This window comes from Phocoena phocoena, chromosome 12 (assembly GCF_963924675.1).
Source record: "Phocoena phocoena chromosome 12, mPhoPho1.1, whole genome shotgun sequence".
Taxonomy (NCBI): Eukaryota; Metazoa; Chordata; class Mammalia; order Artiodactyla; family Phocoenidae; genus Phocoena; species Phocoena phocoena.
Genome location: NC_089230.1, coordinates 67,926,582 through 68,070,760, shown reverse-complemented (window position 1 = coordinate 68,070,760; position 144,179 = coordinate 67,926,582). Strand labels below are relative to the sequence as shown.

The following is a 144,179-nucleotide window of genomic DNA, read 5'->3' as shown; positions in this document are numbered from 1 at the left end:
TCCCCTGCTCTGAGCCTGGGGGTGAGAGGAAGCTTCTGAGGGGTTGAGGGCTTGGATTGGGTGAGAAAGGAAATTCAGGTTGGCACTGGCACCTGGAGAGAGGTCATGGGGTAAGGAGAGACACACCAATAAAGGCCCCTACAGGGGCGTAATCTGGAGACCTTAGGCAAAATCTAGTTTTCTATCAATTTTTAAGTTTTCTGTACTTTAAGTCCCTTCTGAGATTTCTAAACCAGCAATAAGATTTGGTTAAACATAATCATCTGGTCGAAGCCATGCTTTGGAGGACTGAGGTATAGATCTATAATAAGGTACAGCTGGGACAGGTTTGTAGCCCTTGCAAACATTCCTTGTAGGTTCTAGAAATAATCAGTGAGGGAAGCCTTGTAAAGGGCTGGACTTCTGCAGTAAAATAAATCGAGAGTGGAGCCATGGTTGTCCAGGCCTTAGAAAGAAATGCCATCATGGACACGCAGAGCGTTAGGAGATAGCTGGATTAAACATTTGACCAAAAAAAAAAAAAAAGGCCAAAAATGTGTCCTCTCTGTAAAAATTCTAGGCATCAATTAAATAAATACTAATAATTATTTGTTCCTGTTGATTGGCTCACACAATGTCTTGAGACAGCTCATGTCCCATTCTTTTTCTTTATTTTGCTCTGTTCAAACCAAAGCACTCATTCAGGCATTGGCTGGAGTCAGTCATCTCCTTCTCTGCAGCCTGGAGTACCTTCTCCTGGAAATGATGGGTTTCCCTGAGGTTAAAACAGACACTAGCAAGGCTGAGATCTCCCAAGCCTGGTTCCCCCTTCACTATAATCCCTAAACCAATATAGCCCCTTATCTCTCCTTTGCCATTTTCTCAACATCCTAGAGGGCAATCAGACATGATCAACAAGGGAAGGTAGTGTGGGAAAGTGGGCATTCAGAGACGTATAACCCAGGGGAGATGGAGTGGGAAAGTGTTGCACTTTTAAAGACTAATCTGTCACTTAGTAGTCATGACCCTTTATGAGAACCTGGGTAAACTTTTATAAAAGATAAAGCTTCCTTGGTGAGTTAATTCTTGGGAAATTTTACTGGCCAGATGGCATCTTCCATGCGATGTTCTAGTTCAAGGGCAACTTTAAAAAGGAAGATCTTCTAAAGGAATTGTCAGCCAAAAATGTCACCATATTTTGCCCTGATGTCCCAGTTCCTCAGCCCATTACCAAAAGGGACCAGCAGAGGGGGGCTGTCTGATGCTACCGAGGTCAGGAGCTTCTTTCTTTGTGATCATCTGTGGTTGATATCATCACAGATGGGTTCCTCACTGTGCTTTGGAGAAATATATTTCCTAAATTTTACCCACCAGTGGGACTAGAAAAGAAGAAAGTCATTCTAGAGCAATTAATTGGGATCAGCTGAAAGAACAAGATGATGAAAGGAAAGTCATTATGGAAATATCACGTAATCCAATAAACTTGAGGTTAAAAACAAACAAACGAACCCTATCTTGGGGAAGGAGGCAGTCTCAAAAATTTTTTAACAAAAATTTACTTCCTATGCTATTATTGCCACTGCTGTTGCTTTTAGTATTTCCTGTTCTCTACGGATAATAGAAAATAACAAGCTTCTGAAACCTTATTAACATTTATCAACAGAAATGATATGGGACTTGAGATTAGAGAGACATGGAAAGGTATTGTGTTTCTATCACTTATTTTGTGTGTGACCTTGGGGAAGTTATACACACTCTCCAAGCTTATAATTATCTATAATTATACCTACCTCACTGGCTTTTGAGAGAAGTAAAAGAGACCCAAGTATAGATCACTTAATGGGCTCTCTGGTACATACTAGACACAATAAATGGCAGGTGTTATTATTACTATGACTATAATTTTTGTAACTAGGGCAGCATAAATCCCACACTCACAAAAGTAGAATGGCAGATACATAGCATAATAAAATCTTGGAACCACGTTTGCCCGTTATAGCAACTTGTAAGTTATCAATTTTATTTGCAAGTTCCTAAGGAGTACCAGAATTTCCAAGACACAGTACATAGACATTCATATTCACAACACAACTCTCTGCTACAGACAGTAAAGTAGGAGGATGGCAGCTCCTGACCCCCAGGACCTGGCCTGGCACTCACAGCTAGGCTATGGCATTCTGCTGCTGCTGAATATAAACAACTTCACAGAAAACCATTTTCACACAAAAACATGAACATTGTCCAAACCACAAAAATGATCCAACATCCACCTATTCTGTAAAACAAGAGCGATTGTTGATTATTTACCAATCACATTAGCTTTGCTTCATTCTTCTCACCTTCACTAATTATTAGAGAAATGCAAATCAAAACTTCAATGAGATATCACCTCACACTGGTCAGGATGGCCATCATCAAAAAATCTACGAACAGGGGCTTCCCTGGTGGCGCAGTGGTTGAGAGTCTGCCTGCCGATGCAGGGGACACGGGTTCGTGCCCAGGTCCGGGAAAATCCCATATGCCGTGGAGCGGCTGGGCCCGTGAGCCATGGCCGCTGAGCCTGCGCGTCCGGAGCCTGTGCTCCGCAACGGGAGAGGCCACAACAGTGAGAGACCCGCGTACCGCAAAAAAAAAAAAAAAAATCTACGAACAGGACTTCCCTGGTGTTGCAGTAGTTAAGAATCCGCCTGCCAATGCAGGGGAAACGGGTTCAAGCCCTGATCTGGGAAGATTCCACATGCCGCGGAGCAACTAAGCCCGTGTGCCACAACTACTGAAGCCCGTGTGCCACAACTACTGAAGCCCGCGCACCTACAGCCCGTGCTCCACAGCAAGAGAAGCCACTGCAATGAGAAACCCATGCACCACGATGAAAAGTAGCCCCTGCTTAACACAAAAAAAAAAGCCTGTGCGCAGAAACGAAGACCCAATTCAGCCAAAAATAAATAAATAAATAAATTTATATTTAAAAAATCTACAAACAATAAATGCTTGGAGAGGGTGTGAAGAAAAGGGAACATGCATGCACTGTTGGTGGGAACGTAAATTGATACAGCCACTATGGAGAACAGTTCCTTAAAAATATAACTACCATATGACCCCGCAATCCCACTACTGGGCATATATCCAGAGAAAACCATAATTCAAAAAGACAACTTCACCCCAATGTTCATTGCAACACTGTTTACAATAGCCAGGACATGGAAGCAACCTAAATGTCCATCAACAGAGGAATGGATAAAGAAGATGTGGTACATATATACAGTGGAATATTGCTCAGGCATAAAAAGGAACAAAACTGAGTCATCTGTAGAGACGTGGATGGACCTAGAGACTGTCAAACAGAATGAAGTAAGTCAGAAAGAGAAAACACAAATATCGTATATTAACCCATCTAGAAAAATGGTACAGATGATCTTATTTGCAAAGCAGAAATAGAAACACAGACATAGAGAACAAATGTATGGATACTAAGGGGGAAGTGGGGGATGGGAGGAACTGGGAGATGGGAATTGACATATATACACTATTGATACTATGTATAAAATAGATAACTAATGAGAATTTACTGTATAGCAAGCACTGGGAACTCTACTCAGTGCTCTGTGGTGACCTAAATGGGAAGGAAATCCAAAAAAGAGGGGATATATGTATTGTTGATTCCTTTTACTGTACAGTAGAAACTAACACAACATTGTAAAGCAACTGTACTCCAATAAAAATTAATTTAAAAGAAAAGAATTATTAGGTGCCCAACCCCAAAGTTAATGCTACTTCCTACTTCCTGACAGCATTCAATTCAAAGAAAAGCCCCACTTCCTCTCAACCTCCTCCAATTCTTGACTATACTTTATCTCCTTTAGAAGTTTACAGGCACCGATCGGCTATTTACAACATTAATCACTACTGAAGAGAAGTCTCTGGGATCAACTGAATTATTTCTGCCTCTGGAAACTTATTTTTCTACTTGGGATAAAATTAAAATTCATTGTTGTTGCTGTCGTTGCTGAAGATCAGTAATCTTATTGGGATACAGCTCGGTATTGATTATTCTGTATCATTTTTTCTGGGTTGAGGTTTTTCTTTCAATCTGTAGATTCATTTCTATCAACTATTTCAGAGTTTTCTTCTATTGTACTGTTGAGTGTTTTTCCCTGGGTCACATGTTCTGTTCCATTCTTCAGAAATTCCATTCATGGGTGTGTTGGGTCTCCTCAGTTTGGTGGTTTGGCTCTTACATCTGTTAACCTCTGTCAATCATATTACCTGCTTTTCCTGCAGCCGCTCCCAACTGTTAGATCTTGCTCTAATCACAGCATCCTTGGATGAGCCTTTTCAGAAGTGACACTTATTTTTAGTTCATACGTGTTTTGCCAGTGATCTGAGGAAGTATTGTACGTGTTATCTTTCAGTGTCCTTATTTATCTTGATCCCCATTGTATAATATTTTGCAGATATTTTATAGTATGTGATTTGTGATTGTTGCCCCAGTCCTTGTATCCTTTTTGTTATTTTGGGTAAGTTTCAGAAGAAAGAGATGTCATCTTTATCTAAAAGCTCCAGAGTTGTTTTAATAGTTATTATATAGTCCTGGCACAATGATGATGTGGTTGAAAATGATGGCTTTCTCCTTGATGCCTGTTTCATGCCTCCACTTTGTATAGAAGTCATGTGACTGGGGGGATGACCTCAGTTACAGAGCATGATGGCATAATCCCTGAGTAAGAGGTTGGTTCAAGATGGGCGTGTGACAGTGAGATGTGAGATAATGTTTGCAAAACTTTTGGAAAATATTTCTTCCATCTTAAGAGAGGACACAGCAAAGGACAGATTTTTGTTCCTCTGTTACTACCCTGCATGGATTTCAGGCCCAGAAGTGATGCAGCCACCTTGATTTCATCTTAAGCATGGGGCTAGCGTACAGTATACTTGGAGACAGAAACCTAAGTCCAAAGAAATTGGATCCACTAAATTATGCTATTTCTCAAGCTGCCCTACCTTTGGACTTCTGTATTCCAGCCAATGCCAACGTATTTCCTATGTTGAATATATTGAATTTTCTGGCACTTCCAGCTTGAAACCATCCTAACTAAAAGATACAGCAATGTGGTTCTTGTTCTCCCTCAACTGGGCATGCATTGTACAACTGGTGTTTCAACTCTGTAGGAAGTTCACCTGGAAATATGCCAAAGTAGTTCAGGTAACTACAGGGCAACAAATGCCAAGCTTACCATGGATGTCTTGGACCATGGGCTGTGCACTGAAATGTCCCAGTGAAATTTTTGTATTTCTTTTCATTGTAACAATTACAGGCAAAGTAATCATAGATCAAAGCCCTAGTTGGCTCTATCTCTGTGACTTTTTGTAATAGCTGTGATTTTCTGCATAAGGAAAGTAATACTTTCAGAGACAAGGCCTTTGGATTAAAGTACAAAGCAACCTACTAAATAGAGTTCTTGCTCTCCTTCTGGAAATGTTTGAAGGAAGTGATGGTATATAATAGAGATATCTGGGCACCACAGAATAGTTGAAGAGTGATAGAATGGGCCACCTAGGGCTGGAATAGGGTCTTTATCCCAACCCATTCCTTTCCATGACAGCTAACCTTATACTGGGGATAATTTTGCTTAAATAAAAATAATTCAGAATAAAGTTGATTTTTTTCCCTGATAAAGAGAAAAAACTCTCTTGTAGTTCCACCCTTGAATTTTTGAATCAACTAGCTCTATTTTATATTAATAATTATTAATTATTTTGTTCAACAGCTATCTATTGAGGACTATTTGCTTGTCACATTGTCAGACACTAGGGGGTTAGGGGAAAGTAGAGACAAGAGTACATAAGGAGATTCTCTGTCTTTGAGGAGCTCCCATTCTCTGAAGACACCAACACAGGACAAAAACTCTTTAGAAGGTAGTAAAAGCCATAAAACAATTGAAAACCCAATGGTGAAAATAATCACTAATCTACTGCCAACTAATTTATGCTCATGAGTTAACGCTTCACAGTACTCACTCTCCCAAGTAGATCTTTTTTTTGTAAAACAAACCGCTTGGATCCGATGTTTCAGTTCTTAGCAATGATGAATAGTGAAGAAGAATTTTCCTATTGCAACACTTTGCTCAACACTTAGATAAATTTGGAGGTTACATTCATTTCTTCATGTTATTCAAATGCTAGTCATTAAATTAAGGCTGCCTTGTATTCAAACACCAGGGAGCCAAAGATGTTCATTCTGCTTCAAAAGATGCCTGACTTTTATTCAGGAAGCAGCTCATCATATCTAGTTCATATTTCTGCATATGGTTTGGAACTCTCTTTGACAGGTTAGAATATATCTTCAAACTCTATTATCCTGAGCACAAGTGGCTCTTAGAATGGAATTTACAGGACAAGGATTATTATATGTCTAGTTTTCGGATTATTTTTATCTTAAAAATGAACACAGCTTTCCCTCCCAACGTTAGCAATGAGCATAAAGCAATAATGTTCTGGAGAGGAATTAGCATATCTCTTGGTAACATCTTATAATGGTAACAGGCATTCAGGGCAACGGATTCATCAATAAGTGATTTGTGGGAATTTTACCCTGGAGAAGTTGTTACAGCCATCATTTACAAGTCACAATGCCCAGCCTTTTTAGATGGTGATTGTATGCTGTTACAGAATTTTCAATCCCAGGTTCAGATTTTTCTATTGAAAATGAAAACCCTCAAAAGGAACATAGAATTAAAGCTTGGGATAACCGAAGAATGTTTTGGTGGGAGTGCTGAATTTCCCTTCTCTGTGGCTAGGCTCACAGGCTTGCATCATTCGTTGCTTCTGTGAAATTAGGTGCAAGGGGAGAGGGAGCTCTATGTTGGAGGTTTAATAACTCTATCTGCTGACATATTTTCCAGTCTTGTCTACTAGATGTGACTTTCAAATGCTTAATAATTTCTGTGCAAATCCAGAAGCAACTCGAATCTCAAAACCACACAGGAGTTCTGTTAAATGTATTCCCTTTCCCATAGAAGGTGATCTGACACAGAGCTGTCTCCATCCTATTAGTAAGTCTCAAGGGGACATTAACTGAAGGTGGTCTCATAACTGGGCTCCACATGGAACACATTTGTCTGACTTTCAAACCGAGTGCTCCCCAACTTCTTAGCCTTGGCCCCCAAACTCTTAAGAGGCACATGACGTTGAGACAATTTGTTTCCCCTTCAACACCTTGAGTCAGGCTGTCCCTGGGAATCTCCATGTTCTGCTGAGGAATGACTCCCTTTGACTACCTGGAACCTTATTTCATGAACAGACGCCTTCCTCCCCACTCTTCATCGGCCTTTTAATAGACCAAAGAAAACCTGGAGTTTGTTTGAAAGACTGCGGAGTACAAACAAAAGAGCCCCTCCATCCCACCAGCTAGACTGAGCCCGTATACAGAAAGTCACCCACATCTTCTATGTGGTCTATGCGGGAAGCATTACAGGTCTGACTTTTGAGGTGAGCAAAGGCTTAGGAGTAGTAAAGGAATCATCTATTGAGCTGGAAGAGCCATAGATATCACTGTTTCATGCAAACATACCATATCCACCAAAGGCAGGGGATGCAAGATGTGCGTCCTGGTCCTATACTGCCCTATCTCCTTATGTTTCCTATGTGTTCCAACACTACTAGGCTATTGATGCTTCACCAAATATACGAATGACTTTCAGAACGTTATCAACTCTATGCCTTTGCTTTCAGAAAATCCCCATTCTCTTGTTTCTACCTGGTAAAATTACACTCAGTGTCAGTATTGCATTCTCCTTGGTGAAAGTTCCTCTGCTTCGACGCCTGGCAAAACAAACTGCCCTTTTCTCTGTGCCCCCTGTAGTACTTTTGCCAAAGGTTACTACACAAATGATCTTATGAGAACCCCTTCTTCACTGTCTGTAAAGTTTTGGTGGAGAACCTTATGCATTGAATGCATTGAACCATGCCCTGCCTCCTAGACAATGAGCAGTTAAAAAATTCCTTTCAGTTCAATAGAAAGATAAGCTTTATCTCTTATGAATAACTGGTATGCTTCCTCCTTTGCCTTTACTGCCAGGAAACTTAAAGCTAGGTATGATATTCCTTCTTCAGCGATGGTTAAGGGTTTTAATAATCTGCCGGGCTGCTCATAATCTATGGGCTCTCTATTTTCATTTCCATTTTGTTAATTTTTTGTATTTATCATTTTTTGTGAACAAACATCTTATTTTTAGAAATAGATAGGGCATAAACAGAGACAAGATCAAAGTGTTATATTAGAATGATTCTTGGAGAAGGTATTTAGGTGAAAGAGTATAGGAATTAGGTCCAAGAGGACAGCCTCCCCAGGACTGAACTTAATCCACTGATAGAGCTTTGAGTGCCTAGGGAACAGGGCGGCGATCTCTCAAATTGTTTTCCTTACAAAACCATTCTCTTAATCAGTTTTTGGATAAAAGCTAAACACCAGATCATTTAAACAAAGGTATTGGGAGTTAAGCAAGTTGAGTGGAAGAGAATGTGAATCTACGACTTTGGGCCAACACGGGGAAAAGAGACCTAATTAGGGAAACTGTGCTGGAGCCAAGTGGTTTGGGAGAGTGGTTCTACACTGAAGCATCCCTGGATGAACCGTTTTACTCTGTGGGGAGAGTGGCTTACACTGTGAAATTCTTCCTGCATTCAATTCAGAAGCAGGTGTCAAGCCCCAGGTAAACTGGCCACAGCTCTCACATCACCCCATTCTGGCCACTACCACCTCATCCCTTCCGGCCACTAACAAATCCTCTAACATGAGAACTTGGAGAAGGGAGAGTAGAGATGAAAATCTAGGGGACTCCTTTTCTCTTTCAGGGCTGTTGTGTCAAAGGGAAATGGAAAAGAGGAGGCAGGAAAAGGAGAGGCAAGCCTCCTTCTTAGGAATGCTTTACGATTAGGCATAAATGCTCCAAATTACAATAATCTTCTGAGAATGCCAAATACTTCTCAGAAAAGTGGGCAAAACTATTTGATTTTTTTTCGCAACTTTCCTGGCCAAGACAATGTCAAAAGAAGCAGCTTTAAACCAGGGGACTCCCCAGCCAAGAATGTCAGTTTCTCTATGTGAAACTTTCGTTCCCCTTCCACCAACCATGACAGAACTTGCCAGCTTCCTTATCTCTCAATTTCTGTTTCAAGTTCTTGTCTCCAAAGGGGACCCCAACACTCCGTCTGCTCATATCTAATTCTGGAGGGGAGATTCTGTCAGAGAACGTGATTGTTTCAACCCCAGCTTCCAATGGAGACGGTGATGATGGTACCATGGAGGACTGCATTTCTGACTTGTCTACCTTTCTTCTGCCTGTCCATCAGTCTATCTCTACCACCAGCTGTACCCCGTGTCTCTGAAAGCAAGCCTTTCCCTGACAGCTGCTGGGCTTCTCATCAAAGGACAAGTGAGTCATCTTCATTTGTCCCAGAGGGCACCTGGAAATCTTTTCTGTTCTTTTCCATCCTTTCCTGTCCTCAATATCCATTAATATTTAAGTGAATTGTTTCCAAGATCAGCCCAGGTAGAAAAACCCTATAAAGCATTTATTTTCCCAACAATGAGATATATCGTTCAGGGTCAACTGTCATCATTCACCTCACCTTGACTTGCTTTTTAAAAAAGTTTCCTGAAATATTTAAATTAGAAATATTTCCTAACTAAAATTTACATAAGTGTTTGTTTCCTTAAATTAGCTTTCATATTTACTTCAGATAAAAGAAAACAGTAGCATCTTGAAAATGTAACATAATTGGGTACCCAGAAGACAACGCTTTGTCCTCTTCCCTATTAAACTCAGCCAAAGCCAGAAACTTAAGATGAGAGGCTAGATAAGAGAAGAAATAAGTCCTAATTACATAAAAGACAGATTGGAGGTCCTCTTCAAATCTTCAAATCAGATATTTATTGCCCACTCTTTGTTCTCTACTCTGTTTTTTTAAATTTTTTTCCTGAATTATGTCTTGACATTTTGACCCAATATGAACGCAAATAGTAGCAATGAGGCATCCACATAGTAATGCTCAAAAATGTCACCAAATGGCTTGGTCTGAAAAGCAAAATACAGACACTGAAGGAAAAGAACCAAATTTGTATTTATCCTTTGAATCATTGTACATTTCAGTGGAGGCTTCGGGATGCCTTGGGTCTTCCTCTGTTAGTCTATTTGTTTTTCCCTGAGACTATCTAGGAAGCATTATTGTAGATTTTAGTGCTGAGAAGCATATTGAGGTCAGTGGAGTTCACTTTGGATATTAAATAAAACTGAAGTGTAAAAAGACCTGAGAGGAAGGAAAGAAACATCTAATCCTTAAGTATATATTTGCAATGTGTCTCTGACAATATGATGGGCAATTAGATAAGCTTCATTTCTTTTCTAATATTGAAAAATATTTCCTCCCCAACCACTAGTATGATTTTGTTTCTCATATAAAGTTTCCCACAGTTTTAGCATACAAAACTTTAATTAAATCACAGAGAGACATTTAGAGAGACTAAGTATCTGCTGTCCTCCAGTTGTTCCACTGAGCATGACAAGTCATTTTGTAAACACTCTGGTTTCATAAACATGAGATTCATTTACCGCATGTTCAGTTTGATTAAAGTCCTTCTAGTTATAAAGCAATACTGTTAGCCCACGCTTGGGTCACTGGCAGGATACATTAATGTCATATTATGGCAGAAAGGATATCAGGAATTTGGGAAATATGGATTGTAGATCTGTTTTTGCTTATTGTTTAGGGTAGGTTTGATGTATTTTAATTTGTTAAAAAATAACTTCTCAGTTGTTCCTCTTTTTAAAAAATGTTTAATTAAAAATTTTTTTAAATTGAAGGATAGTTAATTTACAATGTTGTGTTAGTGTCAAGTGTACAGCAAGTTAATTTAGTTATACACCCTTTTTTATAATCATCTGGGGTTGGTAATTGGACTGGCAATCATCTGAGGTTGTTCAATCCCATGGGAAAATCAGGCATAGCCTGCATATACATATTTGACATTGGGTATGAAGTGAGAAGAGAGAGTTGGACATGAAGGAAGAAAGAAGAAAACTTGCCTACTATAGTGGGGATGGCCATATTCACTACTACTAGTTCTATGTATTATTCCTACTAACGTCTTGTTAGTGAACAACATGCGTATATCACTTACTTGATATAAGGATGGAGTTTACATATTCTGCAGAGAATACAGGAACCAGTAAGAAAAACACCATCTTTCTTCAAATCTAGGGTGTTCATCAATTACTTTGCTCAGAAAATATTAAGAATATTACATTAAATAAATGCATGGATTATAAGATATATCCTTGTTTCAGAAATGTTAAAAAGTAAAAAAAAAATGTATTTCTGAATTCAAAAAATATATTATAAATGATATGGGAATACAAGAAATAAAATCTATTTGAGTAGATAAGATATAAACAATGAATCAATTAGAAAAACAAAAACTCATCTGGCTATTATACCAAAGAATCAGTTATACAGGTTCTATCACTGAAACTCTGTGATTAGTGAATAAAATGAAAAGAATTTGAGGAGTATTTGGAAAAACAAGAGATAAGAGAAGATATTTACATTTGAAAAGGTAAATCAAGAAAACCCAACCCACTGAAGTATCTTTAATTTATCTGCTTACATATTCCTTGACTTTGAAATTTAAGGCCCTTTTGACATAACTTTAGAGAAAACATTCCCCTTAATTTCCCACTTATATCAGGAGAAAGACTTAGTTCCTCAGTCACATGGTGAGTCTAATAAGACATTCTGTAAAATAATTTCAGTCTCCAAACAATCTTTAAGGCATTGAAAATAAGGTTTAAAGGGAATATATTGAATAATAAAAACTCATTACTCTGTCTCTCTTTCTCTCTCTTTATGAGAACTGATTAATTTTCAGGGCTTTCTGATGGTTCATAATAAGTATACATCTACATATGTTCCCTTGGGATTAAGCCATCTGGGAAACTCACATATGTTCTTGGGATACTGTATCTCAGCTGTAGCCTAAAGTATTTCTGTTTTTCTATAACCCACATTTTAAAGTTATAATTGTTAAACTATTCAGCATATTGCCTAATGGTTTTGAAAATTTTACACTTGGCAAGGCAGCCAGGTGGCTGGGTGAGATTGGGAACAATAAAGCTGCCAGATTAACTCCATTTAAACTTAAGAAAAGAAAAAAAATAAATAACTAAAGGCACCAAAATTACAGTGTTTAGTATTAGAAGACAATTTGAATTCTTCTAGGTTAGTCCAATATCATCAGATGAGCTCTCCAAACTTCTGGAGGTAGGCTCTGGGCTTTGGTGTTTTACTTTACAAATGCCTGGATGCCTAGGTGACTCTAAAATGCAGCCAGGGTGGAGAATAACTGACCTAGCTCAATACTCTTCCCTGTGCATGAATTTTTTCTTTAACATCCATGATAAATGATCTTTCATTCTTTTGTTGTCATTGTAGTATTGGATTTTTTAGTTAGCTTTATTGATGTGTAATTAACATATAATAAAAGTTACCAATTTTAAGTATACTATTTGATGAGTTTTGACAATTGAATGCAGATGTATCCATCACCAAAATCATGATACTGGACATTTTTATAATCTCCAAATTTCCCTCATGCTCCTTTGCAGTACGTCCCTTACAATCTTCCCTGGATCTTAGAACCACCGGTCTACTTTTCACAGAATTGACAGTGAAACTACCTGAGCCAAAAGTTTTCTTTGTAGAAAGGGTTTTAATTATGAATTCAAATTATTCAATAGATATTAAAGTTCTATATTTTTTTCTTAAATATAAGAAAAGAATTTGTCCATTTCATCAGAGATTTTGAATTTATGGACATAAGATTTTTTTATGTTTCCTTACTATTCTTTTAATGTCCGTATAATTTTTAGTGATGGTCCCTGTTTTATTCCTGGTGTAAGCAACTCATAGCTCTCTCTCTCTCTCTGCTAATAATTCTGACTAGAAAGTTAGCAATTTTATTTATCTCTTCAAAGATCCATTTTTGGTGTCACTGATTTTCTATATTACTTTTCAATTTCAAATAATTTTCTCTTATTTCATTATTTCCTTTCTTCTGTTTTCTCTGGGTTTAATTTGCTCTTTTTATTCTAGTTTAGGTAAAATTTTGTTTCATTCATTTTGGTCTTTTTTCTTTTCCATGTAAGTGTTCAAAGTTATACATTTCTTTTTCTCTTTTTAAGAAATTTAGCACTTTTCTTTTTTTATTTTTAAGTTTATTTATTTTTGGCTGCATTGGGTCTTCGTTGCTGCACACAGGCTTTCTCTAGTTGCGGCGAGCAGGAGTTACTCTTTGTTGTGGTGCACAGAATTCTCATTGCGGTGCCTTCTCTCATTGCAGAACATGGGCTCTAGGCATGCGGGCTTCAGTAGTTGTGGCATGTGGGCTCAGTAGCTGCGGCGCACGGGCTTAGCTGGTCCATGGCATGTGGGATCTTCCTGGACCAGGGCTCGAACATGTGTTCCCTGCATTGGCATGTGGATTCTCAACCACTGCACCACCAGGGAAGTCCTAAAGTTATGGATTTCTTTCTAAGCACTGCTTTAGCTACATCCCACGCATTTTGATGTTGTGTTTTTATTTTCATTTAGTTAAAAAGTATTTCTTAATTTCCCTTGTAATTTCTTCTTTGACCTAAGGGTTATTTAGAAGTGTGTTACTCAATTTCCAAATATTTGGAGGTGTTTTTAAGGTATTCTCTATTATTGATATCTAGTTTAATTCCTGTATAGTCAGAAAACACACCTACTGATCTACTATGATTTCAATTCTTTGAAGTTTATTGAGATTTGTTTTACCCCCCAGAATATGTTCTATCATGGTGAATGTTCCATATATACTTGAAAAGAATATGTATACTTCTGCTGTCAGGTAGAATAGAAAACCTTAAGAAACTATTAGCAAGTCAAATCCAGCAATGTATAATAAAGGACAAAATATCAAGAGAAAGTGTGATTGATCCCAGGAATGCAAAGTTGGTTTAAGATTCCAAAAGGAAAAAAAAAAATGATAAAGATGTTGGTTGAGAGTATTGGAGAAGTCTTCTATATTTTTAATAATTTTTAATATCTATCTGTCCTATCATTTACTAAGAGAGGCGTGTTAAAATTTACAGTCTTTTAAAAAAATAATTAATTAGTTAATTTTTGGCTGTGTTGGGTCTTTGTTGCTGCTTGTGGGCTTTCTCTAGTTGAGGCGAGTGGGGTCTGCTCTTCATTGCGGTCACAGGCTTCTCATTGCGGTGGCTTCTCTTGTTGCAGAACACGGGCTCTAGGCATGCAGGCTTCAGTAGTTGTGGTATGTGGGCTCAGTAGCTGTGGCTTGCGGGCTTTAGAGTGCAGGATCAGTAGTTGTGGCACACAGGCTTAGTTGCTCCGTGGCATGTGAGATCTTCCTGGACCAGGGCTCGAACCCATGTCCCCTGCACTGGCAGGTGGATTCTTAACCACTGTGCAACCAGGGAAGTCCCAAAATGTTCAATCTTATTTGTAGATTTAAAAAAATTTTTCTTTTCTATTCTATTAGATTTGGGCTCATGTATTTTGAAACCTTGTTTTTGGTTGTCATGAACAATATCTGCAAGACTCACCTTATTCCAGTATTTTGCCTTCTTTATATTTGTGGTAGATTAAAGATGGCTCTAAATTCTTTGTCACCCCACCGAGATGTGGGTGGGAATTTCTTTCATAAGCACCTTGAAACTGGTCTAGACTTGTGATTGCTTAGATCATAGGGTCCCCATAGTGATGATGGACTTCAAAACTGGAGACAGCATGGGTTCCCAAAAACTTTATGGAGCAGACTCATATGCTCTCAAAACTTTTGAACTTCTATTAGAAGTTTAGAGTGAAAAGTTCTATTCTGTTAAAACTGAAACCGAGGAGGACCCTGTGGGTCTCCTGGGCATGGAAGACTTTCTTGTCTGTAGGGAATAGACTCCAGCGTCCATGACCTTCCCTGAGTTCCAAAGGGCAGATTCAAACAGTTGCTGATCAGGGAAGAGAGGGAATACAGGGTCCTGGTTCCATCTCAAGGGATACACATAAAAATATCTGTCAGCTCTTCTGCAGAACTAAAACCCACACCAAAAGGAAGATATTCCAAAGAGAAAGTCACAGTTTGATAACCTCAAGAAACTCATCAGGAGACCACCTGAGACCAGATTAAAGGCATGCAGGTCCTGCACACACCCAGATCCTTTTCAGCAATCCCAACCTTGAACCATTGCTATAAAACTCCTCACCAAAACCCTCCGGGTTGGGACACACAGTTTTTGAGTCATGAGCCTGCCATAACCCACTTTGCCTGGCAAAGCAATAAAGCTACTCTTTTCTACTTCACCCAAAACTCTGTCTCCATGATTCAATTCAGCACTGGGACACAGAGACTGAGTTTTTGGCATCAAAACCATTAATATTTTCAGTCTCTATTACATGGAGCTGAACCTAACCTCATGGATAGAACCTCTCTGTTAATTGACATTAGCTCCATTAACAATTTCCAAGTAAATTTAAAATTTTTAAATATTGTTGTTCTTTTATTTTAACTTGTCGTTCAAACATTGATAAGGGGATGGAGGTGAGTTGTAGAATTGACTTAGACAACAGCCTGGCAGGTATGCCTCCATAACACAGGTCTTGAAGTTCACTCTAAGGGTTCTCAGGGTTTCCTAATTGTCTTATGAGAGAATTATAATTTTTATGTTTTATTTTATTTTAACCTTTCTCTGAAAACCATTAAGTCTTATGTAAAGCACTAGACCAAACAGGACAAGAATTCATTGTTACATTTTCCTCTAATTATTTCTTATGTGTTAGCCTTGTTTCTCTAATATTGTAAGTACTATGAGGAAGGAGAACATAACTTATACTTTTTGTCATATTCATAGTATTGAGCACCCTGCAAAGTACATGATAAAACTGAGTTATGTTCAAAGGTCTGATATAGAGTCATTGGAAATATCATCATTAAGTTAGCTTGTGTTTTCCTTTATGTATCTCTTTATACTGCTCAATGATCTTTGTTTATGATCTATTCATCATCTGTAGGAATCTTTTTCAAAGGGCATCGTACATTTATTATCCATTTGAATATTTTTCTGTGATAGTTATTATCATTTTTTCCCTCTAGAATTGTGAACATTGTAAATGGCTATATACAAGGAAGTCATCATACTATTTTGATTAAAAATTATATTTCCTTGAGAGAGGACTTACATTTATCCAAGAATTTTTTTTTAATTTCATATAAAGTCATACACTTTTAAAACATTAAGCAACATTAGTAATAATCAAGTCTAACCTCTGTATAATAAAGACAGGTAAATGGAAACTCAGTGTATTTTCCTCCAGCAAAATAAAGTATATAGTTAAGAATATGTGCAAATCACGTCCTAACCAAAATTATGAATCATTTAAAAAATTTAATGTATTTTTGTATGTATTTTATGTATGTATTTCTGAATTCATTCAAAATCTTAAAGGAAACCTCAGTAGAACGAAAAAAAGAGAGATCTGAAAAATAAGACCATAAATGCTTTGTGGTGCTTCTGGCAAATACTAAATAATCAGATTGTGCCTCATGTTTAATATGTTAAAATGTACTGCAGTAATGTTATGGCAAAAACAAGCTTAGCTCATTTTCCTGGTTATTATTCATTATTTTAAAAGAATCAGCCTCACATCAATAATTGGTGATGTAGAAGGTATTGTGAGAGGATATATAGTCACTGTGTTTGAAGTCAGAAAAAACAAAAGTTGTCTACAGATTTAAGCCTATTAGATCTAAATGATAAAAGTCAAGTTCATAGAGATAAAAAAAGTAAAAATGTTTAGGCTCTAACCACCTTTTCCCTTTTACATAAAACATTTCCCTTTATGATCACAATCTTAGGAATTATTGGATCATAGTTTGGGAGCTCATTCAAGCAACAAACTGTACCTGAGGGCTGGAAGGTAAAAAAAAATTAGGTTACTCTTTTGCCTTCACTTCTTTTGAGGCCACAGGGATTCTGGACTTAACTTCTCTCTGTGCCTCTACTTAATTTCCACTGAGCTTCACCTCCTGCCTCCCCATCACCACCTTCTGGCGCTTCCCCATTCCAATTGCATAAACCCCGTCCTGGCTGCTCTAAGACGTGTTATCCTGACCCTTGAGTTTTTGTGATCTGCCAGGGACAGTGCTTGTAGCTAACTTAAGAATCTATGTTGTGACTGCTGACAAATTCTGTTCATTAAATAAATAAAAGTTTAACATTCAGTTTCTGCCTCTTTTATTCCCTTTTCTTCCTCACTGATATTTTGTCTAAGCATATTACCTCCTCCAAGAATTGGGGTCTTCAATCTTCCTACTGTAGAGATCCTCCTTCTATCCAAACAGGGACAGATATCAAATTATTTACATCTTGACCATCTCATTCATACCAGTGGTCACATAGTTCTGCATACTAAATCCTTTATCTGTGGAATAAAAAATTTTGGCCTTGGTTAAAGTAAGCACTGAGGTGTCTTTTCAAGCTAATCAGTCTTTCAATTGGCTTTGAAAGTTGAAGCATTTTACAGGGACCAAGGAAACCAGGTAGAATGGACCAATTGGCTTCCAGTCTCTCCCTTTCCTTGATTCATTCTGCTTATTGCTTTTAGCCTATGTTCAGTTTCAACTTCCAGGTACCCATACTCCCAAGCCCAGGCTCACTGACCCTCCTGGCCTTCCAGGTGCCACTTCTGGTCAGCTTCTCTCCATGATCTTCCCTTCTTCCATTTGAGATCACGTTTCATTTTTTGCACTGTTCTGGCTGGAACACTAGGTTTATATCCTCTAACCTCCAAGCCTCCCTGTAAGGCTTAAGCCAAGAAGGTGGCAGAGTCTATTAGGTTGGGAATAAGAAAAAGAAAAGTCCTGGAGAAAGGGAAGAACAGGGCCCTCTATATGCCCATATGCCAACGGTGGTGATGGTGATAGGATGATAATGATGACCGTGATCGTGTATAATGATGATCGTGATACTGGAAAACCAGCATATGTAAGCACTGGGAAGCTTGTAATAATAAGGCAAGATAACCTACAACGTAAGACGAGAAAACAAAAACTAAAAAACACTATGGTGTTATAAGAATACAACCATAACTCAACTATCTGGAGCCCTTAAGAATTAACAATAATAACTACTTAGTGAGCACTTGCCAATGGGCCAGGCATTTTGCTACCTTCAGGATCGAAGAGTAAAGGTTAACTTGCCTCCCTATAGTAGCTTCTCTCCTGTTAATAGTGCTAGTAGTGTTAATAACAATAATAATTATTGATGTTTATTGAACTTTTATTATGAGATTAAGTACTGTGCGTTGTCTTATTTAATCATAGCATCATCATCCCTATCCACCAGCAAAGCAGGTACTATTGTTATCCCCATTTTGCAAATAAGGAAACTGAGGCTTAGAGATGTTTAATAAATTATCTAATGTTGCACAGCTAGTAAATAGTAGTCCAGAACTTGAACCCAAGGTCTATTTGATTGCAAAGCACATTCTATGCTACTTCCAACGGCCACAAGGTAATACATAAACCAGCAGGCTCCAGGTGAGTTACACTGGGGTTCAAGAACAGGGGTAAGGGGATAGAAATGGTGGAGGGTAGGAATGGGATGTGTGGTAGAAACCTTGGTCCAAGGCTAGGTTCTCCAATTAAGACAAACCTTAATGCTAACCTTTCTGGCAATGAAGTATAAAAGAAGTCATGATTTTTCTTTGAGGGGGAGCCCTCTTTATTTAACTGACAAAAGTCCAAAAAGCACATTAAAATTTTCATTCATCCAAACACGTTATCTGTGAGGCTGCACCAGGCCTATTATGTTGTGAGGCTGTGGGATTATAAAAAATAGGACCTAAATCAACTATACCTCAATTAAAAAAAAAAGGACCAAGTTTCTTGCTTTTAAGGAATTTATAGATTAAGAAAAAGATAGCTATGTAAACAGACAATATTGATATAGCGTGATAAGGCAAGTGCTGGTGTTTAGGGTACATGGAACAGGAGGTCATAGGCCATCCTGGAGGACTCAGGAAAGTTTTCAGGAAGAAGTTATTCCTAAGTTGAATTACGATGACCAATTGGATTTTCTAGGCAATAAAAGAAGGAAGAACATTTCAAACAGAAAGGCCCAGGTGAGAAGGCTTGCATATGAGACTGTAATTTATTCTAGAATATGGCAGAACCAAAGTGTGAGATGAAGAGGTAGGTAGATAGCAAAGATCTTTTAATGTAATCCAAAATGTTTAGATCTTACCCTAATGGCACTGGAAGAGCCACTGAAAGGTCACAAGGGAGGGAATAATCAGGCTTTTGCTTCAGAAAGTTGATTTTGTAAATAGTGTGAAAATGGATTAAAGAGAGTGAAGCCACTAAAATCGAGTTATAGGTGTTTTGCAAAAACCCAGATGAGAAATGATGAGCCTGAACTCAAGAGTTAGAAGCTGGTAGAGAAAATGGTGGATGTGAGAGATAGCAAAGAAGCAAAACTTAGAGACCCAATTCGTGGGGGGTGAGAATGTGGAAGGTGTGGAGGTTGAGTCCCAGGTTTCCATCTGGGGTAATTGGAGATTCCATTCACTGAATCAGAAGGAGCATCAGATCCAGGAGAGGAGGAGTATTAACAATGGGTTCAATTTGCACTGTTGTACTCGAGGTGACAGAGACGCAACCAGGTAAAGCTGGCTCAGGAGAGAAATCTGGGCCCAGGATATGCATTTGAAAGTCATCAATATGCAGGTGTAGTTGAAGCCCTGTGAGTGACTCCTGGTGAATTCAAACTGTCCTTTGGATAACCAATATTGAACCACATGATGGACAATATTGTCAAAAATGGTTTCACAGATGATATAAAACTGTTGGTTACCCTTGTAGTCCTACTTTCCCCTTCAAGAAAAGGTGGCAGCAGAACATTTAAATCATAGTTGTGTTAATATATTTCTCCTAGGAGCTAAAATAATAGAATTTAGATATATAGTTTTCCAGTCATTTATAAGTATTTTTGAAATAGCTGGCTGCCCATTAGAATCACTACAAGTACTTCTGAAAAACTCCCAGATGTTCAAATTTAGTTAGTTTGGGGTAGAGGCCCAGTTAATTTTATACACACACATACATATATGATGTAACTCTACCATGCAGCTAGAAATAAATGATTGGCATGGTGTCCTTAGATAATTCTTCCTGAATATCAGCTGTCTCCGCTGGGTTGTAGACAGGAGCTCTAAAGCAAATAATTCAAGACTAGGTGAGTCATACACTTTAGATTCCAAGAATCTTGTTAGCAAAGATGATATTTTTGCATAAAAATTAAATTTCTGCCATCAGTTCTTGTTTAGCCAGATGGAAGGTGTCCCTCTTCTGCATAAAAGTTCTGGAGTGCAGAGAGAAAGACCAAGACATTTAAGAAGCAGCTTTAGACTTACTCAAATTGACAGGAGTATTTTGAAGGAAATTCTCATATACAATGTTCACAGATTACCTGTTGAATGAATTAAAGCTCATTAAATATCTTAAACACTAAAGTTATTCTAATTTTAATTTAATTTTTGATGATTCAGAAGACATATTAGCATCAGAATGGCACAAGGTTGGTGTTACGATCATCAGCTATTATATTGAAACTGCATGACAATGCTGGTTTTAAATGTCTGTTAACAAAGTTTGCTGTATAAATACGACTAACATTTTTCTTCTGGCCACAAGGAACTAGCTTGCAGTAGATCAATTCTTCCACCAAAAACAAGTAGAAAAGTTGAATAAAATAAAAAATATCTATTTGAAAGTCACCAGAAATTTACCAAGTCAACCAGGGTTTAGGGTTCAAGATCATGGAGACAAGAAAAACTCAAGGTGAAATCAACATTCTGCATTGTTTTCCCCTTCAGGAATTTGCTGATTCATAGGTGGCATTGGTGGAGAGAATGAAAAGATAAATTGAAAGTAGCTGCTGAGGGTCAGAGAATATGAAAAGAGTTTTCAGCAGCTTTGCAAGTCTAAGAAGATTAAAATTGGTGTTCAAGGCTAGCTAGGAGAGAGAAGCCCTGGAAAACACCCATCAACTGACCCTGAAGGAGTATGACCCATGAGTACAGCCAAACTGGAAATAGACCAGGCCTTATAAAGGGTAAAACAAAGCCTCAATTAACTCTGCCTTTGATTGGATTAAGGTGATTGTCTCCCACCCAGTTTACCACAAACTAAAAACAAACAAACAAACAAAAATCCTCCCCAGATGTATATAACATCATCTAAGTTTGCAGTGTCAATATAAAATAAATATAAGGGAAACTGCACTTAAGCACATCACAATAAGACTGCTGAAAACCAAAGACAGAGATAACGTTCAAAACAGGTAGTACAGGCCAATATCCCTGATGAATATAAATGTAAAAATTCTCAATAAAATACTAGCAAACCAATTCAGAAACACATTAAAAGGATCGTTCACTACAGTTAAGTGGTATTTAGCCCTGGGATGCAAGGATGGTTCAACATATGCAAATCAATGTGATACATCATTTTTCTGACACAGAAAAAGCATTTGACAAAATTCAACATCAATTCATGATAAAACCTCTTAACAAATTAGGCATAGCAAGAATATATCTCAACATAATAAAGGCCATGTATGACAAGCCCACAGCTAACATACTCAATGGTGAAAGGTTGAGAGCATTTCCTCTAAGCTCAAAAGCAAGACAAGGGTGCTCACTCTCACCACTTTTGTTCAATATTTTACTAGAAGTCCTAGCCAGAGCAATTGGGCAAGAAAAAGGTATAAGCATTATCAGAATAGGAAGGAATGAAGTAAAATTGTCCCTCCTTGCAGACGACATGATTTTATATACAGAAAATCCTCAAGATTCAACCAAAAAAGCTGTTAGAGCTAATCCATGAATTTAGTAAAGTTGCAGGATACAAAATTAACACATAAAAATCAGTAGCATTTTTATACACTAATAATAACTTTTCTGAAAAATAAATAGATAAATCAATTTCACTTACAATAGTATCAAAAAAATAAAATACATAGGAATAAATTTAACCAAGGAGGTGAAAGATCTCTACTCTGGAAACTGTAAGACATTGATGAAAGAAATCAAAGAAGACACAAATAAATGGAAAGGTATCCCGTGTTCATGGATTGGAAGAATTACTACTGTTAAAATATCAATACCACCAAAACTCAGCTGTATATTTCATACAATCCCTATCAAGATTCCAATGGCATTTTTTTTTTTACAGAAGTAGAAAACACACTCCCAAGATTTATATGGAATCACAAAAGTCCTGGAATAGCCAGAGAACTCCTGAGAAAGAAGAGCAAAGCAGGAGGCATCACACTCCTTGGTCTCAAGCTATACTATAAAGCTGAAGTCATCAAAACAGTATGGTACTAGCATAAAAACAGACATGTAGACCAATGAAACAGAATCAAGAGCCCAGAAACAAACCCAAGCATCTATGGTCAATTAAAAATAAACAAGTGGGACAGCATCAAACTAAAAATTAAAGCTTTGACTTTAATTTCTCTCTCCATTTTGCCACATAGAGATTTTACTTTCTTTTTTGAGCTCAGCTCTTATAGTAAGAGCTGTTGGCCCACGTCTTTTCAGCATGGGTTCCATATGCAACAGGCCACATAATACCCTCACCTCTGACTTTCTACCTGGGAGCTTTATATAGGTTGTGAGTACACTCACCTTGCAGGCAGGGCAAGCTAGAAATGCCAGGAAATTGATGCCCCTAACACATCTCTCAACCAATGACAGAGGTTTAGTAGATAAATATCCTAGTTTCCTCACCCCTCAGTTGGGATAACTCAGATATTTTTTATTAAGCTCTAGTTGCTCCCAGTGGTAACTTGTTTGATACCCACCCTTTAAGGCTTTCTTTCATTTCCTGTGTCTCCACTTCCACTACGAGTGCTTCCTGGGATTACTGCCTAGACTAATGGCACTCAAATCTTGTCTCTGGGACTGCTTCTGGGGACAGCTCATATGTAAAGCTGTGACCTAGCAATTCCTATCCTGAGTATATATACAGTGGAAATGCATATAAATATATGCCAAATAACATGTACAAAAACACCTATAGATGTATATTCATTATGCTCCAAGTTGGAAACAACTGTTCACCGACCATAAGATGGATAAATAGACGGTGGTATATTAAAAAAAATGGAATACTACACAACAAAGTGAATGGATAAATTGTCACTAACTATGGCATAGATGAATCTTGCAAATATAATGTTGAGTTTAAGAAGCCAGACGCAAAAATATACACCCTGTTTAATTCATTGGAATCCTACATCATAGTATTGGTCTTGTATTGGTATAGGGGGCAGTAGCATGCAGCTCAGAGTATAAACTATATAAAGAAATGGAAAATGAAATCTTTTGTAGTATAATTTGAAAAAATAAGAAACAGTTAATTTGAGTTTTCATCTCCTTAAACATGATATAAATTGTTAGGTGATCACTTACATGAGGATATTTATTATTTTACAGTATGAGGCTTAAAAATCCAGAATATTCCCTTATTCACTGATGTGCTTTATAATGTTAATATCTTAGTGGCCTTTTTTTCATAGCTTCTGATTAATTACATGCACACAATGACATTCATGCTATGTATGTGACTCTTATTTTAATTGATGCAATTAAAAATAATATGGCACAGAGTTTTCACGTTTAACAAGCTGAAATTAATAAATGGATGGTTCGCATTTTAAGTCATCAGCATGTTAAAAAGCAACCAGGGCAACTGCAGGTAACTTTTGGTTGAGATAATTGGTTTGCTGCTTCAAATGAACACTTTGAGGTCAACAATTTCTTCAGTAACCATATTAGCATATTTTAATACCTGTTGAATCTAGAGACACACTAATATGCTTAGTAAATGGAATTGCTATTTACAGTTATTACCATATTCAATCTTCATCCTAGCTACAAGGCTCTGAAAGCATCATTAAAACCCCATTGCAGTAACAGAATCTCTGTGAGTGTTTAAGATCATTCTGTTATAGAGCAAACAGGAAAATATAAACTCTCCTTCTGGACAGAACCTTTTCCTTTTAGGCATTGTCTCCTGTGTGGGCTTCCTAACAGACAGTTCAGCGTGGACTCTGGATCACATTGAATGGCTTTGAATTCTGGTTCCATTACTTAGTCATAGGGTAGCCTTTGGCCAGTTATTAACCTCTCTGTGCCTCAGCCCCCTCATCTGTAAACTCAGAATAATAACAGTACAAGTTTTGGTGAGATTTAAATAAATGCCATGCATGCTCTTTGAACTACACCTGGCATAAAGTTAGGGACTTTCATTTATTTAACTAATAATTTTTGAGCCCCTGCTATATGCCAGGGAATATCTAGGCACTTGGGTATATCAGTAAACAAAACAAAGATTCCCGGGAATTCCCTGGAGATCCAGTGGTTAGGACTCAGCACTTTCACTGCCAGGGCCCTGGTTCAATTCCTGGTCAGGGAAGTAAGATCCCGTAAGCTGTCTGGCATGGCCAAAACAAAAAAACCACCAAAACCAAAAAGATTTCTGCCCCAGTAAAGTTTACTTGTATTCTAGCCAAAGAGACAAGCCCTAAACATAATAAATGAGGCCAAGTATAATAGTATGTTAGAAGGTGATGGGAACTATAGGAAAGGGCACATGCAGAGTAGGATAAGGGAGGTCTGAGTGCCAGCAGGTACCAGGCAGGTTGCAGCAAATAAGGCAGTTGGAGTGGGTCTCACTGAGAAGGTGAAATTTGAGCAAAGGTTTCAGGTAAATTTGAGCGGAGGCAAAGGGGTTTAGCTATTGGATATCTGGGGGAAGAGAGCTTCAGGAAGAGGAAACAGCTGGGCCAAATGCACTGGGTGTATTCAAAGTACAGCAGGAGGACTATGTATGGAGCAGATTGTGTGAGGTGTTGTATTCGCACGGGTGAAGGGGCCAGGTCTTGTAGGGCATTGTAGGCCATTATAAAGATTTTGGCTTTAAATCGTTGTTTTTGTTAATTATCATTACTCTTTCCAAGACAAGACATCTTTGCTATTGATGTTGTTCGAAGTATTTCTGTCCCAGGCCCTTGGTACCCAAGTGACAGTCAGTGAATGATGTTCTGAGATTGGCCATGGCTCCTTTCAAGGTGCCAGGACTTGCCAAGATTGCCAAGGATAAAAGTCATGAGTTGTTTGCGTAATCAAGGTAGTATTAGATCCAGCCTATGTGAACTTGTGTCCCAGGACATGATCAGTACTAACGCTTAGGAGTAGAGACAGTGGTGGTGGATGCTGTCTGAATTTATTGCTCTTCAGAAGCACTTCTTTACTGGTGGGAGTAGGGCAGTCACCAGCCCTGTGGTTAGCAATAATTCAAGGAAGAAGATCCTCTAGACACTTCTACACCTCCCTAAGCCACTTCCTTAAGCCACATTAGGGTAGAGATAGGACATTCACTTAAATGGGGAAAAAGGGATATGGTGTAAGAAATTGGAAGAGAGCCCTTTGTCTGTCTCCTTTCTGTATGTTCCAAATCCCTGCCCCATCTTTCCAAAGCATATTCCTAGCAAACCTACAGTGTGTGTAGGTTGCACGCGTGTGTGTAAACTGGTGTGTGTTTGTATTCCTGTGTGTCTGAGTATTAAGCCGTGCCCGCTGTTGGAGCTGTTCATGGTCAGTTATAAATGAAATATGTTAGCAGTGGTTTCAGCAAATTACAGGAATACGTTAGCCAAAGAGTTCACAGGCGTCTCCAGAGGGCAGAGAAGAATTTAGTTGCCTCTTTTTGCCTGGACCTGGCTTTTGGAGGATAACATCAGCTGCTTTTTGAATAAGAAGCATTTCTCACTTCATGATTCTCCAGGTAACCGGCCAGTTTTCACTGCTGGATTGATTTTCTTCCAAGTTTCCTGTGCATATTAAATAGGATGTGGTGACTCATTGTCTCCCAAGTTCTCTGAGGTTCCTAACCAAGATAGATTCCTCAGCTTGAATAGATGTGCTTCTATTCCCTGTCTCCCCTTCCTCCTCATGGTTACATTGTCTTGTGTTGCCTGGGGGCCACGCGGCTGGAGGACTGTACTCTTCTTCTTAGCCCTCCCTGTGTGCATCCTTCCCTCCTTCAGAAAGCTGTGCAGCGTTTGCCAAATGTGCATGAACTCAGGCACCAAAACACTTTTGTTTTCTCAGCCATTTACAAATAATCTAACAGCCTGCAAATTATTTAAAAGCAATCTAGCCAGAGTTCTCAGAACCTCCAATCATATTTTAGTATCTGCTGCTCTGACAATCTTTGGGCATATTTTTCCACTCTTCTGGGCACTTCGTTGGAGTTTCCTACACACCAAATGTAAGTTTGCCCACCCTAAATTTTGGGAAAAACATGGCCTTTTTTTTCTTTTTTTCCTCTGGCTTTCCGGTCCCTCCCAGCAGAATTCCACTGAAGAAAGTTTTCCTATGGTAGTTCCTTCACGTGGCTGTCCCCCGCCAACCCACCCCAAACCATAATGACTGTGTACTAGGTGATCTCCCTTCCAATCCTCAGGACAAGACTTCAGGGTAAGCATTATTAACCTTTCACTGACAATGAGGAAACGGAAACACAAAGCAGGCAACTTACTGGCTCAAGGTTCCACAACTACCAAGGCAAAAGGTCAGGATTTGAATCTAGATCTTCTGCTCCATAGCCACACTCCATTTCTTGCCTTGTCTTTTCTGCCAGATGGCACCTTGGTCTCAGAACATCCTCTATTCTATATCCATAGGCTGTCTCCATTTGCTTTACCTAGATCTCTAGACTTGATTCTACCAGAGTCTACTCTAGCCCATCCCAACATATCTGTGAATGGAATAAAGGAGAAGTGTGCTCATACAGCCTGACAGATGCAGCTCCAATCAACCTCTCTCTAGTGACTATTCTGATCCCTCTTGATGTGAGATCAGGACAGGATTCTTTTACTTCCTAAGCCAAGGTCATAGGACTTCAGTCATGCTAAAGAACAAGAGAGAGGGAGGGTGGCATTTATACCTGTGGGAGGTTGACAACAATGTCTTTAAATGAAGGGAACTCAGGGAGCCAGAAATCGAATTTCTCATCTTCTACAACCAGCTGCCAAAGCACTCCCCATTTGAAAATGACTTACTTCAGTTTCAGTGGGAGCTGGTCTCTGTGGCATGTGTGTATGTCTATAGCAGAAGCTCTCTTCCCCAGAGAGTGGAATTCGTGCAAGTCTAACAAAAATTGGGAAAACTCAGAGCAGGTCTGCAGTGTCCACCCCTCTACCCATGTTCTTCATTTTCTGTTGACTCAGATGATGGAGACCCTCATCTTCAAGGCACCCTTCCTTCCTCCATGCTCTGGCTAACCTTGCCTCCTACTTGAATTACCCACCACTTTTTCTCTCTCTAGGACTTTCATTTCCTCTGTCTTCTTTGTACATGTCCTTCCTATCTTGAAAATGCCTTTATCTGTGTCTCTGGCCCTCCCTCTTACCACGTTCTCTCTCGCTCTCTTCATAGCCAAACTTAAAAAGAAAGCTGTTTACACCTCACCACACCTCTCAGCTTCCTTCTCACAAATCATCTGAAATTGTTCTCTTAAAGATTATTGTAAGTTCCTAGTCACCCACCTGATGGTTTCTGCTCATTCTTCCTGGGCTTTCTGCAGCTTTCCACACCTTAGCAATGTTCTTGCACTAGTTTTCAGTCTTTTCCTCCTGAACTTCTAAGAGTCTCTTCCTCCTCAACTTCTAACACTCCCTTCCCCACCTCAGATCCTTCTGTCTCCCTCTTCCATTCTCTGAGACTTTGGCTCTATGTGAAATCTCACTCCAAGAGACTCATCCCTTCTCAAGAATTCAAATAGGATGGGCTATTCAGATGGCTTTGAAATGTCTATGTCTAGTTCCATGCTATCCTTCCTCTAGACCCCAGCCCTATGTGTATACCTATTAAATATTCCCACCTAGACGTCACATGATCTCCCTGAAGTCAAAATGTCAGAACAAAAACATCATCTTTTTATCCAGCATTATTCCTTCCTGATGTCTTTATATTAGGTGATAGCATCATAATCCTATAAATTACTACAACATAGAACCCAGTCCCCTAGTGTTTTTCCTTATTCTTCAGATGACGTAGATTTTCCTCTAGGACATCTTTTCTGTTGATATTTTTCTTTTATTCTCAACCATGTCGCCTAATTTTTCACTGAACCACCTCTAATCTATTTTCGTTCTAGTGCTAAATTCTCTGCACTCGGGGCACAATTTCTGTCCATTTTCGGGCACATTGTACCAGACTCATCTTACTGAAAGACTGGCACTTTTCTCCTCAAAACTCTTTTCTGGCTCCTCACTGTCAGCATAACAGAGTCCACACCCCAAGTCCTGCATTAGGAGAGTCCCTGCTAGAGGGAGGCAGCCTCCACCACCTGTCCAGCCTTATCTTCCACTTCTTTCCCACGTAAACCTACACATCTGAAGTTTCACTGCACTTCACTTTCCAAATCTCCCTTGTACCCTCCTCACCCATCTTCTTTCCTACCTTCATGCCTACCCTTCATCCTCATTCTTTCCTTTAGAAATATTTTACCCTACTTCCTTCAGGAATCCTTCCATAATTCCCCCAGCTGGAGTGGCCTCAGCCCCATGGACATCCTAGAGTACTTGGTGTCTCTATCTCTTATGTGGTATTACATGTTTTCCTAGATTCTTCCCTCCATGCTCCCCTACGTTGGTTATTTGTACATTGTTTTTCTTCCCAACTACACTGTAAGATCATATTTACATTCTCCATGACACTTAAGATAAAACTTATTTATTGAATAAGAATAGTCTCTTCTGTGTGTGTGTGTGTGTGTGTGTGTGTGTACAAAACCAAGCACGTCCATGTTGGGGTCTTCCCAGTGACAGACCCCTCTGTGTTCCTGCTTATTGTTGACTGGAAAAACAGCTATGGAAATACACTGTGACCTCCTGGGCCTTCCATGTAGATCAAAGAACAGGCCCTAGTAGTCAATGTTTGGGGAAGTAAAGAATGCAGAAACAAAGATAGGACATTTAAGCAGGAGAGTAGCCATAACTTAAACAATAAATCAGTCACAAGGACCCCTGGTTCTGTTTCAAAGGTAAAGGTAAGTGAAATGCACATTCCTAAGTTGTTTTGCAGGTACTAAAACCCCCACCAGGTGGAGGAAGCTAACTCTGTGATGACCAGGAACACATAACCCACGGACTGGCTGGAGCCTGAGGATTGATAATGTTGATCTCTGTGATATCACCCTGTTACATCACCATCAACCAGTCAGGGAACTGAGCATGAGCTGATCACACACCTCACAACCCTTTCCCTCACACTGTCTTTAAAAACCTTTCCCTGAAAGCCATTGAGGAGTTCAGGTCTTTTGAGCCTGCCTGTGTTCCTTACTTGATGCCTGCAATAAATGCCATACTTTTCTTCACAACCTGGTGTCAGTAGATTGGCTTTGCTACACATTGGGGCTGGGGGGGCGGGGGTAAACCCAAGCTTGGTTCAGCAACATGTGTAAGGGTAGGGGGAGAGGTTGCACAAGACGATTCATTGAGCTTTGGAAAGAAAATATTAGAACTTCATTTATTTTACATTTCTATTTTGTGAATGTTTTGCAGTGAAATAATATTTAACAGTATCCATATATTCAACATTTGAATACAGTATTCATTATTAAATAGACTGGATTCACTCGAAACAGACTTGGAGGTAGAAAGTTGCATTCAGAGGTTAATTGGGAGTGGTCACGGGTGATACACCTGCTAGAAAGAAAGGAGGCAGGATCTGTCACCGAACTGAACTTGGGTCCTGTCGCCCGCTGCACAGCAAAGCCAAATTACTAAAATCAGGTTGTGGTGAAGGAAAGTCAGTGTTTATTGTGGGGGACCCAGCAAGGAGCGTGGGCGGCTCAAACTCAAAAGACCTGAACTCTCCAATGGTTGTCAGAGAAGTGTTTTCAGGGTGATCTAGGGGAGCTTCAGCCTGCAGTGGCTTGAAGAAGGATTTTGGTTCCTGGCCAGAGATCGAAGTCAGGCTGCATCAGTGAGAATGCTGAATCCTAGCCACTAGGCCACCATGGACCAGTGGCCAGTGACAAGGTCCTGGCCTGTCAGCTGTGTAGAAATGACTTTCCACATAGAGATGGAAAGTAGTGAAACAAATAAAGTGTTTATTAGGAGACAAATAGTACATGTGGATAGACACACGGGTGGACTCAGAGAGAGAGTCGCACCCTCATAGTACTTTGAATCACTTTTATGGGACATTTTTTCCGGGTTCCCTTTGGCCAATCATCTTGCTTTGCCTGGTTCTGAGTCTGTATTTGGTATATCTTAGGGTCCTCCTATGTGTGCACACGCATCTCTTAGCCAAGATGGATTCTAGTGATGGATTCACTTACTATGAGGTGAGGCCCCCTCCCTTTTTGACCTTCAAGGAGCCTTTCTGTGCATGTCTATTGGGAAGGTCACCTTGACTTCAAGAATGAGGAATATGTGGTCTTTTATCTCTTATCTGCGCAGGGCTTAGCTTCTCATCTCTCCTGCTATTTTGGAGTATCTGTCCCTAGGGGATGAACTCCAGCTGCGCAGCCTGGGGCCCATCTACCTCCCACCTCAAGGAGAGCATTTTAAAAGGCAATATTTGGGGGTGAGGGCTGCAGAGAGCATGACTTTCTTCTGATTGACTGGTGGTGAGGTAACAGGGTCCTGTTTGGGGAATCTCAATCCTCAACCTTCTGGTTCCATGCAGCCTGAGGTCTACTGCTTGTGCTCAGCCTGTAGTCACCATTCTCCACCTGGGTGGGTAGATGGGTTGGTGGGGTCTTAGTTCCTAAAGAACAACTCAAATATACCCAACTCAAATATACCCCTTGAGGAGGAACTAGGACTCTGTTTTTTATTTTTTAACATCTTTATTGGGATATAATTGCTTTACAATGGTGTGTTAGTTTCTGCTTTATAACAAAGTGAATCAGATATACATATACATATATCTCCATATCTCCTCCCTCTTGCATCTCCCTCCCCCCCCACCCTCCCTATCCCACCCCTCTAGGTGGTCACAAAGCACTGAGCTGATCTCCCTGTGCTATGCGGCTGCTTCCCACTAGCTAGCTGTTTTACACTTGGTAGTGTATATAAGTCCATGCCACTCTCTCACTTCATCCCAGCTTACCCTTCCCCCTCTCTGTGTCCTCAAGTCCATTCTCCACATCTGCATCTTTATTCCTGTCCTGACCCTAGGTTCTTCAGAAACATTTTTTTTTTTTAGATTCCATATATATATGTTAGCATATGGTATTTATTTTTCTCTTTCTGATTTACTTCACTCTGTATGACAGTCTCTAGGTCCATCCACCTCACTACAAGTAATTCAATTTTGTTTCTTTTTATGGCTGAGTAATATTCCATTGTATATATGTGCCACACCTTCTTTATCCATTCATCTGTCAATGGACACTTAGGTTGCTTCCATGTAGGACTCTGTTTTATGGCTGCACTATTGTCTTACTTTTCTTGTTTAGCTGCTTTTTCTGTTTTTGCAGTCCCACACTTTCCTAATTAGTAACTGCCTGTACCTGCTCTTTGGAACTCGGGGAAGGCCCAGAAGACTAAAGTTTTTTTCTATACACAAGAAACGAGGGGAACGGAAGGGCTTTTGTATACAGAAAGGCTGCACAGGGTCCTGCTTAGTTTCAGATCCAGTAGAGGGAAAAGGTAACCTGCAATGTATTTGCACCTGAGGTCTCAGCAGATACTACTGTGAGCTCTGGAGCTGGGAAGGTCCTTCAGAGTTTTCCTGAATTCAGGTAAGGGGGCTGGGCCTTCCCACTTCCACATTGGCCAGTCATTAGCCATGGGCCACCCTCCTGGGAGGAGGGAATACCTCAAAGGAGGCAGTTCCCTTCAGTTGAGGGCAATTCAGGGAAGGATGCAGCTGTGAAAACCAGCAGTGGGGAGTTTGTGCATCAGCCCTGGGGAGGAGAGCTAAGGGGAGCACCACAGTATCCACTATAGTGGCATGTCCTCGTAGTTTTCATTCTCTCTCTCTTTTTTAACTGATGGGAGTGCTATAAAAAATATTGGACACTCCTTGATGACTGAGGGAAGGCAGAGTACGGAAACTAACACTGCTAAAGGCCTCTCTGCTTTAGGCACTTTGTCAAGTTTTTAGCATATTCTTCTGCTCCATTTCAAAGCATAAAAGGACAAAGAATAAAAAGTGATGAACATCCTTCATGCATGTTTCATGCTGCCAGGAAAGCAGACTCTGAGTTGCATTTGGTTTTCTAAAGATGGCGCTCTATGATCTCATGGGGAGGACTGTACCCATTTCCATCAATGGCCACCCATGCAAGATGTGAGGCAACAACTCTACTCAGTTATACTCTTTAACATTCAGTAATGGTGTAATCAACAAAGCTGGTTATTGCCACTAAGTGGGGGAACAGAAATTGAGTTGGAAAATGTTTTCCCTGTGAGTTTGTTTTGAACAATTATGGGATCCTTTCTTACTAATGAATAACATCTTACTCTATCTCCTATCTGCAATCTTTTCTGAAACTCTCAGGGACTGAGAACATTCATTTCCAAATCCTTTTCACCCTGGACCTTTTAACTTACATGACTCTTCAATTCCTTTTCCAGTCCTACTTGGAGGAGACAGTGCAACATTGTGGTGGGAGTGAAGACCACAGAGTTGGACAGATTCAGGGTTTTTTTGGTCCAGCTTTACATCCTGGAGTGAGTGAGTGACTTTCTTTTAGCACAAGTTTTATAATCTGTAAAAAGGAGAGAAGGTTGGTACGTATCTCTCTTATTGCAGAGCCACTCCCATGGGATTGTAGTAAGAATTCTAGAAGAAAAATCATATAAAGTTCGTAGCCCAGTACCTGGTTTAGAGAATGTGTAAATTAAGTATTAGCTATTTTAAATTTTGGATTTTTCTTCTTTTTTAAAAAAAAATTTTATTTATTTATTTTTGGCTGCATTGGGTCTTCCTTGCTGGGCACAGCCTTTCTCTACTTGCAGCAAACGGGGTTTACTTTTTGTTGCGGTGCATAGGCTTCTCATTGCGGTGGCTTCTTTTGCTGTGGAGCACGGGCTCTAGGCACGCGGGCTTCAGTAGTTGTAGCAGGCAGGTTCAGTAGTTGTGGCACACTGTGGCTTAGTCGCTCCGTGTCATGTGGGATCTTCTCAGACCAGGGCTTGAACCCCTGTCCCCTGCATTGGCAGGCAGATTCTTAATCACTGCACCACCAGGGAAGCCCTAAATTTTGGAGTTTTCTTTGCTTTTTCTCACACATATTTTTTCTCACTATTCCCCAGGAAAGTGTACCTTATGGAATCTCAGAGTACACAGCACCTAAAAGGTAAGCCAGTTGTACCGCCCATCCCCACGGTTAGTTGCCTTTTCAGCACCCTTTGTACCTTGCTAATTGCCCCTTCCGACCACATTTTCATAGCCTCTCCTTTACATTGTCAGTCTGAGCATAAGATTGCACCAGGAATACATTTCTGTTTAATTACTGTTATTTATTTATTTATAATTGAAGTATAGTTGTTTTACCATGTGTTAGTTTCAGGGGTCTATTATGCATATATATATATATATATTCTTTTTCATATTCTTTCCCATATGGTTTATTACAGGATATTGAATATAGTTCCCTGTGTTCTACAGTAGGACCTTATTGTTTATCTATTTTATATATAGTAGTTTGTATCTGCTAATCCCAAGCTCCTAATTTATCCCTCCCCACCCCCTTTCCCCTTTGCTAACCATAAGTTTGTTTTCTATGTCTGTGAATAGGTTTGTGTTTCCTAAATAAGTTCCTTTGTGTCCTATTTTAGATTCCACATAAATAAGTGACATCATATGGTATCTGTCTTTCTCTGCCTGACTTAGTTCACTTAGTATGATCATCTCTATGTCCATCTATGGTGTCGCCACGTTTGTGTTTCTTGATACCCAGAGGACACCCAAAGGCCAGCCCAATGTGAGGTGCCAAGCCCTGAAAACCAGTGCCTGCTCACTCAGCCACCTGCTGTGGATTAAAGCCCCATCAGTGTCCGACTGCCGAGTTTAGAGCCCCGCCAGCATTAATACTCAAAGAAACAGTTCTTGATCACTGCGACCGTGCTTCCCAGTGCAAAAACAGCATGGGCTCAGGCCAGCCAATGGGGAGCCATTTACCGAAATGCAAAGCGAAAGGGTCAGGGGGACAACCGTGTGAGCCAATAACTTTAAGTTGCCTTGCGACCCTGAAGCTATCGGTATAAAACCATTTCACCCGTTTTCCTGATTATTGATTCCTTGTCTCCGTTGCTGACAACTGCTAAACTCTTTGCTCTACAAATACTCCAAGTTGCCCATCCCCACCGTACATTCAACTTTATGCTTTTTATTTCTTTATTTCTATTTTTTAAAATGAAACAAATAGGCCAAATATCCTCTCATGTCCTCCTTATGCCAAGTTTCCAAGGAAGGCAAGTTCCTGCCAAGATCCCCCCCGCCCCCCCCACACACATACACACCCCAATCTCCAAACCATACCTTTCTCCAAAGGCAAAAATGCCTTTGTGTCCACTTACTCCTGGGGCCCCTTGCATCTATCTGCCTGGGTCTGTTTTCTGCACCCCACTCCTCTAGCTCCTCTTTTTGCTGGATTTTTGGAGATCTACTCTTAGAGCCCGTTCCAGGAAGACAGAGGGTCTTTCCAAGCACCAGATTCTTTCCAAGGTCTTTCAAAGCCCAGATTCCAGGAATCTACAGGAGTTTCCCTTTTGTTGTTATTGTTGTTGTTGTTGTTTTTTGTGGTACACGGGCCTCTCACCGCTGCGGCCTCTCCGGTTGCGAAGCACAGGCTCCGGACACGCAGGCTCGGCGGCCATGGCTCACGGGCCCAGCCGCTCGGTGGCATGTGGGATCTTCTCGGACCGGGGCACGAACCCGTGTCCGCTGCATCGGCAGGCAGACTCTCAACCACTGCGCCACCAAGGAAGGGAAGCTCCCAGGAGTTTCCCTTTTGAGCCTCCCCAGATTATCAGCAGCTCAGAGTCACTGACAAGACTTCCCGTCCTCCTGGTGCACTTATTAGAATTCCTGTCAGTTTCATTCACAGGCTGGGCAAGAGGTAGAAAAATTCCAACGTGAAGAACAGCTGTTAACCAGTTCTCTCTGACCCCCTTTGGCCCTCACTGACCCCAGAACACACTCCAGAGAGATGCATCCTGCAGAACCAGCCTATGCATTTGTCTTTCTCCCGGAGGAGATTTTCGGACCCTTTGCAGCAGGAAACAATCATCTGTATCTTTTTTTTTTTTTTTACATGGTAGTTTTCTCTTACATGCATTCCTGTGGAGGATGTATACCCTTTTCATTTGTGGTCATTTTTTAAATAATCAGTGCTGTAATAGAATATAATTTCATAGCACTCTTCATCCAGGAATCTCATTGCTCTTTATAAACAGTAACTAATTGGAGAGGGACTGCTGTGTATTTATTTAATGATACAGTTGTATCTCCGGTTTTAACAAAATGTTCGGTTCTTTGCTGTTTACTGTCAATGTAATTTCCTTCAAATAATACAAATTAATGAGGAGAGTAAAAAGCAAATTTGTTTTTCATTAGTTACTAATTTAAGGGTTTCCAAACTGATTCATCAGAGTTCTAGCCCACCCCTACCCATGCCCTCAACTGATCAGCCATTTTTCTTCCTAAGAATGTGATCTGTAATGAAATGTTTGTTTTGATTCCTTAACCTATACTAATTTTCCATTTGCTTATACATCTGCATTTTTCACATTTCTCCGTTCTCTTCCTTCCTCTCCCACAAAACCCACATGCACATGATACAGATACATGCACACTGTCTCATTTTCACCTCTCAAGCAACTCCTTCTTTTTCATGTACTCTCTCAAAATTATGCCTTTCTTCTTTTCACTTTTTTCCACTACCTTTGAATTTAACTCAGTGGCCTCAAGGGTAAGACCTTTCAATTTGGAGTTATCTCCAAATACACACGCAGACAGAGATGATAGCTTTCTGCAGCTGGGGAGATTATTAACTGCTCATATGACTTTATCACAGATTTTTTGTGTGTGCCTGACAGTTGCTTGTAAAAATTATATTTTTCCTCAAGTTCTCCAACAGCATTTCTATCATCATCACGTCTTCACCTTTACTGGGCCCACTGGCCAAACCTCAATTATTAATTGTGAAATAAACAGCTCTCCAGCAGAAAGAGACCCTGTCTTCTTTTATAGGAATCCCCCAGTAGGGCCATCTTCATGGGCGTGTGAGTTGTGAAGTTGTGCAGGGTCCTGTACCTAGAAGGGCCCCTTGCTGTATTTCATGCTTTGTCATCACCATCTTGAAATTCTTAATAACTTTGTAACAAGGGCCTGCATTTTCATTTTGTACCAGGCACCACAATTATGAAGTCAGTCCTGCTTCCTCAGTAGTATTGGCTTCCTCCTTCTTTTTACAGGTCCTGGGACCCCTTGTGAAGTCAAAGAGGTCACACTGGCCCTTTGGGGTGTATTGTTATCAAGGAAGAGAACACATTGGGAATTCTCTCACCAGTAGGAACTTTCCATCACCCCGATCACCTCCACTGAGAGAATCTCTTCTGAGTGTCCTAGGTCATTTGGTGACTATGACTCCAACACATTCTTCTCCCCAGTCTGAGACCTCAGTTTTTCTCTTCCTAGGACTCCTCACCTGAACTTTGTCTCATCCTCTTCTACCTTCAGGTGACTCATCGTCATCAGGCGATTGGGGCTGATGCAACTCAGTACCTCAATGGCAGAGACACTGAACCTGGTACCTAGACACCTCAGGACCTGAAGTCTGAGCTCAAGTATTCAGAAAAAGGTTTTCCTGATAGCGATTAGAATGCTCTCTAGAAGCAACAACCAGCAAGAGGTGGGCTGAGGTGACAAGAAGGACACAAGTGCTTTGAAAGAAAGGGGCTAAAGGATGGTGAGAGAATCAACAGGAATCAAAACAATAACTGGGTCTAAGGAAGAGGCACGTGTCCATCCCTTATGAAGCTATATGCAAATTAGTATGCAAATGAAGGGAGAGAAGGCAGGGGAGGTGTCCCGTGAGTATCAAACTGATTGAAATGTCAGCTGTCATCTGCTACTTCAGGGCCCATTGTGAAGGAAAGGCCAGGACTCTACTGGAAAACAAATCTGACAGGAACTGGACCACGCCTTTCTCTTTTAAACACACACAGACACACACACACAAACACACACACACCACCACCACCACCACCATCAATCATGACAATATTATTTTATCGCACCTGACTTGCTCTGTCAGACAGCTGCTCTTAGGGATCAGGACTTTTATCCTTTTTTTTTTTTTTTTAAGGCACGGCTGTTTGTCACAGGATCTAGGACTTGGTGTGTGTCTTCAAAATACCAGCTCAATTTATGACCCTCTTTCTTTTAAGCAGCTGTGTGTTCTGCATCAGAGATGATGACACTCAATGCAGATTCGATCAGATTTGAAGAGTCGGGAACATGAAGCATACTGCTTGGAACCAATTCTCGTTCTGCTGTTGCCAGCTCTGTAGCCTTAGACACATGTCTAAACTTCTCTATGCCTTGGTTGCTTCATCTAGAGACAGGATGTTGTGAGGATTAGATGGGTTAATATACATAAAGCACTTACCATGCCTAAGCACTCAATAAATGTCAGCAATTATTATTGTTGTTGGCTTTTTTCTCTGCCTTGGGAGGAAACAGAACTGGACTGTGCAGAGTGTGTTGTGAGGCCCTGCTTTCTGGAGCCCTGGGGCCACATCTCCTGCTCCAAGCAAAGGCTGTCATCCTTCCAGGGTGTCAGAGCATCCTCACCTCTTATGGCGGCAGCAGGGCTTGATTCAGAGGTATCCCTCTCTTTCACCTCTGGGCAAAGGTGACATATTCCATGTTTATTTCCTGAAGAAGTTTACCAGGAAGAATATTTCTGACCATTCACATCTAGAGCAGAGCACAGAAATATGACTGTGCTGGGTGGGTAATGTTATTTCCAGATATTGGTAAATCTGATGCAGTGGTAAATGAGACAGCAAGATGAGGATGATCTCTCCAATGCATAAGTAAGAACAAAACATGTGACACTTGGGAAAAACCTCTCTGGGAAATCAGTGGGTCCAAGGGGTGGAAATACTAACAAAACTGATGGGACTACAGTACCTGATGAAAGGCAGCTTCTTTCTCACCACATCTGTGCAGCCCATAAAAAGCAATAAAATCAAACGAATTACACAATAAAATATTTCGACCACATTATTCAGTTTAACCTGCTAACGCAATGCTAGACCTTAGCATTTTCCATTGCTTCTAGCTTCTTTGTGGAAAGAATTCACCCCATTAGGTGATAGCTGTCCTTGATACTAAAGTAACATTCAATCTCTCTTCTTTTTTTTTTTTCCAGATGCAAACCAGGGACATTTGTGACTTGCTTTCAGAGACTCAAGCACTTGGGGTTTTAATTGATTATTTTTTTAGCTCAGCCAAGCTTGCCATTGGACAATCCTTTGAATTTTCAAACAAAGCCCAATGCCACAGAAGCCCTGCAGCATCTCAGAATAAAGCAATGTTAAATCCCAGAGAAAGCATTTGATTTCAGGAGCAGCCATATCCTTCACGGCCCCCAGTAGGTGCACCTAATAGCCTTCTGCTAGATGAGACTGTCATATTCTGCGACCTCCAACTCCCTCTCCACTCAAGTATCAGGTTCTGTGGTACTTGCATTAACTGACCACAGCCAGAGAGCCCCGAAAGGAGTCCAATGATCAGAAGGAAATCACTCTGGATAGGAGCCAAAGGAGAAGAAAAACAACCTTATGCCCCAAACTGGTTTTCTTAACACCTTCCGTCTGAAGGAAATATGTACGTGAGATCATCGGGGAGATGATGACAACAGGGACATCTAGGTCACCTTTGCCCCTGAACACTGTGTATTGTCAACAGTTGAATTGTCAGTTGCTTCAGCTAAGCTTTTTGAGTGCTTTGCGCTGGTAAAGATAATAATGATGATAATAAGGTAAAAAAAAAAAAAAAGCTTCCTATCCTAACATTTCTTCAGATTCCACCTGGGTGACACTTTCGTTCTTTTTGGCACAGCAGCCCATGAAGGGGCAGTAAAGGTATAACATGCTAGGAGGATGTATTTAACCCAACACACTGTGACACTAATGAAAAACATCTCAGCCATGGTCCTATGAAACTATTTGCATGAACTGTCCCTTGTTGCTGGCAATCATGCTGTGACAACCGTCATCTTCAACAAGAGGAGAACCTTAAACATCAAATTTTGGCAAAAACATCTTTTACTAGCAATGAGTAATTTCAGGAAAACAAGTGCTTCTACATAGATTTCTCTTGCATACACTGACCTAATGTAAGGAGACAGTGCAGGCTGACTAATCAACAAGATGTTTTGAAGCAAATCCTCAGGAATGCCTATCCTTCTGATTTCCATTCGTAAATATTTTCTGTTTCCTGTGCTTGTAATGAAATTTGAAGCTAGTAGGACTTTTTATTGGCTTTAGGAGGTTTTTGAGGTGGCAGAATTTCTCAGTCTAGTGTGCAGATCTGACATTTGCTCTTAGTTGATTCAGAATATGTAATAAAATGTTTGGTATAGGATTTACGTATACATTTGCACTACCTGTTCTGTCGGTATTTCATTGGTGCTCAAAGATCAAAAGGGTTTGATCTCCCTTCTTATGTGGAACATGGGGTTGAGGCCCTTTATGGTCCAGCTAACAGAATGTTTCGTATTGTCACTTGAGGTTTTCAAGATGATGAGAAATTTCTAGAATGTGTTCCCAAAGGGATGGTAGTCAGGACCAAGGAAAACAGCTGGAAGCAACTCACTAACCTAAACAAGTCTAAATGAAACAAAACAAAACAAACAACAACAACAGAAAACCAAGATGCAAAACCAAATATTTAAGGAACCAAGAGAATTCAGTTAGAGAAAAGACATGAAGGAGAGGGAGGTAGATGAGCCAAAGTGAATTCTCTGATTTAAGGTACCGATCCTCACTCCTGCTTTTTTAGGGTACCTCTGGCCCCTGAGCTATTTGTATTGGAGGGGGCCAATTCCAAGTGGACAACCTGACTGTCTTCCACATATGGGCTTTGTTATTTTTTCACGGGACCCGGGCACCTCAGAGCACGCTGCATTTGAAGACTGTTTTCACCCCTTGGAAGCCTAGAGTATAATAATACTGTCAACAAAGAAGGAAAAGGTGCGTGATTTCTATGCTGGGCATGTAATTCTTCAGTAGACCCACAGGTCTTAAAATCATTCTTTTGCAGATTAAATTTGACCTATCTTCCTAATTTCCTTCTTCAGTGGATGGAGCAATGATGTGTGAGTGCAAAAGGATGAAGTTGATGCAGAAAAATATAGGGTGAAAGTGAACCTCCTCCCTGTGATTGAGTAAGGGAGAGTGATTCCTGTGGTCATAGAAGGCTCTGGGTAAATTCATGAGGTTTGAGAGACAGCTCAGAAGATAGCTGGGTGGCAAAGATCACTTAGTGTATTTGAGAATGGTAGATATTCATCAAAATACTCAGACGAAACGACGAAGATGCAGGAGAGAGGTGTGGAGCAAGGTGGGTTCCGGGGGAATAAACCAAGGTCTAGAGCCCATGAAAAAGCAAGTTGGCCATCTTTGCCCTCACTGGGTATTGATTGAATTTTTGGGTCTCAGTTTGAACAGCATCAGGTTAAAACTACAAGCCTTGAATTTTTCAAACTGGCAAGACACCTTATTCCTCGTGAGCACTTAGGTAAGTCTCTTACACTATTTCAACCTACAGAGTTGCCTAGTGTAAGAGGGCCTACCACCTGGCTAGTCTTTCTTAAGAGTTATTCGTGGATCACGTGAGAAAGCATATGAATGTGTTCTAAAAATCTAAACCGGGACTTTCAATAAAACGGAAGATCAAGAAGGCAAGAATGCAAGTTCAAGTGCTGGAAAAATATTTTTCCACCAATTATTCAGTACAGAGCTAAGCTCAAAAAATGAAATGGAAATGCTGTGGCAGAAATTGAGAGAAACCAAAACCAGAGCAGTAAGTAGCAGCTGACACCACTTGTCCAAGTGGGTTTCAGATCAGATACGTCTCTAGATTCCAGAGGTAGGGGACCCAAGACATGGCTTTGGAGCTTTGTGAGGTCTGGGGGGGTGTGCTGAAAAAGAACTCCACACATAGAGCCTGGAGTCTTAAAAGCTGCCTTGTTTGTTGAAAGAGATCTAGAAAAACCTTTCCTACCAGCTCAGAAATCAAGCTTATTATTTGTCCAAGGCTTTGGGGGTAAAAGGGGAAGAGCTGCTTATGAGAAATGTAAAGCCACATGTGAGTTGTGTGAAACGTAGATGTGATCTGCATTAATTCTACTAGGCTGGTGCAGACAACTTAAACCATGACATTAGCATCAGAAGCTGATTCTGGACTACTGAATGACTTGAAAGCCCTGGTGACAACACGTCTGAAAGGACTCAGAAATGCTTTATACTTTTCTCCCACGTTCAGAGCAATCAAGATCTCCTGGGAAAAACAGGCCCTGCAGAAGATGAGCTCACAAATTAAAAAATTGCAAACCGGCATGAGGAAATGAATCACCGTGAAGGAGAGTCAAGGAAGGCATGAAAACAAATGAAAACTACCCAAGTTTGAACATAATAAAATTGAGACTATGTAGTTTTTGAAAGAATTGCATAGAACTTCTGGAAATGAAAACAATAGAGATTAAAATGTTTAAATGCTAAAAAGGGTACATATGAGTATGATGAGAAGTTATGTATCAGAAATAGATGTTTTTATATTATACAATAATGATAAATATTATGAGAATAAGGAACTTTTATGTAATATTTATTAATGCCCACTATGAAGGTCTATATTAAGTTCTGAAGATACCAAAACCAGTTAAGATGCAGTCCTTGACCTTGAGGCACTCATATTCTAGGACAGACCACAATAGTGCAAAAAAAGCAATAAAATGTTACAGATGAATAGGCTACAAGGAGGCTTAAATGAGGGAGTGATCAAGTCTATCTATTGCGGTTGGGTGGAGGGCACAGAAAAGCCTTTGTAGATCCTTGAACTGAGGCCTGAAATATGGGTGGGTATTTTCCAGACCCATAAAGAGGGAAAGCCATTAAAAGTAGAAGGTGCATGGTAAAACAACACGGTAAGTCTGGGCCACCGGGTGTGAGGTGAAGGAAAAGGTAGAGAAGTAGACAAGGGTAGGTCGTGAATAGCAATAGTGATTTTTACAGAGAGGTAGAAGGAAAGTACAGTCGTACTACAGTTAGGAACCGGGAGCCAGACTTCGTGGTTAAATCTTGGGTCTGAAATTTACTAGTAATATAACCTGTCTCAAATTACTTAATCTCTCTATAGCTCAGTTTCTTCAACTGTAAAATGGAGAAGAACAATACGAAACCTTCAGAAGGTTGTTGTGATCGTTAAATGAGATTATGTGTGTCAACACCTGGCACAGTTTCTAGTATTTATTTATTTATTTATTTTTGCGGTCCTCGGGCCTCTCACTGTTGTGGCCTCTCCCGTTGCAGAGCACAGGCTCCGGACGCGCAGGCCCAGCGGCCATGGCTCACGGGCCCAGCCGCTCCGCGGCATGTGGGATCTTCCCGGACCGGGGCACGAACCCGCGTCCCCTGCATCGGCAGGCAGACTCTCAACCACTGCGCCACCAGGGAAGCCCTCTAGTACGTTTTAATGAACACTGGCCCTTGTTATTATAACTACCATTCTTATTAAGACAGGGAGGATTTTGAGAAAGATGGATGCAAACAGCAAAGTCATAAATATCATGGTATTTATTCAGTCAACAAATACTTGAGACCCTGTGTAAGGAACTAGGTTTATTGTAATGAACAAGACAGACTTAGTGCCTTCCCTCGAGAAACTTACATTCTAAAAGGGAGGACAAATATCAAAAGGAGACAGAGAATATTAAAATATGAAAAGGAGGCAGAGAAAATGCATTGTGTTGCGAGGCATCACCTGGGAACGTGTTATAAATGCCATTTCTCAGATTCTATCCCAGACTTGCTGAACCGAAAACTGTGAACAGAGCCCATCAATCTGTGTTTGAACAAATACTCCGATTCTGACGCAAGCTAAAGTTTGAGAATCACTGCCCTAGGCTTTTATTTCTTTAAATTTCACGGCAGGAGCTCTTTATTGTAGTTGGAAACAGCCTAACAGCACCTGGAATGGAGCCGTTGAAAATTCTGGGTACTCTTCTTGTGCTTTCAGTCTTTCATGGGTTGTTCTGAGGACTAATTTAAGTTTAAAAGACCTTGTTTTTTAAATAGAATTTTGGTAAGAAAGAAATCAATAGCTAATTACAGTCTCTTTGATTTCGCCTCTTTACTACCCTCAGGGAAATAGAATATGGGCCTGTTGTCCCCGGCAGGGGGCTCCACGGTCATCCAAAGGAGCAAGGAGAGGGTCCCTACCCAAGACCAGGAGTGAGGGCCAGCCATACACAAGGGCTGACTGCCGAGAATTCATTCTGCGTCGTGCCCACTATCTGGCCTCTTGTAAGCTACTTGAAGCACTTAAGTGGTCGGTCATAAAGTACCTTCTAAAGAAAGTAGGTTCAGTTAATTGCAGGGCTTTTAGTTTGTGACTGGGAATACAAATTAGGACAATACTACCTGTGGTCTTCCAGTTTGACCCTCCTCCCACAAATGATGCTCAACCTTTATCTTGAATATATGTTGAAGAAATACGTAATGAAAGTTGATTCCAAGGAAGGCCGAATGATTCGCCTGCCCAGGGTTCCCCCAGGTCCAGGTCAGGCTGGAGCAAATGGACAGTTCTATGTTACAGCTGTTGAGAGACAGAGTGGTGGCTTGTTCTTCGCCCATGACTGGGACTGTCCACCTCAAATGCAAGTCAGGCTGCTGACCTCACTGGAAATTTAAGCAACAGTTCCAGATAAACACAGCACCTTTGAGGCTAAACACATAAACACAGCATCTTTTTAGTCTAGAGGAAATTTTCATCCCTCAGGTTGGTTTGTAAGGTGTTCAGCATTTGGAGGAAGTTTTCCTATAGACATCTTGTTATCACATTAGCTTATATTTTTTTCTTTTGGCCGTGCCGCATGGCACACGGGATCTTAGTTCCCCAACCAGGGATTGAACCCCTGCCCCCTGCATTGGGAGCCTGGAGTCTTAACCACTGGACCACCAGGGAAGTCAACATCTTGTTATCTATGGTCATTGGGTAACCAGGTCAAGACATGCTGTGCCCGTAGAGTAGCATTAATAGTGCTGATTTAACTAGGCATAATCCCTATCTATAAAGGATGAGAAGGAATGCATTTGGATGCCAAGACTACATCCATCTCCTATAATGGTAGGGTCACTAAAGGCAAAGTTTGGTCATGAGCAGTGGGTTGGGAGAAGGATGCAGAAGGAGAAAGGAAGATGTATACCTTCACTAAGAGTGTAGTGCTGTTATACACTTCTACATCCCTAGAATGGAAGGAAATGCTCAGTAGCCTATAAGAAGGCCTCCCTTAGTGTTCTGCACTGGGGACTCCAGGCGTTTTGATGGGTGGGCAGAGGTGGAGGGGTGAATCGGGCTCTGGGTCATTTCAAAGCCAACAGGTAGGGGTGGGGCTGTCTGTTTGGCAGCATTTATATGTGGTCTTAAAGTACATTCCCAAGTGGAGACATTGACCTTTTCTTAACAAGAAAGTGATTGACAGATGGAAAACCTTTTGTGTGTGTGGCCAGAATATTGGAATGAATATGGGATCCCTAAGATTCAAATGTAGTGTGCCTGCGGTTTGTTTTATTTTTTATTTTTGTTTGTGGTACGCGGGCCTCCCACTGTTGTGGCCTCTCCCGTTGCGGAGCACAGGCTCCGGATGTGCAGGTCCAGCGGCCATGGCTCACGGGCCCAGCCGCTCCACGGCATGTGGGATCTTCCCGGACCGGGGCACGAACCCGTGTCCCCTGCATCGGCAGGCAGACTCTCAACCACTGCGCCACCAGGGAAGCCCCTGGTGTTTGTTTTAGAACCAAATCAAAAGTGCTCCTGATGACATGACAAAGTGTCAATGGAAATGGAGGATTCCATAGGTCCACGGTCCCACTTGGTATTTGCCCAAGGTTTGAACTCAGGCACTCTGACTCCAGAACCTCTATTCTTAATCAGCTAAACTTCCATAAATTTAACTGCCTCTGAGTCTCTGGATTTGTGGACAAAAGGACGTACCAGCCTTTTGCAGAATAACCTGTCACAGGTGGAGGAGCCTTTGTTCTCTAAAATTTGCACTTAACCTCAATTATCCTGAAAGTTCAGATAGGCATGCAGTGAGATTGAGGGAATTTTCAATGTACTGGTTTAATCTGGAAGAATTCCATTAGACTATTTCTCTCCCCTCTAGTCTCCACTCACTTTCCCCATCTCACCATCTCTGTATCTTTTAAAAAAGACATTAGTATGGCTAGAACACTTTAATTCCCAGATCTACTGTGTATTTGCACATGACTTTAAAGGGAGGGAATTCTCCAGTGATTCTCCTCTAAACATTTGTAAATTGCAGTGTCTACATGTGTAAATGGCAGGTAATGGCCATTGCTTGATGGGCTTTTAAAAAGCAGTGTGTTTGTACATGGCTTCTGGCTTCCTTGGGTCAAAGAATTATATCAATTAAAGCAGAAAGATTCTGACATAACACCAGTTATTACTGGGAAATAGAAGAACATGCCTACAGTAAGAACCATGGAGCTCAAAGGGCAAATGCATTCAGTTGAGTGAAACTAATAAATTATTGGAAAACACTTTCCTCAAAGAAGAAAATGTCATATATATAAACAATAGCATTATTATTAACTTTAAAAAGATACAGAACGTCTCTCGTTGCAGCCTATCAAAATCATCTTTCAAACATCTTATTCAGAAACAATGACCTACTACAATGTTTATTTAGAAACTGAAATTCCCAGTTCAGAATAAACACTTATTTCATTGATGCAACTCTGGAAGCTTAAAAGGCATTATTAGATGGAGGTGGTGAAAGCAGCCTCCTGGCCTTCGTACAAATGAGATCAAGACATGCCCAGGAGAATTACCAGAAGTGTCCATGTCTGATCCGAGGGGGAAATTGACAGTAGATCAGAATCTACATGATAGACGTATATTATTGAAAACATAGGCTTTACAGTATAGTATCATAGCCTATCATTTACTATTATCATTTAGGATGGTAAATTATTATTATCATTTAGCCCACCCAGCCCAGGGTAAGTGAAGTAAAAGTGATTATTAACAAATACATATAATTGAAGCTATTATTTTAGAATATTTACACTAAGGTATAAATGATGATGAGTTCAATATGTCATGAGGACATTTGCAGTCTAATAAAGGATCTTGTTAATCTGAATTCATTTCTAATTGGAGAAATCACAGCTTCTCTTCTCCTAGCAGCCACTCAATCCCTTCATCTCATCTGGGGAGTCAACATCCTCCATCTTTTGCTGCCTTGCAAACTAGTCCCGTACGGTATAAAATGCAGAGAATCAATACTGTTTCTTAGCAGGAAGTCTCATGTCGCCTAGACTTCTCTATCCTAACATCTTTACAAATGACTTCATATCTCATGGGACTTGGTAAAGAGAGTCATTTTTGGAGGGAGAAGTGAATGTTGGCTCAAACCTAATAGATATTCAAAGTCCAAGGAATTGTAGACCTCTGAGTATAGGGGATCACTTACATACTATAAATTATCACAGAACCATGTAACCTCCAAGAGGCTTTGAGTTGTTTCCCCAGTGTAGGCAATAGATTTGCACAGGTGTTTGTTGAATGAATAACACATAAATCAACAAATAATCAGATTCTGTTGACTCATGTCAACTATCATTAAGGAACAGAGTAAAACAATTTGGTCTTTGCACAGGGCTTTAGCCTGGCTAAAAAATCAAGAACAAGGTAGCAATAAGCAATTACTCTAAAACATCATAATGGGATAGTTGACAGCTAGGAATCATGGTACAATCCTGTTTTTGAAAGTCAAATGGACAAGCTAAGTTTTTCAATCTGTATTCCCAAAATTGATTCCCCAAATTGGATCTCAGATCGATACTGAAATAGTGTTATCAATTACATGGAGAAGTTTCAAGTATAACCCTAAGACCACTGGGAATCATCTATTTTATTTATTTTCAGTGTCTACAGTTTTTTGCATGTATATGATCTTTGGGAGAAAATAATATCTATTGCAAAGAGTTTGACTTTATATGTGAATTCTGTGCACGGAGATTGACAGCTACTGCATCACCCGGGAGGCTCTGGCTAGGTGGCATTGAATTTGATCATAGAAGACAGAATCATATTTTAAAAAGAATTCTCCCAGCAGTTCAGCTACATAGCAGAGGTTTGCCCCTTTTCTTTTCAGTGCTGGCTACAAACACCACACTCCCCTTCAGGCTGTCAGAGCTCTTGGAAGTAGGTAGAGGAGGTGAGACAGAACAAAAGGATTGGACCCTATCGGAAGCTTGTGGGAAGACAGCCAGTCCCTTTGACATGACTTGCAATGCCGTCTCATTTTCTAAACCCTCCCAAAAAAAAATCTTACATGAATACAGCATTTGACAGACTTAACATGTAGCCACAGAAATGATCCCATTTAATCACAGTTCTAGCCCATTGGTTCTGCAAAGCAGCCAGGAAAACAAGTATTGGGGCCTCATCTATGGGGCAGGAAAGAAGTACAGCCAAGCTCAAACTCAGCTACTAAGTCAGGCTTGAACATGGGCCTGCCGTCCTTTCCAGGACAGCACAGTGGTTTCACTGAGTCTTTGCAGCTTTGGGGAGCCAGGGAGACAGGGGGCTGCCTGATGGTGATGGCCTTTCTGGAGAGCCTTGGGAGAGGTCCAAGGCCGAGCACTTAGCCTCAGCATCCACTGGACATGGACAAAATCACTGTTAAATGGAGGTAAAATCCCCTCTGGCGTGCCCCTGCCTTGTTTATGGCCTTCTCTCTGTTACTTTGGAGTTAATTATGTGGTCTGCCGAGTGTCTCCGCCCCCAGACCTCGTGCTGTCCTCTCTCTGGCCATTTGCCTGACTGTTACTTCTGTCAGCAGACAGAGGTCAGCGAGAGAAGGTGCCAGACTTTAATCAGCCTCCTCTCCCACTTGTTAGCACCGGTGGAAAAATCTTTACAGAATGTTTCATATTTGGCTCTCAAAGATCTGGACATCCAGGGATTATTTATGGATTTCATTATTCACTTTATTCCATTCACTATAATTGTGAAGAGCCGAGGTTTGCCTACATTCCTAACAATTTCAAGTTTGCAGAGGGGTCTTATGCCCTGAGGAATTGAACATATTCAGTTTATTATATCTATCCATGCAAACTATTCCGTGTTACAGAATACAGAAGGATGCAAGAAACACCTGCGTAGGATTAGAGGGTAGGAAGGGTGAAAAGTTTTAAACTATAGGAACATCTCCTTTTGAATAATATTGCTACTTCTGAAAAGTTATTAAAAATGGATTTATGCAAAACTGCAATGAGGTATCACCTCACACCGGTCAGAACAGCCATCATTAAAATATCTACAAATAACAAATGCTGGAGAGGGTGTGGAGGAAAGGGAACCATCTTACACTGTTGGTGGGAATGTAAATTGGTGCAGCTGCTATGGAAAACAGTATGGAGGTTCCTCAAAAAACTAAAACTAGAGTTGCCATATGATCCAGCAATCCCAGAACTGGGCATATATCTGGACAAGACTATAATTTAAAAAGATACATATCCCCCTATGTTCATAGCAGCACTATTCACAATAGCCAAGACATGGAAACAACCTAAATGTCCATCGACAGATGAATGGATAAAGAAGATGTGGTACATATATACAGTGGAATACTACTCAGCCATAAAAAAACGAAATAATGCCATTTGCAGCAACGTGGATGGGCCTGGAGATTATTATACTAAGTGAAGTAAGTCAGAAAGAGAAGGACAATTACCATATGGTATCACTTATATGTGGAATCTAAAATATGACACAAATGAACTTATCTACGAAACAGAAACAGACTGAGAGACATAGAGAACAGACTTGTGTTTGCCAAGGAGGAGGGGTAGGGGAGGGAGGGATTGGGAGTTTGGGATTAGCAGATGCAAACTATCATATATAGAACAGATAAACAACAAGGTCCTACTGTATAGCACAGGGAACTATATTCAATATTCTGTGATAAACCATAATGGAAAAGAATATGAAAAAGAATATATATATGTATAACTGAATCACTTTTCTGTACAGCAGAAATTAACACAACATTGTAAATCAACTATACTTCAAAAAAAATAATCTTTTTAAAAAATGGGATTTATGAACATTTAGTTACATTTGAAATCCAGCAGAGGAGTTGACAACTCAAGGCACACCCTGCTATGAGCTCTTTTGCAGTTGCAAAGTATTTTTGTGAGGAAATAATTCCCTCCCCACTTGTCTTTTTTATGAATTTGAATTTGAATCTATCAAGTTGTCTTAAAACACCTGTATAGCTAAATCTGCCAAGATGCTTTTCACTGACTACCTGATAGATGAATGAACTCATCCTCTTGCGGGAACATGAGAAGCTGTGTGGCTGTTTCCACGTTCAGAGGTGAGATGTGCCTATCATAAATTTGACATGAGGCTTTTAATGGGCCACACCTGGTTAGGTTCCTACAATTTTTGAACACTCATTCTCTGCCTATGGGAGAAAAGCAAATGGACAAGTTTATACAGCCAGATTTAGAAGCTTCCGCTTTATGTAATGTCAAATCTGTTGGTTAGTGTGTTTACATATATTTGGATAAGAAAGACCTGTTTGTTTTTAAGTTTCTAAATCTAATATCTTTGCAAATACTTTAATCACTTACCTAGGGAATTTTCATTAGGCCCAAATTGTTATATAAGCTCATTTTCCTTCATAAATTACATACTCTTTTCTGCTCTTTATGCCTCATTTTTACTCTCCTAGCTACAGAAAAAAACTAGTGGTTTTAGCTCCCATTTTCCAGATAATTGCCGTCTTTGCTGTCCTTTGTGCAAATGGCTTCAGAGTTCCAACACAAACATATAGCACCATGAAAAATAAGCCAAAAAATTTGTAAGAGTTTAAGGTAGAGTAAAGCTGATTTTCCCCAGAGTTTTCGTTTCTCTTGGCCCACCGCCTATCATCTGAATATTCTAGCCCTGGACACAAAGGAAAGAGCTTGCTCTTTAGACTGGCTTGTTCCATTTACTGTCAGAGATGACAGCAATGAGAATAATGGCACTAAGCCTTGTGGCCAAGTCCCTTGGTTCACGACTGTTTCCAGGCATTGGTATACATTCCCCTCTTTGCAACTAACATGAGAGGTCATACATTGGTTACATGCTTAGTCATCCTTAGAAGCAGCCCTGGAAGTGCTTTTGGTTGTCCTTCAACTTTAAGAAGGCCAGGCTCTCCATAAGGAGAGCCATGGAAGCCGATTTCATTGGTGGCCACTGCATTTTAACCGTAGTGTTGCTTGTTTCTAGCTTCAAACTGTCAAAAGTGGTCTGTTAGTAGGCAAATAAAGTCTCAAGAAGCTTCCTGTTCTATTGCAGACATCTCCTGAGGCCACCTTGTTAAAGAATTTACTTTCATAATCAGTTTCTCAGAATCAATATTTCTTTTCCTGTTTCCCTCCACTTGGACATAATGTGATTAGAACAAAGAGCACTCATGCTTTGGGACATACCAGAATTTCTGCTAAAGAAACACTGTCCAGCTGTCCTTCTCTCACATGTGAACTCAGCCGTCCTCTTTCCATGTAGACATGGCAATGGCTGTGAGAGCGGGGGAGTTCAACCCAGCAGGCTTGGGACTGGGGCTCTAGAGGAAGCAAACATGCCCCCATCTTCTCGGAGGGGCCTCAAGAAGGGAAAACTTGTACCAAGATCTTTGTTGATTCATATTTGCTGTAACAGCAACATGCTCCATCTTGCTCATCTCTCCCTAGAGGCTGTCCTTGGGAGACAGTGGCGTTTTATAGTTAAGTGTGTCCTATTCTGGGTCATTCAAAGGGATATTTGGATTTATCTACTGTCAGTGAATAATGCAGCAATCCATAAGGTTTTTCCCTTTGTTAGGAAATAGAGGGCATTTTCTAAGGCTTTCTATCTCTAATTCCTCAACCAGTGGGAAAGGATTAACACTTGAAAATATTTGCATCGGATGACGAAGTAAGACAAATTGTTCAGAGCCACCCATGTTAGAAAGAGAGGGATTTAACAAGACAAGCAATCAGAGGCTGAATTGAACTGCTAAAAGGTCTCTGTCCCTTTCTAGAATAATCAGAGGTTTGAATGAGGCACAAACCGGAAAAATCGCTGTTAGTTTTATAAGTGCAAGTAAATAAAAGCTATCAAAAAATGTATGGCAAAGTTCCCCCCACCCCCCAAAAAAGATGCAACATTTCTTTGAGTAGATTTTGTGAACACTGGTATAGCGAATCTTGACAAAAACTGTGAAGTATGCAATTAAGCTGGAAAAGGATTGATGGCAGGATATTTTAAAGCTTTATTCCCCTCCCCACAGCATAACTCAAAGATGTTTTCAGTTTTTTCCCTTCCTTTTATAAACTCAAACTCCTAATTGAAAAACAGTCTGTGTTATTCGATATGAATGAAATAATTATATTTGCATCAGGTGTAAGGTTGGGTTGCTTTGGACAGTTTTAAGAGATTCTCCCCCTTAGTCCTTATTTATTTGCTCCCCGAAGGATTTCTGTATCTCTTTGGGCAAACCACACAGTAGCAGCAATAATCTTATTTACAAAGAGGGCAATAGGGCACAGGGTTGGAGGCCCCAAGGGCTGGAGTTCAATATCGTCCCTGTCATCCTGAGATCAGAGGGTTTGCCCCAGCCCAGGTGACTAACGACCAGGAACACTTTGTGACTGATGACCGCTCTGTTTGGGGAGCTAATTGATGTCCCCCAGTTCCTAGTGAATAATGCTCTTTCTAGCAGTGACAGTAATGTCATCAGGAGGGAAAATATGTGGCTGGCTAATGAGGAAACAGGATACAGAGCCCTCATCCCCCACCCCCAGCCCTGGGTGCTCTACTGGGCCAAGCAGGAAGTCATACTTTTACATATATATGCAATGCTTTGTAAAAAATCTCTTTGAACCAGCAGAACTAGGGGAAAAGCTACCTAAATTCTGATCTTTTTTGACTAAGATTATGAATCTGCTCAGGTCTCTGTAAATCACAGTGAGGTGCACAAAGAACGATGAAATCTCCTTAGCATCCATGGCCCTTGGTGGTCTGGCCCTTGGCTCTCATCCTCGTTACTCTCCTATGGGTACCACATCCCAGTCACATCAGTCTATGTGTCATTCTCTGGACATATCACGTTCTCTTAAATCTCTTACCTGTCTCTCCCACCCTACCCTTATTTTTCTCCCTATAATATCTTTTATCTCTATTTTTTCCCTGTTCTTTTTTTCCTGGCTAGCTCCCTCTTGGTCTTCAATGTTCTGCTCAGGTATTACTTCTTCTTAAGTCAGTTTCTTGTGCCCTTTCTGGTTTCCCATGGCCTTGTTTGTTTTAGCATTTGTTGCATTGCACTGAGATTATCTGTTTAGGTGTTCACCTTCTTTCATTAGATCTTAAGTAATCTGAGGACTTGCCATGGTAGATACTCAATAAATGTTGCTTGAATTGAACAAAATAGAAACAAAAACTAAATAGAGACTGGCTTAAGGCTATCAACTCAGTAATGTAGGGGCTAAGAGCAAATCTCAACTCTACCACTTACTGGCTGTGTGACCTTGGGCAGTTTACTGTCTGCCAAATGGGGATAATGATACTTCACAGGCTGGTTGAGAGGTTTAAATGAGATGTTGCATCTCCAAATCAATGAGATAATGCTAACCATTATTGTTAATGCTAAGTACAACACAGGTTCTCAGTAAATACTTGCTATATTGTATTTTACGATTCTAACAAATTATATTTCATTGACTGGTAGAGCATTATTTCCTAGATGCCTTGTTCTATATACAACTTAAAAATAAAGCACGTGTTTTTTTAAATTAAGAGAATTAAAATGAAAACTTTGTGGTAGGAAGTGGCCAAAGAGGTGGAAAAATAGTTACTCTAAGTGAGATCAGGAATATATTTGTAGCACCCAGCTCAGGGGATAAAATAAATCAAACTTCTCAGCCACTGTTTCAGCTACCCAAGGTGAGTGATGATTTATACTAGGCAGGTGATGAAGAACACGGATTTAATTTATTTTGACATCCAGAATGGGTTTGATATGGTTTCAAATTGCTGCTGTCTGGAGAATGAAGGAGGGAAAACGCAGGTACCTGGTTAGAACCGTGCACCTCAGCACATCCCATGTAACGCTGCAATGTTGTCAGGGGGAAAGATCCCGAGCTGGGAGCCCAAGGACCCGGGTTTGAGCTCCAGAGATTCAACTTACTGCTAACTATCCATGTAAACTTGGGCAAGATCCACACCTACATATGTGGAAATGTGCTGTAAAACACAAGAACTTTGGGTGTTATCTGTAGCAGGCATTCTGGTAAGCAAAGGTAAGTTTCCATCTTTGCATTTCCTAGTGCAGGGGAAGATTTTGATACATACTGTGGAATATATGGCTTTAAATAAATAATGGATGAATGAGTGGAGGCACTGTGGTTTAATAAAATTAATATGGGCTTTGGAATCAAGAAGGCCTGGGTTCTAAGCTTAGCTATGTGGTCTTTACCTGACTGAGCTTTTGTCTCACCTATAATATGAAGGTAATGACACCTACATGATAGCGCTGCTGAGGAGATATATATATATATATATACACATACACATCTATACACACACACAGAGATATATGTGTGTATATATATATATATATATATATATATAGTGCCCATATAAAGTGCTGGTACGATGCCTGTCACTCATAGGCACAACAGAGTATAGCTTCTTTATTCCTGATTATTAACTAAAGCAGCAGTCCCCAACATTTTTGGCGCCAGGGACCAGTTTCGTGCAAGACAATTTTTCCATGGACGGTGGCAGGGGTGATGCTTTAGGCGGTACTGCAATGATGGGGGCGATGGAGAGCAGCAGATGAACCTTGGCTCACTCGCCCACCCGCCACTCACCTCCTGCTGTGCGGCCGGGTTGCTAACAGGCCGCGGACCGATAGCGGTCCACTGCCTGGGGGTTGGGGACCCCTGAGCTAAAGGACTGGTATAGACATTGGCTGAATACGATAAAATGAATTATTTGAACACGGGTTAATTCCAATACTTACATTGCTGTAGCCCTTCATAGTTTTCAAAGCTCTTCAAAACACTTTACATCATCTGATGCTACTGACATTTTCAGAACTGGCATTTTTACTGATGAGAAAAGCAAGTCAGAGTTGTAGCTTGTCCAAGGCCAAATAGCTAGAAAGTGACTGATCCAGAACTACATCCTAGGTCTAACAGTTTCTTCTCCAGTGTTCTCACCAGCAAAATAGCTGCCTCTGTCAGTCAAAGCTGGGTATCTTTGACATCTGTCATGATTCTGATGTTAGCCAAAAAGATTGTGTGCTAGGTAGTAAACATTTAAACATTTTCAAATGGATCAGGCTTACCCAAAGATGGGAACAATTCTGTTATTGTTATTATTAAAATAAACAACTGAAGTGCTGCATTCGTCATCTAATTTCTTAGAGTTAAAAGAAAAATTATTCCATTGCTCTACAAATATTTGCGCATCCACGTTCAAAGCAATGAATAAGGTGTTGCAGTTAGTACTGGGGAGTCCCAGAATTTCATTTGGTTCTTAATCCAAGACTGCAACTGTATACTGTAATTACTCATCCCATTTGTCATTCCTTCCTGTCACTCTCTTTCCCTTTGGGTATGTCACAGGGAACTATATATCTTATAATCCTCTATATTCATTACTTAGCCTTACCCAGAAACTTATGAAGTAGTTCACAAGTAACCCAACCTGTATTTTTGAGATGTTCAGAGACCCACCCATGCTGCACATTTCATCACCTCCTAAACTAATCAGATATGTACACTCCAAATTTCCCTTACCAGCATTCCAGGGACAAGGCGTTGAAGAACAAAGATAATGTGTATTGCTCACCTTCTATATTCCAAGACTGTACCAAGAACTTCACATGTTATCACCTTCAAACCAGGAGAAACACTTACCATAGAATATTCTAAAGAGGATGGTGAAATTTTTCCAGTTGGAGCCATCTGGGGGCATACTGTGGCGCTTCTTGCATACCTCAATTGGTTTTCTGTTTCTACACCATTCTTAATGTATATTTCAATATAGATGGCAACATGTATTACTGATTGGTATCAGTTTTGAGTTTCAAGGTGTTTGTGAAGATATTGAAAGAAGTATCTTATTCCCTTCAAACCCCAGTATAAAATTTAAGAATTAAGAACACGTCATTTGCTCTTTGTCAGAAGCATTTAGCTCCTCAGTTAACTACAATGTTTAATAAAAGAAGAATGAAGAGTTTTAATTATAGCTATTAAAAAAATAAAGATAATCTATTTTCAAATATTTGTCAATTCATCATTTGAAAAATTTAAAGTCTTCTTTCAAAATTGACTACGAACATACTTTATTTCAGACAGTAATACTGTGTAAACTTAATTGTAATGCTTTTTTATTGATACTTCTTTATAACAATTTCAAAATATTTTCTCTTTCTGTTCAGATAAAAAATTATGTTTTTATAAGTTAAATTGAAAAGTAATTATCTTTTTCACATGGTTCCAAATATATGATGTTATAAAGTCTTTAGATTTGTATATTTTACTAAGTCTGCTATGTTCCAACTTAATTTATACATTGAGAAGAGTACATTTGCTTTAATTTACTTCAAAATCGTTAAATGCTTTAAATAATGACGTAAAAGGTATGGCAGGCTTTTGTCCTTTATTATGTAAATGATGGCTTTTTGCATGTTTTTCCTCTGTTAAAAACTAATACATTAATCCAATCTATACCCATTTCTCAAATAAAGTCTTCATTGCTTTGGGGGAACAAATCAATCTTTTACACTTTAAACCCCAAGTGTTTTAACATCAGACTGTGAAATAAGGCAGAATTCAAAGACACTGTATGTTCTTTGTGATAATCTAGAATTTTTATTTGATTCCAGGTAACTTCAGACAATAGACATGATGGGATGTTTTCTCTTTGAATAAATAACAATTTAACTACATCATTGAACTAAAATATAGCATGGGCTTAATACATTGTAAATATTACATTAGTACTACTTCACTATAGTAATCTAATGACTGAAGCTACATTGAATAACAATCTTACTAGTACTTGTGTACAAAGTTTTATTACTAACAAAAATATTGCAGCAGTTGCAAGGATGTCACCAGCTCAACAAACATCTAACAATACAATATTCTTCTAAGAGGAAAAGTAATCATGTTTGATTTACAGACAATAAAGAGCTTTGTTTTACACTTGAAACATTGGAAATAAGAATCCAGATCATCTGATATCTTAATTCCTATTATTACAAGGAAAGGTTTCCTTTCTTGAGCACTCTGGATCCTCAGCAGGCCTAGTACACTCAGTTTACGTGAAGATAGCTTTTAGGATGCCACAGCAATGTAAGGAAACTCTCCTATCTGAAAATTACTGATTTGTAGGCCACTGCTTAAACATCTGACTTTTTAAAAACCTATTTACATACATTCAGCCCAAACCAGTAGATAAAATGTTTTGTCTATATTACAATAGGCATTGTTAACATTTCATCAGAAGGCCAGTGCAAGACAATTGTTAATAGCCGTTGCCCAGCATTTAGGAGATTTTAAAATATCATAAAAATATACAGTTAGAACACAAGAGATCTAATTTTACTCATGATATGGGTGGTCTCTTTGACAGACATGGGATGGCAGAAATCGATCAACAGGACAGTAACTAGAATGCCACTCCTCAAGGGCCAAAATTCTCATCTGGAGGTTGGGCTTGTCTCCTGCAGTGTGGGTTTAGACAGCCAAAATTCCATGACACTTAATGCCACATAGACCTGACTCAAAGTGATGGGAGGCTTGGGAATCATCTCAAGTGTAGGCATATGTCTGTAGCTTCTTCCAGATCTGTGTTTCTTTTACATTTACTTCATACGGAGTGGAAAATTAGGGGTTCTTGGAGACAGCCCTTCTTTTCTAAAGAAAACTGTTAGTCTGCGATTAAAAGGTTCAACATTACTCTGAAGAAATTGAGCAGGTTGGCATTTGGCCCAATCTAAAGACATATAGGATGGTGAAATGCAAGATCACCATATGTCAGCCTCAGAGGAAAGCAGCTAACTCTGAAGGTAGACCTTATAAAGCTTACTGCAATCTAAATTATATGTAAATCAATGGGTCTCATTAAGGGACTAATTAATGAATGATACTATTGAATAATAATGGTAATGAGTATATTCATTGGGGAGAACATTTGAGTCACTTGGGTTAGGAAATGATATTAAAAGTATCAGAGCGAATCAAACTCATTTAAATGTTTTAAAATGAAGGTGGTGTAACACATACATGATGATATTTCACAGATATTTCTTAGAATATCAATAAGCACCAAGTTTAGTGCCGTCAGCCCCGTTGTCCCTTAATTTATTATATATGATTGAGATCTTATAAGCACGACACACTATAAAATCTACACTGCATACACACAAATACAGTTTCAAAAATGAATCCTGGAATTTTTCTACCAATAACAAGAATTTCATCTTCACCAGGTCTTCATAGCTGTGAGAAGAGCGTTGGTATTGCCTAGTGAGCTCTGAGATGTGTGGATTAATCTTCAGGGTAATTTAGAACAAAAGAGTGGCAATTCTTCAATGGAAACTAGACCCTGGTGAGTTTTTTCATAAATAATCTTTTCTTCTTCTAAAGAGATCGTATTAATCCTCTAGCACACTGAGCATATCATCTGCATATCACAGAGAGGTGAAGTGAGGGAACCAGCAGGCAGGTTCGAGCCGTACAGACAATTAAAGGCATCTCAGCTTGGCCCACAAGCCACATTCAGCCTTACACTGCAAGAAAGGACATTGTTCCATCAGGCTGCTTGGGTACCACATAGCTAGCAATCACCAGATAAATGCTAGCTCTCTGCTTTATATCAGGCTATGCAGGCCTCCTGGTCCTGCAAAAGCCATGCTTTATCTGTTTAGGGAGAAGATAGTTTGTAAGTAAAATCTGTCAGAGTCAGGTGGCTTCTTAAGCATTATCGGTGCTTACTGGGAAAGGGCCTAATTCAGAGCACCCATGGCACCATTAAGGAGTATGAAACAGGGGCGTAAGAAGAAAGCAAGCCATGCTCATCTTTGTGTTTTAGCACCTCTTGTTAATCAGGAACAGAGGAGAGGCCTGTTCTTTAAAGAGCCCAAACCTATACAGACAAAGCTGGGTGCTGGGCTGTCACCAAGGGCATCTGCACGAAGCGCAGAAGCAGCCGTATGACATCCAGGCCTCAGTCACGAGCGTGTCAGGTCCTCACTGCCCTCTTCTGTCTCACCCACCATCTGATAGGCCTTCTTACCACATAAGCCGGATCTGGTAGTCCCACTGCAGTGAGCAAAGTATAGTGCTACTTAAACTGGGATCACGCTGCCTACACACATAACTAAAATATGTTACCACTGGAGGGTTTTATTTTAGAGCTACTTCCCTTATAATGACTTACGTCTCCGTGGACTTGATCAATATTAGGTGCTCAGAAACCAAAACACTCCCATTTCCCGACATGAACGCTGTAAACACAGACCTTGACCTGAAGGTTCATTATAGATGACTCCTTGCTAAACGCTGGTCTTGTGAAATACCTAAAGGTCAGTTTAGTACTACTTGACCCAATTTCAAAGGGAGAGGGTTCTGAAGGCTTATGGTCAGTATTTTTATCAACTAGATTTCCGGAAGAACTCAATTTTGGAAACTGAATCCATGTGCAAGAGTGCAGCAAGGGGAACAGCTTACACGTGGTCACAGTTTTCTCACTTTAGGACATTACTAGAACAGTCACAGGATAGAAACACACACACATACACACACACACACACACACACACACATTTATCTTCACACTCACACACAGTATAATTTTACTGATCCAGACAATACTTCTTTTCAATTAAGAAAAAATGAAGACTGTTGTTTGGCCACCCAGGCATGAAATCTACTTAAACCTGGAATATAAGGATGCAATACTCTTCAAGAAAACAGCAACTGCACAGAGATAACATACATTAAGATTGACACATGCTGTCTTAAGAGGTCCAGTAAGAGCTAAAGTCTAAAGAAAGTCGGAGATGTCAGCCAAAGTCAACATGCAGTCTCTCTTCTGTTCTGATTATAATCCATCACCCAACAGAACAGCTATAGTCCAGAAGATAACACAAGTCCTCGTATGAAAATGCTGGACTAAGAAATTTTTAAGTGTCAACGAATTCTGCTCAAGACTTTGGACAGTCTTCAAATTCTTCTTGTTGGATTAACAGAAAAATAAACCTTTATGGTTATTTCAATGTCAAATTTAAATAGAGATATTTGAAAAAGATATTAAGGTTTCTAAAGTTACATCATGGGCAGTAATGTTTTAAAAAGTGGTCTCATTGGCATATATCCACTGCTTATGTGCCGTTGTTCTTGTAGAAGCCCACCTTGCAGTTTTGCTGGACTAGACAAATATAAATAACACATGGTAAACACTGATACACATCTCACAGGACACACTACATTTTACAAAATAGCTTTACTTTAGTACTATAACTGTTGTAAAAATGGACATCTCTGATTACTTCCGGACAAGTACATTTCACATTATAACGAAAGTTGTGATTACAAAGGCATTACTCATTTGATGGCCTTTTTCTATGGGTATTTGGGCTTCCAATTGTGTAGCCAAAGGTTCTCTCCTATTTCACTGAGACTTTGAAGGACCTTCCAGTCCCTTAAACAACAGCCTTTCTTCACCGTAAACCCCTGGAGAACTGAGTTTGAGGACCTACACTATGGAAACGTTAGAGAACTGAAAACTGATCACGGTGGCAATCACCTTTTCACTGAGCGCGGTCAACTTAAAAAAATATAACCGATGAGACGACAGACTCTTCTGGGTTTTTGAGCTTTTAAAAAAAAGAGAGAGAGAGAATTTCTTTTCCTGTGCCGCCAGGGACGCGTCTGGCTCACAGAGCCTCGGCAGACGTGTCCGTGGACACAGACATGGTCACCTTGGCGATCTTGACCGTGCTCTTGATGCAGCTCTCCGCGGCCCTGTGGACGCTGGCTGCATTGTTGGCGTGTTTGTGCAGGCAGTCCGAGTCCCCCATGCTGTTATCGAGAGGCTGCGCGGTGCCTTCGCACGAGGGGAACATGCTCCGGAAAGCGTGTCTCAGGTCCTTGCTCCGCAGAGCGTAGATGATGGGGTTCACGGTGGAATTCAGCAGACAGAGCATGCTGCAGAATGCAAACACTGTCTTAATGAGCTTGTTCATCTTCCCAAAGACGTCGTACACCATGATTGCGAGCAGAGGGCCCCAGCAGATGATCAAAACCACCAGAATCAGGACCAGGGTCTTGGCCAGCCTAATGTCCATGCGGGCTTGGTCCGGCCGGGTCACCTGCACCTTGCCGTCCTCGGACGTGTGGATGATGATGCTCTTCTGGGTACCGCGCTGGATCATGCGGACGGCGTGGCTATGCGCCTTCCAGAGAATGTACATGTAGGCGTACACAATGAACAGCAGCAGCACGCTGGTGACCCCAATCCAGAACATCAGGTAGGTCTCGTCGATGAGAGGGAAAATGTCTGAGCACACGGATTGCAGTTTCTTGCAGTTCCAGCCCAGGAGAGGCAGCACGGCGATCACAATCGCGATGGTCCACATCAGGCAAAACGCCACCACGGCCTTGGGCCGGGTGACGATCCTCTTATAGGCCAGGGGTCTGTGAATAGATATGTACCTGTCGATGGCCGTGAGGAACAGGCTACCGACGGAGGCCGTGAATGAGGCTGTGACCCCACCCAGTTTGAACAGAAACACGTTGGGGCTGTCTTTGCGGTGGAACACGTGGAAGTCGACGAAGCTGTAGACGAAGATGACGCTCCCCAGGAGGTCTGCCACGGCCAGGCTGCCGATGAAGTGGTAAGAAGGCCGACAGCGGAGGCTGCGGGAGTGGAGGATGACGCACAGCACCAGCAGGTTCTCCAGGACCGTGAAGGTGCCCAGCGTGAGGGACAGCACGGCGATGGCTAGCTGCTGGCTGGGGTTCAGAATCATGAAGCACTCCATGTCCATAAAGTTCTCCCCGCACTGAATGTTCTCGTCGTTCTCCTTGTAGGAGGACAGAGACTTGTTGTAAAACTCGGTGAGGTTCACCTGGTCTGCTGGGACTAACTGGGGGTGCTCTCCCGCAGTCATCTTTTCTTGGAAGGGACTTCCCCTGAAGGAAGTTAAAGGAAATTTCTGCGGGAAGTACCCTAATTTGGATGCCATGTCGCCTTTGATGTCTTCGTACTGAATGTCATTGGCACCCACGTAGAGGAGGTCTGTGGTGATCGTTCGGAAGGTGGTATCTGCAAGGCCATCGAGGATGGACTTCATCCCCTCTGTCTTCGATTAGGCCACACTCACGATGATGGACAAAGGGCCCCGCAGCAGGAAACCCTGATGGGAGGGAAAACAGATAAGCTGAATTGGGAGAGAACAGGGAGAAGAAAACACACGAACAACTCGCCTCCCCTGCCCAAAAGAACGATGGTAAACATCCCAAATATGTCCCCTTGTGTTATTTCATTCCTGTCTCTGAACATAGGTAAAATCCTTGTCCGATTCTGTCAACAAAATGTGTCAATCCTTCAGTTAAAGAAAAGCTTCCCAGGGGATTCCCTGGTGGTCCAGTGGTTAGGACTCCACACTTTCACTACCAAGGGCGTGGGTTCAGATCCCTGGTCACGGAACTAAGATTCTGCAAGCCACACAGAGCAGCGAAAAAATAAATAAATAAAATAAAGCCACGCATTTGATCAATGTACAGAAAAATATACCATAATAAAAATAAAAACACAATTAAGATTTAAAAAGGAAGGAAAAAAACAAGAAAATCTGTCAAAAGTTGGTGAGGTAGGGCACACACCCAACACATCCATTTCTTTCATTATTTAAGCTCTCTGGACTTGAGTCGCTGTGTGAGGCCCGCGTGGACCTCCAGGGTCTGGTGGTCAAGGGAAAGCCACATGTCTTGGGTGTGGCTGTGTTAGGGAGTGTCTGCCACCTGGCTTCTACTATCACACACACACACACACACACACACACACAGAGTCCTGATGCTGGTGGGGAAAGCAACCACATGTCACACAATCTCTGCTCTTAAAGACTTTACTGCCTTGTCACACGCCTTGTCACACAGGTAAGACTGAGCATATAAGACAACCAAAGAACAACAGAGTGTGGAGTCAAGGACTGAGTCGTGTGGTCTGTGTGTTCAGTGTAAAGGTGGAGGAGGACATTGCTGGGAACTGTAGGAAGCAAGTGGCCTTAATGGGAGGATCCAGGTTCTAGCCCTGACTCCATCGGGCAAGTTTCCTCACCCAGAGATGTTTGAACTGAGCCATGGCTGAGGTGAACTTCTAGAATGTCAAATGTTACGGAAGGTAAATTTGCACTGATGCTCCCGGAAAGAACAAGATCTTTAACACTGGAAAGTAGTCACAATGGACAGTGCTTCCAGACAGCGACTTCCATGAGTGGCGAGGTGACACCAGCACACACTGGAGGACGGGAGAAAGACCTGATCATCCAGGTCTTTCCAGGTGGATGGCACTGGAAGTAAGGATGGCTGAGAGGAGAGGCCAGATTTTCAGGGCTCTTCAATTCTCAGCAAGGCAATTTGCCTCTGTTTCAAAATAAATGGCCAGAGAATTGGTGTTCCTATTTATAAATATTTGTTTAAAATGTGGCTATTGGGCTCTTTAGCTTATACATTAGAAATACTGAGGGCAGTCCAAGATGGCGGTGTAGAAAGATCCAGAACCCCCTCCTCCCAGAGGCCCACCTAATCTACAGCTACAAATGGAACAATTCCCTCTGAAAAAGACTTGAAAACCAGCTGAATGGCACTTCACAACAAACGATAAAAGGGCCACATCAAGGTGTGTGGGAGAGGCAAATCATGATGTCGTATACCTGAAATTAAGACAATGTTCAATGTCAATGATCTCAGTATAAATAAATAAAGAAGAAATATTAGAAGTATGGAGTGATATCCACAATCATTTTAAAAATCATAAAAGCCAATATTTTACTCACTAATTGTCTTTTTGTTGTTCCTAAAAATATCACACTGTATTGAGGGGGGAAAAGATAGGCATTAGCTTGGATCCAATTAAAATGTTCTGAATCCTCCTGCTAAAATACAGAGATCCCACCTATCTGAATTAATAATTCATTTATTCATCCATTCAACAAATTGTGGCACACCCAGTATATGCCAGGCACTGTCCTAGGCACTAAGAACAGAACAGCATCCGGAAAGAGCCCCTGACCACATGGAGTTCAGTGTAGCAGAGGAGACAGGCTGACCCTGTAAATATGAGAAAGCATTGTAACAGCTACAGTCAGGGACATATAGGATGCTGTGGGAGCAGCCGTCTGGGGGTTGAAGGCGGCTTCCCCAAGGAAAGGCTGTTTGTGCCAAGAGTATGTAGAATTAATGTGGGTGGAGGCAGGACACGGAGACACAGAAAAAAATTTTTAATGAATACCTGAAGTGTCATGATGCGGTTTTTGTTCTGTTTGTCTGGTAATTGGGAATAGGCACAACATGCTAAATGTGGCCCAAGTTCCCATATTCTGCCATCTCTAAGTCCAGGCCACCACCACTGCTCACCAGAACCCGAGTGCCAACCGCGTGGCCAGTTTTCCTGCCTTTCTCTGGACTGATTCCTTTTTTTTTTTTTTGCGGTACGCGGGCCTCTCACTGTTGTGGCCTCTCCCATTGTGGAGCACAGGCTCCAGATGTGCAGGCTCAGCAGCCATGGTTCACGGGCCCAGCCACTCCGCGGCACGTGGGATCTTCCCGGACCAGGGCACGAACCCGTGTCCCCTGCATCGGCAGGCAGACTCTCAACCACTGTGCCACCAGGGAAGCCCTGGACTGATCCCCTTTTGATCACTTGCCAAATAAATAGCTGCTGCCGTGATCTTCATAAAACAGGTGGCTGATTACGTGACTCCCCTATTTCAACCTCTTTACCCTAAAGACCAAGTTCAAGTTCGTTCACGAGGCTTCCCCTTCAGGCCCATGCTCTCCAGACCATCCCACGCAGCTCTTCTCTCTGCCATCTGTGTCAGCCCAGCTGAGGGCCTTTCAGATCTGACCCTCACTCCCTTGTGCCCAGAGCTCTCCACGTTCTGTTCTCCCTGAGCAGTAAAGCTCTCTACCTCCATCCCCACACCCATAAGGATGAAGTCCAGTAAAAGGCTTCCTTCCCAGGGTTGTCTAGTCCCTGCCTGTCTCTCCATCCCTCCGCTCACCATTCCTGGACTTGCCACTATACCAGAAAACTCGGTTCCATGAACACACCAAATCCATTGCTTTTCAACTTGGTGCTTTTGCTTCCACTGCTTTACACACTCCTCTGAGCAAACACCCTTTCCCTTCCTCCACCTGGTCAACTCCTTCCCCCACTTTGATGTAGCTCCCCTGCTCCCATCATACCCTCTTTGGGGCTCCTAGAATATCCAGATAGAGTTCTACCATGGTGTCCATGGTGTTTACTAAATATTCTAATATTTCTCCGTGTTTGCATCTGTTTTGCCCCTCCCTCCCACCCACTAGGTAGTAAGCTCACTGAGGGAAGGAATTTTATTTATCTTAGTGTTTATTCATAGCAGTTAATGTAATGCCTAGTGTATAGCAGGGGGCCCTACATAAGCTGGTTGATGGAATATATGTATTTCAAAAGAGAAAAAAAATCCCTTTCCTATTCAAGGTGGGGGAGGGAGTCACCCAATCATAATGGGAATAAATAAGCATGCAGCTTGAATCAGGGTATCTATCCTAAATAGCTGCCCGATCCATTCGTGCTGGAAAAATGTTCTATTTAGATGAGGTAACTGACATTGTAAATGAAAGCTGCCTGTGTAATAATTACCTAGCCTAAACATTCATGGAATGAGCCACATGACACAGCCAACTTTGGCTAGATAGAGTTGAAGGAGAATACCAGCAATATTTTACCGGGTGGTGAGCAAAGCAAGCATGACAGGTAAGTCAGGAGGGCACCCTTAGCTCCTGCATGGTCCTCTAGCCCTTTCACACGATCAGCATAGCCTGCAATGACAGTTTGGAGGCACCACGGAACCGAGGGCCCCGAATCATCCATGGCTAACTTCTGGCATCACTCAGGAACTAACTGCTTCTTCTCTGAGCCGGTTCTGCACACCTTCCCATACTGGCAAAGGGCAAGGCACACAAGGGCTGGGAATTGCTCAGCCAGAGGCAGGAACACTAGTGCACAGACCACACAGGGACACCCAGTGTCCACCGAGAGTCTGATAAAGCCCAACCAGGTGTCCTGGGGAGGTTGTCTAGTTGTGGAGGATGTAAAAATAAAGGATGCAGAAATAAAAGACTGAAGTTCAACAGCCACAATGGTTGCCCTGTGCTTCCTGGTTCCTCTACTACAGTCTCTCCTGAGTCCCCAGCTCAGCCTGGCTCCACCTGTTCACTCTCAAGTGTCCTCAAGTTCCCTGTTCAGCCATCTGTCTGTCATATCCTCTCTCACATCCTCGGCTCTTCCAGAAAATGTTGTACATGTGCCCACCACTGGGCCGTGTCTCTTGAGCCAAGTTTGCTCTTTGTGCAAACTTACATTCGCTCAACAACTCCACTTACATAGGAAAGTGTTCATGGAATAGGTAGGACACAGAAGATAGCCACAATCTGTGAGAGCCGTTAATGGTCCTGGCACATCCTCAAATCTTACTTTTGCTTCTCAACTGCCACCCACACCGAAACACACAGCTTCCTGGCCTGGGAGATGGCTCCCTGCTCCTTGAATCACCCTTGCACACCTTCCTCCTTTCCTCCTACCCCTCCCTCTGTCTGAAATACTCATTTCCAAGTTGTCTTTCTGAGATAAATTATCTTTACCTCCTTGACCTGCCCTTTGCACCAGGGAGAACTAGTCCCCAAGTTTTCCCCTCTATTATAGACCTCATCATAGCATTTATGCATAAGTTTACATATTTATTTCCATAACTAGAATGTGCTTTCCAAGCACAGGACTGGCGTTTTTTTTTTCTTATGTGACTCACTGACCTGATAACATGATAGCAGGCGTAGGGAGGATGGGGGAGGCTGGGCTCCCTTAGAAATCTTCCCATGAACCTAATACAGTGGCAGTTGAATTTTATTAACTGATCCATGAAAGCCATGATTTAATAATATATATTTGCCTTTTCTTAAAATTAGAAGAGAGAAAGGTAATTAGTTCAATGGACATTTGGCCTGAAGATCAAAGTTTGAGCCCAACATTTCCAGGCAGCTACTGGGGCCCAGTCCATGATCTCCATCCCATAAGTCATCTTCTCTCAAGTAACTAATTCTCCCTTCACACTGCCTAATTAAAACCTAATTTATCTGACATTTTGATTATTTATATTCCATTCATACAATTCAAAATGTACAAAAGGATATACAGCAAAGAGTCAACCTAACCTCTCCCATTCTGATGTTCCAGCCAACCAGTTTTCCTCCTTAGAGGCAAGAAGTTTCTTGGTACTCCTTGCAGCGATATTCCATGCATATTCAAGCAAATATATATACATTTATCCCCTCTTTCTTTTCTTTTTAACAAATACTAGTACAGGTACTGTTTGGCACCTTGCTTTTCCACCTAAAAGTATATGTGAAGACAGTTCCACATCAGTACACAAAACCTCCCTCCTCATTTAGCAGCTGCCTTGAGTATCTGTTAGATGAATGTGACCTGTCGCCTATGGACACAGGTTTAGCTTATTTATCATCTCTTACTATTACAAATAATGCAGCCATGTCATGTTTCACATTTCTTACAGTATTGTGAATAATCTCTCTAGTCACTCAAGCTCACACCCCACGCTTACCCTGGATTCCCTCTCCTCGGCCTCTATAATCAGGTAGACCGCTAAGTTTTGCTGATTTTTCCCCTTTTAAGCACATATGGAGAGTTTGTTATGTGCAGCTGGCCCTCTGAGCCTCTGATGTATATCAAATTATTTTCACAGTAGCCCTGTGAGGTAGATGCCGTTATTATCTCCATTTTACAGATGAAAGGCACAGAGAGGGTAAGTAATTTGCCATTCACACAGCTAGTAAGGGCAGAGCCAGAATGAACTAGATATTCTGATTCTAGAGCAGTGTTGTCTGATAAAAATGGAATGCAGAAGGCTGCTGGACATCCGATATAAGATGCACATTTTTTTTGTTGCTGGTGGTGGGAATGTAAGTTGGTGCAGCCACTATGGAAAACAGTATGGAGGTTCCTCAAGAAAACTAAAAATAGAGTTACTGTATGATCCAGCAATCCCACTCCTGAGCATATATCCAGAGAAAACTATAATCCAAAAAGATACATGCGGGGCTTCCCTGGTGGCACAGTGGTTAAGAGTCCGCCTGCCAATGCAGATGACACGGGTTCGAGCCCTGGTCCAGGAAGATCCCACATGCTGTGGAGCAACTAAGCCCATGTGCCACAACTAGTGAGCCTGTGCTCTAGAGCCCGTGAGCCACAACTACTGAAGCCCATGTGCCACAACTACTGAAGCCCGTGCGCCTACAGGCCGTGCTCCCAAGAGAAGCCACCGCAGTGAGAAGCCCTTGCACTGCAACAAAGCAGTGCCCCCGCTTGCCACAACTAGAGAAAGCCCACACACAGCAACGACAACACAATGTAGCCAATAAATAAATAAATAAAATCTATTTAAAAAAAAGAAAAAAGATACATGCACCCAGTGTTCATAGCAGCACTCTTTGCAATAGCCAAGACATGGAAGCAACCTAAATGCCCATCAACAGATGAATGGGTAAAGAAGATGTGGCACATATATACAATGGAATAGTACTCAGCCATAAAAAAGAATGAAATAACGCCATTTACAGCAATATGGATGGACTTAGAGATTATCATACTAAGTATGTCAGAAAAAGACAAATACCATACGATATCACTTATATGTGAAATCTAAAATATGACATGAAGGTATTTACAAAACAGAAACAGACTTACATAGAAAACAAACTTACGGTTACCAAAGAGGAAAGGGAGTGGGGGAGGGATAAATTAGGAGTTTGGGATTAGCAAATACAAACTACTGCATATAAAATAGATAAACAACATGGTCCTACTGCATAGCATAGGGAACTATATTCAGTATCCCGTAATAAACCATAATGGAACAGAATATGAAATATCACTTATATATATATAACTGATACACTTTGCTGTACACCAGAAACTAACACAACATTGTAAGTCAATTATTCTTCAACAAAAAATTAAATTTAAAAAAATGCACATTTTTTTCACATTTTAACATCCCTGAAATTAGAGTGTACCTTATAGAGGGTATCATAGTTTCGTTGTCACAGAGCCTCTCCAGCTGGGGCCCCCCCGATGGGGTCAAGGAGATGCCCTCCCAGAGTCACCCTCCTCCAATTCCACGAACTCCGTGGGCTTGCTCCTGGGGCCTGTCCTCCTGGAGGCCGCCAGAGGCAGCTGTTTGTGGGGGAAGCAGTGTGAGGATGGGCAGGCTGGGCTGATCACTTGCGTGTGCCTGCATGCGTGTGTCCTCGTGGTGCAGTGTGGGTGGGAGCAGAAGGGGGCGGGCAAAGCTGGCTCCCCCGCACCATCATGTTTTGCTGTCTAACTCCAAGGAAGCCAAAAATTCTAAATTTGAACCTGGCCTTGCAGGCCCTCGTGAAAGCATATTTGTCAAGGTAAGAGGCTGGAACATACTTTATTTAGTAGTTTATGAGCTTGATTTATAGCTTCAAAATATTTTTTTTTAGAAAATGGAATGCAAGCCACATAGGCAATTTTAAAGTTTCCATTATCGAGGGTAAAAAGAAAAAGGTAAAAGGTGAAATTAATTTTAATAATATATTTTATTTAACTCAATACATCCAAAATATTATCCTTTCAATAGGTGGAACTAGCCACATTTCAAGGGCTTAATAGCCACATATGGCTAATGGCTACCATATTGGATATTGACAGGTTTGGAGCTGCTTTCAACCTTTTTTCTTTTTTTTTTTTGTGGTACGCGGGCCTCTCGCTGCTGCGGCCTCTCCCGTTGCGGAGCACAGGCTTCGGACGCGCAGGCTCAGCGGCCATGGCTCATGGGCCCAGTCGCTCCGCGGCATGTGGGATCTTCCCGGACCGGGGCACGAACCCTCGTCCCCTGCATCGGCAGGCGGACTCTCAACCACTGCGCCACCAGGGAAGCCCTGCTTTCAACCTTTATGATATGTCATCTCCCTAACCTAAGACAGGATGCTACTATCTCCCTTCTTTTCCCCACTGATTCCAGCCAGTCCAAGCACCAGTAATGGAGAGAACACTGAATTAGGAGTTAGCAAACCAAGATTAGTGTCAGACCTGTATTTGGGTAAGTAGTTACTTTTTCTAAAGCTCATTATTTCATCTGTAAAATGGGAAGGAGAAGGAGTAGGAGGATGCCTCCATCATAGAATTGTTCTGAAAATTACATGAAAAAAATAGTGCACGTGAAGAACTTAACATAGTGCCTGGCACAAAATTTAAGTCTTCAATAAATATTAATTATTATTATCATTACTTAGTATAATGGCTCTTTGCCATATACTAATTATACTTCCAGATAATTCATTGACTTAATTAGATCATAGGCTACTTATTCAATTTTTATTTTTGTCTCGGCACTTAAAGCATGAAGCAAGTATAAGATACACACATGGGTGAGGGAGGAGGAAACTTCATTGAATGTCTATTACATTCCAGGCATTTGAGAGACTCTGCATATATTCTATTGTGAAATTGTCATGACAACTCTATCAGGTGCTTATTTATAATCCCCGTGTCACAGATGAGGAAGTGGAGACCAGGAGATTTTAAATAAATTGTCCAGAATATGAAGAGCTTGTAGCTGAACCCATGTCTCTCAGACACCAGAGTTTCTGCTTTGGGACTTTATACATGCTTTTAAGCATTAACAGTAACTAGGATAAAGCCATTTTGCATTTTATAGTATATTCTAGCCTTCCAGCTTCTTACAAACACGAATTATGGCATTTTGCCAATATTAATTAAGACTACCTCCTACTAAATCGCTCTTTCCTATCCCAGCCCATCTAGGTAAATCTGCCTACCGGCATGTCCTCAAGGATAAAAATTTTAGTATTTGGAAGAGGTATAAAGCTTCTTCAGTTAAGACGAAGGATCACAAGCCTTATTTCAATAATTCAAAACATGTGTGCCTGTGATTTACTCTATATTAAGATCACCACATATGTGATCACAATTTCTCATTTTAATGTGACCAAGCACTTTCATTAAAAAAAAAAAAAACAGCTTGTTAAAACCTGAGTCAGGGTACAGTGTGGTTATGAAATATAGAGTAATTTCTACCCAATATAAGCCAACTTTTTAATTAAAGAATACAGTTAAAAATATACATGGATGTTGCGCAGTTCAAGGATCTTAGCAATGTCAAAATGCCACTGTGCACAGGTTATTTTAACAGTTAATGGGATCATGGCAAGAAAATTGTGCTCTGCATTTCGGTAACCCTTTATTTTTACATTTGGATTATTACAGTAATTTCCACCTTACTATTATTTATTTATTTTTTTGTATTGAGAGTTTTCTTTGAGAGTTCATTAGTAATATAGTTTAGGTTTTGGGGGATGCAGCTACCATTAATTTTGTTTTTGTTTGCTACTGGGAAAATCTAATTGGAAGTTTCCAGCAAGAGGTGTAGATGCACCTATTAAAGAAGCAGTTGGGTTTTGTTACCATTATAGTAAAAGAATGATTGAATGACATTTAAAGGGGATTTTCCTAGAATTCTGCTTTTAAAAATATAAGGAACATAGTCTTAACGATTTAGGCTGTAAATCATGCCTTTATAACAATAATAAAAATACTTTAATATGGTGAATCTATTATTTTTTAAAAACTTCAATTTTTAGAATAACATCACCTGTTCTTTTTGCCCACTTCTCTATGCACACCTGCTTTTCTTCATCCACCACCTCCAAACTTATACATCAACTCGCAGGCTATGGTGTCATCAAGAAATTGCTATGGATTTGGAAGCAGTATGGAGTTTTTTTTAAAAGTCTATTCAGAGTCTGTATCTTTGTTTCTATAACCATTAAGGGTATAAAACACCCATGTTCTGATTAGGATGAACATGGAGTAGGTCCTCAAAACAAGACTTCAAATAAAGTCTTTTCTATACCAGTATAATTTAATAGCAGGCTATTTTAGACGTCATTGCCCCACTGAAGACCTTCTTTGTTTCAGAGGGACACTTCAGTAATTTAGATATTTGGCACTGTTGATTCTGGAGTCAAAATCCTTGCAGCATCTCTAGGGGAACAGGCACTAGAGAGTATTTGCTTCCTGCAGGATTTCATGTCCGGGAAGGCAGAAAACCCTCTAGAAGCATCAGAAGACCAGCGCTCCCAATATAGTTACAGACTGTATCAGCCGACCAGGCTCCTTTTCTAGATTCTAAGTTTGTAAATGCTTTAAGGAAATAATCCCAAGCTCATCACGTCTAGATTGATAGACGTCCAGGATATCAAATGTAGGAGCCATAGGCCTTTTCTTAATCGTGTTATTTTCCTTAGTTTGTTGGTTCTGTCTTGTTCTGCTTGGTTAACCTATAAAAGAGCCTTGCGAATGGTTCAACAGAAAGAAGGTGCCAGTGGATATATTTGTTTGTTATTTTCCATTCATTCCTGGGAACAAGTCTGGTTTCTCTTAATTTGATCAAGAAAAATAACTTGCTAATGTATTTCTCTAAAGTCAGTAGGGAAATTTTTAGTTGACTCTTATAACTGCATTATTTCTAAGGCACGTCCTTAATGTACACTGGCAGATCTCACGGGCCAACTTCACAACTTGATGAATGATGCTTCTGTTACAGCTGAATGGGCAACTGAGTCTGTTCTAACTCTTACCTAACCAGTTGAGTTTTGAATTATTATAGTAGTTTGGTCACTTATTGCACCATCTTCCATAGCAAAGTCAAAGACTGACTTAATTATCCTGATAATTCAGGCAAGAATACATAATTCTTCTTCCTTGTGTTAATGTTCTCTCTCTTTCCCATACAGAAAAGAAAATTCCATTGTGCTCGTAATGCTCAGTTGGTTCTGAAAGGCTTAGCTTTTCTTGTATTTTGTAACATAGAGAAGTTATTAAATTAAAGTACCCTTTTCTCTGGTCTATTCTTACTAACAATATGAGTGTTACATTTTTCATTAAAAATATCAATTATTATGAACCAGATAGACATTAGGACACTTATAAGGCTATATTTCTGTTCAAATGTAACCTGAAGTATGCCTAATTATTTAACATTTATAGGCTTCTTAAAGCATAAAGAATTTCAGGGCTCAAGAAATGATGCCTTTAAACTACATCAAATTAAGCACTCACTATTAGGTGAAAATGCTAGGAGGAAAACCTAACACAAAAGCAAGTGAATGATACAGATGAACTGATTCCTTAGATCTGTTGACCTTTATAACCAATTCCATGAATCATTTAACGTTGCTCTGCTGTTTTGATGTTTCCTCCTACCAAGTGCCTTTGCTTGTTTGGCGCGGGGGGGAGTGGGGTAAAGGGAGATACATTTTCTATATAAGCTGTAAAAGGAGCATAATTGAAGCAGCCTTCCCTTAAAATAGAATTTGCAAAGTTTTCAATTCAATAGAAGCCCTGGCCCATATACAAAATAGTCCATAAGATTGTCTTTATCTTGCATGAGGTTTGATCAATAAAGGCCGAAAGCAGTATGCAGAACCCAGTAGGCAAGTAATCTTGGCAGTTCATTGCCAAGGACAACAGTGGTTTAAAGCGTGCTACGTGTTGTCCAATGGAGCAGCATACTTTTCAGTTTCTTCATTCATCTTTCAACAAGAAGTATCTTCTCTCTGAATCCATGCACAGACACATGAAGGCCAACTAAAAACAGAGTCTTGTTTCCCCGGGCTCAAATCTCAGTGACTGGGTGACTAGGGTGATTAAATGTACGACCGAGAAAATTCCAGTTCCCAAATATTTTCAATCAGAAACATGTTTATGTGCCATGTATCATGCTAAGGATATGTATTATTTTTTAATATTTACATGAATTAGGTGCTATTACAATTCCCATTCTACATATGAGAAAACTGAGGCTTGGAGAGGTACAGCTTTGCCCAGCGTTTCCCACTAGAGAGAATGGAGTTAGAACTTCAACCCAAGTCTGTATAACTCAACGTCCCTGCTCTCAACTTCAAGGTCCGGGAACCATTTAATAAGACAGTCTTCTTTCCACTTCTAAGGAAAGGGAAGAATCAATTTTGAGAAAGGAGGTAATAAATAGTACTTAATAATTTTACACAATGAACAACTAAAATCTGAAGGAATGCTCTGTTGACAGAAAAAAGTTGCCCGTAGCACTTGCAAATCATCCTTGCCCCATGGGCTTTAGGGACAAAGTGTGAGAATTAACTATAAGCTATAAATCCTAGCCTTGGATTAGCACCTTATTTGCAATCAATGGCTGTTGGCAAGTAATAAATAAAATCTAACTTCTTTTTGCCACTAATTTAAAAAATTACGTATATATTTTTTTCTTCAGTAGTCAGTTATAAAGATTATGGACGGTTATGATAGTTTCCACGACACCAGCGAGGAACAGAGAGGGCACCTTCTTTAGGTCTGAATGAGACATGACTGTTGTAAGTCGACAAAAGCGTGAAACATCCATTGCCCATACGGAGCTATTCAAACTCAAAGGAAATCACTCCACTTCCCACCATAAGCAGGGTGGTTTTCTTAAGGCCCAGAGAGAGGATGCCACTCTCTGGTCAGTTCTTAAGAACTTGCCTGGAATCAAGGCAGAAGAAACTATGTAATCGTCATTTGGGCTCCAACAAGGGAGTGCCTGTGACTCACTCTTGGCGCCCAAATGGCACACAGCTGTGTTACTACAGCAAGGCGGCAGATGGATATAAAGTTATTGGCCCCTTACATGCTTCGTGTAACGTATTTTTGTTGGGCATGTGCTCTGTGCTAAACACTGTAGGCATTGTCTATTCACGTTATCACACCTGGATAATGGATACAGGTCAAGGAAGCAAGGGAAATGATTCTCCATTCCAATCCAATAAAGCCCATCCATCTGCCCTTCCCCTCCCACAGGAGACAGAGTTGAGTAGGATATGAATACAAGTAATAGACAGATGATACTTCATCATCAAATAGTACTGGCTTGGGTAAATTCCCTTCCTATATGTGCTTTGAGGTTTTCTCCCTGGACAGATGATTGGCAATGCTGAGTCATCCCACAGCAGTCTTTCTTGTGTCTAAAGCCTTCAGATCATGAACACCTTGAGAGTAGGGACCTGTATTATATGGTCTTGAATGTCCTCTGCCTGGCATAGTGCCCGGCACCGGGTATGTACTCAATGCCTGTTTACTAAATGAATGCTGGCAGTAGAGCAGAGCTATCCTAGCAGAATGACTTTTAACTGTGAATAGTTTTCCTTGGCATAAAGTCAGTTGATCATTAGGGAAGTAAACCTGAGTCTTGGTCTCATACAAACATCCAACTGGAAAGAACTGTAACCAGATGTAAAAGTTACATGAAAGGCATCAACAACTGTGTATCCCAGGATCTTTGATCTCAGTATCAAACAAATTATATTGATGGCAAGTAGAAGTTATGGGCAAAGATCAGGTATTTACTTTCTATTCTGATCCTTCTTCAGCCTGAGTATGTACTATGAACCTCAATGTTTTGCCATATAACCATGATATATAAGGAGATTTTTGTGAGACGCACAACTGTGAATGAATCCTAACTATATGTGTTGATAGACCTTTAAAGACAGTGTATGAAATTATGATTATAATGGACTTTTTCCTTCCCTCAAATGCATGCTATTATGCACTGATTTTTCCCAGATGGGTTTCTGCGTGTGTGTCTTCAAAGCAACTTATCAAGAGAAGTTATGTGAAAATTCAACCACTAGATGGAGCGGCTTTTATAAGCCCTCAGGAATCAATTTGTTACTCTGTTCAGTGGACGTGGTTCTTGCTTTGGTTGAGCAATTTTTCCTGCTAACAACATTTTATGCGTTTTACAACTGACTAAATTTAAACATAAATAAGAAAATATGTTAAAGAGGGTTATTACTATTGCCTACAAAATTTCTAATTGCTTTTCTGAGGCAAAGAGGCATTGAGAAAATTTAATATATTGATACAACTTAATTGTGAGTATTTGGAATTATGTCTCAAGAAAGTAATTAAGAATGAGTAAAGGAAAGTAGTTATACTGAAAACAAATGACACGTTTATGCCAAGAGATGCTAAAAGTAAGAATGGAATGTCTCAGGAGCCCAAAATCAATTCTACTAACAAACTCAACTCATTTCTATTTTATGAAACATTTGGCTTTCCAATTTTCAAATATAAAATCACCAACACAGGTCATAACTCTGTGATGAAAAAGAATGGAAAATTATTTTCTATCAGTACAGAAGCTAAAATGGAATATTTCACAAGAGAAGTTAATATTTGTTTAAATACTCATACAAATCAAGGATACACTCGTTTTCTAAATAACTCAATTTCCTTCCTATCATTTTCTCACTGGAGTAATTTTAAACGTTTTTATTGTGTGTAAGATCAGGATTCCATTTAAACATGATTTTAAAAACTAGGTACTTACATATCACCTACTTTAATTGAAAACACTTAATAAAAAATATTTTCAGTGTGTATAACAATACAAGATATAAACAGAAAAACATGCTTTCAAGATGTAAATTACAATGTACAAACAGAACTAGAAGAACTTGGTTTCAGTAATGGTGTAAAATTTGCTTTGGAAATGTAGTAACAAATCGGATGCAAGTACAGAGTTTTTATGCCATTGAAACCATGAGGTAGTTCTATTATACTTAAGAGTGACCTTGAATCATGGTTTGTGTGCTACAACTATGTGATTTTGAACAGAGTTGAGGAACTAAAAGTATTCAGAAAAAGTGACGTGAAGATAAAGAACTAGGAAATAAGATAGTTGAGCATAGGCTGGACATCCCAGGGTACACCTTAAAGAACAGTCTGAGAAGTCACATGTGGTTTGGAAGAGCACACAGAGTTAGTTATTTTATAGGTCAGTGGTTCTCAAAGGATGCTCTCCAACCAGAAGCATCAGCATCACCTGGGAACTTGGGAGAAATGCAGTCTCAGGTCCGACCTCAGACCGACAGAATCAGAAACTCTGTTCCTGGGTGGGGGCACATCTGTGTTTTCACAAGGCCTCCAGGAGATTCTAAGACACTCTAAAATTTTAGAACCATTGTTAAAGATGGAAACCTGTGAAAAAGACTAGATGGGGGAGGAAAATAGAACTAGCCTTTAAGAAGAATTGAGGTGAGATAGGAAGAAAGAATATTCTATGAGCATAGGTTTTTCGATCATTGAAATGGATGGTGAAGGAAGCCTGTTCATGATAAAGTAGTCTCCCACAGAAGATCTTTAAAACCAAGCTTCTTCTATTTGATTGGAGTAGAACAATGTAGTCTAGCCCGAAAATGAGCGTAAGGAGTGAAGAACCTCTCAAGGATTTTCAGTCTACAATCCAGAGCTTCTCTGCACTTTTTCAGGTAACTTATTTGCTAGATCTTTTGCCCAGCAAAGAAAAGTGGCTTCAAGACATAACATGCACTTACCCAGTAAGCAGACATAAATTAAAAACTGCATACCATTTTCTCTTAATTCTATTTACAAAGTCTATGTAAAGTTTGATAGGACTGCTAACCATGTCTATCAACACCGTTGTGAAGGATCCAGTGACTACTGAGCATAAAAGAACAGGAAAAAAGTAAAAGTAAGTAACACTCCAGCTTATTTCCTTTTTAAGCTGGAAATGTTTCTATTTGTTCTTCTCTTGCCAAAACCATAAAATTATGTATCACGGGAGGTGAACCCAGAAAATGACGAACTAAAATGGAAATTTTGCAGTAGGCCCAAGTAATGCAAATCTACTGCAAATTATCTTACAGTTACCCTGGTAATTATGCAATTTGCACTGCTTATAGCTGGCAGGGATCTTTCAAAAATACCTACAAGTTATAAATATATGGATATGTATCCCAGAGCACTTAAATATATGACTCTGGGCAGACTGTTCCCTCTCTAATTATTTCATCAATAAAAATGGATCATAGATTACTCATAATTAGTTTCCTTAGCCGAGGACTACAATCATTCAAAGGTTTCCCTTTTGAAAAATTTGTATGAACTTAGATCTAATTTCCAAAAGTAGTTGTACATTTTCCAAAGCCAAATTCCCACATAGACAAAGATACAGATCTCTTTGGACAATCTTTTGCTTACTTTAGTTATGAGCTAAGTTGTTTAATTTTTTTCTTTTATTTTTTCCTTTTTCTCCACATGCATATCGCTTGTTCACCACAACTTGTACAAAAGCTAGAGAAAACATTTACAAATTCTGGTAGCAATACATTAAAATGAGTTGAAACTATGGTCCATTTAAGAAGTAACACTGGAATAAACCAAAATACACAGATCACACTGGTATTAAAATACGCTCTCTTACAAAGAATAAATCAAGTTGATTTATTTTTAAATATAGCGGGGTTAAAAGCAAACAAGAGCGACAAAGGCACACTACCTATGGTTTTGGTTCACTTGCTATATTAAAAACATCTTTTTTAGCCACCTGACCAACAGCAATCAATGTTATAAAATTTCCTAGTACAACTGTCCAATGTGAAAGTAGAATTTTTTTTTAAAGCATACTGGAATCTCTCACCAATTTAAATGTAAAACTCCTTTTAACTCAATTTACAGAACTCACATTGACTCCAATTTTCTTCTCTAAATATATGGTCTCAGAACGAATAAAGAAATGATAAAGGAAAGAGGGGAACCCTCCCATTTCAACATAAACTTTGAAAAACATTATTTCCTAATAATATTTTATTTTAATTATATTTAAATATACTACTGACATACACGGTTTGTGAAAGCATTTGCCAGTATATTCAACTCCCACAACAGATTGCTTGGCATGTCTTTGAAAAATGCTTCTGCTTTTCCTTAAAAAGCAATAGCATGGAATTTGCTAGTGGGAATAAAGAAATAGATATCACACTGTCGAATTTTGGAAACTATGCCGCACTTTACCTCCTGAAGTTAAAAAAAAATTCTAATGCTATTCAGAGTTTATAATGGTGGTAAGGAATCATGCCAAAGGTATCAAATTTCTCTTCAACGAATCCAAACTCTAAACAATTAGGAATCCAAATGTGAGTGGAAAAATAAGACATCAGATAATAAAATATCGTACTCCTAGGGAAAAATGATTTGCCATCTGTGTTAGGAGAAAAGGGAACTTAAATCCCTTGTTGCATTCAAAAATGCAAAATTTATTTTAATAAATTTATTCAAAAATACAGACTATAATGCAATAACAGCGCAGGGGGTTATAAAAAAAAAAGAGGTGGCTAAAAAAACACTGATTCCCATCAGACCAGTCTCAACTGGAATGTTCAATAAGAAAAGAAAAGAAAAGAAACAAAGCAAAACTTTCGAAAGCCTTCCTAAAGTGCAGGTGTGAACATTTCTCCAGTTGGGGCTAAAACAGAATTCACGGTACTTTGAAACAACTGCTAGGACTCTGCCAGGCCTATTTGCTCAGGTTTGGGGTGTAAACAATTCTTTCCTCAAAAACCCATACGAACACAACTCTGAACCTCAGAATTCCACGCTTGCTAAGTTATGAAATTAACCTGTCCAAATGAAACTTTCAGAGGATATCCCAAAGTTATTCACCAATAATCTATATGGAAAGTACTTCGAATATGTGGAAAATAGCCATAAAAACTAGATCAAGAATATATTTGTAATCTCAACTGCCCTAGAAAAACTGTTATAATGAAATGTACTTTATTTTCCATAAGGCACTCTGTTCAGTGAAGAAATATGACCCAGGATTTTCAGTAAATATTTTATGTTAATAACTAGAGGTAATCACACTGATTACTTTATGTAATGGCTTTGACCTCTGATTACTGATATGTCATAAACATACCTATTATCCATGCAAGCCTGTTTGAGATAGAAGTTCATCTAACCTCAAACCATTTGAACAGCACCAAGGGAATCACTGGAAAATGACTAAAACAGCCAGCCTTCCCCTTTCCCCCTCACAAATTTCCTATAGTTTTAACTTAGTTGTGATAGCATTATAATGTGTTATATCCAACAAATATACCTATACTAACGTGCACCTTGTGACACAGTAATAACCTTGTATATTTTCTCCCAACTTTCTTCCAAAATTAATAACCAGTCAGCAAGATTGGTGAAAACTGTGTTAAACACATCCATCGGTGTTTATGAGAAAACTATCACCGAATGTGGTTCTGCCCATCCTAGCATCTTTGCAAGATTTTTAGAACACAGGACACTGGAACAGATTTCCACTATCCTGGAAAATAAGAACAGCCTTGTTTTGATTCAAGCTGGATACTTCCTTTTGCCTTGAGTTTTCCATGTCCTCTGCATAGCTGCCTTGAATCTGGACATTTCCCCAAACTTGTAGTATTTATTTAAAATCTGAATCATATGTTCAAATATATCAAGGCAACATGTCTCAGTTTTTATTTCGGTCTTGATATATGTCTTTGAAAAAGTTTCTTCAGACATATTTATAAAAGTGTATTTATATATCCTGGTCATCTTAAATGATGCAGTATATAACTTGACATTTTGTAAACTCTGGATGACATTATTTCTTTTAGTCCAGAAAATATTTGGGAGAAATCTGAGTTGATCTGTCATATGTTATAAAGTTAACCTAATCTAATCTAAGAATATACAGATTGGTGAATTAAGTGGTTATCAAAACATTAAACAGCAATTCAGTTACAAAGTGTTGAACCCTCCAGTACCTCAAAAACAGCATTCATGTGGTTATAATATAAGGTTAACATCATCATGAGAACAGGATTAGGAAAGAGCTGGAGATTCAGGGGGGAAAATAGGAAGTTAAAATTTTGCCAACACAAAATACATCCATTGGTTTTGATTGCCTCTTATTCTTTAACTTCTCGACCAACTTTGAGTCAAGAAAAGCAAAATCAGCAGAGCTTTCAGCCCCTCAAGATATGCAGTATATAAACCTGCCCTGGCATAGTTTTTCACAACAATGTTAGGTCCAGGTCATTTCAGAGTCAGAAGCAGAATTATAAATAATTTAAACCCAAAGGCTGTCTTCACTCTCATTGGTTAGTTCAATTAGAAAATGATGAATACAAAAATAAAAGAGACAGACTTACACTGGTGGAGACAATGGCATCCCTTTAGAATGAAAGAGGAATGAAAGCTCTCATCTGTGTGCTTCATACAACTGAGCTAACATCATTACCCCAAGAATAACAGCAAACTAACAGACAGGCTCCATCTTCCTAAACAAATTCAAGACCCTATAACCAAATCTCGTTTTACTCATCATGTGTTGTTAGGTATTTCCAAATTTGATTTATTACTCTTTTTTGCAGCATTCCTGGAGAGCTAATTATGGGAAATAATCCCTCTCCTTATTAGGCCAACTGTTTTCTGGGAAGAAACATTTGGTAAGCCTGGTGAACTATAAACTGCTATTATAAGTTCCATTTCATAATGTTTATTCTAATACAGCCGAGAATTCCAATTCTAATTCCACATACTAATATGTAAGACAACCTAGGAACCTGTCTAAATATCCTGGTGGTTCAGATTAATTCAGTCAAAGCAAAGAAGAATGTCACATGATTGTTCTGAGTGAGTTTTTCAGGCTTTGCCTTAGTAATTAATAAACTGACACCGCATACTAAATACATATCAACACAATCACTGGGACTGCTTCTTTCTTGAGAAAATAGGTAAACCGATTCAAGGAGTTTTCTTTTGGAAGAGACTGTGATAGGCCACAAATGTAGTGGTTCTTCTGGAGAATTTCATTCCCAGCAGTTTCGTCTTGGTAACATTTAACAATTTCACTATTTTAACATTTTGAAATGCCAAAAAGAACACACTGATCCTGCAGCTAGGCTTATTAGAGAAGAACAATCTCACAAGCGAGACAGAGAGGCATGTGGTCCACTGGGAAAAGGGTAACAGAAAAAGAAAACAGTGGATAACAAACAAAGCCAAGCACTACTCCAACGTGAGATCAGATTTTTCACTAGAAGGTGAAACTTCACACACCAAAGTAAATAATATCACCTAGGGCTTGTTTAAGGGACTAGGCATAACATTCTTATATGCACATGTACTGATGCTATCTATTAAAAGTTGGGGGGGGTGTCATGAATATAATTTGCCTTCCTAACAACGAGTATGCAAGCACAGTAATTTTATTTTTGAAAGGTCAAAACTGAGCAGTTGCCCCCTGTGGCATCATGTTACCCCCAGGGAGACTAGGGAACACAATGAGACCTTTCCCCATCAGACACTTGATACCTACCTCAGCCAAGATTGCTCCTTGCCAGGAGTGGGAGACATCTTTGGAACAAAAAGAGTTCGTTTACAGTAAGTTCTCTTGATAACCTAAAAATGGATTTGTTTTTAAAAACCTTGTCCAAGCGTCTTGCCCAACGGTGGTAACGGCTATTGTACCTACAGAAACCGTCTGCAGTATGCAACGTTTAAAATTCTGGAGGTGCGTGGATCCTGTTCATGTATGGATAATCAGAAAATAATCTGTCTCACTCAAGAAACTATACGTGGCCTTTTATTTTGAGAACACGGCTTTTAACTGAGTTAGAGAGCGGGGGAGGGGCAAGGAGTACCAGAAAAAAAAGGACAGAGAAAAATCAATCAGTATATCTTCTCTTGCAAACTGTCAGTAGGGTGGGATTAGAAAAGCAACACCTTAAATCAGATAAAGTCCTATGGGAACCTTAAAGGTTGGTTGCTCCGAGCTTCTCAATATTCTGCAAAATCGATTGATGGCAGTGGTCACCCACTGATAGTTTCCCCAGAGAGATTCCATTTCCACCATTGTTCAAAAGATACTAACTTGGTCTTTAAAATGAGAAGAAGTTATGGGACCCACTGAGATATATTTCAACACCTTTAAAACCAGTAGATCTGTTCTAATTTCTTATTGGATTAAATGCCCGAGGGTGCTAATACATCAAGAAAGCAACAACAAAGGCAAGAATAGCACTTATCTGAAGGAAAATAAAAAACATGGGAGACACAATGATTAAAAGGTGACTAATTTTTTTCTCATCTGTTTAATTAAAAACTAAAATCAGAAAAATGCATGTAACTTCTAAACTTTCAAACGACCAAATGACAGTTTCTCACGTCTGTCATAGCAAAACACATTTTCATTCAGGAGCTGATCCGTTTGTGATTGTGAGCCTTGGCAAGAAATGTCTCTTAAAAACACAACGTCAACTTTTTTCATCTAACAGCTAGTTCTGAATTAAATGGTTCCATCACTTCAAATTGAGATATCAGCTAAATGCTCGTTCATTTTTCCTCAAAGAAGAGTGTTTCCTGTAGCTATATTTTTATATGCAAAAGTTTATTATTTGATATACATTCCTTTATATGACATTTAATATTTGACTTTAGACAGTTTTCAGGTTTGGTGCAGAGATCGATGTATTTCTCCGGGAAGACTTAGTGGATGATATGGCTTAGAAGCATCAAGTACCAACTCAAGCGCCCGTTTTTCAAACATGCACAATTACACATTTTCCACAAACAGACGTCAGTGCATACAGAGAGCCAGGTGCGCACACATTCAATAACTAGTAAATGGTAGAAACCTCCAGAAGTAGCACAGACCACAGTTAACAGGCTGGGGCTCTACGGCTTAGTAAACACCGATGCACAATTCGCTCACACGGAATAAGAACTCCACGAAGGACACTTGGGGACCACACTGGTCAGCACCCGAGGGGGCGGGAGGCGGAAGAAGTATTTACAAACGCAACTCTGCCAGGTCTTACCCTTCGCATCCCCCGGTCCTCGCGGGAGAAGCTCCCTCGGCACCTCTTGCCCAGCGCAGGGCTGCTTCTCTGCTAGAACGAAACGTCCCCGCCCCCCGCCCCGACTCTACGGTGAGCTCTGCCGGGAGCCGAGGCACCCCGCCCGGGCCAGGGGAAGGCACTGGCGCCGCGGGAGCCGAGCAGAGGCGGAGGCGGAAAAGAAGTGGAGCAGGAAGGGGTGGCCGAGGGAGTCGCGAGAGGGAGGCGGCGCCGGCGCGGGGATGCGGGCGAGGCCGGGTGGGGTGGGTGGAGCGGGGTGTGCCTCCGTCGGTCGGTCAGTAAGTCGGTCGGTCCGCGCAGCCCGCGCGCCGGCGTCCCCTGCCTCGAGCGCCCGCCCGCGACAGAGATCGGGACTGGCGCCCCCTCCGTCCGCGAGCCTCACCCCTTCCCGGGGCTCTTCGCTGATTCCTGCCGCTCGCCCCGCCGGGCCCACCGGTTTCCGCCAGCCCTGGCGCCCGTCGCCTGGTCGGTTCGTGCGGTCCCTGCCTCTCCCTCCGCTCGCGTTCTGTCTCTGGCTCCCTCTCGCTCCGGTCCCATTTATGAAGCGCGGTCCCATCACGTGTTAATGAGCCTTTGTCCTGCCCTGGCAGCAGCGGCGGCACAGACACCGCCGAGGGAACTGTGCGGGGAGGGACGGGCGCGCGGCGCCCGTGGCTCCAAACTTTGCTGGCGCTGGGGATCCGCCGCGGCGCCGGCCCCGGGGCCAGAGGTGACGAGCCTCTCCGGGCCGCGTCACCTACTTCTCTTCCTCCTCCGCCGCCGCCGCCGCCGCCGCGGTCCCCAGGGCCCCCACCGCCATGACCTGGCTCTCCTCCCGGATACCCTCACACCCTGGCCGAGCCAAGAAGGGGCTCGTGCCTGTGCCGTCCCCGACCTCGGGCCATTAATCACACGCGCCCCGGCAGCGCGAGCACCTTGTGCGGGGGTCACGTCTGGGCCAGCGGGCTGAGCCTGAAGGGAAGGGGGGACCTGGGGAGGGGGGGCCGAGGCGGCGGCGCACCGGGACCGGGGGTGCGGCCTCCAGACCCCCCACCCGCCGCGTTCCAGGCCGCCCCCCGCGGCGGCCGGCCACGAACCGGGCCCGGGGGCAGGCAAAGGCTGGGGACCGCACCGCGCAGCCCCCGAGCCGTTTGCTACCTGGCGGCGGCCACGCGGCCACCTGTCCTCCGCCCTCGGGCACCGCCTGGCTTCGCGCCGGGCGCCGCCACCAGCCCCCGCCGTCCCCGCCCGGCGCGGACCACTAGGGCGCGCCCCACCCGCCCGGACCCGGCTGCAAACAGTTGGGCTCCGTAGGCGGCTGGCTCTGCGCCTCCCTGCCCGGCGCGCCCCCTCCCCAGCCGCCCGGGGGACCCGCTCCTTGCACCTTCTAGCTGGAGGAGGACTCCCCCCTCCAGGGCCTGGCGGGGGGCGCGCGGAGCTCGGGGGCAGCCGCCTCAGGCGCCTGGGGATCCTCGGTGCGCCCGGCGGCCGCGGCAGGAATTAGGGGACATGCTCGTTAATTGGTTCCACTATCAGCCGCCGTCTGCCTCCTGTGTGCACGGATCAAACCTTAATTGGTCTTTACATTTATCATGGTGAATTGCGAACCTACAAACAAGCCCCAGCCGTGGCTTCAGCAGAAAAGGCGCTCCCCCTCCCCCCGGGGCCCGGGCAGTGTTGCTGTGGCAGCGACCCTGGTTATTTAGACATCTTTATCTCTCTGGCGTTGGGTCGGGGGAGGACTTCATGGTTTCCACCTGATGGATGGAGCCATGTCAATCCTGCCCCAGGAGCTCCGCTGAAAACCCTTGGTTCAGTTCCCAAACTCTCCTCTCTGTGGCCACTTCGGGGTTCATCTTATGACACCCCGCTGGGCATCTGGCAAATTCTGCCCCAGTCTTCATCCCACACTCGCTCTGGTACCGACCTTCACTCTCCTCTTGCCCGAGCCCAGAGACCAACAGCAATCGACACATATCTGGGCCCCATATTTGGACTACGTGGTGAGAATCCGGAAAAGCCAGCCTCACAAGGAAGGGAGGAAAATTGGTGCGGAGGAAGCCCAAGGATGGTGGGTCCAGAGTCCTGGAGGAGAGAAGGCTGTTGAGCGCCTTTTGGGAAAATCAGGCCAAATCCTGGAAAGGCACAGAGCGCCAGTGAAGTCTCTGAAAATCCCCCTAGACTGCTTTACGTTAGAAAAAGTATTTTTCATTTCTCCATCAGAAAAATGACCATTTGCGATAGAGTTCACAGCTGAAATGATCAATTTCTACTAGGTAGGTAGATGGAATAAGTTATAAATAAAGATCTGATGGACCCATCAGTCGATGGAGGTTGGGTAGATGTGGGATTAAACCTGATGCCTCAGGCAGACTCTGCTCCTGCCAGAAGAAGCCATCTTCAACCCACTGGCACTGCAGACACAGCTCCATCTAGAGATTTAAAAGGGGGGTGGGAGGCGCTTCAGCATCTGTTCCTTTTTTTTTTCTTTTTAGGGGTCATGGTTGTTAATTTTACCTTCGCCTCACACCCTTGGCAGGAGGAAATATTCGCCAAGTTTTGCCCCCCTTGTGACCTTACAGACTCTAATTTCCCAGGTGACCCGGTGACTTGACAAGAAATAACTTCAAAGTCTGCCACTTCCTGGTAGCATAGGTTCACATGATCACTAGTATTCGAAAGAGAGGATCTAGACAGATCTTCTTCTGGCTATGATGAGATCATCTTTCAGGTGACAGGAAAAGCTAGGGAGCTGGACTCCTGGAGGGCTTTTAGGCAACAGGATTTCACATGGGTGCTGCCGTCTTTCCCTGTAGCCTGGCAATCTATGCTCTTGGGGTGGCCGAGGTTTTTAGCATCCCTCGGATACACAACACTGACACATCCTGGGGGTGCCCCTTATAGGGCATTCTCCCACTTACCAATCTACTCCTTGGTGCTGAACATCAAAAATCTAAGGGTGGAAACCATTTACAACCTATGGAAGGAATTCTATGGAAATCTCATATCTCAACTCACCCACACCAACTTTTGCTTTCTCCTAAAGAGGAGCAATCTAATTACCTTAATTATCACTAAGTCATCCTAAATCTCTTTTGATTGATGGGGGATCTCTTCTGAATTCTATGAAATTCCAAGCAGAAACCTGGGATCCAAAATGACTTGAAGTCTATTTGTTGAGTGACTGGCTGAAGTGACCTGTGGACAGAGACACTCATTAAGAATCTAATCAAGTAGTGACTCCAGCAGCTATAACTGTTTAGCCTGTTAGTCTGTTGTTGTTCAGGGTGAGGGGAAGGCTGGAGCCTGACAGCTGGTGAATTGTACTGACTTTCCATTTGGAGCTCAAGGATAATGCTCAGTAATGGAGTCAAAATTTGACTTGTGACCTGGCATTTTATCACCGTGAGTGAATGCTTTGTTGAAACTGAGACAGTTATTATGTTGCTTAGAAAATACCTTTCTTGTGGGCATGCTTGTAAGTCTTTAAAATTTAAAGCCTGTCCTGGGCTCATCAAGGTGTTAGACTGTCAGTCAAAGAGTGGCTCTACTTTTCCCTTGGAGCTGGAAGATGGGCAGACAGCAGACAGCATGAAAGCAAGATGCTCCTTGGTGCCTCGGAGTTCACATTTGGCAAGGATCACGTTTATATGGGAGGAAGTGATTTAGTTTCCACATGTGGTTGGCCAGCCACTGTCCTTATGAGAGAGTCAGCAAGCATGACAGATGCAAGCTGTCAGCATCCTTTTGGGAACATTATGTTGAAGGCACACATATATTTAACCTAAGACATTGAATGGTCCTTGGTCATCACAGACATAGGTTGAATTTGAACCCATGACCTTCTGGGGAAAGACACCGAGAGCCCCTTAGCGGGCTTCACTAGTCCCTGCATTGCTACGTGTGAGGCTGTCTGGTTTTTTAGTTTCTTATCCTTTTAAAATTAGAACAGGGCTATGATGAGCCAATTTACTGCCGTTCTGTGTAATTTAGGTTATTCACTCAGTGCAATGTAGAGGATGAGAGCACAGTTCAGGCTGCATATTTCGACTTCAAAGAAAAAGAGATCTCAATTAATTTCTGCCAAAGTATTGATAGTTATACTGGACATAGAGCATTAGAGAAGCATGTTCTGCCTCCCTGAGATAGATGCTGATACGAAAGGAGCCGTACTCCACAGTTTCTTTTTTTGCTTGTTTTCGTTTGTCGTACCTCTCGCCCACTCCCTAAAGGAGTGATCTGTTGGGATTGATGAGTAATGGTTTCCTGGTTTGGGAAGTGGAAGCAAAAACATCACTCTCTCTTAGAGTTTGGGAGTTCTGTCTGAGTTTGGGCTTCATGTGGTTGGTTTCTTTGTTTTTGTTTTTAGGTTGTTTTTTTTTTTGTATTTTCAGTGTGATGCTCACACCACAGGATTGGAATGCTCGGTGATTAAAGACATTTTCAGAATGATGTTATGACGACAGGATTCATTCTCATTCGGCGCGTTGCTTTAGAGTTCGACAGTTATTATTGGCTCTCCTTCGAAGCATTAAAGCAGTGTGTTTTTCAGTGGCTGTGCATTGCGAGATGGGAATTTATTCTTCATTCCCAATGTAAAGGGTGAGTGTGAGTGAGCCTGCAGACTGGGCTGGGTATCTGTCATCCCAAGCTTGAGATCTGAAATGTGCACTCATGAGATGCTCAACCAGTGATGCAAGCAACCGAAAGACCCTCCCGCGCCACTTCTGTGTGTTTTCTCAAGAGCTACAAGCTGGTGATGGGGAATGACATTCTTTTTCACTCCACCACCAGAAATTAAACTTTATGATATATGCTGTAGGTGGAGGAGCTGGTTGCCAGGGTAGGAAATGAAGGGGTGGGGAAGGAAGGATGATGGGCTTCTTTGACCTTGGGGGACACTGCATTATGTTAGGCACAAAGAAAATCACTGCCATGTCTCAGTGATCTTTCCATATAACTAAACACATGCTCGTTAGGGCTTTTTTTTTTCACCTTCTCACCTTCTTTCATTAAACCCCACTCTTGAACGTCCCAGCTGAGAAGCAGCAAGGAAGGCTGAGAAATGACAGGAAGGCATTTTTCCTTTGTCCGTATGTTTTGTTTTGTTTTTCATCACCAAGCAGAGGATCGGTAATGAGGAGATAGATCATCCTTTCATTTCAAACCATATGAGGAGTTCGTTCTAACGGATAATAAATAAGCACATAGTGCAAATAAGGGGAGTGAGAAAACAGGTTCATAAAGCTTTTGTTCCCCCCTGATTAAACTCTTGCAAAATAGTCATCAAAACTCTATGATTAGGGAGGGTGGGAGGGAGGGAGACGCAAGAGGGAAGAGATATGGGAACATATGTATATGTATAACTGATTCACTTTGTTATAAAGCAGAAACTAACACACCATTGTAAAGCAGTTATACCCCAATAAAGATGTTAAAAAAGAAAACAAAAAACTCTATGATTAAAAAGGCTGCAAACATTATATGTCTAAATATTTCCTTTTGAAAAAAATAGGGCAAGCAGCAGTATTATCGTATCAAAATATGGCAAATAATAGAAAAATAGTGCTAAAAATATGTACATCTTAAATAGTCACTTGACCTGCCTTCTGAGTAAACTCTCTTCTCAGTGTTCTCCGTGGTTTTTTCAACTTCAGGTGGGAACTTAGAAGAAGAAACGACTATCTATCTTGGGTTACGAGGATTAAAAGAAATAATAAACATAAAACTCCCAGGCTGGTGCCTGGAATTGAGGCTCTCAATAAATGACAGCTGTTTTTCTTGCTCTCACTACTATTGTTACATTGTAGCTGCATCTGTATTCACTATCTGGAGAGGACCAGAGTATGGCTGGAGGCTCTTTAATTCTCAAACCAGAGCGCAGCCTGCTGATTCGTAAACAAAGTGTTCACCTTTTGAGGGTTTCTTGGGGCTCAGCTGACACTTCTTTGCTATTGCTCCCATTCTAAACACGCCGCCGGTTTATGCGGTGGTCTGGATGTACCGATACCCAGAGAGGTCCGCATTAGCCACTGCCTGCAGTTCACCAGCTTTTTCTTGAAATGCAGCTGCCAGTAAAACTGAGAATTGGCAAAAGCCAATGGGGTGTACGATTAGTCTGTGGGTTTGTTGTCTTGTCCGTTGAATCCAAAACACGTTAAACAAACAGGTACAGCTCAGACCTTATTGTTTCAACAGCACTGAAGAATTGAAAGGATCCTATTGTCTTCTAATTTTAGTTTAAAGATTGAAAGGATCCTATTGTCTTCTAATTTTAGTTTAAAGATTTAGTTTAGTTTAAAGATTTAATTTAAAGAATTGAAATGATCCTACTGTCTTCTAATTTCAGGTGAGATCTGAGACCAGAACATCTTGCGGATATAGATTTGACTCCAAAGGTATGGCACCAATGACCCAGACTATCACTTACCATTTCTAGACCTCACTTTTCTATTCTGTGAGATGGGAGTACCACTAATTTGCCTAAATTCTTTTACACTGTCATTGAAAATGGCTAACAAGACAATAAAGGTAGAAACACATTGGAAAAAGCTTTAAGAAAAATTCACTGAAAGATTTTATTACCATTGATAATTTATGTGATATAATGGTTCACTGATTTCTCAGTTGTATAAGATTACATAGACTATTTAAATTATTCTGCTCATGTCGAGAGAATATAATAAATAATGAATCTTAGAGCTGCGAAGGCATTGATTTTGTATCTAAGCCCCAGAGAAGAGGATGTAGCGTGCTAATAACCAAGTTGAAGACTCTTAGGCAAGAATACTGGACAGAGGTAATAGATAATTATGTACATTGAAAAGAATTTCAGTCCCTGGCATGATGGTATGTCTCTCTATGCTGGTGAATTGACTGATCCACCTGTGCTTATCGCTACTGCTTGCTGCAAATTGTTGCCCACTGGGGGTCACTTTTTCCAGTCAAGGGGATATACTTTCCTTATGCTTAAAAATCTGGAAAATGTGCAATTTATTACTCCTATAAAAATATAACTTTCCGGGCTTCCCTGGTGGCGCAGTGGTTGAGAGTCCGCCTGCCGATGCAGGGGACACGGGTTCGTGCCCCGGTCCGGGAAGATCCCACATGCCGCGGAGCGACTGGGCCCGTGAGCCATGGCCGCTGAGCCTGCGCGTCCGAAGCCTGTGCTCCGCAAAGGGAGAGGCCACAACAGTGAGAGGCCCGCGTACCGCAAAAAAAAAGAAAAAAAAAAAAAAAAATATGTATAAAACTTTCCTCAAAACTGGTTGCTGAGTGTTAAGGCAGTATAACTAGCATCCTCCCTAGAGTAGGGATCATCTCCATGTAGTGTGTGGTTTTCAGGCATCAGAAGAACAACTGGAAGGGTAGAAATCTCATATGAGAAGTTAATCTAAAAGCTGTTAATAATTTGCCAGATATGATCCAACGTATCAACTCAACAGTCTAGAAAAAGAAATCATGTGACAATTTTATACTGTCAAAGTTATTAAAGAATATAAAAGGGTAAAATGAACCATCAGTAAATGGCATTTTTAAAAAAGCTTCAGTTCTGAAGTTTTCTATCATGATCTGTTATGAGGAGAATCCCAATGTCAAGGCCATGCCTCCACTGCTCTGTCACCTTCTAGAGGAAGGCTTTCATTTCCCCTTTCTCTAGTTCTCTAATCCTTTAATAGACGTTTTTGTTAATAAGGAGTCTGTTGGGTGGGTAGGTGGGAGAAATAAGAAAGGAAAAAGAAACAAGGAAAAAAGAAACAGGAGGAAAGTAGAAAATAAGAAAGATTTCTCGACAATATCAATATCTCTTAGAGTCCCTTAAATAGTGAAAATGAGAAATTTGCAATGGTCTGTGAAATTTGTGATCTGACACTTTGCCTAATATGAGGCTGGTAATAGTCCTCAGCTTTCACAGACAGCCCCAAGGGTGACTTTGGAGAACTCCTGGCATATTCCGTGTAAGCAGCTCTTAACTAATTCATTTCTGCTCTAAGAGACCTCACAGGAATGAACTGGTCTAACAATAACCCTGAAAGTGAGAGCACACTGAGGTAAAGTTGGACATTTCATTTTATTTTATTAAGAAAATGATTCAAAGACAGCACAATGTCAAGATGACACCTTTTAGTGACATTACAGTAATACGTTGGGTCTAATGTACTCAATGGGTTGGGTCACTACTCAAGCTGATCATTTCATTCTCAGCCTTTATTATTATTTTTGAGTAAAAATGGCATTTAAAAAACTACTGTTTTCATAAAAGTGAAACATACTCATTAAAATGAAAAATTATGTGATAGAAAGTACAAAGTCAAAGTCCACACCTCATACCCCAATCTCCCAACTCTTCACTCAAAGGCATTTGCTGTTAAGGGTGATATATATCCTTCTATCCATTGTTTGTATATAGAATTGCTTGAGTGAATGAAAAGACAAAGTCCTAGGAATGGAATTTTGGAGTGAAAGTTTTGTGTATTTCAAATGTTGAAAGAAAATGTCAACTGTATCCTAAGCCTTTTAAATGGACGTGATCAATCTATATAAACGCACAGCTAGAGTGAAGTGAGAACTCAGTCTGGCCCCATCTCTCCAACAGCTTTGGGCCAGCTCAAAGATGGTAGATGAGTACTGCCCTGCAGAGGCTTTGGAAATTTGTAGGAGAAAGGGTGTTCTGTTGTCACAATGATTGGGAGGGCGGAATAAGGGGCTGGGACATTAGACATGCTGCAGTGCATAGGGCAGTCTCACCGAATGAACAATTGTCCTGTGTCCCACACAATCTACAAATGTTTTGGTGGGCATTCATGTTGATGAAGAATCTTTGTTATCCTGGGCCCAGAGCCTGGCTACATTGTACATATAAATTCATCCACAGTGTTTTTTTTTTTTCCTTTGTCGTGTTTTTAATATATATTGAATTTTCCAGGAATACAGCCACGATGTAAATAGACAGTTAAACGTTTTGGAAAGTTGCGTCACTGTGGCATTTTAAGTCCTAAACCAACATATTTTTATTGGTCTCTATTTATAACTAGTGCGTTCACAGTGATTCTATTTCTAATCTGACTATACCCAAGTTTATACATAATGATATATATGTTTATTTTATAAATTACTTGCCTTTTGGTTCCTTTTATATTGTGTTTAGGGTGTGATGTTCATTTTTTTTTAAGTATGTGTATAGTAAATTATACTATCTATAAATTCTATTTCACTTTACTTAAGGTTATACTACAAAATATTTGTCATAAAAAGAGGCACTGTGTCTGCCAGGGATGAAACCCACTGTGCTAGGGAACATTCACATTCCCCGGTTCAAGAGGGACCTGCTGGCCCATTTGGCGTCTAAGCTTGCTTAGGCTCTGGGATCCCTTCTTCACCCTCCAAGGCCCCTGAACCCACAGGAAGATAGTTACTCCAGTCCTACACAGCAGCTCCAGTGAACCAGCCCAGCCAAGACAGTTCTGCCCAGTGCTCTCCAGAGGGACAGCGCCATTTGTGGGCAGAAGAGCTTCTCTCTGTTTCTAGGAGAAAGCAAACTGGCCAACCTAGTGACCGTGAGCATATGAAGAGGAGTAATAACATGAAGATGCTCCCTTACTGCCCTGAGACCTGCCCAGTATCTAGAGAACATGTGTCACTGGTCATCCAGGGGACGAGAGGCTGCATAGATCAGTGAAAATTCTCTCCACTACTAGAAGTAGGTGGGTAGTAAAATCTTCATAAGTGAGCAGAGAATTGTTGTTGCTATTGTTATTCTTTTCAACTGGAAATAGTGCCATAGATTTTTTTTCTCATTATAAAAGTAATAAATGCTTATTGTAAAAAATGTAAAGTATGAATAATAAAATTTAAAGTAATTCATAATCTGATTACCCAGAAATGATCATTAATATTTGGAGCATATTTCTCTAAACTGGTTACTCGAACCCTATACATAAGTATTTGTGTGTATTTTACAAGTATGAGTAATATCATACAATCTGATTTCACTTTAAACAGAATACATCACCTAAAAATACATCCTGGATACTCATGTAATTATATATGCTAATGCTACTAACCTTACTGTGTTACTTTTTTCCTTTATGGCTGCTTAAAGTTCATCTCATGTTTATGATACTTCTAAAAATATTTATCCATGTTTGTTTTCTAATTTCCCTAAAAGCACATTTTTAGTGCAGAGACAATTCCTTTTTATTTGTTACACTCCACTAGAACATAGCTGTCATATGTGAGTAAGAAACTTGTAACCTCAAAGCCTAGAATAGAGCTTGCTAGGTAGGTGCTTAATAAAAGTAAACGAATTAAAATATGTATCCACCCATTCCCCCCAAAATAAGACATTGCATGTCTTATATAGGAACCTAATGAAACACATTTCTTTTATCTCATGTAAGACAAAACTTTTTTGGGGTCATGAACAAAATTCAACTTGTATGGAAATGTTATGATTCCATCTGAGAGAGTTAAAAAAACATGGTGTGGAATGAGACTGTATAGTCAGGGTGGCAGCACCTTGATGCGGGCTCCATGGGCTGTAGTCTGACCCTTAGCTCTGCATGAGGAACACCAGCTTGTCCTTAGGTCCTTAATTGATCTAGATCCCTAAGAGATGCTGCCTTATGGTAGCCAAACTCGCAAGAGACTGATGTATGTAAGCTAAAATGACAATGAATGATGAGAATGCACACTTGTGATTCTTCTGATCAGCACAGTCTCTTTCAGAGCACAGGAAGTTAAATTACTATCAGAAGGGAGCTGGTAGGCATGAGAACCTAGGAAGGAGGTTTGGTGACCTTACCAGCAGCTGTCATGAAGCTAAGGGAGCCTAAAACCGCCACGTCCATTACAAGAACCTACTGATGGAGTGAAACAGCCCTGTCAGCTGCCCAGGGCACCTCTCTCCTGGACCGCATTCAGAGAATCCCCTCTCGTTCAGACCTCATACAGTTGCCTCACTTCCTGGTAGCGGAAAGAAAATATATGTGACATAAGTAAATGATGAAACATTAATAAAATAAATGCTCATGAACATAACTACCCAACTTAAGAGTCAATTTACTTTTTAAAATGTCTATTTGTAACTCCTTTCCCGTCCCATACGCCGTCTCCCCCATCAGAGTAAATGACATCCTGACATTCGTATTATCATGCCTTGCTTGTTTTCTTCTTTAATAAATTTAAATCACATATTTATCACCAAAAATACTGTTTTCAGTATTTATATAAATATGGTACTGTAGATTGCATATTTCCCTCAGTATTATGTAGACAAAATTTATCCAGCTTGGTTTTTTTAATAGTTGTATTTGTTTTTACTTCTGAATAGTATATCTTTGTATGAACACACCCCAGTGATTTTAACTGTTTTTCTTTTGAAGGATGCTTGTTGCTATAAACATTCTTGTGCACGTCTCCAGGTAAGATATAAGAGTTTTTCATGGATAAATATACCTAAGAATGGAAATGCTGGGGTATAGTGTATGGACATATTTGACTTGTGTTTATAATGCCAAATTATTTTCCCCAAATGCCTGTACTCTTCACTCTCCTGTATTCAGTGTAGAATACTTCTGCTTGCTTCACATCACCATCAAAACTTGGTGTTGTCAGATTTTAAATTTTTTTCTAATTTAGTAGTTGCACTTTTTAAAAAGTTTTAATTTTATATTGGAGTATAGTTGGTTAACAATGTTGTATTAGTTTCAGGTGTACAGCAGAGTGATTCAGTTATACATTTTACATGTATCTATTCTTTTTTCAATACATTTTGATATTAATATGACTTTTATTGATTACCATTGAAGTTGAACATTTCATATGTTTATACACGTATCTATTCTCTTTTGTGAAATTCCTGTCCATGTCTTTTGCTTATTTTTATTGTATATATAGGATGTAGTTTGTTGTTTTCTTATTGATTTGTGGAAGAGAGAGAATGAGCGTGAGAAAGAAATTGATTCTGGATAATCGTGTGGTATTGGTTACCTGTGTTGCAACTATCTTCTCCCATTTTGTAGCTTGGCTTTTTACTTTCTTTACAGTCTTTCAATACATAGAAATTCTAATTTCATCCTTCTATAGGAATGTCTTGGCTATACTTCATGCTTTGCTTTCCAATATAAATTTTAGAATTAGCTAGTCAACTTTCTCTGTGTACCTTGTTGAGATCTTGAAGGAATTACATAGAATGATTAGTTTAGGTAAATTTCTTTCTGGGTATTTTATTGCTACTATAAATGTCTCTTTTTTCAAAAAATTACTTTTTCTGTGTATTTATAGAAATGCAATGAATTTTATATACTGATTGCCTATCCCGTCACTTGGCTAAACCTTCTTATTTAGCCTAGTAATTTGTCTGTAGCTTCTTTTGGATTTTCTATGTAGACAATCATATCATAGGCAAGTAAGGGTGAATTTGTTTTTTTTCATTTCCAGTCATTCTGCTTTTATTTCTTTCTCCTATTGCCATACCATCTAGGATTTCCAACTCAATGTTGAATGGAAATGAAGTCTTCCTCCTTGCCGCAAACCTAGTTCCAATCTCCAGAAACAATGATCATTTGTTGTCTCCTATCTTTAAAGATATTTTATACATATAAATGTATAATCTTACTTCCTACACCATCTTGATCTTATTGTTTATGTGATTCTTCACCATGCTTTTTTATTTAATAATAGATTGTAGATATTTTCCTTATTAGCAATCGTAGCTTTATTTTTATGTCTACCTATATAATTTCATTAATTTCTGCTCTTATCTGTATTAGCTCTTCCTATCTACTTTCTTTGAATTTACATTTTTCAACTTCTTTAAAGTGGATACTTAATCTCTTAATTTTCCAGTCTTTTTTTTTTCTAATAAATACTTTAAAGCTATACAGTTCCTTTAAAGTACATGTTCAGTGTATCCCATGGGCACTGATATGTTGCTTTCATTTTCTATTATTTCTATGTGTTTTAAAATAAATTTACATTTTTATTTATCTTTTGCACTATGAATTTTTAGAACATTGTTTACTTACCAAATACAAGAATGGAGAGTTTTAAAAATTGATCTTTTTGTTATGGATGTCAAACCATTGTTTGTGGTCAGAGAACCTGATTATATGACACAAATTCTTGGAAATTTACTGAGACTTGTTCTATGGTTGAGAACATGGTCAACACTTGTAAATGTGGTAAATAGTGGGCACATTGTACTATATAAGTCCAAAAGACCAAGCTTGTTAATTTTGGTGTCCAAGTTTTCCACAGCGTTACTAATTTTTTGTCAGCTTGTTTTGTTAATAATTGAGAGAGGTGTGTTGAAATTTTCCGCTGTGATGATGGATATATCAGTTTCTCCCTAAAGGTTTCTCAATTAAAAAAAAAAAATGTATTGTGCTAAGAACACTTAACATGAGGTCTACCCTCTAAACAGATTTTTCAGTGCACAGTACAGTATTGTAACTTAGGCAAAATGTTGTACAACAGATCTCTAGAACTTAATCATCTTACATAACTGAAACTGTACACCTCTTGATTAGCAATCCCTTATTTCCCCTTCCCCTCGGCCCTTGGCACCTACCATTCTACTCTCTGCTCCCATGAGTTTGACTATTTTAGATACTTTATCGAAGTGGAATCATGCACTGTTTGTCCTTCTATGGCTAGATTATTTCACTTACACGACGTCCTCAAGTTTCATCTGTTGTCACATATGGCAGGATTTCCTCCTTTTATAAGGCTGAATAATGTTGCATTTTATGTATATATCACATTTTCTTTATTCATCTATCAATGGACATTTAGGTTGCTTTTTGATGTGATGGTAGATGGGACTGTTTCCTTAATTTCTCTTTCTGATATTTTGTTGTTAGTATATAGAAATGTAACAGATTTCTGTATATTAATTTTATATCCTGCAACTTTACCAGATTCGTTGATGAGCTCTAATAATTTTCTGGTGGCATCTTTAGGATTTTCTATGTATAGTATTATGTCATCTGCAAACAGTTTTACTTCTTCCTTTCCAAATTGGATTCCTTTTATTTCTTTTTTTCTCTGATTGCTGTGGCTAGGACTTCCAAACCTATGTTGAATAAAAGTGGCAAGAGTGGGCATCCTTGTCTTGTTCCTGATCTTAGAGGAAATGCTTTCAGCTTTTGACTGTTAAGTATGATGTTGGCTGTCGGTTTGTCATATATGGCCTTTATTATGTTGAGATATGTTCCCTCTATGCCCACTTTCTGGAGGTTTTTATTATAAATGGATGTTGAACTTTACAAAAACCTTTTTCTGCATCTATTGAGATAATCATATGGTTTTTATTCTTCAATTTGTTACTGTGTTTATCACATTGATTGATTTGCAGATATCGAAAAATCCTTGCATCCCTGAGATAAATCCCACCTGATCATGGTGTATGATCCCTTTAACGTATTGTTGGATTCAGTTTGCTAGTATTTTGTCGAGGATTTTCGCCAGTGATATTGGCCAGTAATTTTCTCTTTTGTGTGATATTTTTGTCTGGGTTTGGTATCAGGGTGATGGTGGCCTCATAATGAGTTTGGAAGTCTTTTACATGAAATTTTTATCAATTTTTATATGACTTTTAACCCCACAGATTGGACAGCATCATTATTGGTATTATCATTTTATGTAGACAATATTAGTTTATATTTACTAATATATTTACTGATTTCTTTGTCCATTACTTATTATTTTAATAATGTAGTATTTTCCTTTGTCCTGAAATACACCTTCATTTAGACTTGTACTCTGCCTGAGTTCAAGCCCTGGAATTGGTATTTACTTGCTGCATGACCTTGGCCCTTAATATCTCTGTAAAATGTGGATAATGATAGTGGCTGCTGCACGGGATTATCTTGAGGATCAATTGGTTAATAAATAAAAGGAACTTGGCACATAATAAGTGTTATATAAGTGTTAGGTGTAGTTTAGAAGTTAACTGTTCCTTTATTGAAAGTCTGCTTGTGAAAACTTTCTCAGTTTTTGTTTGTCTGGAAATATGTTTACTTTGCTTTCATTTTTGAAAGACAGTTTTCTTGAAAGATAATCTAGTTGAGTACACAATTCACTTTAAAGGTAAGTTACACTGACACTGGCTTCCATTTGCTGTTGAGAAGTATGCTTTGTCTAGTTATCATTCTCTTTTAAATGATTACTTTTAAGGTGACTTTTAAGATTTTCTATTTTTCTTTGATATTTGTATTAGAGTTCTCCAGATAACAGAACTAATACAATTATAGGAATTGGCTCATGTGATTATGGAAGCCAAGAAGTCCTGTGATCTGCCATCTGCAAACTGGAGAGCTAGGAAAGTCAGTGGTCTAATTCAGTCCGAGTCCAAAGGCCTGAGAACCAGAATGTGAGGGTGGCTATGATGTAAATCCTGGTCCAAATCTGAAGGCCCAAGAACCAGAAGCATCAGTGTCCAAAGGCAGGAGAAAATCATATCCCAGCTGAAACAGAGAGAGTAAGTCACCCTTCCTCCACCTTTTTGATGTATTAAGGTCCTCAATGGATTGGATAATGCCCCCCCACATTGCGGAGGTCCACCTGCTTCATTCAGTTCATGAATTTAAATGTTAGTCTCTTCAGGAAACATCCTCATAGACACCCTCAAAAGTAGTGTTTTACCAATTATCCGGGCATCTCTTAGCCCAGTCAAGTTGACCCATAAAATTAACCATCACACTATTCTACACTTTCGCTACATTGCTTCTAGGTATGGACTTGTTTGTTTATTTATTCTGTTTCAATCATGCCTTCTCTTTTTCTGGGCTCATGTCTTTCATCACATCTGGGAGTTTCTCCAACATTATCACTTCAAATATTGCCTGTCTTCTGTGATCTCGGTTCTCTCTGTCTGGGAGTCTAAATAGATGCAAGTTAGACCTTCTTATTCTATCCTCCAAGTCTCTTAACTTCCCTTTTATATTTTCCAGCATTTTGTTTCTCTGTGCTGCATTCTGGGTAATCGCCACAGATCTATATTTATGTTAAGTCATTTTCTCTTGAGCCGTGTCTAATCAAAAGTGTAGCTCATAACACATATATATGGAATTTAAGGGGAAAAAAAATGTCATGAAGAACCTAGGGGTAAGACAGGAATAAAGACGCAGACCTACTGGAGAACGGACTTGAGGATATGGGGAGGGGGAAGGGTGAGTTTTGACAGGGCGAGAGAGAGTCATGGACATATACACACTAACAAACGTAGTAAGGTAGATAGCTAGGGGGAAGCAGCCGCAAGGCACAGGATATTAGCTCCGTGCTTTGTGACAGCCTGGAGGGGTGGTATAGGGAGAGTGGGAGGGAGGGAGACGCAAGAGGGAAGACATATGGGAACATATGTATATGTATAACTGATTCACTTTGTTGTAAAGCAGAAACTAACACACCATTGTAAAGCAATTATACCCCAATAAAGATGTTTTAAAAAAAAAAAAGTGTAGCTCATTTATATTTGTTTTTATTTATAATTTTCATCTAGACATTGTATTTAGTTCTCCAAGTAATACCTGGTGTTTTGGACAGTTCCTTTTTCTTTGCTCGTTTTTTATTCCACTTCCATTACTTAAACATATTAATCATAATTGTTTTACATCTGTTGCCTAATAATTCTAATATCTGAAGTCTTGGATGGCCGGTTATCTTTTATATGTTGTTTCTGCTCACTTTCACTCACTGTACTTTGTTTCATATGGTTTGTTTATTTTTAATTGAGAGCTCATATTCTGTAGAACTTAATCTGAGGAAATTTTAAGGACCTAAACTGAAGATACTTTCCTTCACAGAGGATTTGTTTTAGCTTTTGCCTTTACTAGAAGCCAGGGGATGCTACTGATTTAGATCTACTTTAATCCTCTTGTAAGGTCCTGGCTTAGTATGAAAATCTTGAGTTCTGTTTCTCACTCTGCAGGATGTCTAAGGCTCAGTCTTCAGACCTTAAAGTTAATACCCTCATATGTAATATTCTCCTATATATATGATAGATATATCTCTGTCTATCTATCTATCTATGGAGAGAGAGGTCATTTTTCTTCAACTTATGCTGTGTAATTGGTGCTTTTTGTAGTTTTAGGTATGGAAAGAGAATGCAAGCGCCAGGTATATATGGCTTACTATACAAGGTGCTAACCATAGCCCAGACTCCCATATTTTCAGAATGAACTTAACTATTGTGTTAAATTACATAATTAAAATATTATTCAGTTACACTTTAAATATTTTTCAGTCTCTCTCTCTCTTATTCTCCAAAGATGATTTACTACTGTTTACTTTCTTTTTACATAATGTGAAAATCCTTTCTCCAAAATGTTGACTACCTATAATATTACCATAAAACTCTAAAATTTAAAAAAAGAATTAACCAACACCAAAATGTCAGCTCCATCCACCAGAATGCAAGTTCCATTTGTACAGGGTTCTGTATGCTTTGTTCATTTTTTTTTTTTTCTTTTGCAGTATGCGGGCCTCTCACTGCCGTGGCCTCTCCCGTTGCGGAGCACAGGCTCCGGACGCACAGGCTCAGCGGCCATGGCTCACGGGCCCAGCCGCTCCGCGGCATGTGGGATCTTCCCGGACCGGGGCACGAACCCGTGTCCCCTGCCTCGGCAGGCGGACTCTCAACCACTGCGCCACCAGGGAAGCCCTGTTTTGTTCATTATTTTAGTCCCTGCTCCCACAACAGGGCCTACAAGGTTCTCAATAACACTGAATTAATGAGTTGGTACATTCTATAAGGAACCTCTTCCTTCTTTTGCGATTATGGGGAGATGTGACCTAGTTACTGTCATTGCACTGTGCAACTATGCTTACATTTCAAAGGTCAAAAACCTTTTTGTATAAACTTTTATTTAACCTTAATCTGCTAATCTACTCTAATGGTCATGAAGAATCAGTATGGTGCTGGATCACTGTTACACAGGAATATTTCAACGAGTCATGGCTATTTTCCTAAATGAGTATGATCTAGGAATCATGAAATCCCTCTTATGGCATTTCATTCTTGATACTGGTTTTTGTTTTGTTTTGTTTTTCAGTCTTTCTATTACAAATCAAATCTGTTATTCTTGTTTCTCTTCTAAAGCAGTGTAAAAACTGAAAGTCCTCCTCTCTGATGGCATTGATAAAATGGTATTGTATTGTTTAGGGGCGTTTGGTCCATTACCTGTGTTCCAGAGGGCCCTAGAGTGTGTCAGGCAGTTCTCTTTCAGCCTATACTGTAACTGGTACCTTTTGCAGCTTGTTTACTGCAAGGAGAATGCACATAGCTGTGGACTAATACTTTACAATGTTCTCAGCCTGCTGTGCTTTATCAAAGGTACATGTTTGAAAGACTGGTTCTCTATCCCTATGGTAGATAACATGTTTCACGGATTATCACTTAAATCAAAAAGTTCCGTATAGGAGTATTGATTGATTCCAAAGGAAATGGAAAATAACAACACTTTACATTTATTTATCCACTCAAACTCATTTATTTATCCACTCAAACTCAAGGACTCTTTACTTTTTCAACTTCTTCTTCTTGTTTAAACTCACGTCCTTTTGTTCCCCCTTCAGTACAGCCAGAGATCATTCGGGTTATTTATTTATTTTTTATCTCATTCTTGAAATGTTTCATGTACTTTACCTTCTAACTCAAAGAACATTTTGTTTAAAATTAATACAGCACATGAAATTATAATAACAACCAGAACTAAAATTTGCATAGCAACTTCACAGTTAAAATGCACTGTTGTCCCCTTCTTTTGAGTTAGTAAGGCAAATTTTTCAGATAAGAAAACTGAGACTTTGCTTAAATGACACACCCAAGTCATATGGCTAGATGGTGGAAGTGGGACTTTGGTTCTACTCTCACAAATCAGTTTGCTCTTTTCTTGACACCGTCGTGCCTCCCATGGCCTATTTGCCAGTCAGATGATTCATTTTCATATTTGTTCTCTCCAAGTACAGAGAGAAAGAATATTGATTCAGGACTTAGAAAACAATGGCATTTTAATAAAAATGACACTTTAGGACTTAAAGACATTAAATTAATCTTTTCTTTAAACCCACAATTTTGTAGAGTTGACAGTGTGTTAAAATTAAAAAGTTTGATTTTTTTAATATGGAAATTTCAGTGACTACTTTTAAAACTCTAGAACTTTGAACTCATTCACTCCAACCATCTAAACTGTTTTTAACCAAATATTGTGCTAGTAATGCAAAGAGGAATAAAACATGGTTTCTGGCAGCAACTCAGGCTCCAGGTCACTTCTGACTCTCTCCCTGCTGGATTTTGCTGGTATCTTCTGAAGCCCCTTTTCCTTCATTTTTTTAATCCAGACCCTGATGGCCCTCTGAATGAAAGATTTGGACAGAAACTCACACCAATCTCTGATAGAACCTAACTTAAGTTTTACTTAATTGTAAGCCAAAACTGGGAAGCATATAGCGCCCTCTGAATGATGAGTAAACAGAGAAATATCATTGCCTACAAAGATATTTTTAAACCAAGGAAAAATAGGGGGTAATCCAGCTCAGAGAACTGCCATTTTCAGTAAACTGCTTTGAAAAATATTTGGTTTGTCTTCTCATTAAGATTCAAGAGAGATTGTATTTATGTAAGTTGAATAAATAATTATGAAAATCTGAAGTAATGAAGGATTGCTTGAATTTGAAAAACACAACTGCTAAATTTAAAAGAGACGGAAGCAGCCAATAGAAGGAGAATATTGCAGGAAATCGATTAGTGAAGTAGAAAGAATTTGCAAAACTCTCCCAGAACACAGAAGAACTAGATAAAAGATTAAAGTGACGATGGAAATAGTAAAAAAATATGGGGAAAAGATCATGGAGATTCAGTCAAGATTCCCAAAGCAGATAGCGGAATAGATGGACCAGTACCAAGATCAAGGAGTTAATGGAAGAAAACTTTGCTGACCCAAAGAAATTCAGTCTAAACATCTAAGGATCAAAGTATGGATAATATTCCAGTCAAATGCCATAACAAAACAACAATACTCAATAATACTTGACAACTTTCATTCCCAATAAAGGTATGTAAAACTCCTAGGCACTTTCAGTTACCCCTTCCCACCCCCAATACACACACAAAGTAAAACCAACCACAGCACATCAAGTTATCTACTGTGTCGGTATGATCACTGTAGGAAACAGTAACCACTTCTGATGGTTCAGTGAAGAGACTTTAATAAATATTCCACTTACAGAGAGGATTCAAGGTACAAAAAAAGGAAGGTGAAACACCCAGATGTTAGCAATAAGGGGAAGTTTTCAGTACCTTGGGCTGAAGAAGCCAGGGGAGAAAGTGGAGTTAGCAGAGTCCAGTGAGCTGGAGCCCTGGAGGAGGGGTTCTCAAATTGCAAAGGGACAGAGCTTCTACCAGAGATGCTGCACTGAGCAAGGGGGGGAAATGGGGAAAAGCTAACTTTGACCTCTCTCTCCCCTCCTACCTTCTGATTTCCTGCTGGTACCTCCCATTTGCCAAACTCTATCAGGAGCAAGCCAACAAGAATGCCAACAGGGAGAGAAGACAGCTCTCAGAAAACAGTGGTCAGAAAAGGGTAAAAAAAAAAAAACATGGAATGGACAAAGAGGAGGGGTGAGGATGTGGGGAAGGCGAATAATAGGTATATTTTACAAGAATTAAATGCTAGTCTAGTCAAGAAATATCCAGTTAGCTTTGGGGGAGAAAAAGACTATAGTACAATGGATTCTAATTCCAATTACTTTGTTGTTCATGTGTGAATGAAGTGAAAAAATAGTCAAGGATAAGCAGGGATTTAGGGAACCTTCTAGGAGATTCATGGAGTACAAGACAGACTCAATCTCTGCTTTCAGTGAGCTCATAGTCATATTAAAACAAATTTGTAATAAACAGAGCGATGTGTTGAGAAGAAAAACATTTCTACCAACTTAAGTCAGACTAGTCAAGGGCCTGAAAATTAACTGACGACAGAAAGATTAACAGCAGGAAAAAATTACTATGCATGCAAGAGTACCCTAATAGAAATAGTAGCTCCTGGAACAGCTAAGGGTTAAAGTATATATACCAGCTTAATAAAGGCTGGGATGAGGAAGAGTTTAAGGGTTTCAAAGGATGGAGGGTTCCGATGAGACTTGTTTATACAATTTTTTTGAATGTCCTGGCGCCCAAGGTCAGTGTCTCCCTGACTGGAGACCTCCCTGGAGGTTGGCGGTGGGAGGGGGCTGGGGGTGGGATGGCTGGGATTTGAGGCAGCTGGTTCTCATAAAGTTCCATCCTAGTCGGATATGGGAAATTCAGAGAAGGATGCTTTTAGCATCTTTTGTAACTCAGATGTTTCCACTTTGAAGCAATCTCAATACCAGTTGGGTGGGTTGGTCCCTCTTCACTTAGCTTTGGAAGCAGAAGCACAGGATGCTACTGGAACACCTTGGCGGGGAACAACCTAGTCCAGGACGATCAGGGAGATCTTAGTTGAAAATCCAGGTCCTGGTTGAGACTGAAGGATGAGTAAATGTTAATGAGGCAAAGCAGTTCAGAAGAAATCTAGGCCAAGGTGTCAAGCTGTATGCATTATCAGGTTGACACTCAATAGGGATTGAATAACCATGATAGAATTTAATTAAAATGGCCTTATTAAAAGTCCTAAGAAAATTTTCGTAGAGAACTGTCTTAGTCTGTGTGGGCCGCTATAACAAAATGCCCCAGACTGGGTGGCTTACAAACAACACACTTTCATTTCTCACAGTTCTGGAGGCTGCGAAGTCCAAGATGGTGTCACTAGCAGATTCAGTGTCCGGTGAGAGCTCACTTCCTAGATGGCCATCTTTTCACTGAATCTCACGTGGTGGAAGGGGGTAGCTAGCTCTCCGGGGTCTTTTTTAGAAGAGCACTAATCCTACCTCCCAAAGTCCCCACGACCAAATACCATCACATTGAGAATTAAGTTTTAACATATGAATTTTGGGGGTATACCAACATTCAGATCATAGCAGGAACTGATGTCTTATCTACATTTCAGAAGCATTTACTGATCACCCATTAAGTAGCTGGCACTGGGAACACAAAAGCAAGTAAAATATATTCAATTCCATGCTTTTGACTGAGCAGTGCCAAAGGGAAGCAGGTAAGCATAATACCAAAGTGCTCTGATGAGAGCTGTGTGTTCAAAGCACCATGGGAGAATGTGAAAGCTGGGAGGCACCCAATCTTCTGAGTTACAAGCTGGGAAGAGGTTTGATTTGAGATCATCTTGTCCTCACAACTTGGATGCTGTGTTTAAAGGGACCCAATAAAGTGTCATTAGTAAATTTCACATTAATATAGTCCTTGTCAATGACCGGACTTATTCTCCAAGATGTGTCAGCAAGTTGGCAATATCGACTCCACTGTGTCATTTTTCATCTCATTTCACCACTAAGAGAAAGAGTGCAGCTAACACTTAAGTTTCCCAGAAATTTCAATAAGTAAAGTTACTGAGAGAATGCATTGTCAAAAAAATATTTTTAAGTTTGTTCAAATGAAAAGGACATTGGGAGTTCTTCAAATATTGCTACATAAGAAATATATCCTGTATTGGCATGCATTTTAGTAGATATTATTCTTAACAATTCTTTAGGACATTTTCAACTACAAACTGGCATTTTCATTGGCACTTGCCATCTCCCTCTACAAGGATTAACTCATGTCCTGCTGCAGCTGCTGACCTTCAACACCCCCTGTAAAGAGTTCGGGTGGAGAGCAGAAACGAGGCACTCTGTGCTCTGGGAAAAACTGGCAGTACAGGTCTTCAGATAGTTAGATATTTTCAGGAGTCAATTTTGTGAGCCCAATTCTTGTATCTCCTCATATCTAGAAAAGCACTAAAATCCTTCATGATGACGTCTGCTCCTTGTGACTAGCAGTAACCTGCGTGAGACTAGCAGAAACCTTCTGTAAAAAATATGTGCTTGATTGCATGCATTCCCCCTTCACCAAAATCACATACATACTGACCTTCCCCCCTACCTTTTGGAGCAGTTTCTCAGAGCTATGATGGGAGCAGTTTCTCCCATCATAATGGGATGCTGTCTCCCTGGCTGCGGTCCTCATTTTGCCCCAAATAATACTTAACTCGCAACTGTCACATTGCGCATTTTTTTTTAAGTCGACAACATATACAAAGGAAAAAAAGCACAAAGAAAGCAAATAGTCACAAAAATGTATCTGGTACTAAACTACATATAGCCTGAAATTCAGATCAGCAATTAATTAGAACTGTTCAAAGTATTTTGCCCTTGGAAAAACAAGACATTTATTATATTTATAATTCAATTTATAATTAATACTCTTTGCATATCATATATAAAGGCATGTTTATACAATGTAATTTTAATCATTTTTATATTATTTCTCAATAAAAATTTTAAAATGTAAGAGGGCTTTGGTGTTTAATATACAGAATCGTAGCTCTCACATGCTTTCACTTTTGTGGGAAAATGTAAACTGATAAGAAATATGTTGGTTTGGCTTTTAAGTTATGACGATAGTATGATTTTTTGGTAGCTCTGAAAATAGAGTAATCTCTGTAAGGCCAACTGGCCCGAGGCAGGGGAACACAATCAGATTCACAGGTTGCATCAGACCGAAATTCTCCGCACCACCCAGTTCCAGAAACTGCCCTGGAGACATTCCGGACCACCCAGTTCCAGGAACTGACCTGGGGACTTTGCACCCGGCCCAGCCTTCCCGCCTTTCGAGGCGCGGGACTAACGGTCCCCCAGGATACCCGAAAAGACCACCAAATAAGGAATACCCTGCGCCCTCCCAGATTCACCACACCCCTTTCCCTTCTTCCCCTATAAAATCTTGCCCAACCCTCGCCCGAGTGCGACTTCTCTGGCCCCTTTCTCTCGGACCAGTGAACCTCGCCCGGAGCGCTCCCTAATAAAGCTCACTTGAAGCTTTCCTCTGTTTCGCGGTGCCGTTTGTTAAGATCCGAGCTTACAATCTCTAATGAAATATATGCATGAATGGGGCCATTAAGTCATATTTTATCTTCTTTATCTCGGCTTGTGATAAAATGTTCCCTACTGGTAAAAAAAGAAAGAAAAAAAATGCTGTGAATTGAAGAGCTGAGCTCTCCATCAAGGGACTAATGATTCTTGTGTTAAAATGTAAATGGAGCACACTTGAGTGCTTTAAAATTTGTGAGGGAAGACTGTGGGATTGTCATTACTTCGTCATTACTGTGGCTCCCCACAGGAGCCTTTGTAAAGGTGGGGCGGGGTGAGGGGAGGAGGTGAACTGAATCTCTAAGGGCCAGAGACTCTTCCTGCAGACTTGAGAGGTGAGGAAGAAACCTGCAAGGATCTTAGGACTCAAAGATTCCAGGAGATAGTAAATGGCTCAGGTTAGACAGAAAGATCAAAATTAGTGGCAGAAGCCCAGGGACACTGACTAGGTGTGTGAGGTCAGGGCTGAAAAGACTATATGATTCATTTGGAAGTCAAATTGGATCAGTCTGGAGTTAGGCTCAATCTGGGAAGGACCTTATTCTTCGAGAAGAAGAAAGGGGCTCCGTAAGTTGTCTTTGGACTGGGAAGTAAAAGTGGAATGAAAGTAGAGGTTCATGGCTCAATGGAATTATGTGTAAAAATGTGTATGTCTCTGCATTTTTCCTGGGGAGAAGCTCAGACCCTTAGAAAGCATCAGATTCTCAAAGAGAACAATGACTACTCCTTCCTCCTTTCCTTCTTCCTCTCCAAAAACAAAAGCAAAAACGAAACAAAGTAAGACAAAAAGCCACTGACCTAGAAATGAAACTTAACATACGGGGGGAGTTCTTATCATCTGAAAGTGAAAAGTCTTCAGGGACCCCTGGAAGGCATTTATTGTTTTAGATTTGTGCCAAGAGAATTAATCCAAGATTATATTTGTGATTTTTTTTCCCCACTCAGCTATGTTGTTTATTTCTAAATTCCCTCACCCTTTAGTGAGATTTAATTGTGCATTTGAAATGAATGTGTTAAACTAATGGAAAAGGTGGAACGAAGGCATGTCTTCTGAGAAGAAATGAAAGCCCAGAGCTCAAAGATTAGACCTCCAATCTATTCCTGTACCCCTCTTCCTCCTCTCTCCACCTCCACCCCCCGTCCAGGTATGGTGCCAAAAAAAGCCAGCTTTTTCCTACCAAGGTGTCCTACCCACATTCCTTTAATCTTTACTTGTGAGATTCATTATCCATTTTGATATACATATATTTGGACCCTTCTCCCTCTGTGCACATCCTACTTAATGTGGAGTGACAAAACCTGGGTACCACCCATGAACAAGACGTCATTCTCAGTGTGGCATTTGCTGTCCCTGACAGTTTAGGTTTGCTAGATGGTTTGTGGTCCAGGCATCTAACAACTGCTCTTCATGCAAGTTTTCCTCACTTCTAAGCCACTTTCTCAGGAGACAGGTGGCATCAGAGGCCACATAGAAATGGAAATGGTGGACACTGAACTTGGTGAGTGGGCTTCTTTTAGATTAGTTAAGGATTTATTCATCTTCTGTCAGGAGGGGAAATGTATACGTGTTCTCAATAGTTATGAGTTAAATGCCAAAGTATAGGCATACATTGCTGGCAGTCTTTTTAATGATAGGATGAAAAGCTTTCAGAGATGAGAAGGTAATGGTGGGGAGCAAGAGACTGACAAAAATAGAGACTTCATAATTTGTCTCTCCTCCACACTCCTGAATTAGAATGTATGGGAAATTGACTCTGGGGTAAAGCTATTTCTGCTCTTCTCTGCACGCATCCATTTGAAAATGGATGAAAATGCATTGTACAGATGAAAGTGCTGAAAAATTATGAGCCCCAAAATTTTAATGCACCATGCTGTGATGAAATATACAAAAAAATGAACAAGGATGTCTAAAACATATTTTACTTGATAAAAATCTGATACAACCAGGAAATTTGATACGGTTGGAAATTAATCAGCCTATTATTCTGGAAAACAAGACTAGTTAGTCTAAGGATGCAGTGATTAATGTAGAAAAAAAGCCCTTTTCCCTCTCTGGAAATACTGTTATTCAAAATAAGTTTTCCAATTTTTAAAAATGAAAATTGATACTAGAATTTTAGGTACACATATCTTTGATATGTGAAGATTTTTAAAGCAATAAAGCTTAATATACTCCCTGAATTTTATATTTCTTACAAAGGATATTGAATTAAGTATATTTATTTTCAGTGGAATTATACTTTTCCAAAATCATTTTGTGAGGTATACACTTTTTCACTCTTCATGTTTTTACCAAATGTAATTGTATATTTATTTTAGTTTAAGATGATTTTGTATTATGAACAGTTCTACTCTTCATAAATTCATTTGTAAGATTTTGAATATGCCTTTCAACTGAAGAGTTTTTTTAAGGAGGGACCTCATATCAGAAAAACAATTGTTCAAGAGGAACTCTTTTCTCATACATTATCTCCTACTACTGTAGTTTGAAGTTTGGAAATCTTTTTTTTCTTAACATTTTAAAGTATATATATTTAAAAATTTTTTATTTTATATTGGAGTATAGTTGATGTACAATGTTGTGTTAGTTTCAGGTGTACAGCAAAGTGATTTAGTTATACATATACATATATCTATTCTTTTTCAGATTCTTTTCCCATATAGCTTATTACAGAGTGTTGAGTAGAGTTCCCTGTGCTATAGAGTAGGTCCTTGTTGATTATCTATTTTATATGTAGTAGTGTGTATATGTTAATTCCAACTCCTAATTTATCCCTCCCCTTCATCTTAAGGTTTGGAAATATTTAATAATGTCACTCTAAAAGCATATGTTAAAATACTCTGTTTTAAAAATCAGATCACTTGAGTAAAATATATGAAAAGTATTTAGAATATTTGCTTATATTCTTAGGTGTATTTTATATACTAGCTCTAGCTACTAAAAAAGGCCTAGAAACAGTGACAAAACCAATAACAATGAACACCTTTAGGACCCAGATTGTGGTCTCTAAATAACCATTTCCCACTAAAACAAAGACTTGCTGGAGAAATGGTTGGTTTCATGTCAAGGACAAGATAAGCCTGGCATATCATATGTGAAAGCCAGGAAGCTATTAAAATCTATTGGAGTTGTCTCAGAAAATCTCAGGAGCCAAGGTGAAGAGGCCTCTACACCCTCATGCAAAGATGGGATCATTGGAATATCAAATATATTAGATGCTCAAATTAAAACTCATCAAGCATATTTAAATTCTTACGTTCATAAGGACACTGAGGGGAAAACTCATTGTGGAAAAAAAAACTCACTGGTCAACTTTGGAGGAGACTAGGGAATCAATTCATTATTTTGAAAACTCGTAAATAAAGGGAAAGAGTCAAGCATTTATTTTGATTTTCCTATATAGACTACCACAGGGCAACCAAATGTTGGAAGAGGGTAAGTTTCTTTTTACAAAATTGCAATAAATAATTGTAGAAGAAATAACTGGATTAGAATATCACCATTTTGCAATCCCTAATGAAATAATAGATCTAGGCAATGATTATCATGAGCTGCTAACATCACAAAAGAGGCAAACAGACGTTACGTGCCTCCTGATGGAAGTCACGCAACCAATCTTTTTTTTTTTTTTTTTTTTTTTGCGGTATGCGGGCCTCTCCCTGTTGTGGCCTCTCCCGTTGCGGAGCGCAGGCTCAGCGGCCATGCTCACGGGCCCATCCGCTCCGTGGCATGTGGGATCTTCCCGGACCGGGGCAGGAACCGGTGTCCCCTGCATTGGCAGGCGGACTCTCAACCACTGCGCCACCAGGGAAGCCCCACGCAACCAATCTTGATGTATTCCTGCCAAAAACTGAACCTGAATCAAATGAGCCTCTACATACAGGTACCAAATTACAGGAAATACATACATAGGCTAGAGGAACATGTGAAACTACCTCACAGGGATGCAATCAGCAAATCGAGAAATTAACTGTACAGGACAAATAAACCAAAGCTCTTTTCAATAAATAAATTGCAAGGGAAAAGGAAAGGGAGGGGCACTTATTAAAATGAATGAGATTTGAGATATCAACCAATTGCAGTACACTGACCTTATTTGATGCTGATTCAAACAAACCATTTTAACATTTTGGGATAAAATTGAACGCTAACAGGATATTTGATGATAGCAAGGAGTTACTGTTAATTTGCTTAGATGTGATCATAGTATTATGGCTATAATTTTTTCAAGAGGTCTTATCTTTTAGAATAATGTATTTGCAGGTAAGGTTTGCTTCAAACCAATCCTGGTGGTCAGCAGAGATTGGAGGTGTGAGCAGGGTTAGAGATGAAACACGTTTGACCCTGAGTTGATGATCATTGAAGCTGGTTGCTTGTCCACAAAGATTCACTATTTTACTTTCTCTACTCTTGCATGTGTTTGAAATTTTCCATAATTAAAACCTTAACAAATATTTGAAGATTTTTCTTAAAAATTGTTTAAGTACCTTTTCTTACCTATGTATATTGAATTAAAAACAAATATGACCAAGTAAAACAATCTCCAGAAGAGATGACTCAGACATCTTATTTCTATTAAATAGTAAACAGTCCAAACTAAGCTTTATTTCTGAAACTCTTTTTCCTCTGCCAAGACTTCTGTCAGTCACCGTCAACCCCGAGCATTTACAGAAGGCATGTACTTTTGTACTTTTCCAAAGGGACACAAGCTTGGTTACAAAAGCAAGCTCTGTTGCTGTGCCATGGAAAGTAACCTTTTACTCTCAGGTTTTTTCTCAGGAGCTCAGGAGGTGCTGAAGAGTAAGGATAATAATTTAATAATGTACATTCACTTAACAAATGGCCATTTAGTTAGACGTCTTCAGAAGAACATTTTCAAAGGGAAATATAAATATACTAACTGAACTCGAAATTTCAAAATGTCATAAGGGAAAACTTTGTCTATATATTTATTTATTCATATATCTAACCATAAGCTTTCTTTGAGAACCTATCATATTGGTAAACAGGATAAAATCTCTGTCCTCAAAGAATTCATAGTCTTAAATCAAAAAAAAAATCAATGATTACAATTTACTGTTATAAATATTATAATAGTGTCTACCTTTTCACCATTTTGCACCTAGCAATATCTGGCACGTGAAGAGTCTAAATATTTCATAGATGGATGGATGGATGGTATAAAAGAGGGATGTGGTAGGAGATAAGGCAGGAAAGAGAGAGGAAGGTCAGATCAAAAAGGGCCAGAAATACTGTGCTAGGAAAATAATCTTGATTTTGAAGACTAGGGTTTATTTGTTTTTAATAGACTTTATTTTTTAGAGCAGTAGTAGGCTCACCACAAAATTGAGAAGAAGGTAAAGAGACATCCCGTATACTTGACTTACACATGCACAGCTCCCCCGCATTCTGTACCACGTGGTACACTTACTACAATCAGTGAACGTACATCATTATCACCCAAAGTCCATAGTTTACATTAGGGTTCACTCTTGGTGTTGTATATTCTATGGGTTTGGACAAATGTATAATGACACATATTCACCATTATTGTATCAAACAGAATGGCTTCACTGCCCTAAAATATTCTCTGTGCTCTGCCTTTTCAGTCCTCCCTCCTCTAACCCCTGGCAACCACTGATTCTTCCACTGTCTCCATAGTTTTGCCTTTTCCAGAATGTCGTATAGTCAGAGTCACACAGTATGTAGCCTTTCCAGATGGGTTTCTTTCACTTAGTAATATGCATTTAAGTTTTCCCCACGTCTTTTCATGGCTTGACAGCTCGTTTCTTTTTAGAATTGAATAATACTCCATCGTCTGGATGTAACACAGTTTATTGACCCACCTACTGAAGGACATCTTGGTGGTTTCCAAGTTTGGCCCATTATAAATAAAACTGCTATAAACATCCATGAGCAGGTTTGTGTGCGGACATAAGTTTTTGATTCATTTGAGTAAATATCAAGGAGTGCAACTGCTGGATCATAAGGTATGTGTAGTTTTGTAAGGAACTGCCAAACTATCTTCCAAAGTAGCCGTACCATTTTGCTTTCCCACCAGCACTGAGTGAAGAGTTCCTGTTGTTCCACATCCTTGTCAGCATTTGGTGTTCTCAGTGTTAATGCGTTTTGGTCGTTCTCATAGGTACATAGTGGCATCTCATTGTTGTTTAAGATTGTAGTTTCCTAATGACATATGATGTGGAGCATCTTTTCATATCCTTATTTGCCATCTGTATATCTTCTTTGGTGAGGTGTCTATTCAATCTTTTGCCAGTTTTTAAAATCAAGTTGTTCATTTTCTTATTGTTGAGTTTTAGAGTTCTTTGTATATTTTGGATAACAGTCCTTTATCAGATATGTCTTCTGCAACTATTTTTTTCCCACTCTGTGGCTTGTCTTCTTATGCTCTTGACAGGATTTTTCTCAGAGCAGAAGTTTACATTTTAATGAAGCCCAGTTTATAAATTGTTTCATTCATAGATTGTGCCTTTGGTGTTATATCTGAAAGGTTATCTCCATACCCAAGGTCATCTAGATTTTCTCCTATGTTACGTTCCAGGAGTTTTGTAGTTTTGCGTTTTGCATTTTGCCTTTAGGCCTGTGATCACTTTTGAGTTAATTTTTGTGAAGGGTGTAACATCTGTGTCTAGATTCATTCATTTTGCACGTAGAGATCCAGTTGTTCCAGCACCATTTGTTGAAAAGACTTAGAAGGGATTTTTTTTTCTTTTAATTTTAGGAACAAGATGATATCTCTTAAGAAACCAAAGGAGAAACTTTTAAACGATCTTTCATTTAATGTTTCAGGATAAAAATATACTCTTCATAATCAAATAAGGAACTAACATCAGTATTAGGCATTAAAGCAATTAAGTTGTCTATTCCATTTCTCCCAAAACGCTTATTTATTCTACTGTCCTCAAAACAGAGGTGACCTCACAGTTTCTACATGTTATACTGGGCTGAGGCATATTATTATGAATTTAGAATATACGATTCAATTAATAAAGAAACAGTCACATATGAGATTTCTAACTCAAAACAATACAAATATTTTTAAAACTAAATTACAGGAAAAGTGTGGATTCACAGTACGATCGTCACTCATAGTAACTGTTTTAAATAACAACATGAGATTTTAATTTTATTAAGTAAAAATGCAAGCTATAAAAGATCATTCTTTCTAATAAATTTATTATCATTAATAACATGGAATTGTTAGTGCCACTCAAAAACTACAGTAGAAGTGCTAACTCTGTTATGCTAAGGTATACTAAGGAGAGACAAAGACATTACCATTAAATACAATTCATATGGCACCGTGACCTCAGATTGCAAAACTTAAAGTTCCCATTTACAGTTACCGTAAATACAATATAGATAAAGCTAGTTCATAACATGATCGATTCTTTCCACTAAGATTTGGGAACAAAAAGTAATATTCATTCATTGATTCAATATTTATTATGTCCCTACCACAACTAGATAAATGAAGAGACAGTATTAACAGTAGATACAAAGATATATTAGCCAGAGTTCCACTCTCAAGGAGCAAATATTCTGCAAGAGTAGATAAGAACCTACAGAAATGACTTACAGTTCGAATAGAAAATGATCTGAAGATAAAAGAGGCACAAATTCATTGCTAGAGATGTCAGGGAAGAAACGAATTATTTCCAGGTGGGAAAATCAGGATATACTCCATGGAGGAGAAAATATTTGAGTTAAATCTTAGGAAAGGAAGAGACCTTATCATCTCTCACCATCCTTTCATATGGAGTCTGCTTGTTTTCCAGATGCCAAATAAATCTGTGTGAGGAGATGGGATTGGCGCCTTCTTCTTGCATCCCATTCTTGCTTCTACACCATTAGTATTCCTCCATCTTGTAAGAGCTCTGTTCCTCTGACGCTCATGCCATTGTATTTTCTACCTTACCCCCATCCTTGTTGCTGTCAAATAACAGCCTCTGGTCACTGTCTTTTTTTTTTTTTTTTTTTTTTTCTGGTCACTGTCTTTTAATCACTGCCAATATTGGTTCCTGGAATATTTTCCTCTTCACCCTGACTTCCTATTATCCTTCCTGGATTCAACACATACCAACAGGGCTGCTGCCTAGACTTTCACAAGTCCAGGGGATGGTATCCTTCAACATCTCTAACATTGATTATCTTTGTTATTTTGACAATTTTGACAGATGATGGTAAAGTATCTTAAGGAAGAGGTGACATTTTCTAATTTGCACAAAGTCACCATATTGACTAGTAGCAGGGTTGTATATGGATAATTCATTCAATACCTGGCCTCTTTGTTCTTTGACCTCCTCTCCACCAGTTACCTTGACCATCGCTACACCATACGGTCCCACAATCACACCCTGGATTTTATCCCCGACACACACAGAGGTTAGACTACCTTACAATGACTCTAGAGACACTGTTTTCCTACTGTATCCTCCTCCTGTGTTTTTAGCTCAATTACTCAAGTGTTTCTTTGAAACAGTTTTTCTACGGATACCGTTAATTCCATCTCTCTTCTGTATTTTTCTGTTCATTAGTTCCAGTCATTTATTCTTTCTTATCTAGCTTCGATTTCATGATCTATTGTAATAGATCTATTAGAACTATTCTGTCTCAACATTCTTGCCCTCTCTCCCTCCTTCACATTCCCTAGGGGGAAAAAAGCAATCCTGGCTGAACCCAACATCTGCCTTCTCTGGACTAACACTCGTGCAACTGAGCATTGCAGGAGAAAGCCCACAACCACTGGAGAGTTATCGCCCTCCCTAGTTCCGTAGCAGACTTCCCCTCACTCATGCAGTTTCAGCCATGCCTTTTCTTAGATCCTACAACAAGCTCTATTGCCTTTGTACATTCTGTTCCTTCTTCTTGGAATGCTTTTCCCCCAAACTCTTAGCCTGGTTCACCCTTACTTGGCCATCAAGTCTCAGCTTAATAATAATACTCATTAGTAGCTAATATTTACTGAGCATGTTCTTTGTGCCAGGAGTTTTATATAAATTAGTTCAATCTCAGTCATTAGGAATAGATGGTGTTATCACCTTCATTTTACAGAGGAGAAAATTAAGGATTAGAGAGGTCAAGTAACTTACTTAAGTCACACATGTAGAGAGTAGTAACTAGAATTTGGATCCATGCTAGTTGACTATAGGGCCTGTGTATTTATGTAACCTACTATTCTCTTTCCCTGTTCTGGGCTGTCTCCTACTCTCTTCTGTTATTCCTCCACAGAGAGAGCTTCCAATGACACCCTAAAAATATTTTATAATAATTTTCTCAATTTGTAACTGTACATTTATTTACCTCCTTACGCCTTGTATTTTCATTGTCTCCTTCCTCTAACTAGACTTAAGCTCCATATGTCCATTTCACCTTCACTAGCAACGTGCCTGGCCTATGACAACCATCAGTCAGTGTTTGTTAAATGAATGGAGAAAATTGAGAACAAGTAAGACAGAGTAGGGCACTTGTGGCAGAGCTAAGCATGAACAACGGCTGGGCAGGAAGATTTGGGACACGCTGATGTGATGACCTCATGTCGTTGGGACATAAGAGACTTTTCCACCCTGGCATCAATGGGAATAATGAGGCTAAAGAATTGACAAATACCATGTGAAACTAAAAAATGTAAGGCATCCTATCTTCCAGGGCTGAGGAGCATTTGTGAGGTCCCTGTCATTGCTGGGGAAGATGGGGCCAGGTCACTCCACCCTGAGTTGTGGGCTGAAGTGATATCAGAGTTTCCTCCTTCAGCCTCCCACGTGGGGTCCAGCTGAGACTCAAGGGCACTTCCCAAACAAGCACAGATAGAGCTCCCAGGGCACAGATCGCCTCAGTGGCACCTTCTGTAGAGTAGGCAGGAAGTGTGAGACGGAGAAGAGAAGCAAGATAAGTAAGCTACAATCGGGTAAAATTTTATTACATTTGACCAAAAGTCATTTCAACACACTTAACACAGCAAAAGGAAAGTACAGGTAATCTTTAAAATAACTCACAAAGATCAAAACAGAGCAAAGTTAAAGGGAATTCTGGGTGTACAGAAAGGTGACATTTGCAGCATTAATGTTATGAGAGGAATCTTCAAGGCAATAGTATATCACCAGGTCATTTTAACTGCCATGTCTAACATAGCTTTAACTCTAAATTTTAAAGTAGCAGGTGCAAAAAGAGAGTCTCTAAAAGTTACGTACATATTTATGTGCTACAATAAGTCACTTATCTTTTCCGATCTTTCTAAAGAGTTATCGCGGTTTTACAAAGTCCTCAAGAAAACTGCAGCTTGCTACCACATATATAGGGCAGAATAAAAGGTGCTGAGGAGGTGTGGGCTTCATAGGGTAAGGAAACATAGAATCAACCTGGGGTTATAGTAAACATTAAAGCAGAGGAGACAGCAGGCTGTGTCTCAGAGCTGATTAAACCAGAGTGCTCAGATTTCCACCCACATCTTGTGCAGAGCTGCAACTTGCACTGTGGAATCCAGAACTCGTCTTGGCTACCAACAATGTCTTCTGTGAGAATGAGGTCCTCAGGAGTCTAATTTGCCTTGGCTTCCAGGAGGGGTTTATGAAGAAGAGGAACAAGAAGAGTCCGGGGAAACTTAACACAGGTCTGCCTTCCCATTGATGACACCAAATGCCATGGAAGGTGGACAGTGCTTCTGAATGCTGCCACTGTCCTGGTGTGTGCCTGGGAGATTACATCTGGAATGCAGAAGACCCCATCCGTGTCTGACCACAGCTCCGTGGTCTTATTCCTACAAGCAACTGCAACTCTTGGCCACAGGAGTGTGCTTGGCCCAGGAAGGGCAGGCCAAGTGTTGGGGAGCAAGTGCTCATGGCAGCATCCCTCAAACAATGTCAGCTGGGAGATGGTAGAGAAAATCCATCTCTCTGGGACATCACTGAGGTGTGTTGTACCCTGAAAGATTGAGCCCCATACACCCCAGCAGTCCCCTCTCACTCCTTTGTGCTGGCTTCCTTCCACCCTCATCCCTGTCTCATTTCCCCACTGCCCCCGCTCTTGCTCCCTGAGATCACCTCCCAAACAAACAGGCTGCACTTGAATCCTTGCCTGAGGCTCCACTTCTGGGGGAATCCAACCTCGGACAAGAAGCAAACATACATGAATTTGAAGGAAAGAAATTTGAAGGAAAAGAAGTAGAAGCATTTGTCTTTGTCATTTTGCAAGTAGTGGTAAGGTTCTAGGGATCTGCTATAACTCTATGGTTAGAGTGTACTTGTCTTAGTCTGTTTGAGCTGCTATAACAAAGCATAGATTGGGTGGCTTATAAACAACAGAAACATCTCTCATACTTCTGGAGGCTGAGAAGTCCAAGGTCAAGGGGCCAGCAGATTTGGCTGTCTTCTCGCTGTGTCCTTACATGGCAGAAGGGATGATGGAGCTCTCCAGGGTCTCTTTTATAAGGGCACTAATTCCATTCATGAGAGCTCCAATCTCATGACCTAATCACCTCCCAAAGTCCCCACCTCCAAATACCATCACATTAGGGGTTAGTTTTCAACATATGAATTTTGGGGGGAAACATTCCATTTCTAGAAGTACCTTTCCTTTTTCTTTTCCTTCCTTCCTGTCTTTCTTTCTTTTTCTTTGCTTTTCTTTCTTTCTTATAGGTTCTTCTTCAGTAGATTGGCAGTAACCTGTTACCAATGGAACAAAGTCAGTGTGGTATTTGTTTTGACACTTGAGGGTCAAGGTGATTTCTAGGGGTTCCTAAGTGAGAGTTTTGACAGCTGAGGACGGGGTCTCAAAGGTGACTTTGGTAAAACAAACAGAAACTTATGAAAGTTAATCAACCTTCTTTTCTCTCTCAGGTATTATCATCACTTTTGCAAATATGGAAAATAAGTCTTAATAAGGTAAAGTAAGTTAATTTTTAAAAATAGCTTTATTGAGATATAAGTTACATACTATACAATTCGCCCATGTAAAGTGTACAACTCAGTGACTTTTAGTGTATTCACAGAGTCATGCATCCATCACCAGAATTTAATTTTAGACCATTTTTTGTCACTCCAAATGGACTTTGTTTCTGCAATAATCTCTGTGTGAAATCCTGAGCCAGAATGTGTGCCAGGCACTGGGTCTTGGGGGTGAACATGAAAGACACGTTCCAACCCTCACGCAGCCTGAATCCTAGGGGGAGGGACGGGTGCTTACAAACGAAAATGGGGTAACAAGAGAATTGTAGGCTGTGGTAATAAACAGGATGAATAAGAGCAAGAAAAATAAGGACAAAGCTTTATATTACAGAGTCAAGGACAACTTCTCTGAGGAGATAACATTTAAGCAAGACCAAAAAATGTTAAAGATGCATCAGGTAGGTGCAGACAGGGATAAGAATGTTCCAGACTCAGAGAACAGCAAGGGCAGAGGGTGGAGAGTGGCCTGAATTGACCTTGGAGAAATAAGAAGAAGGCATCATTCCATCATGAGAAGGAATTTGAGGTTTTTTCTAAGTGCTTTGAGATGCCACTGAAATACTTAGTTTTCTTGGCAAGTACGACACTACTTGCCAAGAAGTAATTTGCTTGGCAAATCTCTCTCTAAATTTGAAGGCATTCGAAGTCAAACCTAGAGGAAGCAGTATTTTCAACTCTTTTCGTTATCTACGACTCACAGATCTGCCCAGAGTGGTGGAAAAGTGTGTGGCAAAGAACTCTTAAGGTTCCATGAGGCCAGACTCCAGCCAGCTGGGTTTGTTGGAGGAACTCAGGCTGACAAGGCTGCTGGTGACTTTGCCAGGGCTGTGGGCAGGTTGGGGAGGAGCTGGGGCAACCTTCACATGCAGGCCATGGGATCCACTTTGGAGATCGAGTCCCCTCCGGGAAATGTGTGACTCCCTGACAGTTCCTTCAGCGGAGGGCAGCCCTTTCCAGAGGCAACATTTCCAGATGTTACTGAATTGGCTTTTTCTCCAGTTCCTCTGAATAGGCAGGTCAAACACATGCAGGTCACCAGGAGTAGTGCTGTCACCTCCTAGAACACCCTGACCTTGACTTGGGTAGGCCTTGGTGAGGGGCTCTGCTCTGCCCTAGCTCCGATGCTCTTCTCACCCTCATTCTCGAAAAGACCCTGTCCTGGCTCTGCAGGCATTATCAGAGCATCCTGACTGCTCTGTTATTCAATGCCATGAGGCAGTGGGGAAACTCACACAAATCATCTGCACACATACAAACATATTCCAGCATGGCAGAAGTAAAAAAAATAAAGATATCTCCTTGCAATAGTTTATAGACAAAAGTTTTATTAATTCTCATGAATTGTATTATTTAGCAAAGAAATGTTTAATAATTAATTACTCAATGAATATTTAAGGAGCACACCGTTTGCCAAACACTGCAAGGGGCTGGTAAAATAAAAAAGAGTATGATTCCCACTGTCTTCTGGAAAAGACAAATAATTATGGTAGTATGTAATGCCCACTGTAATGGAATTAACTATAAGAGTTATGGATGCAAAAAAGCAAGTGATGAACTCTGTCACAGAAACTCAGTGATGATTTCATAGAAGAGAGTGGACTGAGCAGGGCCATGACAGATGCGTAGGAGTTTGCTAGGTAGAGAAGTGGCAAGAGCATTTTCTGGATTTATGAGAAAGTGTACAAAGCCATGGAGACCTTAAAGGAGTCAATGTGTCTGAGATGCAGATACTTCAGTATGCCCTGGGTATGGGGCAGGCCCAGAGACAGTCAGGGATGAGGCTGGGAAGGGTGCTTGGGTCTAGATTGTTACTTTCTATGCTAAGGGTACTGCTGAAGATTTCTCAGCCAAGAGAGAAACAGGATCTGACTAGAATTTTAAGAATATCCCTGTAGCAGAAGAGGCTGGAAGTAAAGCTGGGAGATCTTAAGGAAAACTGTCACCATGGCCCGAAAGATGTCACTGTGCTAGGTAAGGCAGGTGCAGGGCAACGGGAGAAAGGGAGACAGAGACCTGGAGGGGTTAGATTGAAAGATCTGAAGAAGACTGGCTATGGAGGGTGAGGGAAGACTTGTGATTGACTAGTTTTCTGCTTTGGTGACTAAAAGTAAATCACAATACCCTTAACTAAAAAAAGTGATAAAGGAAGAGAAGCTGGTTTAAAGAGAAAGAAGCTTAGGATTTAATAATTATGTGTGCAAACATCCGAGCACATGTGCTGTATTTAATATCTACATATAGATATTACCAAGACTTTTACATTTCGTTTGATAGTCTTTTTGGCCACCATTGATTTTGAGTTCTTTTTCTAGAAATAAAGATAGATTTGCATTGAGTCTTCTCCACTCACCTGTCCTTCTCCTTTGTAGTCATATCTGTGCAAAATCTGGGACCAAGACCAGGGCTGTAATCCATGGAGGAGAAAAATCACCACAAGGGATGGACCCCCAGCCTTCTAGAGGCTTCCTCACCATCCTCTCCCCAGGGGTTAATTGACTATGGATAATATCACAAACAGTGCATTCCTATTGCCACTGGATTTTTTTTTAAAATAAGCATTCTGCTATTTCCACATCAAAGCTTATAAGAAATAAGCTGTAAGTGGGTTTCACACCATTTAAGAAGCTCCTGACATTTTCGAAGTTCCCCTGGGGTTTACAATGAGAGCCTTTCTAGGAACACTGATATCTGGAAAATGAGAGGAAAATTCCTTGCAAATTTTTGTCTAAATGAAATAACAAAAGGTATACTCAGTATTCAAACTCTTCAAAGGAATTGCGTTTAAAAAAATAAGAGTAACAGTGGCTGCGGGTTGCAACTTGCGTTTTGCTTTTGCTTTTGTGCAGGGAGTGGGGAATTTGATGAGAAGGGATTGAGTATAATGAGCAGAAAATTGCGGGTGATCAATCTGTTATACACATTATCTCGGTGCCTAAGTGAAGAAGGGGGTGGTGAAATTATCCTTTGAATTCAAAACCATGCTAATCGCTCATCTAGATAATTTTTCCAGCGGTGTGTTTTGTTTGCTTAATTATCCAAACTGGCCATCCAGTGACTTCAAATCCATTATGAACTACACAGCCCCCTGCTTTGTTCTTGTTGAGTAGACGAGTATTTCATCTTTCCTCTCAAACAAGGGTGTGCTTTTGATGTGCTGACTTAATACTTAGCTGTCAGAGTATGATTGAGTAAGCAGGGAGTTTACAATGTTTTATCAAGTTCTTGAACTAGGAAAAAATATTGAGAGATCACATAATGCATGTTTAGTTTGTGCCAATCGTTATTCAGGGAAAGGTCCATGAGTGTATCTGTGCTACTCATTACTGCATAAACAGCACTTAGCACAGTGCCTGGCACGGGGTAGAACCTCAGTGAACTTTGTTGAATGAGTGAAGAAATGAATGAATGAATGAATGAATGGTGACTGGCTGCTCCTGCTCTCTACACCCACAATTGTTCCAAATATTATCACCAACAAGAGATATTCATTTGTTGATTTTCTTCACAGAATATCTTAATAAGGTGAGCATATGATTTATAGTCCAAACCAGGACACCTTTGAGAGTGAAAGGGATGCTGTTAACGATTACACCAGAGCAACTGGCATAAACTGGACCATCTCAGGCAAATTGGGACATATTGTCACTCTAAACACAGAGGATTACAAAACCCTGGAGGGCCAGAGAGCATTTTTCTTGCCCATATCTCATGTCTTGTCTATTTTCTTGACACCTTACTTGGCTTGATAGAATTGATCTGACCTTTTGAGCTGATTACTAAATGTTCCCTAAACTGAATCATTTTTCTCTTTTTGCTTTTAGATTCGATTTTTGCACTAAAGTGGCAGAAAAATAAGTTTTATGAGGAGAGGCAAAGAGCCTTTTGGGGCACTATTGTAATCCTCATGACTAGCTGTGTTTGATGCTCAAGAAATTGGCTCAAGAAATTGTTGCTTATAAAGAAAAAGAATATAGTTCTGATTTCAAAGTGGCCGAATGTAGAATGAGTACTGCTCCCATGTAAAATCCATAAAAATGATTAAAAATACATAAAAATTGAGAAATTTTACTTGACAAGGAACCAATGAAAACTTGAAAAGTGGAAAGCACGTGGTTTAAGACGAAATTGGAAAATCACTTCTTAGAACATGTATGGGAGTAGCGAAGGAACTCCATTGCTAGAAGTGGTTAGAGGTAAAGGACAGGGAGGAGACCCGGGGCAATTAGCAAGGGTACCAGCGTGGCAGCAGCCATACACATTGACCCCCTACACGCACACACGCACGCACACACACACACACACACACACACACACACACGGCATATCTGTTTTCACCCAAGAGCAGTAGGAGCTGGGGATAGAGTGACAAGGCAGTTCTCCCAAGTGTCTACAGCATCCCAGAGGAATCAGGTATGTCTCTACCTCACCTAGTGCCCTGGCTCATTCCTCCATCACTCTCACTGAAAATAAAGCAAGCCTCTCTCTCACCGGGCTGTGCAAAGAGAGTTAGAAAGTTCAATAAAGAAGCTCAGCTACCAATAAAAAAATTCATAAGAAAGATGCAAATATTCTCAAAGTTTGAGGAACACAAACACTTTAAAAGGGTGACTTTTCTCAAAAAAACTAGAAACTAGACATATGAAAGAATTTACCCTAGTGGACGTAGTGCAGGACTGTAACATAAGCTTATTTTTATATCATCTGGAAAATAAAGAAAAATATTGTCTTCAAAAAACTAGGATGAATGATTATGAAAAAGAACCAATTAGATATGGAAACACAATAAATAAACCTTTTGAAATAAAAAAATCTCAAAAGTGGGCTGAATAACAGAATAAACACAATTGAAGAACAAATTAGTGATCTGAAAGAATGCATCAAGAAATTATCCCAGAATGTATCAAAAATGGGGGGAAAAAAGCACAAAAGAAAAGTTAAAAACAAACCAAAAAACATGAAGAACAGGTCTGGAAATCAACATCAATCCATTAGGGAGTCCAAATTGAGAGGATATGGAGAATGCAAGGAAACAATATTTAGTGACATAAAAGCCAAAAATTTCTAGACCTGAAGAAAGACTTAAGTCTTAAAATTGAAAGGGCCTACCAGGGAAAAAAATATAACAACAATAGCAACAATGCTGACAAAACCCAACTCTAGACATTTCAAAGTTATGTCAAGTCTAAATGAAAATCCTAAAAGCTAGCACAGAGAAAAAAATCAGAATACCTACCAAAACATTAGAATCATATTGACACCATAGTCAGCAGCAGCAGCATTGGACATAGTATTGGAACATCTTCAAAGAGCTAACGGGAAGTAGCCTTGAGTCTCTACCTTTATATACAATGAAACTGTCACTCAAATATGAGGGCAGAGTAAAACATTTTCAGACATGTCCTCAGAAAGCATATTCCTCATAAATCTTTTCCTAAGAATTACTAGAGGATATACCCCAGGAAGAAGAAAATGAATTCCAGGAGGAAACAGTTGAATGCTTTAATTGTGTAATTTACAACTGATAATAAAAATGACATTTTTCCTAGGGAAATCATGTTTAATTTTTTTAATTGTAAACATGAAATTAGATACAATTAGAATTCTATTAATATAATTTGCTCCAATTATATAATATGTCACAAGCCCATCAAGGTACACACATCAGAGGCTTGGAACCCTCTGATTAAACCAGACCATGCTCTTAGGGGAGTCCCCACTTGTCCTGATGCCAGAGAAGGGGGTGCCCAGAGTCCAGGACCAAAGCAAGATCTAAACTCTCCACATAGAAGACATGAGAACTAATGTAGCAGAGTAACCCTGACACAGAGCCACCTCTAATATTTAACATAGCTTCGTGAAGATCTATATTTTCAATTTCTGTCAACAACTAGTTTTTTCTCTATGCCATTTTCAAGGACTCTTCCAAGGTTAGCAGGATTTTTATAGAGTGTACATATGATAAATCAAATAAAATTGAGTATTAGCAGAATATTGAGATCCCAGAAATGCTTTGAGTTGAACTATAACTCTTTACCTAACTTTCCTCACTCTTTCCAAGTGAAGACATGAGGAGTTCTGAATTGAAGCTGTATACAAGCTCCTGTGTCCCTGTCCCTTGAAGTAAAAGACTTTTGCTTTAGTCCCCCAGGTCTCCCCTGAGTCTCAAAAGGCTGGCTCAAGAGTCAATGAGGGCTTCCCTGGTGGCGCAGTGGTTGAGAGTCCACCTGCCGATGCAGGGGACACGGGTTCGTGCCCTGGTCCGGGAAGATCCCACATGCCATGGAGCGGCTGGGCCCATGAGCCATGGCCACTGAACCTGCGCGTCTGGAGCCTGTGCTCCGCAACGGGAGAGGCCACAACAGTGAGAGGCCCGCATACCGCCAAAAAAAAAAAAAGAGTCAATGATTAGGAAATGTGAAGATATAAAAACAAAGAATAGCTATTGGGCTGGGAAACTGGTAACAATTTAGACAATAAACCAGCCACATTGCAGATTCACCTAACTCCCAGTTCCCTGAAAGTTATAGATAAAGGTCTCACACACATTCCTACGTTATTTTTATAGGAAGCAGACCCCCACCAGAAGAAAACTGCTGACTGCAAACATGTAGACCCCCGCCCCCAGACTGGTTGAAACCAGAAGACTAGTGACGTTCGAAACTTCACCTTGATGCCAACCAATCTGAACTGTGTGCGCTGATCACACACACTTACGTCTCCTCTCTCACCCTCCCTTTAAAAAGCCTTCCCTGAAAGTCATCAGGGAGTTTGGGTCTTTTGAGCATGAGCTACCCATCCTCCTTGCGCTTGGCACCTGCAATAAGTGCTGTACTTTCCTTCACCCCAACTTGGCGTGAGTAGATGGGTGAGCAGAACCAAGTCCAGATTTAGTAAGAGAATGATACAATTTTTCTTTACTTTGGGCATTGCCCCCTACTATCCAGGTGACAGATGGCCTCAAGGGAAGAGTTCTTTCTCTTAGCATCATGGTGTAAAAGCAGAAGTCTGGTAAACAAGTGTTGCTTGTAATTACTGCCAAAGTCAGTAGAATGTTAGGTTTCCCTCTCATTAATGTCATGCTGGCATCATTCCTTTGGTGGACCTCTGTTGTTTGAAACACCTGGCTCATCTCCATCACCCTGAAAGCACTGCCCCACATCTTCTCTCTTTCTCACAGCAGGAGCTGCCCTGATCCTGCCTCCCAGGCCTCAGTGATTGGTCCAGGAGATGAGCTCTTACTTTGTGGGCCAAAATTCTTATCCAGATCTTTCTGTTCACCCCTAGAATTGAGAGAGGAGGGGGGCTCTTCTTCTCTGGAAATCTGTGAGGGTGTGATCCTGGCACCAACTCTATCTCCCAGTACATGGAAGAAGAAAGTGTGCTGATGAAGGGAATGAAGCCTGAGAGACAGGGATAAGGGGCAGAGGGATGGAGTCCTGGTGGAACAGGTCCCTGGCTCCTGTGTCATTAGTTATACCCCTACCTAACCTGGATCCTGGGCCAGTAAATTCACCCTCATACGTAGCTAGTTCAAATTGACATTCTATCATTTGCAGCCAGAAAAGTCCTGTCTAGTTCAATGCCCTCCCCAGAACAGGTGCACAATAAAGGTCACTGGATCCAGAGGAGCAGGCCAATAATTACTTCAGCATGAGATCAGGCTCCGGAAGAGGAAGGTGAGTGGGCCAGATCATCCTTCTAGGGGCACGTGTGTGGGGGCAGGGGTAGACCATGTGGGAACAATTTTGCCAACAGGAGGCAAATAACATAGCACATGGCAGCAGCTCATGCCAACAGAGCACAGCAGAGGTGACAGGAGGTCCCAGTAGGAAAAAGTCTTTTATCCAAAAATTGAAAATGACATTTGGGGACTTCTGTTTTGAGTATTGTAGGATTGGGGACAGCTGTGAGCTTTCTATGGCTGAATATTTGATTTGCGTTGCTTTTCCTTTCTCTGAATAAGGCTCTTTTCTTACCTTGTGCCAAAATTCTTATGTGTAAGTTTCTGGGTGTAATTCCAGAGGAAAAGGAGAGAATTGATGTGCCAAACTGTTGGGCTTCCTGGTGAAGAAAGGATTCCCAGGTTTCTGGGTGAGGAATCAAGCCAAGAAGAGTGTAACCACCCAGAAGGTGATTCCAGCACTTGAGGGCACAAGAATCTCTGACCAAGGGTCACCTCTAACCTTTAGTGTGACTCTCTTTGGAGCTACATTTTGCATTTGTGACAACAACTAATACTTCCTCTATGCCAGTTTCAGTGATCATTCAAAGACTGGTGGGATTTTTATAGGAGGAATATTGTATGAATCAAGTAAAATTGACTATTAGAGGACTGTTTAGGCCATATATTTCTTATGCACTTTTTTGCCTCCATTTCTTCATTTGTTTATAGGGGTTAATCAGCTTTGATCTGAACCAGGAGACTGGTAGAGCAATGATTATTTAACAGGATGTTAGGATGGGACTCCTTCTGTCTCAGTTTTGAGTCAAGTGCCAATAGAAAACCAGAGTGAGTGAGAAACAAACTCGCATCTGCAGAATTTACAAAGGAAATTATGAAGAACTACTACGACTTACAGAACCCTCAACCAAATGAGAGCCATAAATAAAGTACATGAAAAGGGGAGAAAATTTGGTGATGACATTTCTTTGAAAGAGCTGTTGCCACTCTGTTCCCTACAAGAGGGAGTGAGTTCTAGCCCCATCATCTCAAGCTTTGTGGAAAAGGCTCTTATGGAATGACTTGGAGAATTTTGAAGTGTGTGTGGAGGTGGGATACACAAAGACTAATGCCTGAGAAAGTTAAGGTATCCCAGTGTCAGCATCAGGAGCAGCCTGAACTTCCAGAGTTTTCTGAGCCAACAGATATGTGAGTGTTTCCTGTGGATCATATATGAGTCATATAGGAGACAGAATTAATGTGAGGTCATCTTATGTCCTGTCCAAAAGGGCCACACAGAGGGATATTCCCAGTAACAAACTGGAGGTGAATTCAGAATTCTTAGGGGCTGTAAGAGTAGTTGGAACTGGACTTCCCTAGTGGCGCAGTGGTTAAGAATCCACCTGCCAATGCAGGGGTCATGGTTTCGAGCCCCGGTCCCGGAAGATCCCACATGCCGTGGAGCAACTGGGCCCATGCACCACAACTACTGAGCCTGTGCCTCTAGAACCCATGAGCCACAACTACTGAGCATACGCACCACAACTAATGATGTCCATGTGCCTAGAGCCCATGCTCTGCAGCAAGAGAAGCCACTGCAACGAGAAGCCCAGGCATCGCAACGAAGAGTAGCCTCCACTCGCTGCAACTAGAAAAAGCCCACGTGCAGCAACGAAGACCCAGTGCAGCCAAAAGTAGATAAATAAATTTATTAAACAACAAAAAAAAGAGTAGTTGCAACTGACAGCCTGGAAAAGAGCTGCAACTACCACGTGATAAAAAATGCCATCAGAGAGGGCTTCCCTGGTGGCGCAGTGGTTGAGAGTCCACCTGCTGATGCAGGGGACATGGGTTCGTGCCCCTGGTCCGGGAAGATCCCACGTGCCACGGAGCGACTGGGCCCGTGGGCCATGGCCGCTGAGCATGCGCGTCCGGAGCCTGTGCTCCGCAACGGGAGAGGCCACAGCGGTGAGAGGCCCGCGTACCGCAAAAAAAAAAAAAAGTGCCATCAGAGAGGTCGATCACAGAACCTCTGAAGAGACCATGAAGACATCTTCTGGCACAAAGAGCTGGCTTTTCTCATCAGCCAGGCTCAGAGAACATGAGGCTTACAACAGTAACAATGTGAATAAGACCTTTTCTATTCACCACTCATCTTTCTCCCCATAGAAGGGTCACGAATTGGCTAGTAAGTGAGAGTGAGGGAAGAAGAAGCCCAATGTGTGGAAAAATGGAGAAAATTCCATCCTGTCCCTCCCTCTACATTGCAGGCTTCCAGGCTCAAGCAGCTCCAAGCTAAAGAAGGGGAAAATATTTCCAGTTTAACGCTAAATTGAGTTTAGTGATTTAAATAATATCTCAGACTGGATGTTGTAACTTTTGAATTAATATTGTTTGGGGACTTCAGGTGACTCTAGAGCTGTCCATTACTTTAGAAAGAGTACAAAGTCAGGGCTCTTGACCAAGTTTCCATCCTCAGGCAGGTTAGAATTAACCCCACTTAATGCATTTAAAAAATACAGTTGCATATTGAATGCACCGTCACTTAGATTTGTTTAACATGGCAGTTGAAGCAACACATATAAAACCAAACAAATGTAATACTGACTGAAATATGTGAGCAATCTTGTCAATAAGCATAAAGAGGTCATTTTAGTTATTCTCAGAATTAGTCTGGCATTCTTTCAGATGTTGTATTTATTCCTGGGCTTTATAACTCAAATCACAGTTTGCCTTTAGAAGCATGATGAGAGGACAGAAAATTAAGCCCAGGAAGAAAAGCTAGAGGACTTGGCTTATTTAACCAAGAGAAATGCAACTTCTAATGCCACCAATTCTTAAAAGTTCCGTGTCACCTAGGGTTATAAGCACCAAAGCAGTGCACCCATATGTCACAGATGAACTTTAATTACATTCCTAATATACTGCTGCACTAAACAATCCAAAGAGCTTCAGGTGTGGCAATAGTGAGGAAGAAAAATCATAGAACCATCAAGTATCCAAGGATCATAATTGACAGCTTATAATTAGTTGGTTGCCAACATCCATTATTTATTTATTTAGCAATTATTATATACCAGGCTCTATAGTTAAAGAGGCAGAGAGGTACAAAGTGACCAAAGAGTTAGAAAGGAATACCAAGTGGATACAAGAGGTGTGAGAGTCACTGTGGACACTGGGACAGCCGTACAGGGGAAACTGTCTTAATCCGCCTCTATTCAACTGACTAGCTAGATTGATACACCGTCTTGTTCCCTCTGCAAAACATACTGACTGAGCACTCTGAAGTGATTTCAGCTAATCGCTAATATGCGTATAAGCATCTGAGAACATCTGTTCTCATCTATTGAGTTTCTGCTGTTGTTATTGACCAAGAGTTAGTTATATTCATTTCCCAAATTTATTTATGCTGATTATACTTATTATTGTAATGAAGAAATTAAAACAAATAGTATACAATACAACAAAATATGAATAAAAAATAAGTACAATTGTTGCTTTTGAAAATGGAATTGAATGCTTTGGAATGGTACAATAGAGGCAAGACACTAAAAAGATCACTGTTTAATAATCCAGATTCTTAGATAGTTCTTGAAAGTTTACAACTAAATGGCAGAATGTTCCTGCCATTCTCTTAACTTTTCTACCCAAAATGCAGTGTGAATGAGCCAATTTTGTAGCTCTGTTCAACACCAAAACAGAACAAACATTGGCAGAGAACATACTGTCATCTTCTCACATAGAGGAACACCATCAGTTGCAAAGCCATTGTCTTGGCCACCAGCTAGGGAAAGTAATAACCTCCAGAAATTCTATTATTTGTGTGCCAGTAGGGCCATATGACCATTGCAAGGCAAGTCTTTCGGTATCACCCATCCCATACTTCATGTCAGTTCATTCATTCATTCAATTAATATTGATTGGGCTCCCACAGGGAAACTGGCAGAGAGACAATGCCTCTTACTGAATGAGCAGGAGAGAGGATCCCGTGACCCATCTGACTCCATCAGTATGCTTCAGTGGAGGAATCCTGAAAAAGGATATAGCTTGTAATATATTCTCTCTTATGATGAAGCTCGCTGTGCTGGCAGTGTTACTATCCCAAGACTGGCTTCTAGGGTTTAGCATTCAATTATTTATATCCACTCTAGCCGCTTCCTGGTAGGAGGATAGGCTTCACCACAACACAATGGAGTGTTGATTACACAGGGGCTTACACACCCCTGGGAACGGCCCCCAGCCTGACTGGTAGTGCAGAGCCAAGAAGCCCAGCCCAGGTAGTAGTAGTAGAGAGGCATCTTAGTGACTCTGAGTGTACAAAGGCACAGCTGGTTCTTATGCGTAAAGCAAATTTTATCATCAACTTCTATAGCACTGATCAATTTCTATTGAATGTTAATTTTCCATGACACTCTGTGTTTATGAAATGTTGAAAAATTCTCATAAATATTCATGATAGAGTCTGTAAGATTACTGACTTTTAGTTAACTCTGTTTCTAACAGAGTTAGAAAGATGACTTAGATACATGCAGAATTATAGGTCAAACCCTTTCCAACCTCAGAAGGGGTTTTAAAGACTGAGACCTTATTCACATAGCACATATAACTTCTTTGAGACAGGAATTAACTAAATGAAAATAAATTGATATAAGGATTTGTAAATAATCTTGATAGATTTGGGAATTTAAAAATAATCCCACCTCTGTGTGTTATATGTTTCTAAATATGAAATGCAATGTCTTAAATTTGGGAGACTGGGATTGACATATATACACTGATATGTATAAAATAGATAACTAATAAGAACCTGCTGTATTAAAAAAAAAAGAACCTGTTGTATAAAATTTAATAAATTAAATTAAATTAAAAAAAATAGGTCCTGAAGCTACATCCTATTTATCTCAAATCATGTGGCTACAAGTTTTTATTTTGAACAAAGATCATTAGGATAGACAAAATTAGAACGGATATTCTACCACCTCTGTGCGTTGTCTCAAGTCAGCTTTTAAAGTAGAGCAAATCAAATTGTCCTAATGTTTTCTTACTATTAATATTAATTTCAAATTCTCTTAGAGTTCTTTCTCAGTTTGTTACATGCCTATACATATAGGAATGAACGTTATTTGTAAGAACACTGGACTCTTACCAAATGTGTATTTGGTGATGGGAGGGAGGAATGAATAGGGATATCCAGATACTAGATACTCCTGGTGATCAGCAATCCACACTGGTTCTCTCATCTGCTCATTAATGGACTCATTCTATGCAAGTGGTGGCTTATGGAAGAGAAACAGAGGGGTTGAGGAACTCCTTTAGCTCATTCCTGACTCAGGACCTTCAAAAGAGGGATCAGAAGGAAGAGTACGCAAACACGAGCATGGAAAATTAGGCTACACTTTATTCTGATGTGACCTTGCAACTCTATTTGTCTTTGCCCAGTCTCTCCTGGTTAGCCTCATGTTACCGTGAAAATGCAAGAGTTCCTATGTTTCTCCTTAGTCCCTCTTCTAGGTTCTTCCCTCCTCTGGATGAACTCAGAGGTGCTTACTGTGGTGTCTGTGGGTGGCTGTGAGGAAGCCTCGGAGGGCATGTCTGTGCATCTACTCTCCTTGAATGGAGGGGACCATTCTGGTAGGAGAAAGTACACTTGCATACACACACAGAGGACATGGAAAAGGTGATCAGGAAAACTCTAGCTAGGCAGAATTAGAGACAGGCATTTTTTAATGTGGTTGTGTGGCAGTCAGCAGTAATTGTAAGTGAAAAGAAAGAATGTATAAAACTACTGTATGGGAGCATCTGATAGCTGCCAGGGGTAGTACTACAGGTGTTACACACACAGTCACATTCTGTCCACACAACGTCCCCATGAGGTTGGTATTTTTTTCTAGTTTGGTATTATTTTTATGGCCACAAGGCAACTAAAGGCCAGAGAGTCTACATAAGGCCCTGTAACTAAGAAAAGGAGAATCTTGACAAAAGGACAGAACAATTTGAATTCAAAATCCACACTATTGACTTATACCAGGGATTATAACTAAATGGGAAAGACTCCAAAAGCGATATTCATCCATGAAAAGATTTTTCTAATCCAAAACCATGGAGGTATTCATTAGGTTGAAACATACAATATTGACAGTGTTCAACTGTTTGACCCTCAAAAGTGGCAATTTCGTAGGGCTCAGTCTGAGGTATTTATAACTTCTTCTGCAGAAGATATTCACAGATGGGGGATACACTGCAAAACATATTCATATTGAGGAGCCCCCTACATTTCCTATGACTCACAGACTTTTATTGTATAAAGTGAAAAGGAAAATAACCATAGCAACGCAAATTCACTTAATGAAATCTACATAATTACGGCCGAAAGTTTCTATGCATTAAAAATGAAAGTTTTCCATTTGGAGGTAAAAACTGGGAACACTTTGTAATGAATATATCAGCTCTGATAAAAGCTGACAGTTGGACATAGAGTAGCCCAGAATACCAAAGTAGGACAACAAAACAAGATTATCTAAACCAGGCCTAGAGAAGAGATGCTTCTCTGGCCGCTACCTGTTAGAGTTATTTATAATTTACTATGCATTTGTTCATGACTAACTTGACTGTTTAATAACATGAATACAGTCCTTTATACACATCTTCACAATACACATCTAGTTAATTTTCGTTCATGTTTTGTCCTTATAAATTTTCAAGGTAAAAGAGTCCTTTCAAGTACTGTGGTTGTCATTCATGCTATTGGCCAAATATGTCGCTTTTCTCTCTTTCAGACACAAGAAAATGGGAATGGCATTTCCGAGGCCCCTGTGGCTGGGTGAGCCCTGTGATTAATTCTGCCCGGTGAGTTGTGAGCAGAAGTAACATATGTCACTTCTGGGCTAAACATTGAATTGCTGGTGTGAGACCTTCCAGAGCTCTCTTTTTCCTCTGGCATGGTGGTTGACAACATTTGATACATGACTGCTTTCTCAGCCTAGATCCTGGGAGGGAAAGATCTGAAGTGCAGCTCTTAGCCCATCTGTGATGAATATAGACAGAAGAGACAAATAAGCTTTATTATAGTCATTAGGTCATTAGGATTTGGGGTTGCTTATTATGGAAGCATACCTTAGCCTATCCTGATTGATACAGATGTTTTGAATGACCCCATTATTCAATACATTTTTGATTCCCATTCTGAAAATTAAGATCAGGTCTATTTGGTTCAGATATTTCTACTGGTTCTGAAGGACAGACCAGAGTTACAAAATAGTGCCCGAAAAGCTCATATTTCAGCATGGGTATAGCTACCCTTTCTACCGCAAAGTAGGAGCCTTCGTGTCCAATGACCAGTTCCCCATATGAAGTACCTACTGATTGAAGCAAAGCCTTCACAAAGGTAGGAAGAGTAGAAAGCTTTATAAGAAATAAAATTTCAGAGGAAACAGCAGCTCCATCTGGGAAGGAATATTGCTCCCCCCTGCATCTACCATGGAGTCAGATGATCTCCATCCATATCTCTTATTTAATCTGCAACACTGTTAGCAGAAAAGTGTGATAACAAAGATGATGCCTAGAAATTTGAAAGTCCAACCTAACCCATTAATATATGAGCAAGGGTTGTGTATTAACTAGAAATCCTTAGAGCCTAGAGGGAATAAAATATCTTATAAATAAATCTTAATGCAAGAAAGAGCAACTGAAGGTTCGAAGCACTGGGGGGCTACCCAAATGAACTGGTCCCACACTGTGAACAATAACACAGGAGACGTGGGGGACCAGGAAAAACTGATTTTGCCAACTTCATGATTTCACCTTGGAGAAGAGCCAGTTTTAACATTGATTCCAAATGAGGTTTTTCTTGAAAAAGATCCCTGTAATTGGAGCTGTATTATCAGTTAATGTGTTAGAAGGGGGGAAACAGCTTTTTGTTAAGATCTCTGAGTCTCTACAAATGAATTTATATATTTGCTGCCAAATATGCAGCATTTATTCCAACTGATAGAAAATTTCTGTTAAAAGGTGTAGCTTTAGGCCTGCCTCTGGAGCTTCTGTTCAGCAGAACAGCGTATCTTGTCATAATGCCTTGATACCTGCAAGTTTCAAAGTACTATTACAGGTCCGACCATGCCTAGCAATCATGTGATGAATTGGAGCATATCACAAAAAATAAAATATTTATGAAGACAACACTCATCTCAAAAAAAAAGCATGGAATAAAACATGACAAACATACTTTGTTGACAAGAAAAAGTGGAAAGAGAGAGAGAGAGAGAGAGAGAGAGAGAGAGAGAGATTCCTTTTCTCCTCCCCACACTCACCATATCTGCCAGCAGGGATCATTGAAAGAGCTTGCCATTGCAATAGGTAATTTATGCAGCTCTTGTCACACCCAGACACTAATTCAAATTCCCTACTTGAGAATGCTGACCTTCATAGCACCAAACCAGGGACCAGCAATCAGAAATCTCCCTTCAATCTTGCGTGGAAGAGTCACATTTAACTGTCATTTAACTGTCATTAATATAGCTTTTAGAATTTAAATTGAACAGCATATAAAATACTCCTTAACAGCGGATAAGTATAGTTTATAATTTGTTTCCTCCTTTGAATGTTTCGCTACACAATTCTGAGCCTTATGCATTGGTTTTGATTGTGAGTTCTCAGCTTTGAGGGATCGGTCAAGAAATAAGATGGTATAAAAAAACAAAGGTTAAACCTTTATATCCTAAAAGTTTTGACTTAAATCTCATGGAATTTTAAAAAATGTATTACACTCGTTTTTAACTGCCTTGGTGTAATATGTAAAATGTAATATTTTGCTGTGGCCACCATAACAAAATACCAAAAACTGGGTGGCTTAAACAACAGAAATTTATTTTCTCACAGTTTTGGAGGCTAGAAGTCCAAGATCAAGGTGTCAGCAGGCTTGGTTTCTTCTGAGGCCTCTCTCTTTGGCTTGCAGATGGCCACCTTCCCTCTGGGTCCTCACATGGCCTTTTCTCTGTTCGAGCACATCCCTGGTGTCTTCTGTGTGTCCTAATCTCCTCTTTTTATAAAGACACCAGTCAGCTTGGATTAAGGCCCAACCCAACAGACTCATTTAACTTAATCACCGCTTTAAAGACTGTCTCCAAAACAGTCACATTCTGACATCCTGGGGGATTAGGGTTTCAACACATGAATGGGGTTGGGTACATAATTCAGCTCATAGCACTTAACAAGTGTATTTCACCAAATGAAATACATTGTAGCCTTTTTTTGATTACTCAGGATTAAGCTTTGAATGTTCATGTATTTTTCTGCGGCACTGACATCTCTAGAAAGAGTGAGGAGTAAGGGGGGTTATAAAATGTGCTTTTCAGAGAAGTCCCTAGAGTTCTTTTGTCACCTGAAAGTCCTAGGACTTTGCTATGGGCCAAATAACTAGCCCATAAATAACACAGCAATCACTAACCACATGTGGTTATTTATATTTAAATTAATTAAACTTAAATAAAATTAAAACTTCACCTCTTCGTTTGCACTGGCCACAATTCAAGTGTTCAGTAACCACCTGTGGTAGTGCCACATAATGGGTAGTGCAAACACTGAACATTTCTAAATTTATCACAGAATTCTACTAGGCTGCCCTGCTGGACTGTTAACTATTGTCCTGTTGACAGGAACTCACCCCTTTTGGCTCTGTGATACCCTCAGGAGAGCTTGACACAGCTGGAGTCTTGGAGAACTGCCCCCGTTTTAGCTGCTGTTTCTTTCCTTTTGTCTTCATCACATTCATCGCATTCCCTCACTGCCATTGTTTTTGGTCACTGCCTTTACTCTTTAGCACATTTTCTCCTAAATCCTCTCTCTTGCCTTTTAATTTCCTGTTGTTTTTTTTCCTTACCACCCATTTCTTTGTCTTCATCTGCTCCTAACCTTTTTGTTGATGGAACGGTGAATTTTGCTCTGAAAGGTTTTGCCAGAGAATGAGAAAACTCCTCACTTCTAATCAGTAAATGCCATTCATCATCATGTCTTTGGCCTCTCTTGGCATTTTTATTGGTGTTTCATTCAGATACATCTTAGTGTAAGTGGGCCTGTTGCCTGACAGTGGATAAGATGGAGCCACTTAGTCTATCTGGAAAGCACAGCAGTCACAAGAAGTTTCCTGTTATTCTTCTAGTATCATCTCTTGGGAGGTGGGCTAGCCTAATAGTTGAGGACTCTGAAGTCAGCCTGCCTGAGTTCAAATTGTGGTGTCATCACCTGTTAGTTATTTGGCCCTGACCAAATGTCTTAACTTCGGTTTCTTCACCTGTGTTGTATAAGATTTACAACTTCATATGTTCCTACTGCCTTGACATCCCGACAAGCAGGTTCTGAGCACCTGCCCAGGTGACCAGGTGCACCAGTGTGGTAAGGCTGACCCCTGTGACAGATTCCCCTCTTGCCTCCCCTAACTGTGACCTATGATGTTCAAATGCACCAGTGAAACCCCCACTTGCCTTTTGCTCATGTACCCTACCCTGAGCCCCCAACTAACCAGAACATGAAATAACCCCTGTGTACAGGAAGACTTAATAGTTCATGGTTCTTCTAGGTGAGTGTACATGAGGAGAGAGTCAAGCAATCACTTTATCTCAAGTTGACATTCATTTGATACCCACAATACACTAAAGAAATATACCTGGCATTTTGAAGTATATAATAGAAATATAAGAAATATCTTCATCTTCAAATGGTAATAGAACACTTAGGCAAAGGAAAACAACGAAATAATGTTGAAGAGTTTATGTTTAAATGACAAAGTGAATAGTAGAACATTAAATGATATAAAAGCTTATTAATAGAAGACATTAATGAAGTGAGGAATAGTTAGAAGTATAGTCATAAGAGTTACTGATATTTGAGTGTACCTCAAAAATGTGTAGCGTTTGATTAGGTGAAAAGAAAAAGACCATTCTTTTTGGTAGCAAAAAGTATTATGAATAGACCGCAGAGGCAAGAATAAGCCATGGCTGTCCTGGACTGCATGAAAAATAGAGGGCAGGATCACACTGAGAAATTCCAGAAGATAAGGTTTTGGGATAGCAAGTTAAAAGAGTTAACAAGTTAACAAGTTAACAAGTGCCCCTTCTCAAAATTAATAGTCTGGGGTAGAGAGCTGTATCTCCTAGAATATAATCTCCTTAGTAGCACCTCAGATACCAGTTAGTTTTGTCCAATTTTGCTTTATCCATCTTAACATTTCTCTTAAATTCTCATCTTTTTCAGTTTTATTTTCCTGTTTGTTTCTTATCCAGCTGCCTTTTCACCATATGTCTCCCTTAGCATCTAGAGACATCCAACGGCATTTTTAGCTCCAAACTGAAGAAATTCCTTCTCCCTGATTCATTTATTCAGCAAATATTTATTGAACACCTTCAGTGTTCTGAAAAACTAGTCTAACTGCTTGGATAGATTAGTGAACAAAACAGATAAGTCCCTACCTCAGATGGCTTTCATTTTGGTTAGTAGAGAGAGACAATAAAAGTAAACCACAAGAGATACTCATTATTATCCCATTTTACAGGTAAAGAAACATATTCAGAGAGACAGATGAATTTCCCAAGATTATACAGTTACTGAGTGGTAAAATAAAACTAAAACTCTTTCATCTTCAATCACAGTACTCACTGTGAAGTAACTGACTACTAAAATGTAGAAATACAACTTTTCAGTTGGCTTTTGGCATCTAAGATGCACATCTTTTTGCGCTCACCAATTCTATTCATTCTCTATGTCTTGGTTTTGAAATATTGGAGCTAGTTTGTGTCAAACGCTCGATGGGAAGTAGCGTGAAGATCTCCAGGGTTTGAGTCTATTACTAATCCTTAGCCTCTGGAAAATGCACATATTCAGAACAGGTGGTATTTTGATCTCTGATCATGAACTCATTGACCACTTAGCTCCACACTTGTCTGTTCCTGGCCATCAGTACCATGGACAGCTGCTCTCCTTCCAGACTGATTCAAACAGATTTTACAGAAAATATTGTACAGTCTTCTGTTTCTTGCACTTTAAGTATCCTATGGCTATTATGACAATTGTTTAAACATTTTTCTATAATTCATCATTCAGAACATTTATTACCTCTACATTCTCAATTAGGAAGCTACAAATAATGCATGAGAGTCATTTGAAATTAACATTCCAAACAGAACATCTGGGGTTTTTGTTGTTGTTGTCGTGTGTATGTGTTAACCAAATAGTAAAATTTACACATTATATAGGACATTATGTTATATTTTTATTATTACACTATTTCTGTTTACTGAGCATGGTTGCCTTAAATGAATTATCAAAATATTAAAGTTCAAACAAATATTTGGATGTAGAAATCAGATGCCAAGGAAATCCCCTGATCTAAGTATACTCTATAAATATGAACGTTCTCAGCATCATTTCACTGGCTGGCCTAAGATTATAATTTGGGTGACTTCACTGCAGTGAGATTATTAAATAAAGCCATTGCAAAAGGGAGGCCAACTTCCCAAAGTAGAAAGGACTGTTTACAGAGAAACTCGGGAAATGAATGCAAGATAATTGGTTTTCTTCATTTTTGATTTGGTGATGGCTAGGGAATTCTTCATTATTTGTAAGTGGAGAAGTAGACTTTCATGTTGGCATTTTGATAAATGATAAGAATTAGTGGAGAGAAAGCCTGTGAATGTCAAGCAAGAACTTCTATCAGTTACTGCATGGTCATTCATTTCTGGAAGGAATGCTTTTCCAAACAACCCATGCTATGGTCTGACCTTTGTGGTTGGCTGTGGTGTGATTTACACATAGAAGAACTGATGTTTGTAACTTTTAGAATGCAGGTACACATGCATATAAATCCTTGCTGAAAGATAGGTAAATAAGCTAGTCAATGCAAAAGAAAGGAAGAAAGGAAGGAAGGAAGGAAAGAAGGAAGGAAAGGAGGAAGGAAGGAAGGAAGGAAGGAAAGAAGGAAGGAATGGAGGAAGGAAGGATCTTATCTTCCATTGTGGAGAAACCATAGTAGCAAAATGAATGAAATCAGTTTTCTTATTTCTGCAGTGTCATCTAATTTCAATGTATACAACAAATGATTTTAAGTACCAATATGTGTCAGGCACTATTGAGAACAGTGTAAAAGTTGTTATATAACCTGCAAAAATGTTTTTGCAGCCCTGAAATCTGTTTCTTTCATCTACTGGTTGCTTTGATAGAGTAGACAACTGACCATTTCCAAGGCTGGTGATGCCCTTGCATACGATCAGCATCTCAGAGAGGGCCTTCAATCATCCTATAACCTAGAGGGGCAATATGACCATGAATCAGCTGTGGGACTGGGCACTAGGATGTCATGACTGTGTTTATGCACTTGAGCTTTCCTGCAAGTAGTGCCAGTGAGGACTTGTGGTGATAACTGAAAACAGAAATTAAAGGGGATTGATCTTTCAAGCAGTTCAAAGTGTAGAAATGCCATCCATTGATTCATGGTGCAGCCCTGGGGAGGGGGGCAAATATGAACAGGAGAAGTCATTTAGAAAAAGCAAACACCTTTGACTTGGTCTGGAATAGTAGAGCTGTTTCTTCCTAGCCATGACCCTTTGACAGGCCCTAAAACTCCCTGAGGTCTTGAGACCTCAGGGAGTTACTTCACCTGTAGTCATACCTACCTCAATACCCCACTGTGAGGATTACATAAAACTGTTTGTGTGAAAGCACTATGTAAATTCTAAATCACTCTAAAAATATCATGAGATAGTATATGCCTGAGAGATAAGCAGAAAGGTTAAAGTATAAATAGGACAGTGTTTCTTTGCATTTTTTGTTTCATTACAAAATGCACTGAAAATTTCAGGCCTCCGCTTTTACCATGGCTTTTAAGTAATATGCAATATGGGTGGAGAGTTTGGAAATATCAAGTCCAAATATCCATTACAAATTTTTGTCAATGCATACGGTGGAGAAAAAGGAATGAAATGATGGAAAATTCTTCTGAGTCCCTTTCACTTATTTATCTTAGGCTAACAAGTGATTGCATATAGAAATTGTGTGTATCTGATGCTTATATGTGTGTGAGTGTGTGTGTGGCTACGTGTGCATGTGTGTGGTGTGTATGCTTAAGTATATATGTGTGTCTGCTGTGTCTGTGATTTATGTGTCTGCATGGTTGTGATATCGGTTTCTGTGTGTGTGTGGTATATGTGTGCCTGGTATCTGTGGCATGAGGGTGTGCGTGTGTGTCTTTGTATGTATGTGGGGAGGTCTTCTTGTGGGACATGTGTGTGGCCACGTCTGATTTGAGGCTCTGGAGTTGACATTTTAATTAAATTCGAATGTTCTACAGGAACAGAATTTCCATGGATCCACATCATTTTTTATTCTGGTGTCACAACTTGAATTCTACTCATTTCCCATGTCCTTGGGCCTAAAGTTGCCTTGGCCTAGCAACTGTAAACAGTCAACCTCTAAATTAAACATGAAGGTTTGACCTTTTTTCTCCCATTCCATAAAGGACGTATAAGAGCTAAATACTAAGACTGTGTGAATAAAGCCTTTCCAAAAAGCAATAATGATTTTGTTCATACTTACATATTTTTCCTAAATGTTCCTGAAAAATATCCTAAACTTTTATCACCTTCAAACCATAGGAGATTTTAAATAGTTAATTTAATTCATGCAAGGGGAAAGACAACTGAGAGAATTTAGTAGACATTTGTTTAACGTGTGTCTTTTTCAAATTTCTACTAAATAAACATTAAAATGATACGTGGCTCTAACTTTTCTAGAAGATGTTTTCTTTTTCCATTCTCTTTCTCTGATTTATTTCCTGGAGTAAATAACTATTGATTGATAGTCTTATAGCATGAAGTAGTAAAATGATGCACTTAACACTTCTAGCACTAAAGAAAGAGTTTAAATATATTTCTTGATAGTAACCATTCCCGCTTTTATTTTAAAATTTGTATTTCTGAAAATTACGTCCTTCTGATCTCAAGTGGCATCCTATTCAGCTCTCATGCAACAGTAAGCACCGAACTGAGGTAGAAAATACATGCACAGAGTTTATTTTTTATTAGAGATTTTTAAAGGGCACCATAGAAAGTAGTCAACAGAAAGTATGATTTAGACTGTGCATTTGTTTGAAACATTAGGCAAAGTAAATGGAGCTGCTTTGCTGATTTAGCCATTGTATAGACTGGTGGCTTTACCCTTATTATATCAGTATCCAAGATCATACATTCTTTGCTAACACTGTACCAGTGACTGATGTAATATTTCCAAAATCCTTGTAGCCTCAAGAAAGGTCAGAAAATGTCCTCAAGATAGACCAGCGTAAATATTCCTAGCCTAGGATTTCCTTTCAGTTATTGCAATGTATACATACACATTAATACACGTTCATTAGGAAATCAGATATTTTCTATGGGTATTGTCGAGATGTACGACCAAAAGATCATATTCCTTTGTCCTAACGCATTGCTGATTCTGTGTGTGTGTGTGTGTGTGCACGTGTGTGTGTGTGCATGCATGCATGTTTGTTGTATTATTTCACCCTTATTCTTTACTCTGTTTTCAACTATGACTACTGCCAAAGATACCTTGGGGTCCAAACCCATTTTCCAAAACAAAACTATTTTCTATATCTTTTGATAAACAAATTGATAACTTCTATAAACTCAATAAGTACATTTTCTTCCCTTATTTAAACAACCAATTAAAGGGTTAGAACAAACACAAAAAGGCTTAACTATGGTGTGTATACTAAGGCTAACATTCTGGCTGCCAAATGGCAAAAAGCATTAGCAAGTCCCATCAATGGGACAAAATATTTATTACTTATGCCTGGTGGGCATAGATAAAGAATGCAGGCCATTAAAAAAAGCTAAGTTTCCATTTTCTTCATACCAGACAGTCTAGGGGATACAACTTCCCAATTTCCTTCACTGCTCTTCAATTTTTTCTTCAAAATAAAAATCTAAAGATAAATATTCATAAAACTGTTGGGAAGTGGTAAATGAAGGTAGTTTCAAATCCCAAGGCACAAGTGCAGTAATTTGTCCTGTGGTGAACAGAGCAATGACACTGGGTTTCATTTTACTCAAGTCCTTTATCTACATCTACAGATTTTATAATTTCCATGTGTTCATACTAAGAGATGCTTCTCTGATTTTTTTTTTTTTTGCCATACGCGGGCCTCTCACCATTGTGGCCTCTCCCGTTGGAGAGCACAGGCTCTGGACGCACAGGCTCAGTGGCCGTGGCTCACAGGCCCAGCCACTCCACGGCATGTGGGATCCTCCCAGACTGGGGCACAAACCCGTGTCCCCTGCATCGGCAGGCGGACTCTCAACCACTGCGCCACCAGGGAAGCCCTTCTCTGATATTTTTAACACCTGAGGGTCACAAGTGTTTTGGAGATTACAACGTGATTATCGGTTGACTGTTAAGAACACCAGTTCTTTCTCTCCCCACCCACGTACAGTTACCCCGAATCATGTGCACACACCTCTTTTTCCTCTAAAGGATCCACATGGCAAAGACAGACAAGCTACCAACTAACTCCATTGTCCTGTCTTCTTGGGCTCACAGATCGACTGTATTTCTCAGCTTCCCTCATAGCTAAGTAAGGTTATCTGACTAAATTCTGGCCAAAGTAGTGTGGGGAGAAGTGATGACACCCATACCAGGCATGGCCCATAAATACCTTCAGTGGGATCCTCCACTCTCTCTCTTTTTCCCCATCTGCTAGCTCTATTGATACCAGGTCCATCTAGGAATCTATGTGTTGAAAATGGTAGAACATTTGTCAGCCTGAGTCTCTGAATAGCTGTGTGGAGCAGAGATTCTTTTCTACCACAGATTAGACTTCATATAAACAAGAAAAAATTGTCAACTGTGTTAAGCCATTGAGATGCCAGCATTGACTGTTATAGCAGCTAATATTATCTTAACCCACACAATAGACCACACTCAAATGAAACTAATAAATGGTTCACCTAGTGCTTGGTACACAGAAGATGC

The 144,179-nt window shown here is 40.2% G+C and overlaps 1 protein-coding gene across 2 annotated transcripts; it reads right to left on the bottom strand.

Moving 5' to 3' along the window:
• Nucleotides 1-56,328: 56,328 nt before the first annotated feature.
• CNR1 (cannabinoid receptor 1) lies at nt 56,329-83,566 on the bottom strand. 2 transcript variants are annotated; one of them, XM_065888943.1, is made up of 2 exons: nt 83,528-83,566; nt 56,329-61,902 (listed from the first exon to the last, which is right to left on the bottom strand). In XM_065888943.1, exon 2 carries the CDS (start codon nt 61,837-61,839, stop codon nt 60,421-60,423), a length of 1,419 nt encoding a protein of 472 aa, XP_065745015.1. In that variant the 5' UTR covers nt 61,840-61,902; nt 83,528-83,566; the 3' UTR covers nt 56,329-60,420. The 2 variants fall into 2 exon arrangements, with proteins under 2 accessions (XP_065745015.1, XP_065745016.1); XM_065888944.1 differs by lacking the exon at nt 83,528-83,566 and having other exon boundaries at nt 60,421-61,678; nt 61,754-61,839.
• Between the last annotated feature and the right edge of the window lie 60,613 nt (nt 83,567-144,179).

Excerpts from the sequence above, each read along its gene's own strand:
- CNR1 (XM_065888943.1), bottom strand. The coding sequence starts at position 61,839 with ATGAAGTCCATCCTCGATGGCCTTGCAGATACCACCTTCCGAACGATC.